Source organism: Phascolarctos cinereus, unplaced genomic scaffold (assembly GCF_003287225.1).
Source record: "Phascolarctos cinereus isolate Bilbo 61053 unplaced genomic scaffold, phaCin_HiC Scaffold_4;HRSCAF=312, whole genome shotgun sequence".
Taxonomy (NCBI): domain Eukaryota; kingdom Metazoa; phylum Chordata; class Mammalia; order Diprotodontia; family Phascolarctidae; genus Phascolarctos; species Phascolarctos cinereus.
In genome coordinates, this window is record NW_027555847.1 from 160,957,522 (window position 1) to 161,075,572 (window position 118,051).

The following is a 118,051-nucleotide window of genomic DNA, read 5'->3' on the forward strand; positions in this document are numbered from 1 at the left end:
GTGCAGGGCTCCAGGTATAGTATTACAAAGGGCACTCATTAAAGGTTTCAATGGTTCCTGGTACAGTGCACATTGTTAGGCTAAATTTTGTTGACTGTAAGTTTGGTTGCTTTTATTTAGACTGAGAGGTTCTAGGAGTGAGAGAAGGTTTTTTTGTTTTGTTTTAGGTTGAGCACAGAGTGATTAAATAATTTAGCCACAGGCACACAAAACTAGTCAGAACTTGAATTACCAGGTCTTCCTAACTACAAGGTGGTGTGTCTCTTCTATCCGTTTTACCCAATAACCTCTCAAGGGAGATAAGGAGTTAACATGGTTAATTCAGGCAGCTGGCATAGGACTGTGAGAGGGTAAAGTTCTTGTGAATGTCAGACCACTGTGAAGAAATCGTTCAAAATTATTTCACCATCTGCTGTGTGACTAGCCTTATGTTAGAAGTCATGGGAAATGCAAAGAAGTAAAATCCCTTCAAAAAGCATTTATTGACCATCCATCATGTGTGTTTTGGAGAAATAAGATATACACACATAAGTCATTAAGAGGACACTACAAGTCGGTATATGACGTGCAAAAAAAATGATCCAGAAACTAGTTGCTAAAAGATTTCAGGGTGGGGAGAAACTTCTAGTTGGACCTCCTAGAGGCAGCATAAGTGCCACAAGTAGGCTAAGTCAAGTCATTAATGAGCAGAGGAACAAACCCTGTAGGAAATCTGGTTGGAGCTACTCTAAATTCTTATTTGCCTTGAGGCAGGTTGCTTTTGGTGTGTCTGTTTCCCGTTTGTCAAACTAGGTTACCTGCCCTGCCCTGTGGTGTGGATCAATGTGAAAGGAATCTGTTGAGAGCTCAGATGCTAAAACCCGGAGGCAAAGGCCTGCCTCCCTTAGCCTGGCCCTTAACCCACGTGGCCACAGCCACTGCCCAGATTTTAAAGGTTTGCGCGGACAGCCCGCCTGCTCTGCGGCGCGCCGGGCGAGGTCGCCAGCTCCTCCCCCTCATGAATAATTAAGCGAGGCGCCGGGAGCTCCGCCCCCATCCGTGTTGCGTGGCCACTTCCGGCAGCTCAGTAGAGGCGGCGACGCCAGCGGACAGGGCAGAAAGGTGAGCAGCTGGCTGCGGCGGCGCCTCGTTTGGGAGCCCGGGTGGGATCCTCGTCCTCCCTTCCGGGCGCCGAGTCCCGGTCCTTGTCAGTGGCTCGGGCCCCTCGCCATGTGTCCCCTGGGAGACTCCCCGCGGGCCCGGAGCTGACGGGGTGGGAGGGGGTGAAAGTGGACAGGGAAAGGAGGGAGCCGGGTCACGTCCCGGGCCTGGGGACTGGGGGGCAGCAGTATGCTTGGGGGTAGGGGGGGAGTCACCCGTGCAGGGATCGGCCCAGGTGGGGGAGGGGGCAGCCGCAGAGCCGCGGGGGCGGATGCGGCGGGGACCAGGCCGGCCCGGGGAGGGAGGAAACGCGGTCCAGAAGGTGCCCGAGTCGGGGCCGGGCTGCTTGTGGGGGCGGGGCGGGCAGGTGCGGAAACGACGCCCCCCAGGACGTGGGGCTGGATCTGGGCCGGGCCGGGCCGGGTCGAGCCAATGCGGCCCGCAGCCCAGGGAGCTCTGAGCCCCGGGAACGCTGCTTTGCCCAAAGCCGCAGGGAGTGAGGGTCTCGGCCGAGCAAGAAACAAAAGGACATTTCGTGGAATGAATGTTACACAAGGAGGCCGGGGTAACCGCAGTCTAAGGGGAAAGTGAAGATTTGAGTTTTTTGTTGCTGTTTTTAAAAGGCTGTCCTGGCTTGAAGCCCATGCAGGCGGTTTGGGATTTCCTGTATTATCAGGATTAAATGCACCGCTGGAATTAGCATTTCTGAGACCAGGCTAGAAACATTGGTACTGGGAGATTCTGGCACCTCGTGTCAGATCTTGAACTGGAAGGGGCCTCTGAGGTCACCTGTTCTACTCCCTCCATTTAGAAATGAGGAAATTGAAGCAGAGGGAGGGGAAGTAATGTTCAGGGTCACTTAAGCAATAAATGTCAGAGGCAGGATTTGAACCTAGTTCCCCTGACTTAACAGTCTGTGATCTTTCCTACTATACCACGTTGCTTCCTTTTATCATCAGAAATTTGCCTTCTTAGCCATGATTGGGACCCAGTGACCAGCCTGGTCTGTCAGAGTCCTGTTCTAGCAAAGTCAGGCTCATTATAAGATTGGGTACAAAATGACAAAATTTTAGCCACAACTCTCAACAGACCATCTTACTGAGTTATATAGGGATGATTATCTGCACTGGTAGACAAAAGTCATATCCCTGAATTATGAAATGTGGTTTTGCTATTATGCTGGGTGTTTATATAGTAAATTATACAGACCTAGTCACTGAATCCCTAAGGCTTTTAGTGAACTTTTTCATCATCAGTAAGATAGACACTTTTAGTTATTTGAACTGTTTCGCCACTACCTTTTGCACACCTTCGTGATGGGGTTAGATTATAAATATAAAGCTTAACCTTTAGTGTGTGGCATATGGGAGATAACTGGTCTGTTCAAGGAATGCATTAGTGAGCTTGACCTCAATTTAACAAATTGCCCAGTATAGGCTGTTAAAGAACAGTTTGCCCTTCACACATGCCAATTTCTACAATGCCACGTAAATTATTTCTAATTAATAATAAGTTTCTTTAACAACATATAGATATTGAACTGTATTATATTAGTGTGGTGATTATACAGATTTGTTGAGGATAGATTAATGGAATTGTTAATTTGATGATGTCACTTTAACCTTTCATCCCTTTTAATCTTTGTGGAAGGAGAATGGCATTTCCTTGTAGATTGTAACATGAATTTAAACATGTATTCTATTATGTTTTAATTGAATGAAAAAAATGTCTATTTAGACATCTTGTGGAATTATTTTAAAGGGAAGGAGAAGTACAGTAAGTTATTAAGTGTATGATATGGAACTTGCTTGGGAAATAGATCATTTTTTGGTCTCTCCATAGTAGTTACTTATATACTGAACACATATTTTAGTGGTTATTCCATACCCTAGATGTTCCCCTGTGGAATTCTGATACACACTCCACACAGTTGCCAAAATGATATTACTAAAGCTTAGACCACTTTTCTTGCTCATAATGTCCTAATGGTACCTACAATTGCCTTTAGGATAAAATGCAAACTTCTCTGTTGGGTAGTTGAAGCCCTTCACAGTCTAACTTTCCAAGCTTATTACATATTACTCCTCTTGAAGAATCATACTGCCTTTCTTGCTGTTCTTTGTATGTAACATTACATCTGTACTCTATGCCTTTGCATCAGCTATTCCCCCACCCCCCAGTGCCTGGAATGTCCTTACTCCTGCACATCTACCTATTAAATCTCTAATTCCTTCATTGCTTAGTTCAAGTGCTATGTCCCACTGAAAGCCTTTTTATATAGGTGCCCTGCCCTGGAGGGAGTACTCCTTGTCCCTTGACTCTTTGCTTCATATCATCTTTGTACATGTTTTGTTGTGACTATATTTATATATATTGTTTCCTCCATAAAATGTATACTCCTTAGAAGGTAAGAACTGTTTGGTTTTTGTCCCCAGCACTTAGCACAAAGTTGTTTGTCCTTTGTTTTCAAAGAGGATCAATGACATCATGGGTGATGTCTTGACTTGTGCATGAAATTAGATTTAAGTGAGGCAGAATTGTACCAAGTCATCAGCCTCACTCTCTCTTCCTGAGTCATCCAAGTCCCAACAGCTGGACAAAAGTCAAAATGAGTGGATTACCTTGGCATCTTCTATGTCTGACGAAGCTCTAAGCACTCCACAATGCCTGCTTCACCCTCCTTTATGGTCAAGGAAACAAATTGTTCTCATCTGTTCTCATCTCATTCCACTGGGGAAAGTCTTCATGTGATTGAAGTAGACAAACCTGTCAGTGAGTTGGGGGACTATCAATTACCTTCAACCTGGTTCAGCCCATCTGCTGAGACAGTTTACCAGGGTATGGCTACTGCACACGCTACAACTTCTTGGAGCTACAGGTGAGAACTGAGTGAATCAGATGGACACCAAAGGTGGATGAGCAGCCGTGAAAAGGGCTTGGCAGGCCCTCACACCAGAGGTGCTAGTTCTCCTGACCACCTTATATACCCCTTAGAGCAAAGTAGGCAGTTAATCAGTGCTCATGGATTAATTATAATTTTTTTTGTTCTTTGGTTCCAACTTGACAGGGCAAGGTGCTGGTTATATTTTAGTCCTAAACCAAGTTATGTCCCAAGTACTTAGGAGTTTCAGAATGAGTTGGATGTAAGTTTACAAGTTCTTGGGCTAAAAACTACCCAGTGGATTTGGAAATGGGAGTAGCATTGAAAACTTGATTTCATAAAAAGCTTTTCCTTATTTTGGAAGAAGATGATAATATTTCTGCCAGGGTTAGCTTGCTTTTTTGTTTTCAAATTTTAAAAAAAGTTTTGAGTGAAAGTGAACTAATCATTTTAAGCTGCTACTTGATGACACTGAAAATCTTGACTTCTTTTAATATGTTCAGAAAGGAAAGTTATTTGGTCCAATAAATATCAGATATAAATTCCTTTTTTTTTTGTTTTTCTGGGAATGAGTTTGGACTCTGCAGAAAACCCATGATTGTGAACTGCTGTAGGAATACCTGCAGATAGGAAGCTGAATTTTTTAAAGGAAAGCTTTATCAATGTAATAACAATAACAATGATAATTATAAAGTAACATTTATATAGCCCTGTAAGGTTTACCAAGCTCTTTACATATCTTGTCTCATTTGAAAAGCGAGGTTAATTAGGAGCCTCTTGCTTTGTGTTTATGTTAGTTTTAAGTGCCCTCAGTTTCTATTAAAATGGAGTTAACAGTACTTTACTACACCTAATAATAATATGGTACCTTTCTGTTGCCAGTGGTTGACTTAAGGAATGTGTTTGACAGAAGTGGAGAAGGAAAATCAGTAAGGAAGGATGAGAAAAAGAATTGAAAAGAGGAAAGGGAGGGTTGGAAAAGAAAAGAGGCACATGTGACATCTGAACCATGGCTTGTATGTAGCATTTGGCCAGCCAGCCTTTTATGCAAATATGTTATCTTAGCCTGTCATTTGTTAGGCTTATAAATACTTTGTCTTCTATTTATATTTTAACAATTCCTTAAAAGTGGTTTTTAAGAGTAAGAGCAAAGAAAAATATCTGCATTCTCACCATCCCTCAACTTCTGAAGATTTGTCTTTTGAATTTCTCAGGCTGAGAGACCTGGATATAACAGTTTCCTTTTATGCCTTCTTTATGTGCTGAGATGATCAAGTTGATTGTATTTTCTCCCTATAAGAGTACTTAGTGTTTTGTGGCACTTTTTGTCCATTGTTAGCTGTTACTTTCCAGCTGCTATCTTGTACTGTTATTTTTCTTTTAACAGATATGTGCCTTATTTCCTTCTTTGAGGGTAGAGGTTGGGTTTTCCACCTTTCTATTATACTTCCAGTAGCTTGCACATAATAGACATTCAGTAAATCTTTAATGTCACATGAAATATTACCAGCTTAAACATAATAGTAATATATTGTAAGTACTTAAGCAGCAGCAGTACATCCAACTGCAGAGGGACTACCTTCAATTAATTGTTTCTGTGTTCTTTACAGAATGTCTTCCATTTGAGAAAGAGGCAAGGAGGGAGAAGGGAGCAATCATCAGAGGCCTGACCTGAGATGCAAAGAGGCTGGCTTCCTAAGGTCACATGGGTTAGGTAGTCTGCAGAGCTGGGATTCGAGTTCAACTCCATAGCTAGTGTTCTTTCTCTGTGATCCATATTCTCAAACGAAAAAGTGTGTATGTTGGGGAAGAGAAAGAAGAGAGGTGAAAATAATAGGATTGGTAAAGTGGATTTTAGGCAATGCATTCCTTATTTGAGCTGGTTAAGTTTTATCTCCCCATCCCCCTTTTCAAGAGGAGAATCTTCCTGAGAAGGAATATCCAATAACTTTAGTATAGGTACTTAGTTAATTTAAACAAATTGACATCTTCCCCCATTCATTTGTTTTTAACTTGCATAAAATTTTCGAGCAGTTGATGAGTATGACCAGTAATTTACGTTAATTGCTATTAATGGTATGTGGAATACAAATACTACAGATCATACTACTTAGATTTTTGAAGAACTGAACAAGAGAATTGAGAGGATTTAATGAAATGGATAGAGGTATGGGGTAATTAAATATGATTAATGGAGTACCTTATTGCATTATTTCTGTTGTCCTTCATAGCATTACACAAATGTGAGTGCTAAAAAAGACCTTTCACAGATTAAGATACCGAGGCCCTATGAAGCAAAGTAACTTGCCCATGGCCACACAACTAAAGATGAGGATTGGGACTTGAAGTTAGGGCTTCCTGATTACCTCTGTCTACAACTCCTCATAGCCTCTCAAGAAAAGATAAGAGGGACTTGCTTTAGTGTTCGTGTATTATATTCATTATGTATTTATTGAACTCTACAAGGTGTATGGCAGTATATTTACCACTAGTGAGATGTAAAAGAAATGAAACACAAAGACCTGACCTGCAAGGAATTTATAATCTTCCTGGAGAGACATGAATATATATACATGAAACAGGTAACCACATAAGGTAATAAGTATCAATCTAAGTGATATAGACCAATTTCCTAAACTAATTTGGCCATAGAAGTTTTGGGTTTGAACCCATACATTCTGGCCTGTGGAATTTCAAGATATGGAATACCCTTAGAATAAAGGGGAATGGAGCTGGAAAATTTTGCTTCATATGACAAGTCAACAAGGATTTATTAAGTGCTTATGGTGTGCCAGGCATTGTTCTAAGCACCAGGAATATAAGGAAAGTAAAAAATTAAGCATATGTATATACACATATGCACATATACTATTTTGGCATCGAGATATTTTCATATATAATATTTTAGAAGAGAAACATTACTCGTATTGACATTTTCTGGCAACCTTCTTCATGTTTTGTGGAACACTACTTCCGTGGAACATAGCTTGGAAAATACTGCTATAAATAGTAAAGTGTTATTGGAGTTCACAGATAGGAAAAAGAACTATGAGTTAGAACGGTTGAAGAAGGACTGATAGAGAAGGTAAAACTTGAGCTGGACCTTGAAAGATAAGCTAGAATTTAGAGGTAGGGAGAGGAGGAGAGGGAAGAAGGGAGGAAGCAGGAGTGAACAAAAGAAACATGAAACTGGAAGAACAGAGGAAGCCTTTGAAATCCTTTGCATGGGACAAGTCTTTCATAGGATCGTGGAATTAGAGCTGGTGCTCATTTTACAAATGAGGAAACTGAGACAGTGAATTATTGCTCAAAGCTATATAGGTGATAAGAGACAGAAACAGGATTTGAACCCAAGTTCTTTGATTCCAAACCCAGCATTTTATCCTCTGTGACATTGTGTTTCTCTGAGGTCATATATGTAGTCAGACCCACTCATTTTTGAGGTGAACTAACCGAGGCCAAAGAGACTTTCCCAAGGTCATTCAGATAGTGGGTGGCATAGCTAGCATTCAGACCCAGGTCCTTCAATTCCAACAATGTCCTCCAACCACCACTTAAGAACTCCAGTGAGGAGATCTTACTCCCTTCTGTAAAGAACCATTCCATTTTTAGATAGTTTATACAGTAAAGTTTTCCTTACTTCATGCTTAAACAAATCCAACTGTTTTTCTAATTTGGTTCTCATCCATTTTTCATTCTGGCTAGGTGGCTTGGAGTCAGTAAAACCTGAGTTCAGATGTGATCTCAGACTCTTACTAGCTATGTGACCCTGGGCAAGTCACTTAACCACTTCAGTTTGTCCCAATTTCCTCCACTATAAAATGGGAAAAGTAACAAGAGCTACCTTTAAGGGTTTTTGTAAGGATCAAATGAGATAATATTTGTAAAGCGCTTGGCATGTAGTAGATACTATGTAAATGCTTATTCCCTTTTTTTTATTCCCTTCTCTTTCTCTCATGGACAGTCCTTCAAATATGTGAATTTGTCATTTTCTCCCCCACCAAACTAAGTCTGCTCTTTTCCAGGCTAAAGATCCTAAAGTTTCAATTACTCCTTATCTGATGTGGTCTCAGGTCCTCTCATCATCTTGATTGCCCTTCTAGAAGTAATCCAGTTTGTCAGTGTTAGTTTAAAATAAGGCATACAAATACCTCAGTAGCGTGGCATAAAATAACTCTCGCTCTTTTTTAAAAAAAATCTTATTTCATTGATATCTTTGGTTTTTGCAAGGCAGCTATGTGACCTATAAAATAGAATGCTGGACTGGGAGTCAGTTCTAGTTATTATCTTGAGTTAGTATCCTGTTTCACCTATTTACACTGTTCACTTACACAAAGCAAGTCACTTTATCTCTTTCATCTCAGTTTATAGTATCTGTAAAATGGGAATGATAATAGTAGCACCAACCTCACAAGGTTTTTATTTTGAGGATCTAATTAGATAGTATAGATAAAGCACTTTAGTTTTATTATATATCTCTTTCCCCTACCCAGCAATCCTAAATTATATATCTCACTCCCCTACCCCGCAATCCTAAATAAAGATTTAAAAAAAAGTTTTAAATAAGATTTTAAATAGTTCAGTAGAACAAACCAACAATCAACTGAGTCTGATGTGTACTGTCAGTAATCTATACCTGTAGTCACCCACCTCTGCAAAGAAGGCAGGGAAATATATTTTCTTAAATCTTCTGGTGGGCCAAACTCAGACATTATAATTATAGGATATTCAGTTTCAGTTTTTTTATCTAATTTTCCTGTTTCTGCTTACTTCACTTATATCACTTCATGTAAGGCTTTCCATACTCATGTATGTAGGACGTTCCCCTAACCCCATCACTTCCATTACACATGAACCATAATTTGTTTAGCTATTCCTCAGTGGATGGACATCTATTTTGCTATCACAAAAGTGCTCCTATGAATATTTTGGTGACTGTGGGACCTTCTTTTTGTCTTTGACCTTGGAGCATATGTGTAGTAGTGGAATCTCTGGGTCAGAGGGTGTGAATATTTTTAGTGCCTTTTTTTTTAAGTTTAATTCCAAATTATTTTCTGAATGGTTATACTAAACAGCTTCACCAGGAATAGATTACCATGCCTGACTTGCCATAGCTTCTCTAACACTAATTGGGGTTTTTTTTGTTTGTTTTTGTTGTTGTAATTGTTTTTTCATCTTAAGATCTCTTTACAAGATGTGTGAGTCAAGTCAAATCAGCTAGCATTTATTAAGTGCCTCCTATGTGCCAGTCATTGTGCTTAGTGCTGGGTATACCAAGAAAGACAAAAAAATAGTTCCTTCCAGCAAGGAACTCATGGTCTAATGGGAGAGACAGCATACAAACAATTATGTACAAACAAGATATATACAGGTTGAATTGGGAGAAGTCTCAATTAAGAAGAACTGGAAAAGGCTTTTTGCAGAAGGTGGGATTTTAGCTGGAAGGAAGCCAGTGAATTGAGGAAGAGAAGATGACAGGAGTGTTCCCAGGCATAGGCAAGTGAAGATACTTGCAGTCTAGAGATGATGGAGTATCTTTTTCAAGCAACAGCTTGGAGGCCAGTGTCACTGGATTGCAGAGTATGTGGAGGCAAGTAAGGTATATAAACACTGGAAAGGTAGGAAGGGGCCAGGTTGTGAAAGGCTTTAAAAACGAAACAGGATTTTATGTGATCTTGCAGGTGATAGGGAGCTTCTGGAATGGACTAAATAGGGAGGGTGATATGGTCAGACCTGTGCTTTAGGAAATTCATGAAACTGACTAAAAGATGAAGTGGAGCAGGGAGAGGGACTTGAGGCAAAGAGGCCAACTAGCAGGCATTGGAATAGTCCAGGCATGAGGTGACCGAGAACCTGCACCACACTGGTTATAGTGTCCAAGAGAGAAGAGGGTTATACAAGAAATGTTGCAAAGGTAGAAATAGTAAGGTGTGACAATAAATTGGATATCGGGAGTGAGAAAGTAGAAAATGGTACCAACATTGTAAATCTGAGTGACTAGGAGGGTAGTGGTGCCCTCAATACTAATATAGAAGTTAAGAAAAAGAGAGGGTTAGGTGGGAAAAGAAAATGAGTTCAGTTCAGGAGATCTACAGGACATCATTTTCAAGAGATCCTAAAAGGCAGGTGAAGATGTGAGACAAAAGGTCAATAGAGAAGTTAGAGCTGGACAAGTAGATCCGAGAATCATCTGCCTAGAGATGATAATTGAAACCATGGGAGCTGATGAGTTCACCAAGAGAAATAATGTAGAAGAAGAAAAGAAGAGGAGCCTCAGGGTACTTCCATGCTTAGTGGTCATGATGTGGGTGAAGATCTAGCAAAGGAAATAGAGAAAAAGCAGTTAGACAGGTAGGTGGAGAACTAAAGAAAGGCCATTAGTAATTTTGGAGAGAGCAATTTCAGTTGAATAATGAGATCAGAAGCAAAACTGTAGAGTTAAGAAGAGTGAAGGGAAAGGAAGTGGAGGCATCTGTTGTAGATGAACTTCTCAATGAGTTTAGCCCCAAAAGGGAGATGTGGGATGATAGCTGGCAGGTATCAGGATAGGGTGGATCAAGTAAGAATTTTTTGAGAATGGAAGAAATGTGTTTGTAGGCAGTAGGAAAGGAACCAATTGAAGATTAATGAGAGCAGGGATGATAAGAGGGGGCAGTCTGCCAGAGAAGATGGAATAGAATGGGAACACTTTGCAGTTTTCCCAACAGTTTTTTTTTAATGAAATAAGGAGTTTTTTCTTAGGCAGTTTATATTTTCCACTTTTTCTTCAGCATTTTTTGGGGGGGGGTCTCCTTTAGCAAGCTGTTGACTTGTTTTTCATGATTTTCTTGCATCACTCTCATTTCTCTTCCCAGTTTTTCCTCTACTTTTCTTGTTTCTCAAATTCGTTTTTGAGCTCTTCCATGGCCTGGGACTGATTCCTATTTTTCTTGGAGGCTTTGGATGTAGGACCTTTGACTTTGTTGTCTTCTTCTGGTTGTATGTTTTGATCTTCTTTGTTACCAAAGAAAGATTCTGTGTTCTGACTTTTTTTTGCACCTTTGTTCATGATCCCAGCCAATTACTTGAGTTTTAAACTCTTTGTTAAAATAGGGGTCTGCTTCCATTGTGGAGAATGTACTCTCCCAAGTTTCGGGGGGTTTGTGCAGCTGTTTTCAGAGATACTTCTAGGGACCTGTAAATTTTTAGTTCTTCCAAGGTAGTGTGATAAGGGGCGAGGTGTTTACTCCTTTCCTGGCCTGTGCTCTGGTCTGTGAGTGACCACAAGCACTCTTTTCTGCCTTGGAACTGTGAGGAGGATTTCTTCTTCACCACCACTACGAGCTCCACCACACCAACACTCTTCCTTGCCCCAGAACTGTGACCCAGATCCAAGCATGGGCAAAGCAAGAGAATCCTGCACCAGCAGAGAGATCCCTGCAATCTCCCTGTGATCAGCCACTCAGTTTCCCTTCAGTCTGTGGGCTGGAAGCAGCTGCCGCCCAAGGCCGAGCTCAGGGACTGGGGCTGGGACTGAGCTTCTCTCTCACTGCAGTTACAGATTTTTCCCACTGACTTTCTAAGTTGTCTTTGGTGTTTGTGGGTTGAGAAGTCTGGAAACTGCCGCAGCTTCCCATGATTCAGTCCTCTGAGGCCTGCTCCGGGTTCACTGAGGCCTGTTTTGCCTGCACGCCCATGTCAAACTGTATTCCTCTCCCTACCCAGTGAAACATACCTTTCCAATCAACCATCTAGGCTGTCTTGGCCTGGAAATTTGTTTCACTCTGTCTTTTCTGCTGCTTTAGAATTTGTTCAGAGCCATTTTTTACAGGTATTTGGAGGGGTTTGGGGGAGAGTTCAAGCAAGTCACTGCTTTTACTCTGCCATCTTGGCTCTGCCTATTTTCCACTTTTTCAAACGTTGGTTTATTGAGTTCTAATGTTTCTGATTCTCCCTTGTCTAGTCTGTTCTACTCTGATCTATATCTATTTTTTAACCAATACCAAATGGTATTTTTAAAAAATAACTATTGCTTTATAATGTAGCTTGAGGTCTAGAAGTGCTGTTCCCCACTCTCCTACTTCCTTTGATCAGTTTTCCCTTATCCATTTTAATTCCTACATTTGTCAACAAAGATCTCTTTAAATGAGTTAGCAAGGTACACAACACAAGGGAAGGAAAAAGGAGAAAAACCAATGCAAAGGCTTATGTGTCCAAATGGGATTTTTAAAAAGATATTGTGTGTACCTGACTGAGATCTAAGGAGGGGTCACAAAGAGTCATACACAACTGGAAAATGACTGAACAAAAAAAAATAGGGTGATCCTCCATATCCCCAAGGCTCTGTCAGAGGTGCTACATGTGACAGTGCTTCCAAAGATTGCTTCTCAGTTTTCCCTTTTTATATGGGAAAAATCCCATCTCTGATGTAAATTTAGGATGCCCCTCTCACTTTGGGAGGACTGCAGGGAAGGTCAGGTGATTGGTGAATAAACAAAGTGTGATATATTTATTCTGCTTCCAGATCTGTGCTTTGGGATTTTTTTTTTTTAGCACTGCAGTTGATGGAGGGGACAAAGATGGGAGAAAGGAAAATGGAAAGAGAAACTGACTTTGGGAACTGTTTTCATGGAAGTAGGATTTTGCTCTTGACTACTTGGCTTTGGCTCAACTGCTGAGAAACTGTCCCTTGCCCAGATGGTCATGAGCTCATACAAAGAACAAAAGTGCGTTCCTGGCCTGAATTTTTAATTTAGCTCTCATGTGCCAGTCTCTAGATTCTGAAGAATGCAATAGATAAAAACAAACAGACTAAATTCTCAGGGCCTTTTTCAGTACCTCATACATTGTGGTATCTTGCATCAGTGAAATGGGTCAGCAGTCAGAATAAGACCTAGCACACCTAAGCAGAAATGGAAGACTGTAGATATTGAATACAGTATATACTGTCAAATACAATTGATTTGTTTTACTGAGCTTTTTTTCTCTTTCTTTATTACAGGGAAAGGTGTACTGAGTAGGGGAACAGAGGGAAATGAATGTGATCCAAACCAAATGTATCAGTAAAAATAAGATGGAAAAAAATACTCTTCCTAACTCTGGAGATTTTTAACAAACCACATACTCCCTTTGGTATCATCTACTTGACGATTACCCATTCTCTTTTGTCTGTCTTTCAGTCTTCCACTGTTTGGGTTGTTGTTTTTTTTTTTTAAAGAGGTATGGCTAAGAAATAAAGTGCTTATTTAATTAGGTCTGAACTGGCCAGCCATTAGCAGGCCCCGATTTACTATTTCATTAGCAATATTCTGTGCTCTTGGAAAGGGAACACACTTTTCCTAAAGTTACTGATTAAAGTTACCTACTGGTCAAAAAAATACTTGCTGTTCTGAACTGTGCAATAACTATGAGTTATGGTGATAGAGTCATAGTGATTTCTCACCTTCTCACTCTTCTGAATCTGCAAGGCTCTTTTTTTATATACTTAACTAATTTGTGGTTTTTGTTGTATTATACTTTCTGTCTTCTCTATCAGAATATAAATTCAAGGAACAATACCTAGTTTGCTCAATATATGATTTATTATGTGAGTGGTGGTTTGGTGGAAAGATCATGAGGCTGGGAACTAAGAAATCGAAGTTCTAAAAAGACTATGCCCACTTATGTGACACTTAACATTTGCCAAATACTTTCCTCACAATCCTGTGAGAATAGAAAGTTTTAGTCCTGGCTCCATCACTAATTGGGTGTGTAACTTTGGTCAAGTTACTAAATCTCTCTGGGCCTCAGTTTTTTCAATTGTAATCTGAAGTGAGTTGAATTAAGTAGTCTCTGAAGTTTTCTCTGGCGCCTCAATTTTATATTAAGTAGAATGAATAGAGAAATGTTAGGGATCTGTAAGGATGTAGAGGGCCACAGGCTGTTCATGAGGTCTCACTGATGGGCGGAGGCCCCTCTCGGGTGACTGATCTATGAGCAAAGGTCGTCTGGTTTGGTGCTCTGTCCTATGGATCTTTAACAATCTTTAACTTCCCTAGTTATTGTATGGTCATTAGCAGTCTATCTGGGATTGGAGTCAGATAAGTGCACAGGATGTGCATGCACTGTCCTTAGCACAGCATGAGCTCTGTGTCATCATGACTTGAGAAGTTCCTGTTATTTTACTACTTAAGTGAATGCTTTGTGAAAATTAAATGGAGTTGCTTCCATCCTGCCTCCCACCTCATCAATGCGCATTCGAGATAGAAAATCAAGCTGGTCTTGATTCATCAGGTGATTGGGAAATCCTAGGTCCTAGGTAGGCTCTGTAGCCAAGTGAACTAGTTATGCACAACAGAGAAAGTACAGTTTTTAGTTAATGGTCAGTTTTCTGTTGAGAACTAGAACTTGCTGAATATATTCTTTTTACCTATGAATTTACACTTATTTTCATCCAGACACAGCAGAGAAGGGAGAACAAATAGCTATGTAGTTTTATGTCTCTTTACTTTGCGCTCTCTGCTTTTTTTGTGCTTATTGTACTTCCTTGTAATAATAATATCTTTAATGCATTACACCTTTCTCTAAAATTAATATGTATGAAATGTAGGTTTCTTTTACTAAATTATGTTACTATAAACTTGTTATAGTTGACTCTTATCTAAAGTAATCAACTGAAAGGGAACTATGTTTTTGACAAATTCTTATTTTGAGAAAAAAAATCACTTTTTAAAAAAGCTATAGATGCTTTTCTGATTCCAGTGATCTTATTCAAAGGGCAGAGAATGCTATTTACTTGGTTATAAAAAAGCTTTCTATTGTTTCTCTAGAATACTGCAGAATGATAATATAGCAGTGTTCTGTCACTGGATTGTCCTTTCTAAGGCTTGAAAAAAAATTCCTGAGATGTGATATTTTCTGTATCTGTTTCATGCAAGCATATCAGCTCTGTGTGATAAAGATAAATCCTCTCAGATTATGTAAAACAAATTCAATTATTTAGACACAAAATTTTATGTACTTTTCCATTGACACAGTGGTAGTTTTAAGTCTGAGATAAACCTAACTGGCCTTGGAATCAGAAAGATCTGGGTTCAGATTCAGGCTGTGCCTTGCTGTGTGACAATGGAACGGTCATTTAAACTCTCAAAGTCTTGAGCTGTGGGTCCAGAAAGGCAAAAATCAAAGTAGCCAATCAGTCAGCAGGCGTTTATGAAGCAGCATTGTGCGAAGTGATGGGGATGCTAAAACAGTCCCTTCCCTCAGAGACCTCGAATAGGGAGATTACAGGCAAACAACTAAGTACAAACAGGATAAATTGGGGGGCAGTCTCAGTCAGGTACGACTGGGAAAGGCATCTTGCAGAAGGCAGAACTTCAGCTGAGATGTGAAGGAAGCCAGGAGGCCAAGATAAGACAGATCAGTCCAGGCACAGGGGACAGCCCGTAAAAAGTGATTTGGAATCCGGAGATGGAGTGCCTTGTTCAAGGAACAGCCTGGAAACCATGTCACTGGATAGCAGGGTTTATGGAGGTGAGTACATTCTTTTGGGGAAAGCAGCCTGTACAGAGATAAGTAAATACAAAATCTATACTAAGTAATTTTTTTGGGAGGGGTAGGTGAGGGGGCTTCAGGAGTGGTCTTATATAGGAGGTAGTATTTCAGCGATCCTTGCAGGAAAGCTAGAGATTCCAAAACTGTAAATTAGAGTTGTTGATCCTCATAAGTAGAGGTATTTTTCATCCACAAGTGCCCTATCATTGAAATTACTAGTCCAGGCTAAAATAAAGACATCCCCGGTGCTCAGCTTATTCTTAATAAATGCTTATTAAATTGAAGTGCCTGCTAAGGGATTCTAAGACAAAAACAAAGTAGTTCTTTCCCTCAGGGATCTTACATTGTATGGAGAGGCATACAGCATGTATACAACTAAGTAAATTCAAAGTAATTAAGAGCTAGCAAGAGGTGCATTGGATAGAAACCTGGACCTGGAGTCAAATTCTGCCTTAGATACTTACTAGCTATGCCACCCTGGGCCAGTCACATAACCCCTGCCTGTCTCAGTTTCCTCATCTGTAAAATGGGGATAATAATACCTACCTCCAAGGGTAGTTGTGAGGATAAAATGAGATGATAATTATAAATTGCAAACCTTGAGGTTCTTTAGAAATACTAGCTATTCATTTTGAGAGAAAATGAGTGCCCCAAACTGGGGGTGGGGAGGAAGGAGAGATCAGGAGAGGCCTTAGGACATGGCACTTGAGCAGTGCTTTGAAGGAAATTAGGCATCTGTTAGGTGTAGATGAGAGAGTGCATTCCTGATGGGACCATTTGGGCAAAGACTCAGGCCAGAGAAGGAATGCTGTATAGTAGGAGCAGCTAGCACGCCAGTTTTAGAAGAATAGAAAACTTCGTGTAGGGAAAGTAATATAAAATAATACACTGGAAAGGTGGGAGCCAGATAATGGAAGGCTTGAAATCTAGAAGGTCAGCTTGTAGAAGTAAGAAGTGATGGTGTAGACTCTGAGTGCAGAGAAGGTAATAAATGGAAGAACATTTTTTTAGAGTGTACTGTTTTCTGCTGGCCTTTTAAAAGGTAGGAACTTCTCTATAAATATGCCTGTTACCAAATTTCATTTAGATGAATTAAAGCAGATTTCATGTTTTCATGTAGTTACTATGGTGGTAGGTGCTATGTACTGAGGACTATTGTGACATAAGCTAACTCATGCAGAGAAATGCCCTGGAATTTCCTTTTACATTGTCTACCAAGACCTGTTGAGTCTGGCAGTTCTTGCCCTTCTGGGCATTGAATAGTGGTGTCCAATCCCTCTTTTATCAGACTAGTGCTAATCTCCAGCCCTTCAATACCATTTTAGCCAATAAAGTCAGGACTCACTGGAGAATAGATCTTATCTTTGTTTCTGAATAACCTGGGATTGAAAAAAGGTGAGTATAAATATGGCATAGCAGCAGTTTCCTAATCTAATGGGAGCACCAACCATTCATTTCTGGGAATCATATGATGAAGCTTATCATTTTCTTGCAGAGATGCTCTTGTTCAAAATACTCTGAAAATCCTTCAACTGCATGTGTATATGTCTTTATGTGTGTCTGTGTTAAAATCCCACATATCCTCAATCTCAGTGATGCAAGTAGATTAAAAAAAAAATCAACCTATTTATTCTACCACCTGGAACTTGTTAGCAACTCAGATTGGAAAATCAAGTAGGAGGAAAATCCTACCTATGGGAAATCCTTCCCGGTAAAAAGGATTAGGTTCTGCAGTTTCAGGCAGTACATATATAGCCGGAAAAGCATAGATCAGTCAATAAGCATTTATTAAGCACCTGCTACATTTCTCAGCTACTTCTCCTATCCCCTTCAACCAAAAACATATAACATTATTTCTCAGAATGAGCCTTTGTAATTGGAGTTGAAGCTACAGGTAAAAATTACTGTATGAGTCTGGATGTAGGTGAAAAGACCGATCCTTAAGCATCAGCTCTTTAAGACTATTCCACCAGCCAACATTCTATGACTGCACCTACAATTTGCAATTCCCTTTGTCTCTGGCAATGTTGTCCAAAAAGATCTGAGCTTCTTCCTGCCATCAATGAACCTCAGACACAACTCTCATGCACTTGGTAAACCTCACTTGTATTCATTCCATTTGCTCCTGTACTCCACACAGTTTCCTCATTAATTGCCTCTGTGATATTGCTCATAGGGTGCTGCTTTCATTCTTCACCATGCTCAGCACCTCCTTTTGGATTTGACCAAAAAGTCACTGAATCAAGAAGTAGTTTCCCTTTGTTGGGAATGCTTCTCTTCCTCTTCTTTTGTTCTAAATCCTGTATCTTTCAAAACCCAGCTCAAAGCCTTTTCTGGTCATCTGTCTTTTCTGTACAGCTAATTTGACAGTTACGTATTGCTGCTTCTTAAAAATGTATTAAAAGCTTATCATTGAGCATCCACACAGCCAACTAACTTTTTAAAATAATATTATAATTGCATTAATTTCAGTATAAAATGTATCATGATTTTTCAGGTGTTCCCTATAAATCCTCACGATTCTTTTTCATTCTCATTCCCTTTTTCTTTTGTCACAGTGTAAATTCTGTTCTTTCATCCTTCTTTTCTCTTGAACTGTTTAATTTTGTATTGCTTAACTTTTTCATATAATTTTATCTCTTCAACTAGATTATAAACTAGATTATAAAGCATAGATTGTGTTTTATTAGCCCAGCATATAATGCCTTAGAAGCTTAGTAAATATTTCTTGATTTGAATCCTTTTCCAAGTAGTCAAGTCCTATTTTTGTGCTCTATGTCTCTTTAGCTCTTATATTTCATCTAGATTGTACTATGTCCACTTTCCACCTGTTGGTGGACTGCTCTGAAAATGTTCTTATAGAATTTTGCTTGCATTTTGTCTCGAGAGCAAGATATACGTGTGTGTGTTTAATTCTCCATATTCCTCCCTGCAGCAGCTAATAACCCTTCATTGCTGCATATTGGCTTGTTAAACCTACAGCTGAACCATGTTTTTTGAGTCCGGGTTTTACTGCAGCTAGAAAGTATTTGGTTTTGCTCCCCTTGCATATTGTTGCTGCCTTTCAATTCACCATACAGAAGTTTTTGAGTATATTAATTGTCTTGCCTGCCCCAGGTTGCATTATGACCCCACATTATCCCCATCTTCCTTGGCATCTTATCTATCTCACTTTGTTACCAGCCTTCCCCTTTCTTACCAAATATCTGATTTCTGGAAAAAGCAAAACAGAAGAGATATCCATCTTCTCCTAGGCATGAGGCTTTATCAGACTTTTTTCCTTTTAGTGGCAGCAGATTTGGGCATGTGATTTGTGTGGGTTGATAGAATCACTTGCCTTTTTAAAATACATTTTGTCTCTTAGTGCATAAACTATGAAAACAAGGATTAGTTCATGCCTTACATATCTCCAGTGCAATATTGACATTTAATAAATGTTAAGAGTAACAAGCAATAGTGGCAAAAGGAACAGAACACACTGTGTACATCACTTCTTACCGGGAGATTGGCACCTGTTCATGAGAAGTAGCTTTACCTACCTTATTAAGTAGAATGCTATAGATGGCCTCTGAGGTTCCTTGCAATGCTTAGTTTTTTTAGTGTTTTAGTTTTAGTGTTGTTTTTTTTTAATATTATGCCAGTTTATTTCTTAACAATGATTTAAAAATAGTCTATTGAATATACCTTTGCTGTATTTTGGGGCTTTGAAAGGTAATATAAAGAACCACTTCTCTTCAGTGGATTTGTAATTTCCTTGATGTGGGTGTTTCCCCCATTGGCGCAGATTACAGCCTGTGTTCCCTCATCTCATGCAACTTTTGTCCATGTCCTCCTGTGAATCCTCACCAGGGAGGCTGGTGGCCTTCTTCTGGATCTCCTGATTTTGCATGACTAATTGTAGTTCAGGGATTGTCTCTCAGTATGGGACTGTAACCATCTCTTATGATGTCCTTTATATGGCATAAGTATCCACAAGAAATTTAAATGACCGTTGTTGTATTTAGTCTAGTTTAGCTACCATTGACTGGCAATCATATAGTGATTCTTAGCCTATGGGCCAGTTATTACAAAAGAGTCTTTTGAGTCTATAAACAACATTTCTTCTGTAGCCTGCATAAATAATCTATCTTGTAAATAGGTATTATTTTCATATGTACTTAGATGCCATTGTGATAAATGAAACACAAATTTATTTAAGAACCACTGAATTCATAGTATCTTTTTGTCATATATTTTCTCAAAAAACAAATATGTTGAAAGAAATCTGGGATATTTTTTTTTTAGGCTTAAGGGCTAATTCAAATGGGAACCACAAAGTAAAAAAAAATTTCTCTAAAGCAGAAACTCATATATTTGAGATAGCCACACTAACATTTTTTCTCAGAAGAATTGATCCTGTTGATATGTATCCACATGAATGCTCAGAATCAGCCTGCATTTTTTCTTCCTTCCTAAGAGCCTGTTGGATGAGACATAGGTACTTTATTGGGATACACCATAGTTTGGTTTGGGAAAAAGGTAAATAGATGATCATTAAAGTTCTTTCTAGCTCTTACTATTAGTTTTGTGCTTTCTTTCTTTTTTTTTTCTTTTTTGGTGAGGTAATTGGGGTTAAGTGACTTTCCCGGGGTCACACAGCTAGTAAGTGTCAAGTGTCTGAGGCTGGATTTTGTCCTCCTGACTCCAAGGCCGGGGCTGTATCCACTATGCCATCTAGCTGCCCCGAGTTTTGTGTTTTCTGAGTATAAGCCAGTTTGTGAATTTTTATAGGAGAGACTAGTTTTTCTAGAGTGGTTTACCATTTGATTGTATGTGCTTTCTGCTTTCCTGTTACAGCCTATATATAGATTACAGCCTGTATATAGATTACAGCCTGTATTCTCTCATTCTGTTCAACTTTTGTTGTCATATAAAGGATGTCATAAAAGAGATGTGTGACACAGAAAGAGGTGGTATAATTCCATACTGAGAGACAACCCTTGAATTACACTTAGTCATACAATATCAGGGGATCCAGAGGAAGGCCGCCACAATCCCTTGTGAGGACTTGTAGGAGGACATGGAGAGAAGTTGCATAGGATGAGGGAACACAGGAACATAGGATTCATAAGTTTGCCTCAATTGGTTTGTGCTGCTTGGTGTTCCAGTTGATGAGCAGATCTTGCAGTGCCCCATGATTCCTTTCCTGGAAAATTATTTTCTATTGTCTTAATAACAAAAATCAGAACAGAAGTTCACTAAACTAAAATGAGAATGAAAAATCTTCTGAATAAGATTGTCACAATTACAGAGAAGTTAAGATGCTTGTGCTTTGAAACATTTAGGAGCTGAGGGAAGACTGTTAGAAGGTAGGTGGCCAGTTCTAGATCAGAGCCTGCTGCCACTGCCTATATGGACCCTTAGTGCAGCAGTGGGGGCGGTCTTCAGATCATCAGATATTCTAACCTCTTCATTTTACATTCCAGGAAAATGAGACTCTAAAAGAGCTTCAATAATTTGCTTCAAATCACACAGGCTTGGACCCTAGTGTTCAGACTCAAATCCACACTCTTTCTACTGCTCCATGCTGCCTCAATGAGAAGGGCACTCACGCCAATTAAATCACAGGCCTATGGAAGACTTAATTCAAATGAAAGCTATACTTTTCCTTCCAACTAGGGCTTAAATGAAACCTATAACTGGTGTTACTTTTCAGAACATACATATACTTTTACCCTTTCAAAAAAAAGCTATCATTTTAAAAGTTACAGCCTAAAAATATAGTGGTTGCTTATATTCAGAATAATATAGGTAATATTTAAAATGAGTCATAGAATACAAAGATCATGTTGACAGAATTACTTAAATGTTTGGTACAGCAGTTTAAAGGTCTAAAGATAATCCAAGATAAAAGTCTGCTCCCATGCTGGAGTCATTGTAAATGAATGAAAAAAAAAAACATTTAAGTGTTTGCTCTGTGCTAAGCATTATGAAGCTGGAGAAGCCCTGTCTCATACATTGCTGATAATAAACCTGTGAGTGAGACTAGTGCTTTCTGGACCTCAGTTTCCTTATCATAAAATGGTGGTGGAAGAAGAGTATGATCTCTTGCAGCTCTGAAGTTCTGTTATGTGATTTCCTATTAGAGGTCTCTACTCACAGGTCTGGTTCAACTCTGTGAGGGCAAGTCTTGATCTTAGGTCTTGTTCAGTTATATTCTATGTGGCCTGAGATTTTTACTCTGTACTCTAGTTGAGGAGGGTGGCCTAACTGGCAAGAGGGTCATAGGTATCATCTACAAAAGATAAGTCAAGTATAAGGCTCACTGATACACTCGGGGAATGAGATAATTTTCTGCCGAGTTTTAGAAATTGTCCTCTGATACTGGTGTTCTCTAACTTCTCTGTTTTGTCATTGGGTTTCAAGTCTTTTCTCTTAAATTACTGACATTTCCTAGCCACTTTACCTTTAGAGGATAGGGACTGGACCTGTAGTTCCATTGCTAAAGGGAACTCCCAAATGAGGAAACTACTACTATATTGCAGGTCACCACTTTGCAATTTTTAGCCATAGAGATTTTGCAGTACAATAAAAGAGAGGTTAACAAGTGACTAGTTTAAGGTCACACAGCCATTATGTGTCAGGTGTAGAATATGAATCCAGGCCAAGATTCAAAATTTCAAGGCCTGCTCTCAATCAAATTAGTAAACATTTATTGAATGCCTACTATGTGCCAGGCACTATGCTAAGGGAAACAAAAAGAGGCAAATGACAGTCTCTGTCCACAAGGAACTTATAATCTAATGGGAAAGAAAACATGCAAATAAATATATAAAAAGCAAGCTATATACAGGGTAAGTAGGAAATAATTAAAAGAGAGAAAAGCACACATAGTATCTCTGACATTTCCCAGCTACTTAACATTTAGGAAGACAGTCATGTGGGATGTGCTGTGAGAAGGCACGGAAGAGGTTAATAAGGGTGGTGAGAAAGACTCATGGGCACCTATTTTATCCCACCTGAACTAAGATATATGTCCTATGTTTCTCTATTAAACAACACATACTTCTTGGTGATTTGGAAATGGAGGAGTCAGCATTTGAACAGGGCAACAAAATTTAATTATCTCTGCTCAGATCATTCCCAAATCTGTATCTCCATCCTGAATTTCTAAATGCTGTGTGTGTGTGTGTGTGTGTGTGTGTGTGTGTGTGTGTGTGTGTGTTCCCTCATTTTCTTTTTGTTTCCCAACTGCGTCCTGGACATTTGCTTAGACGTCCTTCTGGCACATCAAATTCAATATGTTGCAAAACTCAACTCATAACCTTACCTCCACAAATCCGTACTTTCTTATATTCCCATCACCATGCCATCCTTCACTCGGACTCGTCAAGAATAGTCTGCTTGCCCCCGACAGTCAGTTGCCAAATCCTGATTTTGCTTCCACAATATCTCTTAAACCTTTTCACTCCTGTTGCTATCATCCAAGACCAGGACCTCATTACCTGTTACTTACTATACCAATTAATTAAGGCCATATCATCTCCCGCCTGATAGACTTCCGTAATAGTCAGATTGTTCATCTTGTCCCTAGTGTTTCCCTGCCCCAAGCAGTTTTCCTCACCCAAGCAATCTTACAGGTATACTCTTCCAACCATGCCACTCCCCTGTCTTCTAAATGTAAGCTCCTTAGTCTGGTATTTAAAGCCTTCTGCAGTTTTTCTACATGGTACCTTTTCAGCCTTATTTCAAACTTACTCCCTATTACACACATTAGAGTTACTCCCCATTTACATATTTAGACACTTATTTCTCAACCATTGCACATGTCCACCCCCTATGTCTGGAATGGAATTTTCCCCCTCATCTTCCTTATTGAAAATGCTTCCCAAGGGCTGCTAGGTGGCTAGTGGGTAGAGCACCGGCCCTGAAGTCAGGAGGACCTGAGTTCAAATCTGGCCTCAGACCAAACACTTGACACTTACTAGCTGTGTGACCCTGGGCAGGTCACTTAACCCCAGTTGCCTTTAAAAAAGAAAGAAAGAAAGACAAAGAAAATGCTTCCCTTCATTCTGGGTCCATGAAGCTTTCCCTGAACATATAGGGTAATTGGATCAAAGTCTAGAGGTGGAAAGAACCTCAGAGGCCTTCACTTTACTGATGAAGAAATTGAAGTTAAGAGACTAAGGCTTTCCATATTTCCTTCTGTTCATATTTATCAAATGTTTTAATATTCAGTTATATTACTATATCATGATTCAGTCATTGGACATGTAGGCTATTTCCAGTCTTTTGCTGATAAAAATAATGCTATGAATTGTTTTTAAACCTGTATCCTTTTCATAATACCTTTAGGGTAAATATGTCTGAGCAATGGAATCTTTGGGTCAAAGGATAATTCTTAACATTGTGTAGGTTTTCATTTCTGTGATTAGGGAATTGGAGCCTCTTTTCATATGGCTATTGATATTTCCTCCAAAAACACTGTCTCCTAGTACCCTTTGATTATTGTTGCACTGTAGAGTATGTCTTTTTTTACGCTTTAATATTTTTATGCATCTTTTCAGAAATATGTGTCAGTTTCTTAAGAATTCTAGATCAGTCATCAGACATTTATTAAGTCTTTACTACGTACCAGGCACTGTGCTAACACTTAGGAAATAAATGCAAAAGTGAGATGGCCCCTGCCATAAAAGAGTTTCTGTTCCGACTGGGGAGATATATGCAACAGTGGCCTAAGACCTAGGTAAGAGAGCAAATCACTATTTAAGAAGGCAGCGCTTAATGCTGCAGTCTTGAAGGGAGCAAGAAGTTCCAAGAAGATGGAACATTATAGGCATGAGAAACAGACTATGTGGGAGGCACAGAGTTGGGAGACACTGAACCTTTGTTGTATTATTTTTATTTGGGACTGGACTAGTCATTTCACTGATCTGGGAAACTGTGGCCCCTTTTTTACAGTTTAGAGTATCAATGTTGCCTGGGTTGCCAAAAGGGTACCCAAGTGAACTCAGGTTTTCTTGACTGCCTAGTTAGTTGACTTTCCATCTACTGTATGCTCCATGCTTCCTCTTCTTCTGTTGTATTGTAATTAGTGCAGATATTTTCCCTTAAATCTTCTACTCTAGGGACAGTGGATCTTGTGCATAATTATCTTTCTCTTATCAGAAACATTGCTTTTGTTGCTAATAATTTCTTTTATTTAACGTATATCTGATTTTACCCAATCTTCATACATTGATTACAGCCATTTTGTATTCTTTTTCAACTAGAAATTCACTTTACATTTAGCAGTTACATTTTACTTTGTACTGTGGTAGGTACTGCGTAAGATGCAGTATAGGGGCAGTTAGGTGGCACAGTAGATAAGGCTCCGGCTTTGGAGTCAGGAGGACCTGAGTTCAAATCCAGCCTCAGACACTTGATACTTACTAGCTGTGTGACCCTGGGCAAGTCACTTAACCCCAGTTGCCTCACCAAAAAAAAAAAAGTCAATATCAAATGTCCTTGAGAAGCTTATAATGTAGTAGTATTGGGATAGGACATTCACAAATAACTACAAAATGGTAATGATCATTCATAACTTGATGGGATAACAAAAAAGTTCATGGAGGAGATAGTAACTATGCTAGGTCATAATGGATTTCACTAGGTGAAAATGTATGGGATGAGACATTTTTTAAGCATAAGGAGATAGTCAAATTAACAAGCAAAGGTTTGTTAAATGCTTATTACGTACCAGGCACTGTGCTAAGGATACCAAAACTGCTCTTAAGCTCAAACAGTCCACTCGCAAGGAACTGTAGTCACTATATACAAACAATATATATCCACATTAAATTGTTTAATCTCAGAGGGAAGGCACTAAGAAGGAAGACTGGGATAGGCTTCTTTGAGAACGTGAGACTTTAGATGAGATTTGAAGGAAGGCAGGGAATCTGGGAAGCAGAGATGAAAGTGTGCACAAAGTCCAGGAAATCAGAGAAAGGCAGTATGAAATCAAGGATTGAAAGGTGATACAGTGTGTCTGGAAGTGTAAAGTGGATAAAGGGAATAATATATTTTTAAAGTAGAGCTCTGAATTTCAAACAACAATTGCATTTCATTTCCTAAATGAAATGTTGTTTCTCATGTCTATGTCAAAATTATACGAGATTGCTTGAAAGATATGAGAACCTTTTAAAATATTATTAGCAAATAAGGAAATTGAAGCGCAAATAACACTTTGATAATTAATATCAAATTTGACTTATACCAATATTCTGACCCTGGCAGACTAATATCAAAATACTACTTCAGGATAATCCATTCCACAGAAAAGAGGCAACCTGGATCTTTGTTGTTTAAAACAAAACCCAACCCAATACAACACAACACAGCAAAAGATAGGGCATCTAACTCCAGTAGAGTAATTCTAATTCAAGCAGCTCTGTATAGGTTTGTTTAGGAAGCCAGTCTTCCTGTCAGATACATTGTTACTTCATAAGTAGCTTGTACTCTCTGCCCACTCAGAGCTTGGTTATGTTTAGAATGAGGATGAAGTTAAACAGCTGTGTACCCTGAACTACTGAATCCAAGACTTTATCAGTGCAGGAAAAAAGGAAGGAAAATGAGGAAGTTTTTGTTAGGGCAGTGCCACAAGCTTTTTATCTAAGGAGGTGGGTGGGTGGAGTTGAACTGATGATGAAAACAGGGTCACTGGACCTAAACAGGGAAAATACTTTTCAAAGACAGAGTCATCACTGTTAGGGGGAGATTGAATTCATTTCAGTTCAGTAAGCATTTATTAAGTGCCTGCTAGGTGTAAAACACAGGGATAGCTGTCAGGAATATAAAGACCAAAAAAAAAAAGACACCATTCTGGGGTAGGTAAGTGTATGTTTTGCTTACCCCTTAACTATCCCTACTATAATTTTAAGTTCCAAGGAAGCAAGAATTATTTACTCTTAGATCTCTGTATCCCTCAGGACTTGACACATTGACTAACACACGGGTGCTTTATGGATGTTTGCTGAGTTAAATTGAACCTCCCTCAAATCAACTACCACATTTATGTATTTAGCATCTGTTATATGCTTAGCACTGTACTAGGTAAGATAGGACAGAGAAAAATATAAGAAATGTTCCTTGCCCTGCACTCAGGAGGCTTATGATTTAATGGGCAAAATGAGATAATACATAATTAAATGCAGAATAGAGGGAGGGAGAAGTCTTTGGGGCCCGCAGCAGTAAAGGAAGACTTCATGGAAGACTGGGCTTTGAAGCATGGGTAAATTTGAGTGGGTGGAATGGATAGGAGAGATCACGTTAGGTGAAGTGATGAGGAAGAGCAAAGATGTCAAGGTAGGAATGAACAGATTAATAAATAAAAATTAATAGTACAGAAGTGGAGCCATCTAAGGTGGCAGGGTAGTAGAAAGCAGTGCAGCCAAGGTCTCGTCCACAGAATTCCAAACAGAACTAGAAAATGCACTAGATCAAATACTGATGGAGAAATCCCCCCAAATCACAGTGGATCCTTTGTCCAACCTAGGATGGTATAGGGGACAGATCTATGAACACTGGGGATGGATAGTTGGGACCGGAGCATGCTGTGCACTGAGCACTCCAGTGCCCAGGGAGGGACTGTGAACCAGAACAAGAGGAGGTCTCAGAACCATACCAGAAGATTGCAACAGGGACAGATGCTAACTGGCAGCTTTGTTACCCATTACTCAATTGCAGGTCATAGATCTAGGGCAGACTGGAAGAGGTCCTGTACTGGGGGCAGGGTTTTTTCCAGTTGGGAGACCCTGAATAGTATACTGACAAAGGAAGAAGTTCAGAAGCAAGCACCAGCTGTGTGGCTCAGACGCCAGGAACACACTGGGGTTCTCAGTCCCAGCATCTAGCCTAGCCTTCAGAGGAGTAAAAAGAGCAGAAATCCCAGACCAAAGGGGAGCCTTAAGTTCTGTCCCTGAACCACCACCTGGCTGGCTGATACGGGGCTGAGTTCAGCATCATTCTACTGTTGCTCACATTACAACCCAGGTCAGGAACTTGCAGAACTCAGACCTGGGGGAGAACAGTCAGACTTCATCCTGGATCCACTGAAAACTTACAGGTGTCCAACCTGTTCCTGATATCCAGGAATAACAGTACTCAGTACTTTGAAGAAAGCAGCAACAGGATCAGCGAAGACCTTCCCTTACTTTCCCTCCCCAAGTGTGGCAGAGCCTAGCCCTAACATCAAGTCCACAGTCAGGAAGTAGGCTGGAAGAATGAGCAAACACAAAAAGAATCCCACCACAAAGAGCTGTTATGGTGGCAAAGATGTTCAAGACAAACACAGAAGAAGAACATTATTCTAAAGCATCTAAAAGCCAGTCCTCAGAGGAAATCACAGGTTGGGCACAAGCTCAACTAGAGTCCTTGAAAGAGATGAAACGAGTTACAAAAAGATTTTTTAAATGTTTTTTATAAATAAGATTAGAGAGCTTGAAGAAAAAAAATGGAAATGAGAGCTTTGGAGGAATTGGAAGATGAATGAAGTGTGGTACAAGACCTTGTGTGATGATCAGCTGTGAATGATTGAGCTATTCTAAGCAATACAATGATCCAAAAGAATTCCAGAGGACTTAGGATGAAAAATGCACCCACCTTCAGAGAAGGAACTGATGGCATCTGAATGCAGATGGAAGCATACTTTTTACACTTTCTTTTTTTGGTCTGTGTTTTCTTTTGCATCAAGGCTAATATGGAAATGTTTTTCATGACTTTACATGTATAACATATATATAAAATTGCTTGCCTTATCAAGGAGAGGGAGGGAACTCAGAATTTTTTTTAAAAATGTCAAAAATTTTTATATGTAATTGAGGAAAAAGAAAAAAACAAAATAACAAAAAAAATTTTAATTATCTAATGAAAAGCACTGTGACCAAATCCAGTCTAACTCCTGTATGCAATTCTTCTCTTGTAGAAATTATTAGCAATCATATGTTGAATAGATGTAAATGTAAAGCCTATATCAGATTGTGTGCCGTCTTGGGGAGGGTGGTGGGGAGGAAGGGGGAGAAAAATTTCAACTCAAAAAAATATGGAAGTGATTGTTGATAAATCAAAATAAATTAATAAAAAAATTATTAGCAATCTTATGAAATTGTGAATCAAGCTGGGACATTTTGTACTTTCCTGAAAGTATACTTAATATGATACTACAAATTCCCAAAAAGTCAACAACCATTTTCTTATTCCCCAGCAATACTTCCCAAATACTCTACTTCCCAGTTTACTTTCTGATAAAAAAAAAAAGCTTCAGCATAGGGATCTAGTTTATAAACCCAACTTCTTACTTATCTTGAGTCACCGGTTTCCCAGCAAACAGAACCTAGCTGAAGCCCAAATGGCAAAATTAACAATTTCTATCAGATTCCTTCCAAGCAAATCAGATTTTATAACTACTTGTTGGGACCAGTAAAGTCAGTTCTAAGCCTTTGGCTCTTGGATAATCTCAGTCCAAACTCAAAAGTAGGATTTTTGCAGCAATTTGGTTGTACTCCTGTTTTCTGGGGAAGGCATGAGTCCAACTGAGTTTAAAAGGACGTGCATCCATGAGCCTCGGTAGCTCAGGAAACACCATTTTTAAACTTTGTTCTTTCTTTTTTTTATTTTTTATTTTATTTTTTTTTTCCATATGCTTTTGAGTTGAAAATTTTTTCTCCTTTTTTCTTCCCCCCCCCCCACCCTCTCCAGGACGGCACACAATCTGACATAGGCTTTACATTTACATACCCATTAAACATATTTTCACATTAGTGAAGTTGTAAGTAAAAATTAAAACCAATAGGAGGAACCATCAGAAAGATGAAACAAAATTCAACTTAAGGTAAAAATAAGTGAGAGCGATTCGACTTCCATAGTTCTTTCTTTGGATGTGGACAGCATTTTCCATCCCGAGGCCTCTGGAGATGTCTTAGATCCTCATAATGCTGAGAAGGGTTCAGTTTAACATTCTTAGTCATTGCATAACGTGGCTGCTATTGTATACAAAGTCCTCTGGGTTCTGCTCACTTCACTCAGCATCAGACCAGGTTTTTCTGAAGTCAGCCTGTTCATCATTTCTTATAGCACAGTAGTATTCCATTACATTCATATACCACAACTTGCTCAGCCATTCCCCAATTGATGGGCATCCTCTCAATTTACAATTCTTTGCCACCACAAAAAGAGCTGCTATGAATATTTTTGTACATGTGGGTCCTTTTCCCATTTGTTTGATCTCTTTGGGATATAGCCCTAGAAGTGCTATTGCTGGAGCAAAGGGTATGCACATTTTTGTAGCCCTTTGGGCATAGTTCCAAATTGTTCTCCAAAATGGTTGGATCATTTCACAACTCCACCAACAATGTATTAGCGTTCCAATTTTCCCACATCCTCTCCAACATTTATCATTTTCCTATTTTGTCATGTTGGCCAATCTGATAGGTGTGATGTGGTACCTCAGAGTTGTTTTGATTTGCATTTCTCTAATCAATAATGATTTAGAGCATTTTTTCATATGACTATAGATGGCTTTAATTTCTTCATCTGAGAACTGCCTATATTCTTTGACCATTTATCAGTTGGGGAATGGCTTGTTAAACTTTGTTCTTTCCTTAAAATCACGCCTTCAGTAGACAAAGGAACACAGGTGTTGTGATGACCGTATATTGGATATTGTCAGGTTGGGCTAATGTAGCTTGATTTAGAATCAGAAGTTATTGGAATTAGATGCTGTTTTTGTTTTTGTTTTATACAAAGATCCAGATCACCTCTTTTGGAGATTGGATTGTCTTAAAGTGAAATTAGGATGTTAGCTTGCCAAGTTCGGAATTGTATCAGAAAATGATTTTGGGGTATTTGGTCTATTTCTTCCCCTTAGAATCATGGGTAATCCAGAAGAGAGTGTGATACTGTGTGGACACTCAGGAAAATTTCACTAGCTTTCCCTGAATGTTTCTCTGCAGGACCAGAGGGGTGAAAGAGCTTGAAGACCTGAACTAAGCCAAAATGTCATCTGAATTGGAGACACCATCAGATGGAGTGGATGAATCTGAAAAAAAAAGCTCTGGAGGACCTGAATTGGAAAACCATGCAAAGTGAGTGATTTAAATACACCAGGATAATAACTTTCTACTTTCCCTCACCAGATTCAGGTTTTTTCATTTTTTAGGGTTTTATTTTGATATGGACAAACCTTGTATTACACTGTCAACTTCACTTTACAGTAACAGTATAGGATCCACAGCATAAAAGAATTGCAGTGCAATTAAAACTCTTATGTTTATTCAGAACTTTTCCATTTTCTAAAATGTTTTCACATTGCTTATTTGATTCTCCCCTTAGAAGTAGGTAACAGCAGTAGTTGTGAAACATTTCACAACAGCTTTTCATAACTTTTTCATTTTTTAATCCAGTGATTTTATGTAAGAAAGATGCCACTTGATATCTGTAGGCATCACAAGTCCTCTTGTTCTCCTCCGAGATTGATACATAGTTTTTGTACAGGGCCAAGCGCTTTTGTCTGAAGGACCTTAAGTTTGAAGATGGTGCTGAGACCCTGAGAGGATTAGGAGCCAAGGCAGTGCCCTGGCCTATCTGCAGAGTTCTCATTTTATGGAACACTTACCATTTGGAGTGGTGAAGAGCTAGCTATTCCTATGCACTAGCTAGGGGACAGGTATATGAGGTGGCCTAGGATTACTCCTGGAGATTTCTTGGGCTCCATTTGTCCCCTTGTTAGCAGGTGCATACCTATTTTTTCTCTCAACCATATTTTTTCTCCCTTTTTAGCTTTTGTGTACTGACTGGATTGCCAGGGGATTGCCTAATCTTGTTCCACATTGCAAATCTGCCTCTTCTTGTTTTCTCTCTTGTAGGATTTTTTAAAGTGGCCTAATCCCAGGGACACTGTCACCAGCCACCTCCTTTACATGTATTTTTCCTGAGGCTCTAGTAAGCACAGCTGGAGACTTGCCCTTGTCTGTTTGTATAATAGGCAAGAAGTGCTAGTGTGTTTGCAACATGAGGCCTCCATCACTGAAGGTTGTCCCTGTGGCAGAATTCAGGGGAGACTTATTATCTAGAGCTTTGCTCCCTTGAGGATGTAGTGGCTGTGAGACAGATTCATGCCAGAGAATACATTTTGTCTGATGCTTAGGTAAATATAGCAGAAGAATATCTTTCACCTGTGTGGTTTACACACTTAAGGGGAGGGGCTGGCATGAGCGGGTCACTTGTCATCACCTCTGTACCACTGTGGCCAGATCTTCGTCTCGTTCTGTTCTACAGCATCGCCTGAAAATCCCTCTGTCTCGTAATAGGTTCTCTAAGGAACTGGGTTTCAGAAAGCTGCTTGTATAGTCTAGGGATTTGCTGAGAGCTCTCATTTTCACTGAATTGTCCTTGGCTTTTCATCAGACCTAGAAGAAGGGCATGATTTTCATCCAGAAATATATAACTCTAATTTGGAGTTGCTTTATCTTTCCCCAGACTCAAGCTAGTAATTCTTTTGCCTGCTTAACCTTACTAGGCAGCTGCCCTGTGGTGAGAACTTCCAGCTTTTGTGCCCAGTCAGATACTCAGCCTAGGTCTGGTGAGCCAGTCCCAGCTTTTTGTCTTTCTCAGTGAACTGACTTGCTGGGATTTGGACTCTTGTTATGTATATTAGGCTTAGGTTACCAGCATACACACAGTGCAGAATCTTTGCTGAATGCCTGAGTTTGGTAATAAGTCCCCTTAAAGCACCTTGCAAAAAGCTCTGAACAGAGGACCTTGAGCTCAGATAAGGCTTAACCTCCCAGTGGGGTCAACAAATCTTACTTCTGGCTCTTTCTTCACAGACAAATGGACCTTTCTGAGCTTCTGAAGGAAGGGACTAAGGAGTCTCATGACCGTGCAGAGAATACCCAGTTTGTGAAAGATTTCTTGAAAGGCCATATCAAGAAGGATCTCTTTAAGGTTTGTACCCTCCATGAAACTGTGGTGGTTCCTGATGATCTAAGAGCTTTAAGAATATTACAGGATGGTTTGGCTGGGTAGGGTGGAAAAGCTTTGTACCTACCCACTACTGTATGCTTCCTACCAATGTGGGGATGGAAGACTGAATCTCTCTAGGAGGCTTCTCCATAGGCTTCCAAAGAAGGTTGAGGCAACTGTGGTTGTATATAATCAAAAGTCAAAAATAAGCTTCCTAAGCATATTTCAAATGATGTCATTTATAAAAATTTGATTTGTACAATATGATGGTCTGGGAACACTTGTGTAAAGTGACTTACACACATGCTTGTTTACCTCTTCTTTTTCTGTTTTTAAAGCACAGTGGCCCATTGGAGACCTCCTGGTCACCAGAGGAGCTGTTAAACACACAGGGAGAGGGGACGGGGTCAATTTCAGGGTCTTCCAACTATGCCTTAACTCTTGACTTCCCCAGAGGTTGACATGGCCCTAGCAGGCAGGTCATTTTAAAGGCCAACCATCCAACAGTGGTTCTGTAGAAATAGTCAACAATAATTTTGTCAGTTTCCCTGAGTGTCCGTTGTCTAACCAAAAAAGATATGGGAATGGAGGTGGTCACAGGTCTAAGCCAGAGGGCCCAGATATGACAGCTTGTTTTATGTATGAAGACCTCTTTAGGGTTGTTTCCTTTTGGTGTTAAATAGTTATCAGCAATCATCCTTGATAAAAATTGCTAGTAAGCTCATGATAGCCTGGAGCTCCTGACTCTTTAATGCTCACATTCACACCTTTCTTTCACTTCTCCCTTACCCTGTCCTTGACAGCTAGCTACCACTGCACTTTATTTCACATACTCAGCCCTAGAAGAGGAGATGGACCGAAACAAGGACCACCCGGCCTTTACTCCCTTGTATTTCCCCATGGAGCTACACCGCAAGAAGGCGCTGACCAAGGACATGGAGTATTTCTTTGGTGAGGAGTGGAGGGAGAAAGTGAAGTGCTCAGAGGCCACCCAGTACTATGTAGACCGGATCCATTACGTGGGGCAGCACGAGCCGGAGCTCCTTGTGGCCCATGCTTACACACGGTACATGGGGGACCTTTCTGGGGGCCAGGTACTGAAGAAGGTGGCTCAGCGGGTACTGAAGCTGCCAAGCACTGGAGAAGGGACCCAGTTTTACGTGTTTGAGAATGTAGACAATGCCCAGCAGTTCAAGCAGTTTTATCGGGCCAGGATGAATGCCCTGGAGCTGGATCTGAAGACCAAGGAGAAAATTGTGGAGGAGGCTAACAGGGCCTTCGAGTACAACATGCAGGTACCAGTGGAGACATAATGGGGATAGGTGGGATTGGCTAGATTTCCAAGTAGGGAAGGGAACTGTTGGGCAGGAGAGGGGTTGAGCCTTAACTATCTTTAGGGCAAATGTGTGGGTGGATAGTACAGGGGGATAGAGGAGTCCCGTTAGAATAGGGTGAATGGGGAATCAGTGGTCTGACCAAAGGTAACAAATGGAGTTAGCCACCACCTTTTAACTTGAAGACCTAAACCTGGCAGATGTTTTACCAAAGACTTTGCTGGTCATAGCCTTTTGTTTACAGTTTAAAAATATTTCAGAAAATACTATGGTTTTCACTTAGGTGCGGGATAAGAAGTTACTTTTTGTAGGCTTCAGATGTGAAAGAGGCCAACTTGAAGCAAGCTATGTCTTGTTGCTATTTTACCTTTCAGAGAAGGGTATTAGGAGCGTCCTACTTAGATTTAGGGACAGAATGAGTTAGGAAAATAATGTTGCCCCCTCAAGCAGCCTCCAAAGCATCAATAGGACCAGTGATACTGAACTCTGGAATGATATGCTCCAAGTGGGAATATATTAGTCCAGTAAAGGCCACTCAGGGGTGGTCTGGGAAGGTTCCACTTTAAACTCTTGAGTTACCAGGTTTCTTTATCCTGGGGACTTTGCATTCACTCTTGGATGGGCCTGAGGAAACACAATCCATTTAGGCGTGGGGTCTTGGACACAGTAGGTAATGAATAAATCTTTGGGCCTATTCCAGGGGGCTTTCAGATGCTCAGCATGGTCTTCCAGAAACACCTGGAAAAAGCAGCATGAGGGTACTCAGGAAATGCCCAGTAATCCATTTAAATTTTTTGTTTGGTCCTAATTTGTGCTTTTATTGGTATAGAGGACTCTTTTGGTGAGAAAACTCCTATTACTGTAGATCTGCAACTGTTCTGCAAGTTACAGTCTGAGTGCCCTGGGGCACTGAGATATGTTATGTGTTGTCCAAGGTCACACAGCCAGTATGTCAGAGGTGGGACTTGAACCCAGGTCCCCCTGACTCCAAAGCTGGCTCTCTAAACTCTGTGCCATGCTTTTAAACTACTCAGTTCTTAATCTGTCCTTCTAGATTTCCCCGAGTTGGGTTGTAGAAGTGAATTAATCAGGCTGTGTATGGTAGAACCCAGTGATTGGGCCCCCTGGGGTATTGCCATCAGTGAGAGAATCAGAGGACTATGAGAAACCAAGAAAAGCTGCCACAGCGCTTTGAGGTCAGTCTCCACCCCAGGAGGGCATTAAAGGCTATCATCTAGCAGCAGCAGGTCATAGGGAGTTACCATGAAACATCCAAAAGGGAAGTTGCTTCTCATTTTTGTCATGGCACCTATCATCCCAGCCCCTGAATTCAACAGAAATCTGCCAGGTGAGGGCTCAGTTGATATTCTGCTTCTCCAGATTTTCAATGAACTGGACAAGGCTGGCTCTTTGCTGGCCACAGAACCCCAGGATGGAGAGCTTCTAGTACATGATGGGAAAGGAGATGTGCGCAAGTGCCCCTACTATGCTGCTCAACAAGGTAAAGGTGGGTCTTACCCTTCTCTGACACCTCCAGATAGGGTTGGTCACCTTGGCTCTCTAACCCCATGGTGTCTCCTGTTGGCATTGTCCCTGCAGGTGCCCATGAGGGTAGTGCTTGCCCCTTCAAAAACATCACGACTTTACTGAGGCAGCCCAACCTTCGACTTGTCCTTGCTGCTGTTGTGGCCCTGGCTTCTGGACTGATGGCCTGGTACTTCATGTGAAGGAGGAGCCTGTGACCCTGGGACTCACCAGGGATGATCCCAGTCAACCCCCCACCCCTCCCCTAACCCCACTGACTAAACTACCACCTCAGGTGACTTTTTTTTTTCTCAAAGCTGGGTTTGAGAAAACAAGCAACCAATAAAACCAGACACTAAAGTCAATGCCCAACAGACTGCTCTCTGCAATATGATTTCGTAACCCAGATACTAAGGGTAGGGTCATGGATCTCCCCAGCAAGATAAGCCCAGAGGACAACTCAAACCCAGAACTTAGTGATACAGGAAGCACAGCTTAGATCCAAAAACCTCTATGCAGTGGAGCAAATTTCCCTCAGCCTTGTGGAGTCAACTCTTCCCCTCAGGGCTCCACCATGAACTTAGGGCTCTCTTCTTCCTTCCTCTCGTCTCTCATCACTCAGGTTTGTGTTGATCACTCAGTCGATGAGATGTTTAACTCAGAACAATGGTAACTTGTTGGGGTGGAAGGAGGGAAGAGAGAAAAAGAATAAAGCTGCTATACTGTGTCCACCACACCAAAGGCAGGGGGACAAATAACCCTGGGAGGAAAGTAGCCTGTGTTTTGGGGCCTGAGAACCAGGTTTCTATCCTAGACTGTGAGGAAGAGTTTCATTTTGGCTACTTCCTTCAGCAGATCAACCCTTCTGTCTCTCCTGGACAGAACAACAGAAGCAGAGTTTGGCTTCTCACGTAACCCATGTAAATGCTAAAGCATCCTTAATAAAGTTTATACTTGAAACTTTCTGCCTCTTCTTTCATGATGTAAAAAACAAACAAACAAAACACTTAAGTACTGATGCCTCCAAATAGCCATTTGGGCAGGAGAATTTAGGGGTGAGGGGTGAAGTGGTCTAGCACTACCCCTAGATAGGTATATTGGGCAAATGGGATTCTTGACCTGAGCCTTGGAGTTAGGTAGTGGACCCCTCTTCTGTTTTAGATTTCACATTTGTACAGCAGTCTAGGTCACAGAATATTGGAACTAAAAGATTTTGAAACTGTCTGGCCCAACCTCCTAATTTTATATCTCAAAGAAATGAAGTTACTGGACTGAGGTCATGTTGTAGCGAGTGACAAGATCTAAACTTGGGTGGTCTTATTTCAAGTCAAGCTTTCCTCCTACATCACACACCACCCCAGAGGCCACGTTCCAAAGTGTAGCAGAACCAGATTAAAATGTAAATGGGGAAGTATTTAACAAAATACAATAAAATGAGTTATCTTGTGGTCTTCTAAGTAAAAGAGCAGCCTGCAGGGATCCTTATGTAGAGTTTAGTGGCCCCCATTACTTTCTGAGTCGAACATCACTATATTACATCACGCTAGCTTATGCCAACTCAGGTTGGCCCCAAAAGTACTGATTAGCACGGGATAAGGAGAAAAAATAGCTGACAGTGTAGAGGTTGTCCTTCTGTTACCACTTCCCTTCCTCAGTTTCTCTATCCCAAGAAGACTATAGATGTAATACTTGATTCCATTCATTACCTATCCTCTTCCATAGGCATATGAAATTTAATTAGCAGCCAGAATCAAACTGCTTTCAACTTGGGATGGGCTCAACCTGTGATTTCATCAGGAGTTCCTCATGCAGAACTTTCTCTACCAACCCAAATAGGTCCCTTTTGTGCAGCTTCCTCCATGGTGTCATCTTTAGAACCTCTGAGTTCTAGCAAAACAAACTTAAGTGCCTGCCTTTTCTAATACTGCCACTAACATCCCTACCAACTTCTGAAGTTATTCATTTATTAGGGGAGGAAAAAAGTCCACAGGAAAAGGGCTTTGTCAGAGCTTTGTCTCTGGGCTAAAATTGTGAGGAAAGGTACAGCACTAAGAAATTAAGGAATTTACCCTGTCACATAACCATCATGAGTCAAAGGTAGAAACTGGAACTACCTGTTTCTGACACCAACTATCTATCCCTTGGGCCAAGCTACTTCTTTAAGGCTGTCATCTAGAACTCCAAATCTCCTGCTGTGGCTGATGGCTGAAGACTTCAGTAGGACCAAACAGTTTTTGGATATTTCAGATCCCAATGTTCCTCCCATGCAAAATAAAAATACATAGGGCAAAAGAAGCCCAAGGGACAAGGAAAGGTGGGCAGATGGGCCGATTTAATGTAAGTGATTAACTAAGACTTGAGAACAAACAGGTTCACATTAAATAGGATGACATGCATTTGAATTGCAGAAACCAGGTAAGGGGTACAGTAGCAGCAGTGATGCTTATGACACAGGTCCCAAGTCTTATTCCATAACAGGGCTTAATTGGATGTCAGTTCAGCCTCATTATCCATTATCACTTCTCTTCATTCTCTACCCAAACCTCATTAAATAACATGATTTCTCCAACTGAAGCTCTAAACACAATGGACATTAAAAAGTTTAGTGCAAAAACAGTGTTCCCCAGCATGGTTTAAAAGAAAGAAAATCTCTGCAAATTAACAATTCACACAAAGCCTGTTCTGCATGTGCCATCTAGTGGCCAGTCAATAAACTTCCATGTCTGGGAAGTGAGGGGTAAAGTAGGGTTTAGAATAGTATCTGGCCTCTCCCCAATCCCCCTTCCACCACAGGTGTGCAACTGAGACACAGAAAAAGGTCAAAATGCCAAATTTCAGGAACAATAAGGAAAAAGTCCAAAAAGAGCAAGCCGAGTCTTCCATTGCCACTTCACCCTCATCTTCCCAGAGGTGGGGCTCAGCAGGGCTCCACAGGTACAATGTTGGACTTTTGGAAAGGGAGGTAAGGAGATGAGCCAGTGGCATGTTAAGTTGGGAGATGCAATCAATTTTGCTTGTTACCTTTTCTAAGTTGGCACCCAGCCTTGTTCCTAAATAGTATCATACTTGAGCAGGGCTCTCTGAGGTCTGACCCTCATTGTCCACCAACTCTTTCCTAATCAGTACTTAGTCCTACAGAGCTTCTACGTGTCCTAAGCTGTGATACCTGAGAGTTTCTAGTGCCAGTAGTTTCAATTCTGTTTTTCTATTACATAGAAGTCCTGTCCATTATGATGGATTTAGTTCCTACCAGAATTTGCATGATCCCAGCCGCTTTAGTCTGTCTTTTAGGAACTTAGAGCTCTCTTTGTTTAATTAGAAACACAGGATGATGGCCTTTCGAACCCACCTTTTCCCGTTGTGTGTTCTCAGTGTCTACTAATGATCACTTTGACCCCTGGTTTCTCTGTTCCTTAAGCAAGGGTTCCCTTCCACCCCTCAACACCACCAAGATCAACATCACATGTCTGGCTAGTTGTAGTCATGAACTACCTTGGGCTATTCTGTAGCACGGAAAGTATCAGAACAGACATGCAATAGTGTCAGGGCAAACTGACTGGTAATAGAAGGTAATTGTCACTGTAGAAGGCATTCAGATAGGGTAGTAGGAAGAGGAACTTCTATCCCAGAGGCCCCATGGAAACAAATTACTGTTCCAGGATGCAGGTTTTTCTCTGATTCCCAAGGAGGCAAATGTGAAAGAACCAATACCTAATATTACAATGGTGGGATCTGGAAACTTTCAATGGGGAGAGTACCCCGGCTAGTGGACTGTTCACTCTTGAAATCCTGATTATATATACTAAGCAAAATATCAACAGCCAAAATAACATGCTTGGTACTTCCCCCCACCCCACTGACACTAAACTTCCAATCTGCCAAACCCTAAGCCAGAAGAGATACAAATATCCCTGGGCTGGACAGACCAGAGAAGACAGGAGTTCCCTGCTTCCAACCTAAAGAGGAAAACGGGAAAAGCTACTGCCAAGAAGGAAAACAAAGCACAGGGTATAGGACTGACAAGCAAAAAGGAGAGATGGTAATCCCGGGTCCCAGCTCCCGGGTGGTCTCCGTTAGCACAGGCGCTTGTACGTGTAGATGTAGGCTTTGCAGTTAGGACAGCTGTGTGTCACATCTTTGAAGTCATCAATCAGGCAGGGGATCAAACAGCAGCCCAGGTCACACCTGAAGCAGAAAGAAAAGTTATTCATGAGAACAAAAGCTGTGACCAGGGAAAGGTGTTGAGGATGGAGATGATGAGCAACAGCCTAAAGCCCTGTAAAACTGGTGTCCAGTACCAACAGGCACTGGAAGAGGTTGTGGATAATCTAGAAAGTAGATAGTAAAGCCACTCTGCAGGTCAACCAGAATAAAAGATAGGAGAAGCTACAGGTGGGCAGGATTCTTCTCTTACCGAGGCCAGGCTTTTTTCACATACCCCATGAAGCAGCAGAAGAAGCCTAGTACAAAGTTCATCAGGCCAATCTCATAGGAGATCTTGGTGGTGATCGACTGTTGGCAGTGAGGACACACAGTCTGCACAGGTGCCCCCTCGAAGATTTCTCCCTGCAGCACAGTCACTGTGGTTGCAGCCCCTGAAGGGACAAGGACAGTGGCCGTGTGGCCCCCAGGGCCTGGATAAGGACCTGTGGGGTAGTAGCCCATGGGAGGGTGAGGGCCAGGAGGTGGATAGAAGCCTAGGGAAAAGAGACAAGCAGTCAATTCAGTGGCCCCCACTTTCTCACTTTTCGCCCCTCTGCAATGTGCCTTCGAACCTCAGCACTCCACTGAAACTGCTCTTTTCAAAGTTACTAATAATCTATCTAATTGTCAAATCTGATGGTATTTTACTAATTCTCATCCTTCTTGACTTATATGCAGCATTTGAGTTAACCACCCCCTCTCCTCCTCCTTGCTACTTTCTTTTCTCTAGGTTTTCATAACACTGCTTACTTTTGGTTGTCTCTTCTGACTGATCCTCAGTTTCCTTTACCTGTGCATTATTCATAAGAGAGTTTCTAAATGTCACTTTTCATTTTATGACGTCATCATCCTCCAAGTGTTTACTGTCATCTCTGTGCAGAGCTTTAAAGATCAGACAGCCTAGTTTCTCCTCTGGCTGTGAAAAGCTTTGAATGCCAAAGTATTTGTTTGACCTTAGAGTTTGAGCAGGGGAGGAACATATTCAAATTGGATGTCCTTCAGGTAGCTCAAACTCAACATGTCCAGAGCAGAATTCATTTTCCTCCAACCCTGCCAAACTCACTCTTCTTCTGAACTTGCCCCCATTTCTATCCAAGGCACCACTATCCTTCAAGTCATCCCGTCCAGGTTCACACACCTTGGTATCAGCTCTGATTTCTTATTCTCACTCAATTTACATATCTGTTTGCAAAATCTTTTTAAATTCATAATTCCAAAATCTCTCTTGCATCCATCCCTTTCTCTACCACCTTAGTTCAAGCCTTCTTTGCCTGAACTTATACTGCATTAACTTCCTAGTTGGCCTTTCTCCTCTCTCCACTCTACCTTCTAGTCTGTTACCAAAATGATTCTCCTAAAATGCGAGTCTGAAAATGCTATTCCCCTACTCAAACTCCCCAGGCTTCGTATTGTCTCTAGGATTAAATATAAACAATCCTAGCATTTAAAATCCTTCACTACTTGGACTCAACCTATCTCTTTCAGCTTTATTGCACATTTCCTCTTCCCCACTGTGCTCTATGGTCCAGCCAAACTGGTTAAATAAAACAGCCTTCTTGCTGTCCCTCCCACACAACTCTCCATCTACTATTTGGTGCCTGTGCCTTTGCCTTTGCGGTTTACCTCAGGTCTGGAATATATTTCCACCTCCCCTCCTCTGCAGAGAATCCTTCCCTTTAAGCCAAAGCTAAAGCACTACCTTCTACGTGCTTTTCCAGAGAAGTCCCCTCCAAAGAGCTGCTACTGATTTTGTCAAACTTCCTCACCTTTTTTTGTATTTTTGTGTATGTACATGTCTCCCCTGCCTTAAAGACAGGGACTGTTTTAGCTTTGTCTAGTATCCCCAGCAACTAGTACAACACTGGGCACACTGAAGGCAACCGTCATTTCTGATTGGCTGCTAACAAGGAAAAGCTGGAAAGGTATGATCTGAGGTAGAGGCAGTTCACTGAGACTAGGAGTGGACTGTCTGAAGTCTCCATACAGCTCAGTTTTGATAAGCACCTTCTTTACCTCCTACTCTTTCTGGAACAGCATATCTCTGTATGTCTCCGCTCGGGTAAGAGAAAATCAGAATTTTACATGGACTGATACACTTTTGGTTGAATAGAAATGGTATAACGGAGATAATCCCATTACACAGTCTCCCGACAAAGGGCCAAACTAAGGTGAGGCAGCTAGTGGGGGGCCTGGAGCATCAGGAAGGCCTCAGTTTGAATCCTGCCTCAGACACTTTCTAGCTAGGTGACCCTGAGCAAATTGCTTAACTTCTGTTTCAGTTTCCTCATCCGTGAAATGGGGATAATAACAACCCCCACCTCCCAGGGTTGTAGTTCTTGTAACCTCCTTAAGGGCAGGGATTGTTTTCTAGTATTGTTTTGTATCCCCAGTGCATAGCATAGGGGTTTGCACACAGTAGGCATTTAATAAATGTCTGATAAAATGAGAAAATATTTGTAATCACTTAGCACAGGGTTTGGCACACAAGCATTTAACATATTGTATTCACTGTTTTGAGTTCTTTGAGTAAATCCCAGCAAATTGTTCATTTTTTCAACAGTTTATTTTTCTTTCTACCTAAAAACAAATCTTGTTCAGCAAAATGGGGAAAACAGTCCCTAGTAAAACTGGAGTCAGTTTAAAGGAAATGCAAGTTTTTTAGTAAAGAAACTTCCCCCAAAACTATCTGATTGGAACTGGAGCCCAATTTTGTCAAGTTTTTTCTTCCTTGATCTGGTCTAACCAGGAAGGGAAAAAAAGAAACCAAAAAGAGACAGAAAAATACAAAAACAAAGAGACTGTCTTTAAGCTTCTGAGATTTACTGAATTGACAAAAGACTAATTCATGAGTCCAAAAAAATATCAAGCATCACTCTTTGACGATGAATTTTCAAATTATGAGGGGAACTAGATTAAACTTTGCTATCAATGTCATATATACTAAATTCCATAGTGTCATTTCTCTAGATGCACTTCAGAGACTGTTAAAAAGGGGAATTAGAGAAGTTAAAACATTTGAAATTGGTCTTTTTTTTCTTAAAAGTGATCTTTTCCCTCTCATTTTCCATCATCTCCCTCACCACTCACACTCCATGAATGCCCACTATCAAAAAGGATGGAGGACTGTGGAGGTTCCCTTGAACTATGTACTGACATTACTTAACTTCAGTGTGATAGAAATCATTCATTTCTTGAGTGTGTCTCTCCTCCCTGTGGAAAAATTTTTATTGCTTTGTCTTATCTCAAAGCAAAACTGTGGTTGAGTGAGCTGTATTTATGATAAGCTGTTTAAGTTAAGCCCTTCACTCTAGCAGCTATCCAACTGAGATACTTTTCATTTTACTAACAATTACACCGATAAACTGCCTTGCTTATCGATAAAATTTCTTCTGTTCTTGGTTCTTAAAAGCTTATTTTGTGCAAATATTATTATATTAGCAATTATGTCTTTAAGCCTGAATTAGCCTCCTGTATACTATTACCTGACAGTTGGCGAGACTTTGAATTATTTTATGCTTACTCTCACAAATGCTGTAATCATAAATCTTCCTATTAGAGGAGATGTCTTTAATCTGTGATCCACAGTACACGATGCCCACTTCCCACCTCCCAGATATCCAGGGATAGAATTAAGGGGATCCATGAATTTGATTTTTATATTTTAATATAGGTTTCCTTTGTGATCTCATGTATTTTATGTTTTATTATTTAAAAATATTATTCTTAGAAGGGGTACATTGACTTCATCAGAAGAGGTCCCTGACACAACAAAAAGTTAATCAAATAGTAGAAGCACTTCCTGGGGGACATGGCATTCCTCCTTCTGGAAAGCAATTATCTAAACATTTAAAGGTATATACCCTGATATGTGAAGAATTAATTTGTTTTGGATAAATAGTACAAGACACTTTGGGAAGCTGGAAATTCTGTTAACTCATGATGCTTAATCTATAGTTTCTGTGATAGCAGAAATGCCTTTATGAGTTTTCAAACTTGTAAATATAAACTGAAATAAGAAATTCTCCAATGGGTAAATGGAAATTCAGTGGTCCTCTAAACATGGTAATCAGAAAACTGGTTTTTAAAGTTTTAGGTTGTTACTAAAGGGCAATGGGGATTTTGCAAAATTTACAACTGGATAGAGCTTACTTATTTGAACAGTTTGCCTTTATACAGAGAAACTAAAGATACTTGTTTCCCTCTCCACAAGATGGGATGATTCCATAGCAGTTTATTAAAACCTGGCTTTGGTCCTAAATTCATACTACTCTTCTAACAGTTTTTTCTTTTGCAGTAAAAAAGTAAGCATCATCATACTTTTTTTTAAACTTTTTTTTTGGTGAGGCAGTTGGGGTTAAGTGACTTGCCCAGGGTCACACAGCTAGTAAGTATCAAGTGTCTGAGGCCAGATTTGAACTCAGGTCCTTCTGATTCCAGGACTAGTGCTCTATCCACTGCATCACCAGCTGCCCTGCACCATCATACTTTTATGAACATTTACAAGAATCCATTTACAAGACCTGGGAATATTTATAATGTAATCAAAATGTGAACTAGGTTATTTGTACAATATTTAAATTGTTAATTTGGTGATGTTACCTAGAAATCTGAATCTTGCTGCCATACCCTATTAAAATGATCCCCAATCTCCACTATTTTTCTGTGTAAAATCTCACAAGTTTTATCATTGTGACTGTTAGTTTTTACCAGTGGTTTGACTTGGAATGTGTTACGAAAGGGATGTAGCAAGTCATATATAAATGAGAGAAAGGAGCTGGAAACTTTTGGAAAGATTTCATATGAGTTTACTTGGGTACAAAAGATGGATGATTTTCAAAGATTACCCTATAGCTGTAAGCCAATCCTAATACGTGAGAGTACTGAAAACTTTAAACTAACTGCCACAGGCTTTAATTTTATATTTTGAACTTACCAGGTTTGTAATTTTGGACTATTTATTGCCTGGGAGCTCACTATGATCCTGGTCATGCTAATAAATCATGACCCCTAGGCTCTCCTCAGATTTTTCAGGACATTTGTTTTCTCTGGGTTCTCCTCCTACCTGAATGCTCCTCTCAGCCTCCTTTGTTGGATCTTAACTAACTTTGAGTATATCCCCCAAGGCTCTATTCTGGGTCCCCTCCTCTTCTCTCTCTATACTGTCTCACATGATGATTTTGTCAGCTCTCATGTATTATCATTTCTATACAGATGATTCCCAGATCTAAATACCTATCCCTAGTCTCTCTCCTGAGTTCCAGTCCCACATCGCTAACTGCCTTTTGGACATCTAGAACTGAATGTCTTGTAAGCATCTCAAAATTCACCATGTCCAAAACAGAACTCATTATCTTTCTCCTTGAACCCACCCTCTTCTTCCCAACTTTCCTATTATTGTTAAGGGTACCACCATTCTCCCAGTCATCCAGGCTCACAACCTGGACTTCATCCTCATCACTCACATTCAGTTCACCAACATCCAATTTGTTGTCAAATCTTATTGTTTCAACCGTCACAACATCTCTTGTGAAAGTCCCCTCTCTCCACTCACACAGCCACCTCTCTAGTATAGGCCTCTACTACCTCTTGTCTGTGATAGCTTTCTAATTGGCCTTCTTCCCTCAAGTTTTTACCCAATCCAATCCATCCTCCACTCCTATGCCCTCCTATTACCCCCAGAATAAAATATAAAATTATCTGACATTTAAAGGTCTGTATAACCTGGTTTCTCTCTTTCTAGTCTTCCTATACCATATTCCCTTTCATACGTGTTACAATCTAGCCACAGTGGCATACTCTATGTTCCTTCAACAAGACACTTGATCGCCATCTCAGTGCCTTTGCTCTGTGGCTGTCCCCCATGCCTGAAATACTCTGTCCCCTCACCTACAATTTTTAGCTTCCCTTATGAAATTTCCTTAAGACTCAGCCTAAATCCCACTTTTTCCAGAAAGGGCAGAAAAGGGAATAAGCATTTATGAAGTGCCTATATGCATTAGGCAGTGTGCTAACTGCTTTGTAAATAATTACCTCATTTTCTGATCCCCTACCCTGCTATTAGTGCTATTAGCACAGTGTCTGGCACACAGTGTCTGCTTAATGAGTGCTTAATGACTGAGAATCACAAATACAGAGCTATACTGAGACTGTGACAGCCATCCCATTTCACAGATAAGAAAACTAAGGGCTGGGGAGGTTAAATGACATGCCCAAGGTCACACAGGTAGTACCAAAGGCAGAATTTGAACTCAAGTACTCAGACTCCAAAGCCAGTGCTCTTTCTACTGTCACCATGATGCTTCTTTAACCACCTAGTCATCCCTCTCCATCCACAAGTACAAAGAGATCTGATATATACTGAAATTTTGAGGTAGGGTGGTACAAAAAAGGCAGGACCAGGAGCCAGAGGAATATCTGGAACAGGCTTCAAATTTCAATCCAACTAGTTAGTATGTGTACTTTGGTAGAGATGGGAGGAAGAAGTTGTTGAGCAAGAACTAAAACTGTTTGTTTTGGGAACTGAGATAGTTAAAATTGTACATCAGAGGGTCTTTGAAATTACATGTTATATTCTTTAACAGACTATACCTTTTAAACCAAAAATAACCTCCTATAGTAATTTGATAATATATGTATTTGATTTTATCTGGGAAATCAGTCAGGGTTCCTAGGACTGCATGGTATCACTATGCTGGTCTAAGCTCATTTCCTGAAGCTACTTATAATAATGTTATATTTGTAAAACAGTATATGTTTAGCATAAATGAAGCTTAACAGACTGCAGCCAAAACAATAAATGAAAACTGTTTTTACTATACCTTCAGTCAAGTCAGTGTTTCAAGGAGAGAGGACTATTAAGGCCACAATTTGATGACACCTCTGCTTTTATTACAGGGCTTCCTCTTCCCTCTCAGACACTGGCTCTCAGTTGCCTGCCGGGTAATCTATGCCCCATTTGTGCTAAGGACTCCAACCTTGAGGTTTTCTCTACTCATTCATCCCCTGTCCAGGACTTTGTGCTACAGTATGGTTTCACAAGAAAGCCCAAAAGAGTGGAGGATCTTCAGCCACTTATTAACCAGTGGAAGCCTTAAGCAACCCTGCTCAGATGAATAACTAGAACCACATGAAAGCTTGCCATACATAGCTGAAAGACACCTATATGTTTGTTTCCAAAGCTCTTAGGCTCAGGGGTTAACTTTTTCTTGTGTCATGGACCCCCTCAGGTAATGCATAAAGGACACAGGATTACAAAGGAAACTATACTGAAACACAGTTATCAAAATATTAAAAAAGCAAATTCACTGGACCCCAGATTAAGAATCCCTGTTCTAGAGACATGGAAAATGAATGCCTTTTGTTGAACCACAAAATAAGCTCAAAATGGATACATGATTTAGATATAAAGGGTCATGTTGTAAGCAAATTAGTGAATCATGGAAGAAATAACCAATGGGTAATGGAAAATATTTTGTTCAAACGAGGTATAAAGGTTCACAGGAGGTAAAATGGGTAATTTTAGTTATATAAAATTAAAAGTTTTTTGCACAAACAAAACCAGTGCAGCTAAGATTAGAAGAAAAGCAGGAAACTGGGGAAAAAAATCTTTGCAGCAAGTTTCACTGATAAAGGTCTTATTTCAAAGATATTGAGGTAACTAAGTCAAATTTATGAGAATAAGAACCACTTCCCATAAGCAGTTGTCAGAGGAAGAAATCAAAGATATCAACAGTCATATGAAAAAAATGCTCTAAATCATGAAAAATTAGAAAAAAGGCAAATTAAAACAACTCTTGAGATACCACTTCACACCTATCACATTGACTAAGATGACAAAAAGGAAAAATAATACATTCTGGAGGGCATGTGAGAAAATAGGCGCACTAATCTACTTCTGATGGAGCTATCAACTAGTCCAACCATTCTGGACAGCAATTTAGAACTATGCCCCCAAACCTATGAAACTGTGAATACCCTTTGACCCAGTGATATTACTACTAGGTCTATGCCCCAAAGAGATCAAAGAAAGAGGAAAAGGACCCATATGCACAAAAATAATTATAGCAGCTCTTTTTGTGGTGGTAAAGAACTAACTGGAAACTGAGGAGATGCTCATCAATTGGGGAATGACTGAACAAGTATAGTAAATGAATGTGATGGAATATTGTGCTACAAGAAATGATGAAAGGGATGATTTCAAAAAAACCTGGGAAGACTTGTATAATAAGATGCAAAGTGAAGTGAACAGAACCAGGAGAATAATTTATACATTAACCACAATATTGTAAAGATAGTCAACTTTAAAAAGACTATCAACATAATGACCAATCATAATTCCAAAGGATTCATGATGAAACATACTATCCAGCTCCAGATAAAGAACTAATATTTTCTTTTTCTTGCGCCCCTTCCCTTTTCTAGATATGGTTAATGCAGAAATCTGGTTTGTGATTACACATGTATAACTTATGTTAAATTGTTTGCCGTCTCAGGGAGGAAGGGAGGGAGAGAATTTAGAACTCAATTTTTTAAAAAATGAATGTTAAAATTTGTTTTCACATGTAATTGGAAAAAAAGTATTATTAAAAAAAATTTTTTTAAGGAAATTTAGTTTGCATGACTATACAGACTTGTAATGGGTTTTGTATTTCTTGCCTTCTCACTGGGTAAGGGAGGGGGAAAGGAGAGGGAGAAAATTTGGAGCTGAAAATAAAACTGAATTAAAAAAATAAAATGAATGCATACATACATCTCTGAAGAGGACAGAATGCCTTTAGCACTTACTGTCTAAATTTACCATTCACTTGCCACTTATCTTAAACTACACTATATGGTTATCTTCTCCAGTGTCTGCCTTCCTCCCTCAAAAAAAAAAAACCCTCTACTATACTTGAGGAAAAGAACTGTTGACTGTTTAATCTTTCTTACAGTAGCTGGAGAGCAGGTACTCTCAAACACAGAATGTAGAATGAATCAAAGCTAGGACAGTTCCAATTACCCACAATCAGGCAGGAAGCTATACTGAGGAGGTAAGGGGGGAAATGAATTAAGCTAATAAGGGGTTCAGGAGATTCTCTCCAAAAACTAGTCTGCTAGTATAGGCCCTCTCAACTTACCTGGGGGCACGTAAGTACCATCTGCATTCAAGTGGGGAGGGATGAAGCCCGGCTGAGGAATCGGATGAAGTGGTGGCTCATAGGGAGGAGGCCCAATGTCTGGTGGGGGTAGGGGTATGCCAGGGGGTTGTACCATAGCTGGTGAGGCTCTGCCTGGAGAAAGAGAGAAGAGGTCCTGTCAGCTTCTCTCTTGGGTGTGCATTTGCTCAGAGTTAAAACTTGCCTCTGAGTAAAGGAGAAAGCTGACAATTCCTAGGTGAGGGAACTTCTGGGATTTTAGTCTTGGATTAGTAATTGGGCAGGTCCATGTTGCTCGACATATTTCTTTCTTTTTTTTTTTTTGGGTGAGGACAATTGGGGTTAAGTGACTTGCCCTGGGTCACGCAGCTAGTGAGTGTTATGTGTCTGAGGCCGTATTTGAACTCGGGTCCTCCTGACTCCAGGACTGGTGCTCTATCCACTGCACCACCTAGCTGCCCCTTCGACATATTTCTTCAGGCTCTTTCCTTCAATGCCTCAGAAAGAAGCTGTCTCAAAAGTCTGTACTTTGAACCCTAAGGAGCCCCCTAGTAAGCTAGTGGCTTTTCCATCATGAAAAGACCTACCTGCACCAGGTGGGCCTCCAGTCTTCTCCTCCAACAGGGGAGCTGAGGGGTCCCCAGGATAGGGGGGAGGGTCATTGGACATCTTTGCTGACCTATGGAGAAAATATAGTTTAACCAAATAACTGCAAAGAAAGTTTTCCGGATAGTCAAAAGCTCATTGGGCCCAGTCTTGACAGTTTTCAGGACAATCTTTGATTAAACATTTTCCTAGCAAGGCAGTAGGCCACAAACTCAAGCATTCTCTGAACATAATCCACAGCTTGCTGAGCTACCTTCCACTAACTGGCCCAAGCAGCATTTTTCCTTTGAACAAAAAAAATGACAAATCCAAGCTGGTCCAGTTAATGCACTGGAAAACAAAACTCTCCGTGAAAACTAGAATCTTCAGTGTTGTCAGAAGCCTGTCCCTTAAAAGCTTGCCTTATGTTCCATGCCTTTTAATAGAGAAACCACAAATTCTAGGATGTGCCTACAGTTACTTCACTCATATCTTCATCAATTCATTTAGAGCTGATTTCATTGTAAACATGAACCCCCCTAAACAATCTAGAACTTCTATTCAATACCCACACAGAATCAAGAGATTTTGGAATCTTCCAGCCCAACTCCCAGATTTAACAAGTGAGGAAGATACACTATTGGAAGATATACCCTTGTCTACCAATTCCTGAGACCTGAAAGGTCAGTGTTTGGATTAATATTTAAGGGAGGAAGGGAGTAAAATTAATAAAGAAAAAAAAACAACCAAGTCCTGTCAACTTTGCAAGGAGTCCATACAAAGGAGGTAGAACATAGACAAATAGTCTGAGGAAGAACAGCCAGATAGGTAAGAGAACCAGGAGAAGGCACTATCATGAAAATCTAGGATATGTGTATAGGAAGTAGTCAACGGTGTCAAAGGTTACACAGAAGTCAAGAAGGATGAAGGCTAAGAAGAAGTTATTGTATTTGGCAATTAAGAGATCTGATGAGCTGTTTCAGTTGAGAAATGAGTTTGGGAATGAGACTGCAAAGTGATGAGAAGTCAGTGGGAGGTAAGAAAGTGGAGACAAACAAGCACAGACAGCTTTTCTAGGAGTTTGGTTATGCAAAGGAGCTACGACAGAGGATGTTCCCTTTAGGTAGGGGTCAAGTAAAGGTTAAGGTTAGGAGAGATCCAATATATCCCAAGAAAGAGCAATAATATTTTATATTTGAAATCACAAAGTAGCTTTTGGCCTATGATCTTTTTCTGGTACAATAGAAAAAGCCCTGGCTTTGGAGTCAGAAGACCTGGATTCAAATTCTTTCGATGTCTACTACTTGTGAGACCTTGGAAGAAAAATCACTCACTAATCCCCTTGGGTCTCAGTTTCCTTTTATTTATAAAATAAGGAGACTGAACTGGATGGTCTCTGAGGTACTTTCCTGCTCTCGATCATAGGACAGATCATCTCTCCTCTTCAGAAATAGAAGGCTATGGGAGCACATGAAGTAGGAGGTATAATTACATACAACAGTGCTGGACTGGGAACGGGTAGACCAGGACTCTATTGCTGCTCATCGGTGCTGGCTCCTTTTACTGTTATTCACTAGTTTGTAAAATGGAAAGAAACAACAAACTTGAGTAATTGAGAGGCTGTCACACTAAGGTCTGTGAAAAATACCTGAATATACAACATTTTATATTTGACCCAAGACACTCTAAAAGGCATTGCCTTTTCCATAAGTAGAATACTGTAAGGTTTGTGCAATGGAAGGAGTGCTACATCTGAAAACTTGGGTTCAAATCCTGCCTCTGCTGTACTTACTTACTATTACCTGCATGACCCTGAACAAGTCATTTAACCTTTGAGCCTTGGCTCAAAGAAGGCTGGACTTCTCTGGGTCCTTTCCAGTTCTGAATTTATATTTCTATGGAAATACCTACTTTTAAAAATAGTAGTTTGGGATAGAGTTGTCCCTTCCTCAGTGAATTTCTTAAAAGAGATTTTACCTTATTCAAAGGAAGACAGTGCCTTTTGTTTCTGAGGGAACCTCAGGACAGGATTAAGCTTCCTCAAACCAGCACTTGTGGAACCAAAGGCTTCGGGAACTGTGGGAGAGAAAGGAAGAACACAGCTGTCAGTGCAGAGGAAAAACTCATCCACCACCAAAGGCCCACCTGATGTTCTGTGTTGCTGAAGGTACCCAACACCAGTTTAGAGACACATCCTTCTTTATTTTATCTTCATTCAAGTCCTACCTATAAACACATAATAGCTGTGAGAACATGAACAAGTCATTTAGCCCCTCTCAGCCTCAACTTGCTCACCTGTAAAATGGGGATAATACTTGCAGTACATCACAGAGTTATAGTGAAGCTCAAATAGGAATGTACGTAAAGCACTTTGCAAATTTTAAAATAAATTTCAACCCATCCCAGAACTGGGGCACTCTGGTGTTATTCAGAAGTACCTAAGTAGCATAGCCCTAAAAGCAGGAAATACCCCTCTTTAGTCACCACCTACCTAAGTACACTCACCCCCAAAATACATACACCCAGATGCCCCCTACCATTTGTCTCCCTCTAGCAGAAACTTCTACAGCTCCTGCTTCGCCTACCCTTCATACTCCCTTCATGGAGCTATGGGACTGGAGATTCAGCAAATGAAGAGAACTGCATACAAGGATTTATGAACCATCTGCAGAAAGAGAAGTCCAACTTGTGAAAGCTGATAAGCATTTGTAGAAGAGAACAGCACCCAGAACAAGAGCCCTAGAATATACCCATCCACACTGGGGAGATTTATGGATGATGACACAGAAAAAGAGACCAAGATGGATCAATCAGGCAGGTAAGGGAAAAACACACCAGAGAAGTGTTACAAAAGCCTAGAGGAGAAAGTATCCAAAAGAAGGGGGTAGTAATCAATGTCCAACATTGCAGAGATCAAATAGTATTTTGCAATCACTGTCATTCTTTCTTTTGGCTTGGCTTTATTCACTGCATCACTTCATATAAATCTTTCCATGGCAAACAGTTTATTTTTGTTATTATTTTGTTAGACAATACATTTTTTAAAAAAATAAGTGGAGTTTATTTCATCTTGCTTACTTGAATGTTTTTGCTGATAATTAAGTTTAGAATAAAAATTTCTTTTTCAAAGTGTCATTTATTATTATTACTATTTTAGCTCAAAAGAAGCTGAGGCTTGTGGTAATTTGTAAAAAAAAAAAAAAAAAACCAAACAAACCTAAAAAGAGCTCCTTTGGCCTATACTGGGGAAATGAAAGAAGGGGTGGGACTGCTGTTGCTCAAGTGGGCTGGATAATAACAGAAGGAGAGAAGACAGTTATTAAACTCTTATACTTCTTTACCAAGGAGATATTGATCTTTATACCAGAAAAGACAATAAAAATAGCACCTTAAAAAGATCAGTAAGAGAACACTTCATTATCCTCAATGAATTTAAGTCACCAGGTCAGGGCAAATTACACCCCTGGTACTAAAAAGACTGACCTATGTGATTGTGAAACCACCATTATTACTCAGCCTTGAAAATTCATAGATAATAAGAGAAAAGAAAAAGAAGTGCCACAGGACTAAAGAACAGAAATGTGCTCATTTTCAATGAAGAGGAGAGGGTGTAATCTTCAAAACATAGAACAATAAGTTTGACTTAAAATACTAGTAAAATTCTAGAATGGGTCATAAAAGGGATAGTTTGTGAGCATTTCAAGATGGAAACACTGAACACCGAAATCCAGGAAAACCTTTTGTTTTGTTTTGTTTTTTAAATTATTAGGAGATCAGGAAAATGTCACAGACATTGTATTATATCTCAATTTCAGGAAAGCATTTGACAAAGTCTCTCAAGCTTGTGGATAATATGATAATGCCACCTGGTGGATTCAGAACCAGTTGAAAAATTGAATATAAAAAATGGGCATTAATACATGGATGTCAACTTGGGAAAAAGTCAATAATGGAAAGCCCTAGAAATCTGTTCTTGGCCTTGTGTTGTACAAATTTTCTTAAAAATCAAACTTGAATCAACACACAAATGGCATGCTTAATGGCATTTCAGATGACACAAAAAGGGGAAGTTAGTGTCAGGATCCAAAGTCTCAAAAGGCTAGAATAATGGGTCTAAGCTAATAAGAAGAGATTTAATAGAAACAACTGCATACACACAAAAAACAACTATACAAATATAAGATAGGGGAAGGCCTACCTAGCCAGTAGCTTACATGGAAAAAAAAAAGATTTAGGAGCTTTACAGGACTGCTAGCTTAAAGTTCACTCCACAGTGTGACAAGGCAGAAAAAAAAAAACAGGAATGGAACCTTAAGTTAGATTAAGAGAAGCATAGAATCCAGAACAAGGGACATCATTTGTACTCGTCTCTTGTCAGATCATGTTTAGATTTCTTGATTATGTTCAGCTCAGGGCATCACACTTTAGGAAGGGCACTGAAAAGATGAGACACATCCAGAGAGCAACCACAATAGGAAAGAGACAGGAGATCATGGCATAACAAGACGGGTTAAAGAAGCTAAGGAAGTTTAACTTGGAGAAAGAGAAGATGAAGGGAGCATAATAGCTGTCTTCAAGTACTTAAAAGGCTCTAAGGCTGAAAAAAGATCAGATTTCTCCTGCTTCAGCCTAGTAGGCAGAACTAGAAACAATGAACGCAAGCTGCAGAAAAACGGGGTTCAGCTTGCTGTAAAAGAAAAATTTCCTAAATAAATTAAGAGCTGTCCCAAAGTAGAAAGGTCTACCTCTGCACGTCTTCAAGCAAATGTAAGATTACTACTTAACATCAGGAGTATTTTAGAGGGAATTCCTATTCAGGTACATATAGATTAGATTATCTCAAAGGTGCCTTTCAACTCTTAAGATTAATGTACAGTCCTTGTATATGAAGATGATACTCTCAATCTCCCCAATGTCTATAAATCCACAGGGTATACGTTTAAGAGTTGTTTTGCCAAGAGAGGAAATAGTTTTTTGTAGCTTTGGTTCAGGTTAGTGATGTATTTTGTGACCAGTGAACACAGCAAAGCTAAATGCTACACCTAACTCAAAACCATATGACCATGATGAATACAGTGCTTTAAATATGTGAGCTACACCATTAGAAATATAAATCTGCTTCAACAAGTCATATTTCAAAACTAAATACCCAGATTGACTGCTATTTGGAGTTATTAGCAACTTTGCTTCCCTTCATTTGTGTAGATAACTGACATTGTTTCAAGTTCTAAAATTTTATCAATCTAAGCACTAGTTATTACTTATTTGCTTATATTTATATATGTATTTGCTTATATGGTTATATAGTTAGTTATAAGTATGGTGTTACTCAATTGGATGTGGAAATCTATCTTACCCTACAGGAAAATAGGAGGGAAGGGAATAAGAGGGGGGGATAACAGAGGGGAAGGCAGATCAGGGGAGGGGGTAATCAGAAGCAAACACCTCTGAGGAGGGACAGGGTCAAAAGGGAGAACAGAATAAATGGGGAGGGCGAGATAGGATGAAGGGAAATATAATTAGTTTTTCACAACATGACTACTATGGAAGTGTTTAGCATGACTACACACGTATAACCTGTATCAAATTGCTTGCCATCTCAATGAGGGTGGGTGGGTAGAGAGGAAAGGAGAGAATCTGGAACCCAAAGCTTTAAAAATAAATGTTAAAAATTGTTTTTACATGCAACTGGGAAATAAGATATATAGGCAATGGGGTATAGAAATCTATCCTGCCCTTCAGGAAAATAGAAGAGGAAGGGGATAAGAGAAGGGGGGGTGACAGAAGGGAGGGCAGATTAGGGGAAGGGATATTCAGAATGCACTCCATCTTGGGGTGGGGGGTGATATGGGGAGAAAATTTAGAACGCAAAATCTTGTGGAAATTAATGTTGAAAACTAAAAATAAATAAATTAATTAATTTTAAAAAAGAAATCACCTCAAAAATAGTGCCCCTTTGGATATAAAAGTAGAGAGACCAAATTAGCCTTGGTGCTTCTACTTTTTCAACAATGTGATAGCATATATCAGCATGTGACTATACAGGCCCAAGAAATATGTTTGTGGGGGAAAAGACTAAGCATTTGTTAGGGGAGCAAAAGCAGTCATGTATCACCCTTACACCATGGGAGGTAATATGTGTAGAGCAAATAAAATGATGAACCTGAAAAAAAAAAGTATGGTGTTGTATTAATTCCATTAATACAAGAGAGACTGAGAAGATCATGTTATGTACACTGACTGCACTGCTGCAGCCACATGCAGCAGCCTCTGGCTTTGTACTAATACCTATTCATTTTTGCTAGCTCTCCAAGTGCAAAATAAATCAAACTTGATGCAACCTAAGATAACATACACTTATTAAATGGCAGGATGACCTCCAGCAGGGCAGTCCTGGAAAAAAGCCAGGCTCCCAGTCTTGAAACCACATTCACCACAGCGCAACTCCAATGTGCTGGCTCTGTGTGAAGAATCAAGAACAGCAGGCTATCCAAGAAGCTATTGGGTGGGAAGACGAAGGAGGCAAAAACAAGGCTGAACACATCACCAAGGATGCCATGACTGAGCTAGCTGTAGATAGTTATCTAAAGTAGGTTAGTGGTCTCTTACTAACCACAAGCTTAAAATCCAAAAGAGGTTTTACAAATTGTAGCTACAGCCACAGAACTAATGGAAAGGGTTACTGATAGTATCACTAGTATCAGTAACAAAGATATCAACTGCCTTTCAATATGTATCAACATACTACAAAAACCCTCGGTGACTGGGGAGTCAGTAGAGGTAAATCACCATTTCTGTTCCTCACCTTTCTATCTGTAACATAAGATGACAAACACCAGGACCACCCTACCACTAGAGTAGGTAATTCTCTTTTTGTTGTTGTTGTTGTTGTTGTTTTTAGGCAATTGGGGTTAAGTGACTTGCCCAGGGTCACACAGCTAGTGAGTGTTACGTATCTGAGGCCGGATTTGAACTCAGGTCCTCCTGACTTCAGGGCCGGTGCTCTATCCATTGCGCCACCTAGCTGCCCCTAGGGTAGGTAATTCTCTAAATCAAATGGTGTTCCAGGAAGGGTCCCTATTGCCGATGCCACCCCCAAAATTCACACACACTACCTAAAATCCTACCACAGAGAATCCTTCTTTTGGGTTAAAAAGCTGTTTCCCCCTCAGGTTTTTCTGACAGCATCCTGCTCTATTTTTTTCCCCACTTAATAGCATTTTATTTTTTCCAATTGCATGTAAAGATAGTTTTCAACATTCACTTTTATAAGATTTTGAGTTCCAAATTTTTTCTCCCTCCTCTCTCCCTAAGACAGCAAGCAATCTGATATAGGCTATACATGTACAATCATATTAAACATATTTCCACATTGCTCATGTTGTGAAAGAATCAAAATAAAAGGGAAAAACGAAGGAAAAAAACAGAGAGAATAGTATGTTTCGATCTGCATTCAGACTCCATAGTTCTCTCTCTGGATAGCATTTTCCATCACAGGTCTTTTAGAATTGTCTTCGACGTTGTATTGCTAAGAAGAGGTAAGTCTATCAAAGTTGATCACCACACAATGTTGCTGTTATTTGTGTACTATGTTCTCCTGGTTCTGCTCGCTTCACTCAGCATCAGTTCATGTAAGTCTTTTCCAGGTTTTTCCGAAATCTGCCTGCTCATCATTCCTTATAGCACAATAGTATTCCATTACATTCATATACTACAAGTGGTTCAACCATTCCCCAACTGATGAGTATCCCCTCAATTTCCAATTCTTTACCACCACAAAATGAGCTGCTATAAATATTTTTGTACATGTGAATCATTCTCCTTTTTTATGATCTCTTTGGGATACAGACCTAGCAGTGCTATTGCTGGGTCAAAGGGTATGCACAGTTTTATAGCCCTTTGGGCAGAGTTCCAAATTGCTCTCCAGAATGGCTGGATCAGTTCACAATTCCATCAACTAACTGGCATTAGTGCTCCAATTTTCCCACCTCTTCTCAAATATTTATTATTTTCCTTTTCTGTCATATTAACCAATTGGATAGGTGTGAGTTGTTTTAATTTGCCTTTCTCTAATTAATAGTGATTTAGAGCATTTTTTCATATGAATTCTTCATCTAAAAACTTCATGTTCATATCCTTTGACCATTTATCAACTGGGGAATGACTTGTATTCTTATAAATTTGACTCAGTTCTCTATATATTTTAGAAATAGGGGGCAGCTAGGTGGCGCTGTGGATAGAGCACCAGCCCTGAAGTCAGGAGGACCTGAGTTCAAATGTGGCCTCACATCAAACACTTGACACTTACTAGCTGTGTGACCCTGGGCAAGTCACTTAACCCCAATTGCCTAAAAACAAACAAAAAAACCAAAAACAAACAAACAAAAAAAGAAATGAGGCCTTTATCAGAAACACTGGCAGTAAAAATTGTTTCCCAGCTTTCTGCTTTCTTTCTAATCTTGATTGCATTGGCTTTGTTTGTGCAAAACCTTTTTAATTTAAATTTAATGTAATCAAAATCATCCATTTTGCATTTATTATTTTTTCTCTCTTGTTTCGTCATAAATTCTTCCCTTCTCCAAAGATCTGACAGGTAAACTATTCCTTGCTTTCCTAATTTGCTTATGGTATCACCCTTTACGTCTAAATCATGTACCCATTTTGACCTTATCTTGGTAGAGGGTGTGAGATGTTATACCTATGTTTCTGCCTAGTTTCTATCAATTTTTCCAGCAATTTTGTCAAATAGTGAGTTCTTATCCCAGAAGCTGGAGTCTTTGGGCTCATCAAACAGTAAATTACTATAGTTATTGTACCTAACCCATTCCACTGATACAACACTCTATTTCTTAGCCAGTACCAAACAGTTTTGATGACTACTGCTTTATAATATAATTTAGAACTGGTACAGCACCACAAGTTTCATTTGCATTTTTTAATCAATTCTCTTGATAGTCTTAACCTTTTGTTATTCCAGATGACTTTTGTTATTATTTTTTTCTAGCTCTATAGCTTTTTTAAGTAGTTTGATTGGTATAGCACTGAATAAGTAAATTAATTTAGGTAGAATTATCATTTTTATTATATTAGCTCGGCCTACCCACGAGCAACTGATATTTTTCCAATTATTTGGATCTGACTTTATTTGTGTGAAAAGTGTTTATAATTGTGTTCATATAGTTCCTGGGTTTGTCTTGGCAGGTAGACTCACAAATATTTTATATTGTCTACAGTTATTTTAAATGGAATTTCTCTATCTCTTGCTGTGGGTTTTATTAGTAATATATAGATATGCCGATGATTTATGTGGGTTTATTTTATATCCTGCAACTTTGCTAAAGTTGTTAATTATTTCAAGTAATTTTTCAGTTGATTCTTGAGGATTCTCTAAGTACACCATCATATCATCTGCAAAGAATGATAGCTTTGTTTCCTCACTGCCTACTCTAATTCCTTCAATTTATTTTTCTTCTCTTATTGCTAAAACTAACATTTCTGGTACAATAGTGAATAACATGGTGATAAAGGACATCCTTGTTTCACCCTTGATCTTACTGGGGAAATTTCTATTTCTTATTCCCATTACCTATAATGCTTGCTGATGGTTTTAGATAGATGTTATATATCATTTTAAGGAAAACTCAATTTATTCCTATGCTCTCCAGTGTTTTTAATAAGAATGAGTACTGTAGGGGGTAGCTAGGTGGCGCAGTGGATAGAGCACCAGCCCTGAAGTCAGGAGTACCTGAGTTCAAATCTGGCCTCAGACCAAACGCTTGACACTTACTAGCTGTGTGACCCTGGGCAAGTCACTTAACCCCAACTGCCTAAAAGAAAAAAAAAAGAATGGGTACTATATTTAGTCAAAAGCCTTTTCTGTATCTATTGAGATAATCATATGATTTCTGTACACTTATTATTGATGTGGTCAATAACGCTGAGTTTTCCTAATATTGAATCAGCCCTGCATTCCAGTTATAAATCCTACCTGGTCACAGTGTATTATCCTCATAAAAAGTGCTGTAATCTTTTTGCTAATATTTTATTAAAAATTTCTGCATCAATATTCACTAGTGAAATTGGTCTACAATTTTCTTTCTCTGTTTTGGCTCTTCCTGGTTTAGGTATCAGCACCATATTTGTATCATAAAAAGAACTTGGTAGGACTCCACTATTTTTCCAAATAGTTTAGATAGCATTGGAATTAATTGTTCTTTGTTAGAATTCACTTGTAAATCCATCTGGCCCTGGAGATTTTTTCTTAGGGAGTTGTTTGATGGCTTGTTCAATTTCTTTTTCTGAAATGAGGTTAAGCATTTTATTTCCTATTCTGTTAATCTGAGCAATTTATATTTTTGTAAATATTCATCCATTTTGCTTAGATTGTCAGATTTACTGGCATACAACTGGGCAAAATAACTCCTAATTATTATTTTAATTTCCTCTTAATTGGTGGTGAATTCACCCTTTTCATTTTTGAGACTGGTAATTTGCTTTTCTTCTTTCTTTTTAATCAAATTAACCAAAGGTTTACCTATTTTATTGTGTTTTTTCTTTCATAAAACCAGCTCTTACTTTTATTTATTAGTTCAATAGTTTTCTCAATTTCAATTTTATCAATATCTCCTTCAATTTTCAGAATTTCTAATTTGGTATTTAATCAGGGATCTTAAATTTGTTCTTCTAGCTTTTTAAAGTTGCATGCCCAATTCATTAATCTTCTCTTTCTCTATTTTATTCATGTAAGCATTTAGAGATATAAAATTTCCCCTAAGAACTGCTTTGGCTGCATCCCATAAGTTCTGGTATGCTGTCTCATTAGTCATTCTGTTTGATGAAATTATTCATTGTTTCTATGATTTGTTGTTTAACCCACTCATTCTAAGATTAAATTATTTAGGTTCTAATTAATTTTTAGTCTATCTTTCCATTACCCCTTATTTCATGTAATCTTTATTACACTGTGATCTGAAAAGGATGCATTTAATATTTCTGCCTTTCTGCATTAGATTATGAGGTTTTTATGCCCTACTAAATGGTCAATTTGTGTGTAGGTGTCATGCACTGCCAAGAAAAAGGTATAGTCCTTTCTATCCCCATTCAGTTTTCTCCAGAGGTCTATATCATATCTAACTTTTCTAAAATTCTATTTACCTCCTTAACTTCTTTCTTACTTATTTTATGGTTAGATTTATTTAGTTTTGAGAGAGGGAGGTTGAGGTCCCACTAGTATAGTTTTGCTGTCTATTTCTTCCTGTAATACATTTAACTTCTCTAAGAATCGGGATGTTATACCACTTGCTCATTGTCTACAACACCTTTTAGCAAGATGTAGTTTCCTTCCTTGTCTCTTTTAATTAGATCTATTTTTGCTTTTGCTTTGTCTGACATTAGGATTGCTACCTTTGCTTTTTTTTTTAAATTCAGTTGAAACATCATATTCTGCTCCAACCTTTTACCTTTACTCTGTGTGTATCTTTCTGCTTCAAATATGTTTCTTGTAAATAATATATTGTAGGATTCTGGTTGTTAATCCACTCTGCTATCCACTTTCATTTTATGGAAGAGTTCCTCCCATTCACATTCACAGTTATGAATTACTGTGTCTTTCTCTCCATCCTATTCCCCTCGCCCATTTATACTTTTCTCTCTCTCATCCTTTCCCTCCTCATCAGTGTTTTGCTTCTGAATACCACCTCCCCCCAATTTATCAGTCCCCTTCTCTTTTTTCCCCCTTTCTCTACTACTTCTGCCCTCCCTTCTATCCATCCTCCTCCCTTTTCTTTCCCCTTTTTCCTCCTACTTCCCTATGGGGTAAGATAGATTTCTATACCCAGCTGAAGGTGTATGTCATTCCCTCTTTGTGCCAAATCTGGTAAGAGTAAAGTTCAAACAATGCTTGCCCCCCTCCCTTCTTTCCCTCTACTGTAATAGGTCTTTTGCACCTCTCTGTGTAATGTAATTTACCCCTATTCTGCCTCCCTCTTTCCTCTTCTCCCAGTACAATCCTTTTTTTCAACTCTTAAATTTTTTTATATCATGACATCAAAGTCAACTTATACTCACATCCTCTGTCTATGTATACCCCTTCTAACCGCCCTAATAAAGATACAGTTCTCAAGAGTTACAATTATCATCTTCCTATGTAGGGATGCAAACAGTTTAACCTTACTGAATAACATTTTTTTTTCTTTCTTGTTTACCTTTTTATGCCTCTTTGGAGTCTTATATTTGAAGTTTGAATCTTCTGCTCAGCTCTAGCCTATTAGAATGACTTCAAGGCTCCTGTTTCATTGAATATACCTCTTTTTGATGAACAGGCTGACTTCAGAAAAACCTGTAAACACTTATATGGTCTGATGCTGAGCGAAGTGAGCAAAACCAAGAGAACACTGTACACAATAAAAGCCATGTTGTGCGATGACTAATATTGCTAAACTTAATCCTTCTCAGCAATACAACGATCTAAGACGTCTCCAGAGGCCTCATGATGGAAAATGCTATCCATATCCAAAGAAAGAACTATGGAAATTGAATTGCTATCTTTTTTTTTTCCTTTTTCTCTTCTGTTGAGTTTTGTTTCCTCTTTCTGATAGATTCCTCCTATTGGTTTTAATTTTTACTTACAACTTCACTAATGTGAAATTATGTTTAATAGGAATGTAAGTAGCCTATGTGAGATTGAGTGCCATCTTGGGGAGGAAGGGGGAGAAAAATTTTAAACTCAAAAGCATACGGAAGTGATTGTTGATAAATCAAAATAAATTAATAAAATAAATTTTAAAAGAATTTTTAAAAAAGGATATACCTCTTTCCCCCTGAAAGATTATGCTCACTTTTGCTGGGTGGTTGATTCGTGATGGTAATCCAAGCTCCCTGCCTTCCGGAATATCATATTCCAAGCCCTCCAATCCTTCAAGGTCAAAGTTGCTAAATCCTCTGTAATCCTGACTGTGGTGCCACAATATGTAAATTGTTTCTTTCTGGTTGCTTGCAGTGTTTTCTCCTTGACCTGATAATTCTGGAATTTGGCTACAATATTCCTTGGAGTTTTCATTTTGGGCTCTCTTTCAGGAGGTGATTGGTGGATTCTTTCAATTTCTATTTTACCCTCTGGTTCTAGGATATTAGAATATTTTTTGTCTAGGCTCTTTTTTTTATCAGGGCTTTCAAGTAGTCCAATAATTCTTAAATTATCTCTCTCCTGGATCCATTTTCCAGGTCAGCTGTTTTTCCAATGAGATCTTTTACATTTTATTTTCTTCATTCTTTTGATTTTCTTGGATTGATTCTTGAAGTCTCATGGAGTCATTAGCTTCCACTTGCCCAATTCTAATTTTTAAAGAATTATTTTCTTCAGTTAGCTTTTGTACCTTTTCCATTTGGCCAATTCTACTTTTTAAGGAGTTTTCTTCGCTGGATTTTTTTTTCCATTTGGCTGACTGCATTTTTGAAGGAACTGTTTTCTTCAGTCAATTATTGTCCTTCCTTTTCTAAGCTGTTGACTCTCTTCTTCATACTTCTCATTTCTTTTCCCAATTTTTCTTCTAACTCTCTTGACTTTTAAAATCCTTTTTGAGCTCTTCTAAGAAGGCTTTTCGGGTTTGAGACCAATTCATATTTCCCTTTGAGGTTTCAGATGTAGGCAAATTGAGTGTTGTCTTCTTCTAAGTTTGTGTTTTGATCTTCCCTGTCACCATAGTAACTTTCTGTGGTCAGTATTCGTTTTTGCTTCTTGCTCATTTTTTGGCCTACTTCATGGCTTTTAAAGTCGAGCTCCCCTGTTAGGGGCACAGGGGACACTGTCCTAAGCTTCTTGTACTGGGGGCCAGGGCCCTGGTCACTGGCTTTGTGTGCTAAGGCTTCAGCTGCTGGTGGCTTGCTCAGGGCATTGATGTGGCCCAGGCCAGTTATGCTTGTTCTTACTTGGTTTCTGGAGCTGGCAACTTGCCTCACAGCTGGCCTGCTGTGCCAGTGGGCTGCCCAGCCAGGACAAAGGGGCCTCAGGTGCTGATCTGTGCTGTGGCTAAGAGCCTCCCACTGGCATGCCTGGACACTGTCTGCACTGAGCTACACTCCCCTTTTACCCAAGTGAGACAGATCTTTCCTGAAGTCCTTCTAAGTTATCTTAAGCTGGAAAATTGTTTCATTTCATCTATTTGTAGTTTCTGTTGCTCCAGAATCTGTTTAGAGGCTTGGTTTAACATTTTTTCTGAGGAAAACTGGGGATAGCTCAGGCAACTTCCTGGCTTTTCTCCATCTTAACAAGCTCTTTTAAAACACAAGCAACACTGGAAAGGGGTAAGAAGGGAAATTTATGGTTCATACTTTAGTGTGAACTTATGTATCAGATGCTAACAACTAAAATTAAGACACTAAAGAAATGGGAGTTTTGAAGGGATAATTTGGGAAATGGGCACTACCCCAAGGAGGGTATACTTGGGTAAAGACATTCCTGTAAAGAATTCTTAAACAGAAGGCATAGTCAGTGGGTGCCTGGTGAAACGCAGAGAGGAGAAATGGGACTGGAAACTCTTAATTTTTCTCTACTAGAGGGCTGAGTTGTATGGACCCCATTTGGAGTATAAAGAGTGGATGATGATGAGAAAATAAACATCTACCAAATATCTGCTTCATTGTCCCTCTTGGTCTCCCTCTCTGGAGAAAAAAATAAAAGTTTATTACATTAAGTGGTCTACTTTAAATGTACTAGAGACAGGTAGTTATCATTGTTCCTCTACAATTCATTTCATCTAAAGTCATTCCAGGATATAAGGATTGCTGTCAATACAAGATGCAGCTGAAAGTATCAGCTCCAAATTTCTCAGGAAATGAGCTGGACTCACATGCTTACTCAGTCGGTGTTTACACTGGTAGAGAGAGCTCTCTTTCTACTTACTAGCTATGGCATCACAATCCCATTTGTTGGCCTCAGGGTCCATTTATTCCCCAGGAAGCAAGTTCTCAAGCATTTGCCAGGGGAAAGCACTCTCTTTTTTGTTGAATGAACTGAAATGAGGCTTTCTTCCTTTCCCATCACTTAGAGGCTTTCTAAGCAAAAAGCCTCCATAGACCCCACTACTCCAAGAGGCCTTCAGCCAGACTCTGCTCCTTGAATCACGTTTCTGGAGGGTGGGAACCCAGCATCAAGGGAAAAACTGCTAGAGTACTAAGGAATCTAAATGTGCAAGAACATAAAGGGGCAAAACAAAAGCTGACAAGGCAAGTAGCTCCTTAAAGGGACCAAAAAAACCCAGAAAGTTGGAGATGAATGATAACCTAAGAAATCTGTCAAGGAAGGACAGGTTTTAGAAAGTGACCGATGAGCTACCAGTGCAAAAGCCTAATGTAGAAAGAGCACTGAGGAACAATGAAATGAGGGAGGTCGGCTGGCTTTTTAGGGAAGAGAACTGATATAAGGAAGAACAAGTGTATATAAAGACTCCCTGTCATACCACTGAACTGTCCTGTTATTCAAAATACTCAATTTGTAAATCCATAGACCAATTTATGTGTTATTTTACATTACTCATGTATGCAATAGAGGCAACATGTTATAAAGGAGAGCTGCCTACAAAGTCAGAAGACCAGGGTTTACATTCTGCTTCTGACACACACTGGCTACACAACACTGGGCAGGTTGCATTCTCAGCTCCCCAAGACTGCAAATGTCGGGGAAGGTGCGGACTTACATTGGCAGAGGAAGTTTACTCACCTTGGAGTTCCTTATGCCAAGAGAATTACAAGTCAAGTCCCTATCCTCTCATTCATTTAACATCAAAATATACAAATGTCTTTGTATCCTTTCAATCCAAGTGCTTACTGTGACATTTTTTATTTCTTCGTCTTGGAATATATCCTGTTTAGTTCAAAGTACTTATGCCCAACTTAATCCACCCTACAGTAAAAATCTCATTTACTCAGACATCATTGATTATTATTAATCATTAACATAACTGACAATTCCATAGTGCTTTAAGGTTTGTAAAGTGCTTGATATATATTACCCAATTTGTTATTCACCATGTCACTGTTAAATAAATCATCATTACTATCATCATCATCTCCATTTTATGGATGAGGAAACAGGGGCTCAGTTAAAGGTCAAGTGCCTTGCCCATAATCACACAGTCAGTAAATGTCAGAGATGCGATTCAAACTCCTCTAACTTCTCCTACTCTAAGTCCAATGTTCTTTTCATTCCACCACGTCACCTTTCAGCATAATTCAGAATTAATAATTTAGCCACAAGGTAAGTGAACTCAGGCAGAGGTAAAGTCTGATCTGTAGATCAAGGTACTTTTTCCCTTTTCGTTATGACTAATTTATATGATTTTTTGTAAATTATTTTTTATTTTAAATCTAAATACAAAATGAGAAAAGAAAAAAAAATTGCTATGTATACAGCATACCATGAGAGAATTCAATATAAAACAAGGAACTTCCATTTCAAGAAAACCTATATAATAAATACTACACATTGTTTTCAAAGCTGCCCAGCTTTTCTTTGCTTCCTTATTGGTCTTCTTTTGTTCTCTGCTGTGTACTTTTTACTTTATTTTTTTCCCTCCTTACCCCCCACTAAAGATGGTTACAATTAAGCATGGATATATAGATAGATATAGATATATGTGTGTATGTGTGTATATACACACATATACATAGATGTCTATAAACACATATACACATACACATATATACTCATACACATATATGTAAGACCATACTGTGCTTATTTCCACCTGTCATCTGTTTCTCTGAAAGTGGATAGCATCTTCCTTCATATTTCCTTCTATGTTTTTCTAAATCAACCAGTTCATCATTTCCTATACCACAGCAATATTCTAACCTAATCACATCTTATCTGAGAGGCTGTCTATGAAAAGTTTCCCCAAATTTTCTGCATTCCTTCTATTCTTGGCTACATTGGTTTTATTTATGCAAGAAAATTTTAATTTAAAATAACTGAAATTATATAGTTTAAGGTTTGATACTGCTGAATCTACTTCCTTTATACCTTTTTTTCCTGGTTTCTTTGGAGTTCCTGACCTTTTGCTCTTCCAAATGAGCTATGTTATTATTTTTTCTAACTCAGTAAAATAATTTTTTTTAGTAATTTATTTCAGATGACATTGAATAAATAGATTAGCGAGGAACAATCTTAAAATTTTTAAATGGTGCAATGAGGTGCATCTCATTTAAAAAATTATATTGGCTTTGCCCATCCATGAACAATAATATTATTTCAATTATTTAAATCTAAGTTTATTTGAATAAAAAGTGTTTTATGTTTATGTTCATATAGTTCCTGTGTCTGTTTTAGCAGGTATATGTCACAGGTATTTTATACTGTCTAGGTATTTCAAATGGTCTGAAACAATATTGAATAATAGTTGCTGACACAGTACAGTCTATTTTTCACTTCTGATTAAATCTATTTTAACTTAGTCTGACATCATGATTACTATCCTGCTTTTTTTACATAAATTCTACTCCTGCCCTTTATTTTATCTTTGTGTGTATCTCTCTCATTTTTATGTTTCCTGAAAGCAACATATTATTGAATTCAAATTTTTAATCTGTTATACGTTTCCATTTTATTGGTAAATGCGTCCTATTTACATTCTAAGTTATAGTCAGGTGTGTATTTTCCTCCTTTCTATTTTTCCTCATTATCTTTCTCACTCTATTTATATTATCTCTCCTTACTCCTTTGCTTTACTTCTACCTACTACCTTGCCTTCCTATTCTTTAGCTTACCTACCCGTCTGAAAGTCTCTCCCTTATCCTCCCCCTCTACCGTATTCCCTTGCCCTCTTATTTCTTTCTGAATTTAGACATGTATGTGTGTGTGTGTGTGTGTGTGTGTGTGTGTGTGTGTGTGTGTGTGTGTATGGAAAGACAGAACAGTTCTCTCTTTAATCCACTCCTGAGGATTATAAGTTCCAGCATTACTTGCCCTTCCCCCTACTAGCTTCTTCTGTATCAAATTTTCCTTTTATGTCTCATTTGTATGAGATAACTACTTCTTTTTATCTCTCTCTATACAGTTTTATTTTTTAGAATCATCCCATCATAGTCAGCGCAGCCCAAGCCTTTCTTTCAAATTACCAAATAATGACAATCATAAGAGTACTGCTAATATTTTCACATATACAAAGTAAACAATTTGACCTCATTGAGTCCCTTATAATAGGTCTGTTTACCTAATATAATAAAATAACATTTACCTAATATTTCTCCTGGATGTTATATGTCAAATTTTCCCTTAAGTTTTGGGGGTTTTGTCACAAAAACCTTAAAGTCTTTAAGTTGGTTAAATGTCCATTTTTTTCATTCAGAATTAACTTTGCTGGGTATGTTACCCTTGGTCATAATCCCAGCTCTTTTGCTCTACAAAATACAGTATGCCAAGACCTATGGTCCTTCAAGTAGCAGCTGCTAAGTCTTATGTAATCCTTTTGTAGCTCCATGATGTTTAAATTGGTTTTTTTTTTCTGTGTTGTTTCCAATATTTTCTCTTTAACCTGGGAACTTTGAAATTTGGCTATGATATTCCTGTAAGTTTTCTTCCTGGGATCTCTTTTAGCTGGTGATTGGTAGATTTTTTTTTCTATTTCTGCTCTACCTTCTTGTTCTAGAACTTCAGGGCAATTTTCCTTGATAATTTCTTGTAATATTGTATCAAGATTCTTTTTTTATCGTAATTTTCAGGTAGTATGACTATTCTTATTTTTTTCTCCTTGATCTGTTTTCCAGATCAGTTGTTTTTCTGATGAGATGTTTCATTTTCTCTTCTATTTTTTCATTCTTTTAATTCTGTCTTATGATTTCTTGATATCTTAGAACATCATTAGCTTCCCTTGCCTGATTCTAGTTTTCAAGGAATTATTTTCTTCCTTAAGTTTTCAATTCTCTATTTCAAGTTGGTTGACTTTCTTGTCATAATTTTCTTGATTTTCTTGGGTTGCTCTTATTTTTTTCTCTATTTTTTCTTCAATCTCACTTATTTGATTTTTAAAGTCCTTTTAAAATTCTTTCAAGAATTCTTTTTGTGCTTGGGATCATTTGACATTTCTCACTGAAAAAGGAGTGGCTTTTTTATTATCTTCCTCTGAATATGAACCCAGATCTTTTCTATCCCTATAGTAACTATCTATTGTTGGGTTTCTTCTCCTTTGTGTACTCATTTTTATTTATTTTCGTATTATTTTGTTTTTAGCAGCCATTAGTATAATCACATTGTAGTCCCAAGATATGAGGAATGATGCCCCAAGCCTCAGGTCCTTCTTACTATTATTTTCTGAGGTCTGTCTTGGGACCCAACCTTGGGCTCTCCTCTCCACTCCTAAGCCATGGATAGGGCCCTCAGCCACACTATCCCACAAATAATCTTACTCTCTGCAGTCTCTCTGGTGGCTGCAAACTACAGCTGTCCTGTCTGCCCTGAAACTGAAACCAGGAACTCTGCTCTCCTGCAAGTGCCCCACAGGCAACAGGGTCCCACCCTTTGCGACTGTACTCACCAGGTATGTTAGCTCCTTCTCCTTGATGCCACAGCCCAGGACACATCTGGTCAGCACAGCTGCATTTGGTGTCCCTTGACAGTGGAAGGTCCTTCAATCTTTTCCTACTCAGTTGTCAGACCCACCCAACACTGTATGCAAAATGAAAGTTTTGCCTCCCTCTAGGGCTTACTGTTTGTTGACTCTGCAGAGTCAGCCTAGAAGTGTCTGCACTTCCAGATAAACCACTACCCCAGGAGGTCTGGTCTTTCCCGGAGTCTTCTCAAATTGTCTTAGGAGGACAACTGCTTTACCCCCTGCTTATTTCAGCTGTTGTGAGGCAATGATGTTTTTCTTGTGGAGGAAATTTGGAGAACCGAAAGTCTTCTGACCTATTCCACAATACTCCCAGAATCCTCTCAAAGTACCTTTTCCAAAGGAAAGATTAGTGCACACAGGGACACAAAAGAAGGGAGGCAGACTGTTTTATCTTGTTACTGTTTTGTTGCTTAGTTCATATCTGACTCTTCGGGACTCCATTTGGGGTTTTCTTGGCAAAGATACTGGAGTGGTTTGCCATTTCCTTCTCCAGCTCATTTGACAGATGAGGAAACTGAGGCAAACAGTCCTACAGCTATTAAGGCTCTGAGGCAAGTTTTGAACAAGAGGATAAGTCTTCCTGACTCCGGGCCTGGCACTTTATCCACTTTACCACTTAGCTGCCTAGGGTGGCAATAGATTGATGCCCTTTCCATTATGCATATGTTCCCATCCGCCTCTGTTTCCTCCACTTTTTCTCCCTCTTTATTCTCTCTTGGCCTCCCAGTGCTGCCCTGACCATAGCCACTTCACTTAGCCCTCACTACTAAAAAAAAATTCTGGCCTGTATATTAATGAACCACTTAGGGAAAATACAATATAGTACAAACAAGATTATGAACAGTGATAATTAGAGGTAAAGCACATAAAGTGATTGTTCTTTCTTTCCATACTTTTTTTTTTGGTGAGGCAATTGGGGTTAAGTGACTTGCCTAGGTCTTTCCATCACTCAAAAAAAAAAAACAACTCTCTTCCCTATACCCCAGGATGAGAGATGATTGTAAAAACTAAGCTACCACAAATAAAAAAAAATACACAGGCAAAGGAGAAAGAATTCAACCACAGAGAGTTACTATGAGAATAGTGAAGACCAGGGTTCATCTTCACAGGAAGATATTGAAGCAAAGAAACCGTCTTTTACCCCAAAGAGTAACATCAAATGGTCACCTGCTCAAAAAGAATTCACAGAACTTTAAAAAGACTTTAAAAATCAAATGGGAAAGATTGAGGGAAAACTTTTTCAAATAAATAAAAAGAACAATCCAAAAAAACAAGAAGATTATGAAAAGGAGATCCAGAATCTTAAGAAAACAACTCCTTGAAAACCAGAATTGGGCAAGGGGAAGCCAGTGAAGTCATAAGAAATCAAGAAATAATAAAACAAAATATAAAGAGGAAAAAATATAAGAGAATGTGAAACATCTTATAAGAAAAAAAACTGGAGAACAGATTAAGAAGAGAAAACATAAAAATAATGAGACTACCCAAAAGCTACGATCGAAAAAAAAGAATCTTGAAAAACCTGGACTTATATGAACTGATGCTGAATGAAGTGAACAGAACCAGGAGAAAGTTCTACACAGTGAAGGCCACACTGTGTGATGACTGACTTTGACAGACTTAGCTCTTTTCAGCAATGCAAGGATCTAAGACAATTCCAAAAGACTCACAATGGAAAATGCTATCCACATCGAGAGAAAGAACTATGGAGTCTGAATGCAGATCAAAGCACGCTATTTGCTCTCCTTTTCCTTTGCTGTTTTGTTTTATTGCTTCATTCTCTTGGTTCCTCCCATTAGTTCTAATTATTCTTTACATCATGACTAATTGGAAAATATGCTTAATATGAATGTATAAGAAAACAAAAACAAAAACACCTCTCTAGCAGTTAGCAAATGTTTACAAACAAAAGTTTATTTGCATTTACTAAATTTCTTTTTATCTATTTGTCAGTAAGGTATCATATCAACATGAAAAGAATACTGGTTTGGAGCCAAAGGTTCAAATCAGTACAGCAACTCAACTTCGTACATTTCAAACGAATACATGTTCTACCTACCTACTACACAATCAGGAGGAAACTACTTTGTAAACCTCTACAACACACCAAGTAAATGTGACATGCCTAGCACAGGAGGAGGTGAAGTGATCTGCCACTTCCTTCTCCAACTCATTTTACAGATAAGGAAACTGAGCCAAACAGAGTCTCACAGCTGTTAAGGCTCTGAGGCTAGTTTTGAACTCAAGAGGAGAGTGGGTTTGTACCACAGTTCATTTAGCCTCTCAGCACTTAGCTGACAACTTTCAGACTGGGAATTAACGAGGAGCTGCAAGACTGCATTGGCTGAAGGAGTTTTTACATTGGGCATTCCCAACACCAATGAATTCAAAGGTCTGGACTCTTTCTTCCACCCCCAGTTCACCACCTCCCACAAATACATCACCTAGAAAAGAAAGTGTCACTCAAACTTGTAAGTCTCAAACTACAATCTATATTTTTCACTCATTCTGACAGGTCTTCTTTATTACTAAGCACTTTTTTGTATTGTAACAGACCTGCTGTTAAAATGGTATATTTATTTAATTGTGTGGCTTGGATCACTTAATCCTCTCATTAGTAAAATGAAAGGCTTTGACTGAATGATTCCTAAGTTGCGTTTCAGTTCTAACATTATATGAGTCCTTGATTCTACCTTAATACGATAGTGTCACATAGCCAGACAAAAATCATTTATTTATCAAACCATCTCATGGATCTGGAACATAACTAATGGAAGGGAGAAAAGGAAATAAGTATTTATTAAGCAATTATTATCTCATTTGATTCTCACAAGAACTCTGTGAGATATGTGTTCTTATTATCCCCATTTTACTGCTGAAGAAACTGAGGCAAACAGTTTGGGTGACATGCACAGCGTCATACAACTAGCAAGTATCTAAGGCCACATTTGAACTCAGTTCCTTCTCGACTCTAGACCTAGCACTTCACCTACTGTGACACCAGACTGAGAACAAGGAAGTTAACAAAAAAGCAAAAAAAAGACATAAAATAGGATAAGGATAGGTACTAGATCTGTGATTTCATTGGTATAGGGTACTCCTGGATCAAGAAACAACTTCTACCAACAAAGGTCAGTACCTTTTCAGCAACTGAGACTCTAGAAAGTTGCCTAGAACCCTGAAAAGGTGAATTGACTTGCCCAGGGTCACGCAGTATGTGTCAAAGCCAGAACTTGAACCCAGTTCTTCTTGGCTTCAATAAATCTAACAAGCTTGGTTATCTGGTTTCAACATCAACAAGCGTTTATTGAGCACCTACTAATGTGTCAGGCACAATCCTCAATGCTGGAAATACAAAGGCAAAAAAAGAAACAATCCTGGTTCTTAAAAAAGGTTATGTGTTTACTAGTCCGTAGCTATTAGAAGCAACAAATTAGAAGAAGCTACTACTACAGGCAAGAATACAATCATGAGAAATGACAACTAACTGTGAAATAAAAAGAAAAATTTATTTTTTTAAAAGTAAACAAAAGTAATGGGGCAGCTAGGTGGCCCAGTGGATAGAGCACTGGCCCTGGATTCAGGAGGACCTGAGTTCAAATTTGACCTCAGCCACATAATACTTACTAGCTGTGTGACCCTGGGCAAGTCACTTAAACCCACTGCCCAGCCAAAACAAAAACAAAGAAACAAAAAAAGGTAAACAAAAGTAATTAAAAAAAAAGTATGCCAGTCTGGGGTCATTTAACAAATGCTCTACTGTATAACCATAACCTACTATTATTAATGTATACAACATTTAGAACAAGAGCATGAGTCACCAAGAAAAGGTTAAATTAATCTTCAGTTGCTTCACTAAAATCTTTATGTGATGCTTTACTGTGCTTTGGTATTAACCCCTGAAATCTTGAAAGCTATGCTAGTGGGCTGCAAGTTCTAAAAGATTTTACCAAACTGGGGGGGGGGGGCAGGGAAACCTTTGGACATGAACCCAGGAAAAGATTGTGTCTATTATCTGAGGTCTACCAGCTTTGCTAAATTTGGAGAGGCTCATCAACAGAAGATTGATCATCACCGAATAATTTTTTAGAGGGATTTTAATCTGTATCAAGTACGCATGCAGATGAAATCAGATTTTTTTTTTAAAAAGGTCTTTTTTTGTATTCTATTTAAAGGTGACAGAAATGTTCTTCGCTGTTACAAAAAGTGCTCCTTGGGGCAGCTAAGTGGCGCAGTGGATAGATAGAGCACTGGCCTTGGAGTCAGGAGGACCTGAGTTCAAATGTGACCCCAGACACATTATATTCACTAGCTGTGTGACCCTGGGCAAGTCACTTAACCCCATCACCTTGCCAAAAAAAAAAAGTGCTGCTACAGGAGAATATTGTGCACAGTAACAGCAATAATATATGATGATCAACTGTAAATGACTTAGCTGCTTTCAGCAATATGACAATCCAAGACAATTCCAAAGGATTCATGATGATCGAAGCACGCTATTTTTGCTTTATTTTTTTTGGTGGTGTTTTGGGGTTTGTTTTTTTTTGGTCTGTGTTTTCTTTCACAACATGACTAATACGTAAATGTTTTGCATGATTGCACACATATAACCTATATCAAATTGCTTGCCATCTCAGGGAGGGGGGAGTGGAAAGAGATAGGGAACTCAAATTTTTAAAAATGAAGTTAAAAATTGTTTTCACATGTAATCGAGAAAAAATATTCAAGAAAATGCTATTATAAATATTTTGGTATATATCAAATCTTTCTGTTTTTGATCACCTTAGGGTAGGTATATGCCTAGCAGTAAGATCTCTGAGTCAAAGGATATAGACATTTCAAGCTCGTTCACACAACCCTAAACTGCTTTCCAGAATTGGGCATGACCAATACTTGTAAAAAGTGCTTAGCATAGTCTTTGGCACATAGTAGGTGCTATATAAATGCTTATTCCCTTTCCCCTCTCCTTTCCAGTACGTACCTCAAATTGGATTATTTGTGGATGCCTGGATGTACATTTATATTTATTAAAGGCACTTTGTACACTATAGTACTATATAAATGTAACCTACTATCATTACTATACATAATATGACATCAATTTGTACAGCCTCGGAATAAATTCAGTCATCTGTGCTCCATGAATACTTTCTATAGCTGGGAAAAAGGTCACCCCCCCCAGTCTGGTCCTGGAAGACTTAGAACCAGCCACAACCCTTCGGGTGAACAAAGGCAACACCAACAACTCAGAAGCCAACTTCCCTGGGGGAGAAGGGGGAGGCAGAGCCTATTCAAAATCCCAAACAGCACATTTCTGAGTGAAGAGGAAATAATTTCAAAACCTCAGCTACTCATCTCATATAATGCCATTAATTTTAGTACCTTGTACATGAAGTGCTAAAAAAATGAACTGTTAAACAAATGCTTCCGTTTGAGGGATTACTTTGAAAATGTACTTTGGAAATCATTATCCTAGTGATTCCATCTCAAACACTTCTCATTGTGTACAACATAGCAGGGGACAGTGAAAAAAAGTGCTGGCTTCCGTTCAGCCATTTACTCTGCCATTTACTACTCTATGATCTTGGGCAAATTGCTTCACCTCTCTGGGACTCGGTTCCTCACTGGACTTGATTTCTAAAGTTCCTTTCAGCTCTGAATCTATATCATATTTCAAAGACCTAAATCCATACGAGACATTACAACTTGTATACATCAAGTAACTTAATATAACCAACATCAAATTCAATAGCTTTTCAGCAACTGAGTATAACTAACAGATACCCCAAATTTAAGTCTCAAAAAGGGTTTTCTTTTTCATATCCAGCGACAGCAATTTTTAGTACAAACTGCGTGGCTATCCAGAGCAGCCAAAATCAAATCCCCAAACAGGCAGCCAAAATCAAATCCCCAAACAGGCATCATGACACACCCACAAATGTTTCCTTGTATTGTTGTATATAAGAAAATGTTCTTCTAGAGTAGGGGATTCTTAATGTTTTTTGTATCATGGGCCCCTCTGGCAGGCTGGCAAAATTTAGACTTCTCAGAATGCTTTCAAATGCATAAAATAAAATGCATAGGATTATAATGGAAGCCAAATATACTGAAATGTAGTTATCAAAATATTAAGAAAAACTCCAACAAATTTATGGATGCCAGGTTAAAACCCCTTGCCTAGAGTATAAGAGTTTATCTATTCTATCAGTCACAGATTTGAGAGCTAGAGGGCCTTAGAAATCATCTAAATCAATGCATTTAACAAATGAGGAAATTTAGACTCATAGAGATATTATCTGACTTGCCCAGTATCATACAACTAGCTGTAACAGAACTGGAACTAAACTTTAGGTCTCTAGACAAGTCTAGTGTTCTTTCTACTATACAAAAGGCCTCCGATGAAATCTAAGTTTTAAGAAAGACCTGCAAATGGTTATATGCCCTAAACTGTTTTGTGAAGGCTATGCATAAAGAGTTTTGTGATTGTTAAACTACCATATGACTAGAACAAGTATCTAAATAAACAATTATTCAGATTGATATGACAGGGAAGTGAAAAAGGTGAGAAATTAATGATGCAGATAACCTAAAAGCATATCCAAAAATAATGTATTTAGAACTTTAGAACTTATTTCTGTACTTATATTTGAATAGAGAAAGTTATGTCCAATGTCTTGGGGATTCTCAACAAGATGAGTCAGCTGCAAGCTCGATATGAGTCAGCAGTGTGACATGGAAGCCAAATTTAATGAAGCTTTAGGCTACATTAACAGAAATACAGTATCCAAAGCAAAGGAGTAATAGTACTCTGTACTCTGCCCCATCAGATCATATCTGTATCATATGTTCAATTCTGGGTACCACATTTTAGAAGGGACACTGACAAGGAACGCATCCAGAAGAGGGCAACTAATATAATAATAAATCAAGCCATGTGAGATCAGTTGAAAGAACTGGGGATATTTAGCCTAGAGAAAAGAAAATTCATGGATAATATTTTAACTGTTGTCAAAATAAACCTGTCATATATAAGATGATTAGACTTGGCTCATCTGACTGTGGAGAGTAGAACTATGATTTAAGGATGGAAGCTACTGGATAGATTTTAATATAAAGAAAAAATGAGGCACATTGGATATACTGTGCCTCAGATCCAGCAAAACTTGAGCTCAGGTCCTACCTGTGAACACACACTGGTTCTATGACTCTAAACAAATCACTTAATCTCTCTATGTCAGAGGCAACTCTCCAAGATCATGGTAGTGCAGAAGAGTTGCTCAACTTCACTGGTAAAGAATGTTTTCTACACCAAAGAAAACATGGGTACAGAGCAGAACGAAAAATGTGCTAACAACTGTTGTGGTTCAGTTGTGTCCAACTCTTCGTGACCCCATTTGGGGTTTTCTTTGGCGAAGATACTGGGGTGGTGCCATTTCCCTCTCCAGCTTACTTTACAGATGAGGAACTGAGGCAAACAGAGTTAAGTAATTTTCCCAGGGTCACACTGCTAGTAAGTGTCTCAGGTCAAATTTGAACTCAGCTCTTCCTGACTCCATGCCCAACACTCTATCCACTGTGCCACCCAGCTGCCCCTAACAATTAGAGCTGTACAAAAATGGAGGTCTTCAGTAGTCTAGATGACCACTTTTCATTGATGTTGTAGACAGGATTCATGTTTTGGGCATAAGCTGAACTAGATGAGCTATGGGAGTCATTAAAAAAAGGGCGGGGGGCAGCTAGGTGGCACAGTAGAGAGAGCACTGGCACTGAAGTCAACAGGACCTAAGTTGAAATCCGACCTCAGACACATAACACTTACCAGCTGTGTGACTCTGGGCAAGTCACTTAACCCCAATTGCCTTGCCCTCCCCCCCGCACCCAAAAAGACTTTTATTGCTGTCTTTTGTTTTCATATCGCTTAGATTTCCCGTTATCTCCTCCTCTCCCAGTGAGCTATCCCTTTTGTACCAGAATTTTTTTATTCAAAAAGAGGAAGACAACAAAAAGAATTCAGCAAAATCCATCAATACAACTGAAAACAACTGATGTTATTTATATGCTGTGTACTCTCCCTCTCTCCCTTATTCCCCCCCCATCAGCTCTACAAAAGAGCAAAGTGACATAACTTTCCATCTCTTCTTTGAGGCCAAGCTTGTTTAGAAGTTTGCAGTATTCATTTTTGACTGTTCTGTGGTGATTCTTTCTATTTATATTATTGTGGTCACTGTAATTTATTGTTTTCCTGGCTCTGCTTCCTTCACTTTGTATCAGATCATGTCAGTCTTTCTATGCTTCTCTGTATTCATCATATTCATTGTTTTCTGCAGCACAGTGATATTCTATTATATTTATTTACAATCTGTTTAGTCATCCCTGGGTCAGTTCTAAGTTTATGAATCTATGACTGTATAATACCGTACTATTTTTATGCTCATGGAACTCTGGCTTTCACTAGAAGATACTGTCCCTAGATGATTCTTCATATCTTCCGAACACACTGAGCCAGGAGGACTTAACGATGTAAAAACAAAAGGCAGCAATAAACTTGCAACTTGCAGATTCTCCCTCCGCCACCATTATTCAATAGTTCCATCTCTGAGGGTCCCTTCCTCTATTCTTCTCTATCTCCTGGTCCAGGACATTGCCGCTATTTACTCACTCTCCCTCCTTTCTCAAGTGCTTCAGTAAATAGCTCATAGTCCTCCCCTCCACCAACTCCCACCCTCCTACTCAAGGACTTCAATATATAAACTGATGTCCCTTCAAACACTCTGGTCTCTCAGTTTATCAACCTCAAATCCCACTATGTCTGACATTTTTAAAGGAAACTGATCATGGTTAGGGCAGGAAGTGGCAACAGATCACATATTTAGAAAACTGTATAACTTTTAATTTTTTTTGTTATTCTCAACTTAGCAAACATCAATAAGCATAAGCATTTCCACATATAAAGAGAATTGTACATAAAACCATAAATTTTTATTATGTACAGTTTTCATTTAAAAAATATCTACAGTTTCAAAGCTCTCCTACTTGTCTGTCTTCTAACACCCTTTTGTTCTCTTCTGTACTTAAAAAAGTTACAATTACTCTCTTTCCTTTCTTTTCTTCTTTTTCTTTGGGGGGAGCATCATTATTGTTAGTTCCCCTCTACCTCCCAAGTTCCCTCCCCCAATTAAAAAAGACAATCTTTTAACAAGAATAGTTAAGCAAAATAAATCCATACAATAGCCACATCAAAAAATGTGTATCTCAATCTGTACCATGAGTCCCACTGTCAGGTGATGGGTGGCATTCTTTATCATCAGTCCTTGGGAGTCATGAGTGGTCATTGCTTTGATAAGTTCTTAAAATCAGGACTAATATCTTCACTGTCAGCCACCCAAAAAGATGGTCATATATTGGATCTCACTATCACACATATCTGCTATCTTTATGATACTGAGCTCTGAAATTTCTTAGCAATTCAGAAAAGAGTACAATTTCCTGTTTTAATTTTTGTCCATAAAAGTACTTTCATGTAACCTTTCAACAATATGCAGCAGTACCCATAGAACAAGCATAATCCCCTTTCCAGGAGGCATTTTAGAAGAACACTATCACGTTATCCCCTAAATCTTCTCTTCTCCAGGCTAATCTCCAGTCTTTTCATATGGCATGATACTGAATCTCATCATCCTAAATGTCCTAACTTTCCAGTTGGTCACTGTTCCCTCTGAATATGTGGTGCCTGGACTGAGTACAATACTCAAGATTTGGTCTAGCCAACATCAATACTATCATCTGCCTTGTCCTAGATACTAGACTTCTATGAATGTAGCCTAAGACTTCAAAGTAGCCATGCCACACTGCTGACTTATATCTGAAAGTCAACTAAAACCCCTAAATATTTTTTACATGAACTGCTGCTAAGCTAGGTCTCCCCCATTCTATTATTTTGTGTTTTTTTGATGGATGCCTTTTGTTTTTACATTATGTTCATTTACATTACAGTATATTCACTTTTTCTTTTTTTTTAAGGCCAGGACAACGGTTTGTATCTGCCATTTCTGCCGGTGTGGGTGGGAGTCCCTGGGTCCTGAGCTCTGCAGGGGCCTTTGCTGGAACTCCTAGAGGCAATGTTAAAAGTTCACAGTTTGGGTATATGATCGAAACTGTCTCTTTTTATACTTTTTAAACTGATGCAACATCCCCAGTCCCTAGCAAATCAACTGGGGTGCAACTAGCACATTTATCCATATCTCCAATTCCAAAAAGGTCTCTGTGTTCCTGGAGACAACTAAGCAGTTTTCTTTCAAGTGCATCTCAAAGTCTCTGTGGCACAGCATCCAAAGATCTCTCAAACATCACACAAGTCCTAAGCAGTCCTTTTAGCACAGGTTTTTCAGATAATCCCAAAATTAGAGTGGGGGGACAGACAGTTTATTGCATATGCTGTCAGACCTAGTCCTTGTGGCAGTTGGTTTTGCCTGGTTTTTTTTTCTTGTTATACGGGACCATTCTACTAGGATGTGATTCTATTGCAAAAAACAAAAAATATAAATAAAACATTAAATTTGTTTTGCTCATCCAAGATGCTTTTAGACCCTGTGTCTTTCATCCAATATGTCAGCTACCCATTCCACCTTTGTGTTATATCAGGTTTGTCAGGCATGGTTTCTGTATTATAATCCAAGTCACTGGTTTTTATTTTTAATTGAACATGATAGAATTGAAGAGAGCCATATGACATGCCACTAGGCACCAGGCTGACAAACATCCATTTATTTTTGGATTCAGTCGACAACCTAACTACATAACTGAACCATGGTCCAGCTGCCATTTCTCCATTTTGTCCACAAGAATACCATAACAGACTTTGTCAACTGTTGTGATGAACTCAAGAAAAAATCGGTCTACAGCATTTCTTTAAAAGCTTAGCACTTCTCCCTTGTTATTCCCTTCATGAATAGTAAAATGTTTTCATGAATTGTTATCCCACCCACCCCCAAATTCATCACCTGGTGGCTAACTTTTTGGTGACAAACTTCTACAACTTTAATTAGGATAGATCCCCAACAGCCCACACAGTCCTGTGGGGATTAAAACTGTCCAACCTACAATAAAAGAGACTGAGGCAAAGCTCTGAGCCAATGGCACTTTATTAAAGGGTCCATGGTGCCCTCTAATGAAGTGGACCTCAGATCTTCCTCATGATCTGAGATGTCCCCTCCTTCTAGGACCTTGTATTTATAGAGTTTGATACCCAAATATTCAAAAGGGGCATGATAAATTATAGAAACTCACTGGTTGACACACCTTGCTCTTGAGAGCCAAAAATGACAGACTGGGTGAAGCATGAAGCGTCTCCACCAAGTGGTCATAAGATAGTCACCTGCTCATGTTGGACAAAAGAAAATGGTCCAGAGGTACAAAAATAAATTGAAGGACTTTTCACGTAACTCAGTCACCTCCGCCACACTGGGCTTGGTCACCATAATAAGGAAAAACAAGGGTGGGGGCTTCTAGATAGTTTCCTATGATTAGGCAAGTGGTCTTATGATCTGCAGCTCATAGCTCTGGGACCTAATATACAGAACGTATAATAACTACCCCTATAGAATCATATCAAATTGATTGATACCGATTGGAATAGAGTAGAGGTCAAATGAATTATTTCTCATATTCCATTATTAGGATTGTACCAGTTTAGTATCCATATCGTAAAAGGAAATTAACAATCTCCTTCTTGAATTCCTACAGGTCTTGTTGTCAATAACACTTATTTGGCACTTAATCACATGCTTCCTGGTATTTTCTTTTAAAACTGTTCCATGTATGTCCTGTCTTCCAAGCTACAGAGGAAAATATGCAAACTGCCTTAGGGTTTATATGGTTGGAGATGCTGGTTTAAGTAAGGATTTGCCACTAACCAGCTATGACTTAAAGCAAATTATTTTCATTTCCTTAGGTCTCAGTTTCTTACAACAAAATGAAGGAGTTAGATTAGATAGATGATCTCTAAAGTCCCTATCCTGGCTCTATGTCTAAGTTAGGTTCCTTAAGAGTAAGAGCTACCTAGGTCTTAGATTTTTTTGGTATTCCCCATGATGATGTAAACATATTTGGCTCTCAAATATTTGCTGAATGAATACAGGAGTTTTAAATCTGCAAGAGGTAAAGTCAGAATGTGAAAAATATGGACTAAAAGAATGAGGATGAGTTAACTTCACTAAATAGAGCTATTTTTAGTTTTTTAGGAGGCCACCTAACTTCCAACTACAAAGAGGCTTTTTCAAAGAGAAAATGCTCAACTCTTCAAAGACAACAACTTATCCTTCTATTTCTCCCATCTTCTCACTCATATTAGATCTATTCTTTGCAAATTAGAAACAAAGATGCTAACTGACTGGGGAATAGCTCAACAAATTATTGTACATGAATGTAATGGAATATTACTGTGCTGTAAGAAATGATGAATATGACAAATACAGAGAAGCACACAGAAAAACATTAGCTAGTAAATAGTGAAATAAACAGAACAAGAAAATAATATACACAATGACTACAACAACATAAATAGAAATAATAACCACAAAACAACTGAAACTTAATATCATAATATTACAAAGAATAAGTGTGGTCTCAAATAAGGAAGGGATATGAGAAGATCTCTCCCTCTGTTTCTTTCTAGAGGCGGGACTCCCAATACAGGTGTGGAACACTTGCATATATTTTCAGATTTTTTTCAATATACAGTTTTTCTGATTTTTTTTCTCTTCTTCCTCTTTTTCTTTTGAAAAATATACTTTGTCTCTAGAAGAGGAGAGGGGGAGAGATACAGGGGGAAATGCAGACAATATAAAAACAAAAGATAACAATGAAAATTTATTTTTTAAAAGAAGTCCACAATCAAAAAAACACACTTTAAAAATCTACTCTTTGAGGCAAGAAAAAGCTTTTACAGTGGAGGGGAAGTGGGGGGAGGTGAGAGGGAATGAGTGAACTTTACTCTTTTATTGGATTTGGCTTAAGGAGGGAATAACATACACACTCAATTGGGTATGGAAATCTATCTTACCCTACAGAAAAATAGGGGGGAAGGGGGTAAAAGAGGAGGGGGATGATAGAAAGGAGGGCAGATTGGGGGAGGGAATAATCAGAAGCAAACACTTTTGAGGAAGGACAGGGTTAAAGGAGAGTATAGAATAAATGGGGGGTGGAATAGAATGGAGGGAAATATCATTAGTCTTTCACAACATGACTATTAAGGAAGTGTTTTACATGACTACACATGTATATCGAATTGCTTGCCTTCTCAATGGGGGTGGGTGGGGAGGGAGGAAAGGAGAAAATTTGGAACTCAAAGTTTTAAAAACAAATGTTAAAAATTGTTTTTACATGCAACTGGGAAATAAGATATACAGGCAAAGGTGTATAGAACTCTATCCTGCCCTACAGGAAAATAGAAAAGGAAGGGGATAAGAGAAAGGAGTGCGGTGACAGAAGAGAAGGCAGATTGGTGGAAGGGGTGTTCAGAATGCATGCCATCTTGGGGTGGGGGGAGGGGAGAGATGGGGAGAAAAACTGGAGCTCAAAATCTTGTGGAAGTGAATGTTGAAAACGAAAAAATAATTATTTTTTTAAAAAGTTTTTTAAAAAATACATTCTTTGCCTTTATTATAATCTCTAGTCCCTTGACCATCCCTATTCTCCAAGGCCATCTTCCTCATTTTGTCTTTACTTGTCTCCACACTCACCCCTGATCTCATGGACTGCCTCAATCAACATGCATTTGTCATGCCAGGCATTGTTAGGGATGCAAATACAAAAAATGAAACAACTCCTATTCCTAATGTAGGAGACAACAAGTATATATAGAATAATTATGAAGAGAATAAGTACAAATAAATACAAGATACTTGGGAAGAAGGGCACTAAGCAATTAAGGGAAAAAGATTCACATAAAAAGCAGTGTCTAAACTGTGTCCTGAAGGAGAAGAGGGATTCTATGAAGTAGAGGTGAGACGGAGCATATTACAAGCATGAGAGAAAGCCAATGCAGAGGCAGAGATAAGATATGTGTGAGAAAGGGAAAGATACCCACTTTAGCTGAATTAGAATACGTGAAGGGGACTAATATACAACAAAGATAGAAGGATAGGTTGGGGCCAAGTTATAAAAGGCTTCAAAAGGGAAACAGGATAGTTTATATTTTATCCAGAGGCAAGAGGAACTGAGGCCACTGGAATTTTCTGAGTAAGGAAGTAACATGGTCAGATCTGCACTTAAGGAAAATCACTTTAGCGGTTGTGTGTAAGATGGACTTAGAGTAGGTAGAGACCTCAGGGAGGGATACCAAACTAGGAGGGTAGGCAAAAGGTGCTAAGGCTTGAATTAAGGAGTGATTATGTGATCATGCTTATGAAGGATGTGGGAAAGATAGAAACAGCAAGATTTGCGACTAGCTAAATATTTCCACCTAAAACCTTCTTCCTTTCCTCTTGCTGTAGAGGATAATATCATCCTCCCAGTCCCTTGGGCTTACAACCTAGGAGTCATCCTAGACTCCTCATTACCTCTCATCCTCCACATCCAAGCTGTTGCCAAGCCTGTGGATTTCACTTTTACAATATTTCTACAATACCCTCCCTTCTCTCCTTTGCCACTTCCACCACTCAAGTGAAGGCCCTCATCACTTCACGCCTGGATTATTGCAACAGGCTGCTGGTGTGACTGCCTGCCTCAAGTCTCTCTCCACTCCAATACACCCTCTATCCAGCCACTAGTGATGTTCCTAAAGCACAAGTGTGATCCAATGTCATCCCCTTACTCAATCAACTCCAGCAGCTCCCTATTGCCTTAAGGAGCAAATGATCTTATAGCATTCAAAGCCCTTCATAACCTAGCCCCCTACCTACCTTTCCAGTCTTCTTACACCTTACTCCCAGACACATACTCTTTGATCCAGTGACACTGACCTCCTGGATGTCCCTACTTCATCTTTTGGCTCCAGGAAAGTCCCTGCTTGAGAGTAAGGACTGTCTTTTGCCTCTTTTTATATCCGCAGCACTGATCACAGTACCTGGCACATAGTAAGTACAAAATGAATGTTTATTTGATTGATATGTGGGGTAAGGAAGAGTGAGGAATTGAGGATTAACATCAAAGTTATATACCTGAATGATGTACCTTCAACAGAAATTGGAAACTTGGGAATAGAGGTAGTTTTAGGGCAAAGGATAATAAATCTGCTCTGAACATATTGGTTTTGAGATTTCCGTGGGTTATCAGTTTGAAATGTCCAGCAGGTAGATAGATGGTGATAGAGGACACCAGCTCAGCAGAGAGACTAAAGCTGGATATAATGATCTGGGAATCATTTGCATCGAAATAATTGAACCCGTGGAATCTGATGAGATCACTGAGAGAGAAAAGGCCCCAGGACAGAGCCTTAGGGAACACTCTAGGTAGTGGCCATGATGTAGCAAAGAACAATGAGAAGGAGCAATCAAACAGGGGAAAAACCAGGAGAAAGTAGACTCACAAAAACCCAGAGAGGAAAGACTATCCAGGAGGAGAGAGCAGTGAACAGGGTCAATGGCAGCAGACAAAGTCAAGGATGAGGACTAAGACAAGACTATCATATTTGCAATTGATGGATCACTGGTAACTTTGGAAAGAACCATTCAGTTTAATAATCAGAGTAAAAGTCAGATGGTAAAGGTTTAAGGAGTAAGTGAGAAGAAGTTTAAACAGAAAATGTAGACAGCTTTTTCTTTCTACAGCCTGAAAAAAGAAGAGATGGTAAGGTCTAGTTTAAGTTTTTTAAGGACAGGGAAAACTTGGGCACATCTGGAGGGAAGTAAACAGTAGATAGGAAAAGGATGAAGATTTGGAGGTGAAGATTCAAAGGTGGGGGATGATTTAGGTTGTGATCTGCTAGAGAACAGGAAGATGGGATGGGATCATGTGCACACATAAACGGGTTGACAAAAGGGGCTACTTCCTTATCAGAGACTGGGGTAAAGGAGGCAAGAGCCAAGGATGACATCAAGGGGTTGTGAGATGAAGAAAATCAGAAAAGAGGAGCTCATGGCAAATGACTTCAATTTTCTCAGTAAAATGAAAGACAAGGTCCCTCAGCTAAGAAAAGAGTGGGGGAAAGTGTAGAATGCTTGGTTAATGAAGAGAAAAGTCTGGAATAGTTTATGAAGTCAGTTAACAAGCATTATTATTAAGTGCTTATTCTAAGACATTAACCGGGGGCAGCTAGGTGGCGCAGTGGATAGAGTACCCGCCCCGAAGTCAGGAGGACCTGAGTTCAAATCCGGCCTCAGACCAAACACTTGACACTTACTAGCTGTGTGACTCTGGGCAAGTCACTTAACCCCAATTGCCTAAAAAAATAACAACAAAAAAACCCAAGACATTAACTGTACTAGGCACTGCAGACACAAAGAAAGGCAAAAACACTACACTGCCATTAAGGAACTCACATTCTAATACACATATAAATATAAATAACTATGTACATATAAGCTGCATACAGAGTAGACAGAAATTAATCTCTTAGGGAAGGCACTGGGAGTGGGGAGAAAATGAGATAAGGGAATCAATTAAGGAATAAAAGAATTGCCTTGATGTATTGAGGGCTCCCCTTTGAAGAAGGACAACATCAATATATAATGTATCCTGTCTCTAATGTTTCACAAGTTAGAACCCTACAATCTCTTCTCACCTTCTTGCCCGAGCCAAAGCCCACCACCACCACTATCACCACCACATTCAACCTAAGAATCTTCCTTCTTTGGTAATCCCTACCAACTGGTTGCTCTATTCCTGCACCAGGACTCCTGCACATCACTGAGGGGAAAAAAACAAAAAACCCACCAAATTTATGGTTTTACCCATTAAAAATGTATTATGTATAAGCTCCACTGGGCCCTAGATGCTGTGAATTCAGCAGCAGCAGCAGCAGTAGTATTAGAAGAGTTCAGCAGTAGTAGTAGAATTCATAGTAGTATGAAGCCTCAGAGATCTAAGTCCAACATGGGCCCACAGAAGTCTAGATATCTAAAGTCACACAGAAGGCAGGGCTGAGATTTTAATCCAGTACCCCATTTGAAATCCTATATTCTTCATACTATACCACACATCCCCTCTCCCTTCATTATCTTCCTAGCCTTCTACTCTTTTACTGACTCCCTATCTTATTCCCATTTGTGTCTCTACCAAATCATTTTTTTCCCTCTTACTTTTTCATCTATAATCCTATCCAACACAACGTAGATGATCTAGGATTGAAAACATTTTATAGGATTTCCTCAGTTCTCTTCCCTTTCTCAAAATGTCTCAGCAGAACAACAACAACAAATTCTTAGCAGCATCACCTACTTTCTTCTCCCTTTAGTCACAGAAAAGGAATAAATGAATAGAATCTATTAAGCGCTTACAATGTGACAATCACTGCACTAAGCATATGGCTTACACTCTGGCCCTCCTCCTCATACCCCTTGCCATTAGAACCTGGCTCCTCTGAGATGCTGAGTTATAATAGATGCGTCTTCCTCTCAGGCCTCCATGTAATTCCTCGATGTTTCCAAACCATGCCTCCAAAATGCACTCCCCACCCCCTTTTTGCATGGTCTTCTCCCATTAATAGAACATAAGCTCTTTTCGGTCACAGACTGTCTTGCTTGCTCATATTTGCAATCCCAGAACTTAGCACAGTGCCTGGACGCATAATAAATGTTCATTCATGCATTCATTCAAAGCAAGACAGTTCTTGTTCTCATGGAGCTCACATTCTGATGGAGACAATACATACAGGCAAGTGTTGACCAAGGAAGAGAGTTATAATCTAGATCATTATCTTTAAAAAAAATCACCCCAAAATTATATAACTAGAAGGAATTTCTGGGGATTATCTAGTCCAAAACCCTCATTTAGGTAAGGATGCTGAGGCACAGAAAAATAAAATGGCCTGTCCACAAAGTTAGTGGTAGAGCAAGCACTTGAACCCAAGTGTCCAGACACTGAGTAACTACAATAATTTTGCAGTTTATACTGGAAAAGCATAGGAATGTTTTAAGTAAAATTTTATCAGGTGATTATATCTAGAAAATAGTCATTAACTACTTTGTCAAAAAGCAAGAGCACTTTCTGTCATGAGGACCATATTTTTAAGAAGCAGCATCAAAAAAGGGGGAAAGAGAATACACAGTCCACAGAAGGGAAAGGGGAAATATCCCTAAAAGGACTGAAGTCAGAATAGGCTAAACCAATTTCTCTAGAATTTAGAGGATTCCTCAATAACTGACCTACTTGAGGTCATAGCCCATCATTTAATGAGATCATTTTATAAATGGACTGATAACATAAGATGTGTGGCTTCTACAACCTATTTGTAACCAGTTATTTAAAAAGTTATTAAATATGCCTAAAAAGCACATATATTAATTGTAAAATACTTTATTGCTAAAAAAAATGCTGTCATCTATGCCTCTAGTGAGTAGTAATCTTTTTGCTGGTGGACGATCTTGCCTCAATGATAGTTGCTGACTGATCAGGGTGGTGGTTACTGAAGGTTGGGATGATTGTAGCATGACAACAATGAAGTTTGCCAAATTAATTGACTCTTCTTTTCACTTGAACACTTAGAGGGCCACTTGTAGGATTATTGAAATTGGTTTAATTTCAATATGTCAAGTCTCAGGGAACAGAGAGGCCAGAAGGAGGGAGAGAGGCAGGGAATGTTGGTAAGTGGAACAGTCAGAACGAACACAACATTTATTGATTAAGTTCACTATTTTATGTGGGTATGGTTTGTGGTATCCCAAAACAATTACAATAATAAGATCAAAGATCACTGATCACAGATCACCATATCAGATATAATAATAATGAAAAAATTCAAAATATTGCAAGAATCACCAAAATGTGACACAGAGATATGATGTGAACACATGTGACAGACTTGCTTGATGCAGAGTTGCCACAAACCTTCAATGTATTAAAAACAACACATCTGCAAAGCACAATAAATCAAGATATACCTGTAGTTACAAATTATGAGATTTGACCTTTTAGGTTAATCAATCAAATTTCTCCAGAATGTGGGTGGCAGGTGAAGTTACAAGGGTAAGGAATAGTGATGGGGAATATTAAATTTGGCTTAAGTCTTAACAAAATAGAATTAAAAATCAATCTTCAATTTCACATCCCAGTTGACTTTAGACTAATCTCATCACCTGAGAATTGATTTTACCTCTCAATGGGAAGGAGCTGAGATGACACTTATCCCACCTTCTCACTGAAACATCTAGCCAATCAGAAGACACACTTATATAGCTTAATATTTTGATCAATCATCTTGTTAATCACTACAAAGGATCCTATCATCCCTAACTCAAGGTCTTTGGTCATTGAGAGAAGCTACTGACCCCATTTATTGGCAACTGCTAGCCTGGCTAATAAATGGATTGTGCTTAGAACTTTGTTTCTCCAAATGTCTATCCTGGAACAAATCTTCAGTCTTTCCCCATCTATTGGCTTCTTCCACACTGGCTACAAGCATGCACATGAGGTCTTCCCATGCTGAAAAAAGTCTTATTTGATCTTACTATCCTTGCTAGCTATTACTCTATATATTTGTTCCTCATCTCTGCTAAACTCCTCAAGAAGAGTGTGTCTATACCCACTGCCTCCATTTCCCCTCCTCTATCTTCTAAACCTTCTATAATCTGGCTTCCCATCACATCATTCAACTGAAACTGCTCTTGCCAGTTACTAATGATCCCTTAATTGCCTAATCTAATGGCCTTTTCTCAATCTTCAATCCTATTCATCTCTATACCATCTCCTTTGTGATTTTTTTTCCCATTGGGATTTTTCTCTTTTCTCTTAGTTTTCTCCACACTGTTCTCTTGGTTTTCTCTGTATTTGTCTGGCCACTCCTCAAGCTCCTTTGCTGAATCATCACCAGATCATGCCCACTAACCATGAGTATTCCCTAAATGCTCTGTCCTTGGCCCTCTTCTCTTTTCTCTTTATACTATCTCCTGGTGACCTCATCAGCTCTCATGGTTCAATTAAATCTATGCAGATGATTTATAAATCTGTATGTCAAGCCCAAGTCTCTCTTCTGAGACACTTAATATTTCCAATTGCCCATTGGACATTTCTAACTGGATATCCCCATGATACCTCAAAATTAACATGACCCAAACAGAACTCATTATCTTTTTCCCCAAACTCTCCCCTCTTTCCAACTTTCCTATTACTGCCAGTGACAACACCATCCTCCCAATCATCCAGATTCACAAACTCAGTGTCATTCTAGACTCTTTGGTGTCATTCACCTCACACATCTAAACACTTGCCTTCTTCTTCTGCTTCTACCTCCACAACATCTCTCATATACATCCCCTTATCCATAACTCATGAACTATTCTACAGTCAGTGATCAAAGTGATCTTCCTATAAATGTCTACTTGGCATTTAAGGTTCTTCACAACCTGGCTTCTTCCTACCTTTCTAGTCTTCCAACACTTTACTCCTCCTCCTTACATTATATGATTCAACAAGACGCATCTACTTGCTGTTCTTCAAACACAACTCCCAATTCCCATTTCTGTGCCTTTCTGCTAGCTGGCTATTCCCCATGCCTGGAATGCTCACCCTTCTCACCTCAGGCTCCTAGCATTCCTGTTTTCCTTCAAGACTCAGTTCAAACACCTCTGCAGGAGGCCTTTTCTTGGTCCCTTTGCCTTTCACTCTCCCCTCACCGCACTTTTTGCTAATGCCTTTTCTCTGGAATTACCTTCCTCCTGCTCTGTACATATCTTGTCTGTAAGTATTAATTTACAAGCTGTCTTCCCCATTCTAATGTGAACTCTTTGAGAGCAGAGACTGTGGGTTAGGTTGTTTTTTTTCTTTTTTGTTTCTGTTTTTTTGGGGGGATTGAGGGGTTTCTCTGTATCTACAGTGCTTAGCACAGTGCCAGACCCACAGTTATCACTTAATAAATCACTTGTGGATTGATTAATAAATGGATGCTAAATAAATGCAGAGCTTAACTAAGATTAAGTCCTTAAAAAAACACCAAACCTCTACCTTTATTCTTAAAATTAGAAAGCACAGTCAGAATTTACATGCAACTAAATTGAAAAAAGTAACCATTGTATGAAACAAAATGGACCAACAGAAAAATAAAATAAATAGGGATTATGTTTCTGTGCAAGAAACTTTTAATGAACAACTAATATGTTCAAAGCACTTAATTCTCAGTGCTTATGTAGTACAAAGATAAGTTAAAACATAAGACTGTGCCCTCAAGCAGATTACCATCTAACAGAAGAGATAATAGAAGATACAGACAAATAATTATGATGAGGCAGAATGTGATAAGTTCAAGTGAGTAATTCAAAACAAAATGCAATGATAAATTTGAAAAAAAGAGATCCCACTTCAAGAGATGGCTTCATGGAGTAGGCGGCATATGTACTGAGCTTTGAATGAACATGCAAGAAGTTTCACCGAGATGGGGATGGAGGCAGGGAGTACAACAGAAAAGACCTCTTCTGGAATGGAGGGTAGCATTATTCAAGAAACGAGAAGGCAGGATGAGAACAGAGAATGAATGATCAAGACGTAGAAAGGGCAAAGGATTCAAGTGTGGAAGAGAGTACGTTGCTGAAGTAGTGAACTATAGATTCAGGACTATGGAAGAGAAAAGAGCAAAGGTGACAGATTATGAATAGGGAGAGTTAAGTAATAAAAATCAAAGAAAAGAAAGGGAGAAAAACAGGTATAGAAGGGAATGCAACAGCAATTAGAGGTAGAAATATGCAGGAAACTAGTCAGAAAGGGAATGTCAGTGTTCACAAGTTTGAAAGTAACAGTTGTGAGTGACAGTCTAAGATATGACCAAGAGGAAGGTCATGGGAAGTGAGACGACTGAGGAAGAAGCCAGAGTATTTGTTGCATCAATAATGCGAATACTAAAGTGGCTGAGGTTGATAGCAAAGGACAGGTTAGAAATGGAAAAGTGTAAAGTCAGATGCCAAAGTCACTGAAAAAAATGAGTACTTAAAGGTTAGTGGATATGACTGACAAAGGAATTCAAAAATTAAAATCAGCTGGCAAAACTTGAAAGAAGAAAAGGTTTTCTGAGTATGTGAAAAAATGCTGAATGCTAAAATTATAACACAAATACAAGTAAAACTATTTGAAGCAACACATTCTTTTTTCTTTTTTCAGCTTGTAAAGATATTTATTGTTCTCAACCTTAACTAGAACTAAAGCACTTTCTTTTAACTTTCTTCAAATAATAACAGGGAAGTTTTCTGCAAACCTCAGTTAAAATGAACCCTAATTTCCCCCACTTTATATACTTACTTATAAGCCTTCCCATACTACCTCTGCCCCTGAAGGAAGGATTCAAATTGGACAACAAAAGTAAGTCTGGATAAATCAGAATCATCACCAAAGAGTTGCATTATAGCACTTTAAGAAGCATTCATTCACTCAGGCTCTTCCATGTCTGTGATACATTCACTTCATTATTTTTTTATATCTTTCTAAGGCCAGGTCAAGTGCTACTTCCCCCATCTCTGCCTACACTCTCTCCCCAGCTCTCCTTCAAACTTTTCCAGAACACTTTGGATTTCTAATTTACTCCCATTACATTCTACCTCATATAAGACCAGTTTATTCATTTGTATGTCATATCTCCTCCCAAGAGAATGTAAGCTTCTTGAAGGGGGCACTTTGTCATTTTTCATCTTCGTATTCCCAGCACCTGGCAGAGTGCCTTCCACTTAATAAACGTTTTTTGTTGACTAGAATCATCGGATTTTGGAGCTAGACGGTACTCAGAAATCATCTAATTCAAACCCTTTATTTAAAGATGCACAAGCCCCAGGTCCCACTTGGGGGGCAAGCCAGTGATGTCACTACAAGCAAACGTGCCCAGAGAGGGGAAGACACTTGTTCAAGGTCACACTGCTATTGACCGGCAGCCAGAACTAGAACCCAGGTCTCCTAACTCCCAGTTTGGTGGGGGGACTTCTACACCACCACGACGAAATCATTCCAACCTCCCCCCCCTTATATCCACCACCCTGCCTCCGACAAACAGCGACACCTCTCCTGTCTCCTCTTGAGCTGAAAAATGGGAATAGCAGCAGCCACTGACGCTCGGGATAAAGCCTTAACACAAACACTAACGAGTCCTCAATCCCCAGAGCCACCCAGACGGCGGGGCCATGGGGGCAGAGCGAAGGGTCCACGGGCATGGATCGCTTTACCGGGAGTCTCAAATTCCAGGCTCCGCAATCCTGCCCAGAACCCTGCCGCGGGAGGAACGAAGCGACGCGAGCTGCAAAGCGCCACGAGAACGCGGCGCGTCCCCCTCCCCCACTACTTGTTACGCCCCCAGACGCGGACAGCGGGACCCGTCGGCCCAGACGGGCGAACGTCCCCCCGGGGCGGGGGGAGGGGGAGGCTCCCCGAGCGCTAGCCAAAGCAACCCACCGCCGGCCGGGGCGCTACCTACCGGGGCTGGCCGAGTCCCTGCGACACCCCCCCTTCCTGAGAAAAGCGAAGTGGCGAGGAGGACAAAACCAAACCGCAGTGTCCACGGTCAGCAACGACTGTCACCTCCTTGGGTCAGTAGCTGTTTAGCTGGAGAAGAGGAAAGAGGCGAGGCTTTGTACGTCACTGCAAGGGGCGGGGCCATGAGGTCAGCTCTGGAGCTCGAGGACAGAGGGGGAGGGGGAGGAGGCGTGCCCGAGTTCGCAGCACGTGACGTGCTTGGTCGTGCGGCCAGCCCTCCCCGCGGAGGCCTTCGGCCTTGTGACTCTGGAGGCTGGGCTGGAAAGGTTGGTGTTTAGGCCTCCGCTGCGGCTAGGTGTTTGATAAACCCTCCCTCGCCCTCCCCGAGTGACCGGGGGTGGCGCGTAAGTCGGAAAAGTTACGGGTTTGGTTGCAGTCTAGTGTAGGTGCATCATAGAGCCTAGTGAGTGATGCTACAGCCTAGCCTAACCCGCAGCGACAAGCAAGAGGTAGTCCTGGAAGGAGGAGGGCAAGCAGCGGCCAAAACAACCCCAGCAACTGACTCCAGCCCCGCCCCGCTGGAATGTCCTAGTGTGCGGGCGACCACGTAGGCGGGCCCCGTGGGTACCGCTTCAGCCTTAGGATAAGAATAGCACACGTACCTTCCAGCCCCCAAATTCCAGGAGGATAGGGAGAAGCCCGGGGTCTTAGTCCCAGCTGTTACTCTCTGGATCTTTCGAAATCACTTGGGTTGTCTGTGCCCCAGTCTCCTAATCTGCAAAATGGGAATGATAGGGCCCTTCGTATATCTTAACAGAGTTGTGAAAATGAATTGAGATAATGGAATTATATTAGGATTATTATGTAATCCTACTCTCTAAGACAGTGCTTGGCATATGGTACTTAATAAATGCTTGTTGATTAAAGGTCTTTTCATTTTACATATATATACATATATATGCATATACATAGTGATTTTTACTGATTTTTGAGGAAAGCACCCAGACTAGCCATGTCTTCTTTACCCTCCAGGGTTCAGGACTGACTCTGGACTTTCTCTGCTAAGCTCCCTCACCTATACTCCCTCACGTTCGTCTTTTCAGCTCTCCTTTGAGTGTTGCCTTGCCTTTTTAGTATGTAAGCTCCTTAAGGGCAGGGACTGGTTTTCTACTTGTATTTCTACCTTTAGCACAGTGCCTGGCAAACAGTGCTTGATAAACGTTTGTTGACTTACTACACGCCAACTATGTGGCAAGTAGTAGTTTCCCCTAAACACTGGGTAGAAAAAGAAAGGCAAAAAACTGTCCTTGCTCTCAAAGAACTCATATTCTAATAGGGGCAAGGATATGGTAATACTTTGAGGAAAAAAACTTAAAGGGATGTACAAAAATAAGGCATTTTTCTACCTTGTGCATAATTTTCAGAATATATATATATGGGTATTTCAGATCCTGAGCACAAGTATTCAGGGAGTGTATATGTAACATTTCATCTTGCAGGGTAACTGCTTGCCTTCATTAATTGGAGGGATTTAGCTTTGTTCTACCCCTGTTGTCTACTATAACACACTAACTACATAGGATTATGGTATCATATTGAGATTGGAAGGAACCTTAGAAGTCATTTAGTCCAACCCTCTCATTTTATAGACGAGGAAACTCAAACCTAAAGAAGTTAAATATATACCTTCTATGGCATCAAAATGACTTCCCCTAAGGCATTTCTTAGCCTCTTTGCAATATGTCTTCCTACCCATACTATGCTGAAACTCTTGCAAAATTTACCAACCATTGCCTACTACTACATCTGATCTCCTTTTCTCTGTTCTCATCCTCCTTGATTTCTCTACAACTTTTGACACAGTTGACTCTGTGCCGTGTTTATAACAGCATAACAGATTACCACTGTGAGGTGGGCACTAGTCTTCTCCCTCTCTAACTAGGGGCCCCTTTCAGCTCTGGACCCACAAGAACACAGACTATGTACTCAATCTTAGGAAGTCTGGTCATCAAAGAAAGTGTTCTTATTCTCACCCTTTCTGGTTTTTTATGCCCCAACCAGTTCCAAGAAAAAAAATATATTTTATGCTTAGGTATTGACACATCTAGGGCTTCCCAAAAAAGAGAAGCTGAAAGATACTCAATGTACAATATAAATTAGGAATAGAGCAACTATTTTTTCTTCCACACAAAAGAATGCTTAACGTAAAAGACCCACAGGCTCAAATTGACAACTTATTACTCATTATATTCTCCTGAGAGGTTGCTACTTTAAAATATAAGATGATGAGAGATTTTGAGATTACTAAGTCTGCATTTCATCTTCTCCTTGGCACTGCATGGTCCAGACAATTCCCTTTGGGTCCTTGTCCTCTGGTAAGCCATCCCAGGACTTGGACTCATCTTTCTGCTGACCACATCTTCTCCAAGAAGGATGTAGTTGCAAGATACTCCTCCTGCTGCCCATAAGTTCCAATTGAAGGACCCAGCATTTCCCACCTGTCTCAAGCCCTCTTAGCTGTCTCCAACGCTGGACTTATTCATCGGAATGATTGCCATTCAGACACCTATACTCACAAAAGTAACACTAAGCAGAACAGATAGCCACAAGCCCAAAGTCTAGGCTTAAGCTAGCCTAGCAGGCCATGTGGGTGCCACCATATATTTACCAAATACCATGCTGCCAGGGTGGGGAAGGATCCTCATCCCTCTCCCACCCCTCATGGAACTTCTATATATTCTAGAGGGGTAAAAGAGAGAGAGAGAGCTTTTAAAATGCAGTGACCAACACTACCATCACTTTAACAGGATGGGAAATGTGGTGGAGGGAGGACTAAGAAATAACCCAGAATTTGCTGTATCATCCCAAAACACCCCCCATTCCTCCTACAGTTGAGCCTCAATGTCCCTAGAAAGTCTCCATGGTCAAATGATACAAACAGGCAGTTTTCAGTTGAAGAAATCAAAACTATCTATGATCATGAAAAAATGTTCTCAATCACTGTTGATTAGAGAAATGCAAATTAAAACAACTCTGAGGTACCACCACACACCTGTCAGATTGGCTAATATAACAGAAAAGGAAAATGATAAATGTTGGAGGGAATGTGGGAAAATTGGGGCACTAATCTGTTTTGGTGGAGTTATGAGCTGATTCTACCATTCTGGGGAACAGTTTGGAACTGTGCCCAAAGGGCAGTCAGGCTGTGTATACCCTTTGATCTGGCAATACCATTACTAGGTCTATATCCCAAAGAGATTAAAAAAGGGGTGGAGGGAAGGACCTACTTGTATAAAAATATTTACAGAAACTCATTTTGTGGTGGCAAAGAATTGGAAATTGAGGGGATGCCCATCATTTGGGGAATGGTTGAACATGTGGTATATGATTGTGATGGAATTCCACTGTGCAATAAGAAATGATGAGCAGTATGCTTTCAAAAAAACCTGGGAAGACTTACATGTCAGCAAAATGAAGTGAGCATAACCAGGAGAACATTGTGCACAGGAACAACAACATTGTACGATGAAGAACTGTGAATGACTTACCTATTCTCAGCACTACAATGATCCCAGGCAATTTCAAAGAACTCATGATGAAAAATTCTGTCCACATTCAGAGAAAGAACTAATGAAGTCTAAATGCAGATTGAAGTATATTATTTTCACTTTTTTTGTGTTTTTTTTCTTTTTGTCTGTTTCTTCTTTCTCAACATGGGCAATATAGAAATGTTTTACGTGACTGCACATATGTAATGTATCAAATTGCTTACCATCTTAGGGAGGGGACAGGGAAGGGAAAGAAAGAGGAAATTAGGAACTCAAAATTTTTTTAAAATGTTAAAATTTATCTTTACACATAATTGGAAAAAATAAAATACTACTAAAAAAAAAAGGAAGAAAATTGCCACCACTACTCCTCCGTAGCCTCTTTTGCTGGATCAATCCTCTGTCCTAATTTGTGAGTTTTCCCCCAAGGCTCTGTGCTGGGCCTTCTTATTTTCTGTCTCTATAGAGTACTCTGTCCCTCATAAGCTATCTCATCCACTCCCAGGAATTCAATTACCATTTATATTCAGATGACTTAAAAATCTATGTATTCAGCCCAAATTTCAGTCCTGCCAGCTAGACCTGACTGTCCTGTGAACACCTCAAACCTGACAGGTCAAAAACGTTATTTACGGTAAACCTACCCTTCTTCCAGACTTTCCTGTTTCTGATGAAGGCAGCAGCAGCATTCAGGTTAGTGACCTCAGGGCCATCCTTGAGTCTATAATAGGGGTCCACTCACATTTTGCCCTGGGATAGGAAATTTAGAGGTGTAAAAATTTAACACTTGTATTTCCCCTGCAAAGTAGGAGATAAAGGAACACAAGCTTACATATTAGTGGAGGAGCATTTTGGGATCTGTAAGAACAATGGACTTTAAAGTATTTTCCACTTCCCTTTCTCTTTCCTTCCAATAAAGGAATCTGCAATTTATTTTAACTTATCCCCTCCCTAGGACTTCCACTACCCTTTTTTCTACTCAGACTAACCTCTAAGAGTGACCTTGGACACAAAGCAACATTGATGGAGAAGACTGCAAGATATCGCACAGAAACCCCTAAATGAATGGAGATTGTTGTTTCTGGGGAGGCCACCGCTGAAGAAGTGTCAGAATGTGCCCTGCCTGATAAAATGGGTGCTCGCATGGGGTGCTGCCCATAGGGGGAGATGGGAGAAAATTAGCTATCTAGTTGCTTTCTATTTTAATTATTCTTGCTAGGGACACATTAAGCTCAATTGTTTCTACTTGCTGAAGGAGTACCATTGCTTTCAGTACCCTCTAAATCTCATCACCTTAGGGGAAAATGTTGATCACCCTAACCTAGTTATAGTTCTGTCTCTGCTTTCTCTTAGAATAAATATAAATTCAGCCTCACTTTTAAGATCCTCCACAATCTGGCTTACCTTTCCATCCTTATTTCACATATCCTCTCCTCCACATACTTCACACTTTAGCCAAACTGGACTCCGGTTTATTTCCTATGGTTAACATTACATCGTCTCCTGTGCAAGCTATCCCAAACAGATGGAATGCCCTTCTTTCTCTGCCCTTCAAAATTTTAATTTTCGTTCAAGGTTGAACCTAGACACCACCTTCTACAGATGTGTTCCCCGATCCACCCTCTCCCCACCCATTCAAGTTATTAATGCTCTCCCCTTCAAATTACCTTGGATGTATCTGACTACAAGTTCTGTCTCCACGAATACCCCCAGCCCACTATATAAATTCCCTAAGGGAAGAATGGTTTCGTTTTTTGTCGTTAGACCTTCCAACGCCTAACACAGTTCCTTGCACAGAGTAGACTTAATAGATGGCAGTTGAATTGCATGTGTGGGTAAATATGATTTTCCTTAAATCTGAATTCTAATATCCTCTGTTCTGGCAATCCCTAATATAGCAAACAAAAAGAACACAAGCCCTTCTTGATGCCCTTACCAGTTATGTGCCTTTCTCACTTCTAGCTAGATTATCAACCCAGGGGGGCCCACCTGTTAGCTTTTGAAATATTGAGCCCATAATTTTCTAAAAATTTGTCGTTGTGTTAATTGCATCCCAGATAATAATAGAACAATCCCAATGTGTAAAAAGCAGCAGCTATTCCTCGGGCTTTACCGCCAATGCCATCTGCTGGTAAAACTATGGCAAATAGGACAGTTAATTTCCTTGCCTTTATTTCCCAACTTTCTAGCCTACTTATACTTCACTCTCTTCCATGAATCCAATGGTCCAAGGACACTGGCCTACTTGCAGTTCCTCTAACTCATCTCTGTGTCTTTTGTCCTGGAATGTTCTGCCTCCTCACCTCAGCCTCCCTGTTCTCCTCAGGACTGGGCTCAGACCTGACCTTCTGCTCAGGGATTCTCCTGATTCTCCCCAAGTGTTAATGCCTTCCTTTTTAAAATTACCTTGTATGTAGCTTGTATGTATCTAAATATTTATATGTCATCTACTCTATTATAATGTACAATCCTTGGGGAAAAAACTGGGGTTTGGATTTTTCGGGGTTTTGCTTGTTTTTTTGTTTTGTTTCATTTTTTGCCTTTATATTCCTAATACTTAGCACAATGCTTGATGTATATGTAGTAAGCACTTAATAAATGCTTTTTAACTGACTGACAGTCTCCTTAGCATTAAAAACAAATGTTAAAGTTTCAAAGATGGGTTCTGGATCTCAAACTCTTATCTTATAAGCCCTTCTAGACTACAGTTTAAATTGGACTACATCTCTTACTTGATATCTTTTTTAAATACTGAAGTTCTGTCTAAGTAAATGCGGAAGAGGATATAGAAGGGGAGGTAAAAGGAATTAAATTTTGGAGGTGATGGGGAGGAAAAGTTCAGCAGTGTTGATTGGTATAGAAGTCAGCTCGACTGATCAGGTATGTTGTATTCTGAGTTGAGAGGCCTTTTTAGCTGCATGAAAAAGGACATCTTTTATCCTCAGAGTTTTTCCCTAGTGTTTTGATTCAGCAAAAACTACTACCCTCCTTTTCTCTTGTAAAATCCCTCCTCCTTAATTTCTCTCTTTTGGAAAAGAAATTGATACCTATTCTCCTGAATAGGAGCAGTGATAATTAGGGATATATTGCCAAAGGTGGAAACTAAGCATAGAGTAACAGAAGATAATGTCTTTTCTAAATCCTCTGCCTCTCTCACCAAGTACATGTTCTACCAGAATGAGCACTATAATTCGGCTAACATTAAAAAAAAGGAGTTTAAACAGAAGTGTTTAGCTTTCTTCTCTGCTATCTAAAATGGGAGTTAACAAATGGAAGGAATAACAAGGAATTTTGCACATACAATGCTTTGATTGGCAAAGGTGCATAAATCTGAGAGGTTTGTTGGGTATCTTCAGCATGGAGGAGGGATCAGGAAGGAATAGAGCAGGAGAGCCATATGGAGAAATAACTCTCTTCTCCTGACTCACAATGTTCCTGTAGTATTTCATCTGAAGCATTCACATTTCTAGAATATCAGATGCAACAACATTCACATTTAAATTTTAAAATTTCCCAAACTGAAATGGAAATGTTTTCACAGATTATGATATTGAAGGAAATTCAAAGAGCATCTAGCCTAATCTGTGCGTACCAATCATCCCTTCTATAATATTTCCATCAAGTGATTGTCCATATTTTGTTTTAATACTTCCTGTGTTGAAGTGGAGAATAGGGTGAGGGGAGTCATATCTCTTTTTTCTGCTCTATTTTTTTTAATTTTATTTTTCAAGTAATAAATATTTTTTAAAAATCTGTCCTACTGCTATCTCCCTCCCCGAATGAGAGGGAAAAAACCCCCAAAACTTCAATACATATCTACATAGTCTGGCAAAAGAAATTCCCCCATTAGCCACATCCAAAAATGTGTGTCTCTGTGTCATGTCTTTAGTCTTCTGAATTTGTGATTTATCGTTGCATTTATCAAAGTTACAAAGTCTTTCAAAGTTGTTTTTCTCTATAATGTTAGCATTGTAAAAATTGTTCTAATTCTATTCACTTTATTCTGCATCAATTGATAAAGGTCTTCCCAGTTCCTGTGAAACTGTCCATTTCATTATTTCTTATGGAATGATGATATCCCATTACATTCTTTTACCACAATTTAGCCATTCCTCAATAGGGGGATACTTCTCGTAGTTTCCAATTTTTGGCCACTATGAAAAGAGCTGTTTCAAATGTTTTTATACACATAGATTGTTTCCTCTTTCTTTGATTTCTTTGGGGTATAGGCCTAGTAGTGGCATAGCTAGGTCAGAGAGTATGCACAGTTTGGTTGTTTTCTGGATATAGTTCCAAACTGCTTTCCAGAATGGCTGGACCAATTCACAGCTCAACCAACAGTGCATTAATGTGCCAGTTTTCATGCAGCTCCTCCAACATTCCTCATTTGCTATCTTTGCCAGTCTGATGGGTGTGAGGTAGAACTTCAGAGTTGTGTTCATTTGCATTTCTCTATTAGTGATTTAGAGCATTTTTTATATGATTGTTGATAGCTTAAATTTCTCTGAAAACTCTCTGTTAACATCCTTTGACCATTTATTTAAGGAGAATAGGAACCACTAATATATTAAGGCAGCCCATTCTACTTTTGAATAATCCTAATTGTTATGTAGGGCAGCTGGGCAATACAGTAGATAGAATGCTGTGCCTGGAGTCAGGAAGACCTGAGTTCAAATTGGGCCTCAGACACTTACTAGCTGTATGACCTTGGGCAAAACATTTAACTCTGTTTACCTCAGTTTCCTCATCTGTAAAATGAGCTGGAGAAGGAAATGGCAAACCACTCCATTATATTTGCCAAGAAAACCCTGAAAGGGGTCACAAAGAGTCGGACATGACTGAAATCTACCTTCTCTGACTTCTAAACATTGCTTGTAGTCCTGTGCCTTTGTCTGAACAGGATGAGTATAATCCCTGCACGAAGACAGCACTTTCCAAGGACCTAGGTTTTTGATTCTTAGTTTTGCGATTTGCTATTATTTAATAACCTTGGACAAATCACTTAAATGCTCTTAGCCTCTAAAATAAAATAACTCCTTTATTTTGGAGGCAAGGAAATGGATGATTGAACTAGATGATTTCTTTCTTTTTTAAATATTTTATTTTTTTCAATACATGTAAAAACAATGTTTAACATTTGTTTTTCAAAATTTTGAGTTCTAAATTCTATCCTTCCCTCCCTTCCTTCCCTCTTTGAGAAGGAAAACAATTTAATATAGTGCATGTGCAGTCATACAAAGCATACTTTCATATTAGTCATGTTGTGAAAGAAAACACAGGCAAAAAAAAAATCTTCATTCAGACTCCATCAGTTCTTTCTCTGGATGTGGATAGTATTTTTCATCATAAGTCCTTCAAAACACCTTGGATTATTGTATTACTGAGAATAGCTAAGTCATTCACAATTGATCATCATACAATATTGTTATCATTGGGTACAATGTTCTCCTGGTTCTGCTCACTTCATTTTCCATCAATTCATGGAAGTCTTTCCAGGTTTTTCTGAAAGCATCCTGCTCATCATTTCTTATTATACAGTAGTATTCCATCATAATCATATACCACAAATATACAACTACACTGGACTGGCCACGTTGTTCAAATGCCAAATGTACACTTGCCTAAAAGACTATTTTATGGAGAAGTCACACGGGGTAAGCGCTCACATGGTGGTCAGAAGAAGCAGTACGAGAACTCTCGCAAGGTCTCTCTTAAGAACTTTGGAATTGTGACATGGGAGACAGTGGCACAGGACTGCCCAGCATGACATGCCCTTATCAGAGAAGGTGCTGTACTCTATAAGCAAAGTAGAATTGAAGTAGTTCAAAAGAAATGCCAGATGTGCAGATTTGGAGAATCCACCCCAAATGTTCACGAGGAATATTTGTGCCTGACCTGTGGTAGAGTATTCCAAGCTCGAGCTGGTCTGATCAGCCACAATCAGACACATTGTAACTTGACTCTAATGTAATGATGTCATTTTGGTCTTCTTTGAGAACAAAGGACAACAACCAATACCACAACTTATTCAGCCATTCCCCGCTTGATGGGCATCCCCTCAATTTCCAATTCTTTGCCACCACAAAAAGACCTGCTATAAATATTTTTGTACATATAAGTCATTTTCCTTTTTTTTTATTTTTTATTTTTTATCTCTTTGGGATATAGATCCAATAGTGGTATTGCTGACTCAAAGGGTATGCAGTTTTATAGCCCTTTGGGCATAGCTCTAGATTGTTTTTTCAGAATGGTCAGATGAGTTCATACCTCCATCAACAATGCATTAATGTCCCAGTTTTCCCACGTCCCCTCCAACATTTCTCATTTTCCTTTTCTGTCATATTAGCCAGTCTGATAGATATGAGTTGGTACCTCAGAGTTGGTTTAGTTTACATTTTTCTAATTAGTAATGATTTAGAGCATCTTTTCATATGATTATAGCTTAAATTTTTTTCATCTGAAAATTGCCTGTTCATATCCTTTGACCATTTATCAACTGGGGAATGAATTGTACTCTTATAAATTTGACTCAGTTCTCTATATATTGAGAAATGAGGCCTTTATCAGAGAAATTTGCCATTAAAATTCCCCCCACTTTTCTGCCTTCCTTCTAATTTTGGCTGCATTGGTTTTATTTGTGCAAAACCTTTTAAATTGAATGTAATCAAAATTATCCATTTTACATCCTGTAATGCTCTCTATCTCTTGGTTTGTCATAAATTTTTCCCTTATCCATAGATGTGACAGGTAAACTATTCCATCTTCCCCTAATTTGCTTTTGGTATCCCCTTTTATGTCTAAATGATGTACCCATTTTGACTTTAACTTCGTATATGGAATGAGATGTTGATCTATTCCTGCTGATTATTTTTTTTTACCTATTTTTCTCCTTTTTTCTCTCTCCTTTCACCCTGTCCTTTTTTTTTGTTGTTTTTGTTTTTAGGCAATTGGGGTTAAGTGACTTGCCCAGGGTCACACAGCTAATAAGTGTCAAGTGTTTGTTCTGAGACCAGATTTGAACTCAGGTCCTCCTGACTTCAGGGCCAGTGCTTTATCCACTGCACCACCCAGCTGCCCCTCTTGTCCCTTTTCAAAAGTGTTTTGTTTCTGATGACTGTACCCAATTTACCCTCCCTTCTATCAACATCTTATCATTTCTCATCCTCTTCCTCTCTTACTTCCTTGTAGGGCAAGATAGATTACTATACCCAATTCTGATGAGAGTAAGGTTTAAGCATTGCCTGCCACCCCTATTTCCCATATTCCATTCCACTGTAAAAGCTCTTTCGCATCTCTTTTATGTGAGATAATTTATCCCATTCTACTCCCTTCTCCCTTCTCCTAGTGCATTCTTCTTTCTCACCCCTTAATTTTTGTACCTCTTTTTCCATTTGGTCAATTCTGCTTTTAAATGAGCTCTTCTCTCTAGTGAATTTTTGTATATTTTTTCCATTTAGCCAATTTTGCTTTTTAAGGAGTTCTATTCATTGGATTTCTGTGCCTCTTTTTACCTCTTGGCTTATTGTGTTTTTTAAGATATTATTTTCTTCAGTATTTTTTGTGCCTCCTTTACCAAGGTGTTGACTCTTTTTTTCCTGATTTTCTTGCATCACTGTCATTTCTTTTCCTAATTTTTCCTTTACCTCTTTTAGTTGATTTTGAAAATCCTTTTTGAAGGCAGCTAGATGGCTCAGTGGATAGAGCACCGACCCTGGATTCAGGAAGACCTGAGTTCAAATCCAGCCTCAGGCACATAACATTTACTAGCTGTGTGACCCTGGGCAAGTCACTTAACCCCATTGCCTAACCCCCCAAAAAATTGGTTAAAAAAAAAGCTTACAGAAGTGATTGTTGATAAATCAAAATAAATAACTTCAAAAAAAAAAGAGAAAGAAAATCCTTTTTGAGTTCTTCCAGGAATTCTTATTGGGCCTGAGACCAATTCATACTTTTTCTTTGAGGCTGTGAATGTAGCTGTTTTGACATTGTTGTCTTTTTCTGTTGTGTTTTGATCTCTCCTGTCACCATAGTAACTTTCTATGCTCAAGTTCTTTTTTTGTTGTTTGCTCATGTTTCCAGCCTGTTTCTTAACTTAAAAAATTTTTTATTCATTTTGAACTTAAATACATAAGTACAAAAAAGAAGAGAGTGAGAGAACAGCTAGGTGGATAAAGCTCCAGCCTTGGAGTCAGGAAGACCTGAGTTCAAATGTGACCTCAGACACTTGACACTTACTAGCTGTGTGACCCTAGGCAAGTCACTTAACCCCAATTGCCTCACCAAAAAAAAAAGTAGTTGGATTAGTTCATAGTTCCACTAATACTGAATTAGTGTCCTTATTTCTTTACTTTTAACTTGTTGTTAGGCTCTGCTCCCAGGATGGAGGGGGCACTCTTCCTGTCTTCAGGTTTTTCATGCTGCTGTTTTCAGAGCTAGTTCTAGGGGTCTGTAAGTTTTCAATTCTTCCAGTTTGGTATGATCTAAGGAGAGGTATAGTCACCGCTCTCTTAGCCTGTGCTTACCTGGAACTGTGTGACCAGACCCCTACTCCTGCTAGTGCCCATCCTTACCCTAGGATTGCAGTGAGGAACAACATATGGCCAATGCAACAGAATCCTGCTTCCAGTGCCAGTAATGGGACTCCTATCATCTCCTTCCAACCAATTGTTTAACCTCCTTACCAGCCATAGGCTGAGAGCTCCAGAAGTTATTACTATCCCCATTCAGTTGCCCCACAAGACCTGCTGCTGGATTGCCTGGGCATGGCCTGTGCTGTATTGGGGCTCTACTCTTACCCCAGTGAGATAAACTTTTCCTACTGGCCTTCTAACTTGTCTTGGGCTGGAAATTTGTTTCACTCCATTCTTTTGTTGATTCTGCTACTCCAGAATTTGTTCTGAGGTGTTATTTTTAAGTTGTTTGGAAGAGAATTTGGGAGAGCTCAGGTGAGTCCCTTCTTGTACTCTGCCATCCTCACTCTGTCCCTGGATGAGATGATTTCCAAGGTTCCTCCTACTTCTAAATCTATGGTTCTATGAAATACTTGGAGATAGTGATTATATTTTTTATTAGTTTTATCTTTGCCCTGGTAAACATTCTCAAATTCCTTCACTCAGTCTTTATATGGTTTGGTTTCTAGTGCATAACCTATGCAGGTTGCCTTTTCCTGGGCACATTCCTATTTTATTTGTATCTTTTCACAAAGTCTTTCTCTGATGCTTCAGTGTGCCATAAAGGCAGCCCAGGGTTCTCAAAATCTGTGCCAGCAGAGTATAAATACTGATCTGCTAACAGAGTTTCCAGTATGGTCCCAATAATAAACTTCTGCCCAAGTGCCAACTTAGCTAAGAAAAGCTAAGCTTATCATCTGTAGACTAGCTATTGTGTAATAAATTATAGCTAACAACTGTCAAGGGAGAGAAAGCCTCCATATTGTATTTAAGGTCAAATCTATTAGAATGAAAAGTTTATTATATTATTATATAAGTAGATTATGTGGTTGCAAGAAGAGTGATCTCCCATATCAACATGATGACATCTTACATTCAGAGAGAGCTCAGAGTAATAGATATAATCTGGAATCTTTTATACATTTTCAGGAGCCTTCTACATGGTTTTCTTTGGCTTAGCAACTACAGTGAAAGTTACAAATTAAACCAGAATATTTATCTAAAAGAAGCAGAAGAACAACTCAGTCAGCATACCTAGATGGTGCAGCGGATAGAGCACCAGGCCCCAAGTCAGGAAGACTCATCTTCCTGAGATCAAATCTAGCCTCAGACGTTTACTACCAGTGTGACCCTGAGCAATTCAAACCTTTATTTGTCTCATTTTCTTCTTCTGTAAAATGGGGATAATAATAGTGCCTACTTCCAAGGGTTGTTGTAAAGCTTAAATGAAATAATATATGTATAGTGTTTTGCAAGCCTTAAAGCACTATAATATAGTGACTATATAAATGCCAGATATTATTAATGTATAGTTTGTGGCCTAGTTTCCTATCTGTGGTATTGGTACTTTAATTTCCATCATTACCAAAGTTTAAATATTTAATTTTATGTTTCTTCACAACTCATAAATCAAAGAAAAATTAAAAATTATCATTATTCTTATGTGGCCCACTTTTGCTTTCCAAATGACAGTAGTAGAATGGAAGATAACAAGGTAGAGGATACTAAGAACTGCACAATTTTTAGATCATCTATAAACATCATTGTAGCTGTGGGCACTCAGAATGTGAAATCTGTGTCCAGTGATCAACGTGTTGATATGCCATGGGAAGAAAGGAACCTGATCAATATGTATATTCTCAAGATAAAACAAGAAGATAAAAGAAATTTCAATTTAACAGAAAGATGGCACAGAGCTCCTCCTTAGAGATGCAAACAAAGACATCCATTTATTTCATTGTGCGGATGTGCTTAAAGCCTAAACAAATACCATTTCATGGGATACTTCATCATCTCACTGTGTGGTTCTCATGATGAGCATGAGTAAGAAGGCCACCATGAAGATAACTGCAGGTTATGTGCTAACATCTATGTCAGAAGATGAAGAGGGAAAGAAATTGTATGAAGAACTTGACAAAATCAATGTATACTTTGATAATCAGTGACCAGTGCAAAAATGATCATGGGTGCAGATGGCAGAAAATATGGTGCAAAACATGACTCAGGCTTTAGAACTAGAAGAGGCCAAAAACCTGTAGATTACTTAAAAGAATTATACTTTCTTCCAAAAGAGAGTCAGAAGGTGCTGGAAATGGCAAGCATCAGACATCACAAAAAATGAAATTGATGTGAGTAACCATGAAATAATGGCAAGCTGCAGCTGCAGAGTGGAGTGGGAAAAGTACTGGCCGTGGAGTCAAGAAAAGATGGGTTCAGGCTGACTTCAGAAAAACCTGGAAAGACTTGTATGATCTGATGCTGAGTGAAGTGAGCAGAACCAGGAGAATGTTGTACACAATAATGTTGTATGATGACTAATATTGATAAACTTAACCCTTCCCAGCAATACAAGGATCTAAGACATCTCCAGAGGCCTCGTGATGGAAAATGCTATCCACATCCAAAGAAAGAACTATGGAGTTTGAATGCCAGATCGAAGCATACTATTTGCTATTTTTTTCTTCTGTTGAGTTTTATGCCCTCTTTCTGGTGGTTCCTCCTATTGGTTCTAATTTTTACTTACAACATCACTAATGTGAAAATATGCTTAATAGGAATGTATATGTATAGTCTATATCAGATTGTGCACCGTCTTGGGGAGGGTGGTGGGGAGGAAGGGGGAGAAAAATTTTAAACTCAAAAGCATATGGAGGGGCAGCTAGGTGGCTCAGTGGATTCAGCACCAGCCCTGAAGTCAGGAGTTCCTGAGATCAAATCTGCCCTTGGACCAAACACTTGACACATACTAGCTGCGTGGCCTTGGGCAAGTCACTTAACCCCAGTAGCCTAAAAAACAAAACAAAACAAAAAAAGCATATGGAAGTGATTGTTGATAAATCAAAATAAATTTTAAAAAAAGAAAAGATGGGTTCAGATCCCACCCCAATACTTAATACTTGTGTGACCTTGGGCAAGTCCTTTGACTCCATGGGACTCAGTTTCCTCATCTGTAAATTGAAGGGGGTGAACCATATGACTTCTCAAGTTCCTTCCATCTCCAGAACTATGATCCTGTGAATCATTATTTTAGAATATGATTACTGATGTAGGGATTATGTCAAAATCTTCCATCTATGTGTAATGAGACCCTTGACAAGTCATAGCAAAGGTCAAAATCACCATCAAATTAGAAGAAAGACTAAAAAAAGAGAAGACACTGCAAACAAGCATACCTTGAGCTATCCAAATGATCCTTCAGTTTTAATAAAAGGGAAAGAGAAATAGTCAAAGATTGATCTTTATGATCACTATTCCCTGCAAAAGTTTAACTTAGAAACCAGGAACCACCTTAGTCAGCGAACACTTAATCTCCTTGCCAAGGAAAAAGGTGGTAATGAAGGACAACACTAGCTTAAAATAGAAACATATTTGCAAAGCACTGTGGAGGAGGATGGTGAAGGTTACAAAGAGTATCACTTTATAAAACAATGGAAAGTAGTAAAAGTGAAGACAAGTCTAAAGAAAAAAAATCTCTAAGAATTTGAACTATCCAAAAGTGGAATGGGTTACCTTGGGAGATTGTGGTTTCCTACTCAGTAGAATCTTCAAGCAAAGGCTAGATGTCTATTTGATGGGTATTTTATAGAGTTGATTTTTTTCCAATTGTGGGTTGTACCAGATGGCCTCTGAGGTCACTTCCAATTCTGAGATGCTGTGACTCTGTGAAAACTTGGCATGAAATTAAAATGAGCTGCATCATACCAAAATATCCACAGATTCGAAGTTCAACTCAAGAGCCCCCTTTTTCTGATCCCACTAACTGCTAGGGCCTCTGCTGAAAAATACTCTGTATTTATTTGTATATATTTATATATGTACTGTTTCCCTAGAGTGTAAACTTCTTGTTATTATTAACAGTAATAATAACATGCATTTATATAGTACTTTAAGCACTTTATTATCTCACTGAAGCAATGAACTGTTTTCATTCAAAAAGGCCTCAATGCTGCTGTAGTCAACTAGAACTAGGAAGGGTGACTCTGAACATGTTCCATGGGATGGCCCTCATTACACTAATAAAAGTATTTTGCTTTAAGCCTCATGAATCTCCAATAATTATAAATGAAACTACAGATTAAGTGCTAGGAAGCTTCAGAGAACTGAAATTCACGCCTAGTTAGAGCTGATTAGATGTACAACTTCATACAGATTGTAATCTTCCTGTGTCTTTTTTTTTTTTAGGCAATTGGGGGTAAGTGACTTGCCCAGGGTCACACAGCTAGTAAGTGTCAAGTGTTTGGTCTGAGGCTGGATTTGAACTCAGGTACTCCTGATTTCAGGGCCAGTGCTCTATCCACTGCACCACCTAGAAGCCCCTTCCTGTGTCTTTTCATCCCTTTAAATTCTAGTTGATATCTTTTTATAAGGGGATCTGTTTAATGAGCTAGAGGTCTCCTGATTCTTTCAGATATTTCATGTCTAATCTTAAGGAGCCACTGCTGGACCCATAGGGATTGAAGCATTGGGTCTACTCCCTGTTCTGTACCCAGACATCTGGTTTAGACCAGGTTCAACCCTAGGGAGCCTAGCCTCTAATGAGATTGCCCTAAGCTCCCTGTTCTTACACTGTTTGGCTCATTACACCCTTACATTCAGGCTTGCATCTAGGGTTCCCCCCCAAAAAAGAAGGGGGTAAGAAAATACTCCATGTACAGTATGAATCAAATTTGAGACAGGTAATTTATTCCTACATACAGAAAGAATTTTAAATACAGGACATTCATAAGCACCCATTTGACAAAAGCAAACTTAAAACAAGACTCATTAATTTTACTTGTAAGTACTATTACAACTACTACAATCTTCTGGGAGGCTACTACTTAAACTCTATCAGAACATAAAGCAATTTGCAGAACACTCAGTTAGACATTTTATGTTTTACCTGAGCTCTGTACTGCCCCGATACCACCTAGTAAGTCTGCCAGACTTGGCTCAGTCCTCTTGTTCGTGGCTATCCTCTCCAAAAGTACTCTAGGTCCCAGGGGACTCATTCCCCATTGCCATTCAGCTCTAACCCCATGGAAATCCTAAATCTCCTGAACTCACAAGATTTTCTCTAGGCTTGAAGAAAGAATCAGACTTTTGAGAATCACAGAATTTAAGAGTTAGAATGGAACTCAGCAGAAACCTAGCCCAACTCCATACAAGGTTGAATTGGTCTACATTCATCATCCCATGAAGCATTCTCAGAGTTGCCATTCTTGGTTTCTGGCAACCATGTCAAAGCTTTGGGAGTGGCTTCCTTTAATGTGTGACTCAGGGCTAAAACCATTTGCACTTCGAAATAATGAAGGATCCTCTTATTATCTGTGAATATGGCAGAGCTGATGACTTAGTGAAAATACAAAACTGATCAACCAAACCCTCGGCCTCTCTCTTCTGCCCTGGCTAAAGAGCATGTTAGAGCTGTTTTCTAAAAGTCAGTTGTGGGGAGAAGTGCCTTGCTCTAACTCCTCCCTACCTAGTATTTTAGCAGCCACATACACATGGCATCTAAAGTACACCTGAACCTCCAGCCTGAACCTAAGTTCCCCCTAGTTAACTGTTTTCCTTTTTGTTTTTACCACAGTGGGATTTTTGTGTGCTTCCAAAAACTTTTCAATTATATGTAATCAAAATTATCTATTTTCTCTCATCATCCTCCCTAACCCTTGGTTGCTAAAGAACTCTTCCACTTTGCATAGTTTGGAAGATGTCCCTTTAAATTATTTGGTGCTCCTTTAAATTGAAAGGTACTTCTTTAATTGTTCATGTTGTGACCTTTTTATCTAGGTCATGTATCCATTTGGATCTTATTATAGTCTATGGTAGGAGACATAAGTCTAAACTTAATTCTACCAGACTACTTTCCTGTTTTCCTAGCAGTTTTTATCCAGTAGTTGAGTCCTTACCCTAGTAATTAGGGACCTCTGAGTTTGCTAATACAATACTACTCTGCTCATTTACTTTTGGATCTTATGAACATAATCTATTCCGCTGCTTAACTTTTCTATTTTTTCACCAATACCAAATAGTCTTGATAACTACTAGTTTGTAGGATAATTTGAGATCTAATATCACTGGACTCCATTCATTCCTACTTTTTTCATTATTTCCCTTGAGATTCTTGAACTTTTGTTCCTCCAGATAAATATTGTTGCTATTTTGTCTAGTTCTATAAGGTAATGCTTTGGTAGTTTGGTTGTTATATCACTGAATAAATAAGTTAACTTAGGTGATACTGTCATTTTTATTATGTTAGGACAAGCAAATAATATCTCTAATGATTTAAGTCTGCATTTCTATAAAGAGTATTTTATAGTTATATTCATGTAATTCCTATTTGTGTCTTCAAAGTAGATTCCCAAATGTTTTCTACATTTTGTAGTTATTATGAATGGAATTTTTCTTTCTATATCTTCCTTGTAAGTTTTGTTGATAATATACAGGAAGGCTGATACTTTGTGTGATATCCTGCTACTTTGTTGAAGTTACTAATTTTCTAGGGTTTTCTAAGCAAACGATCATATCATCTTTAAAAAGTGATAATTTTGTTTCCTTTTCGCCTATGCTTATTTCTTCAGTTTCTCCTTCTTAGTTGATAGTTGTAGCTAGCATTTCTAGAACGATGTCTGAGTCAACTTTGCACAACTGTGCCTCACTTAATCAGTTCACTCAAAAGTCAAGACATCACCCTCGTGATGTCATTGGTCCTCTTCAAAAATGAAGGATGAACAATAGCAACAACTACATAAAATTACAGTGACGATAATGGACATCTTTACTCTATCCTTGATGTTATTCACCAGGTCTAGTATTTGACCATTACAACCAATGCTGGCTCTTGATTTTGGATTGATACTATTTACCAGTTAAGGAAAGAACCATTTATTCCTATTTTTTAAAAAAATTTAAACATAAATGGTGTTTTTGTTGTTGTTCAGGCATTCAGTTGTGTCCAACTCTTCGTGAACCCATGGACTATAGCATGTCAGGCCCTTTTGTCCCCCACTATCTATTGAACTCTGTCCAAGCTCATGTTCATCACTTCCATGATACTATCTATCCATCTCATCCTCTGCCACCCCCTTTTTTTCTTTTGCCTTCAATCTTTCCCAGCCTCAGGGTCTTTTCCAATGAGTTCTGTCTCCTCATTATGTGGCCAAAGCTTCTGCTTCAGTATTTGATCTTCCAGTGAATTGTCTGAATTAATTTCTTTAAGTATTGACTGATTTGATCTTCTTGCTGTCCAAGGAATGCTCAAAAGTCCTCTCCAGCACCACAGTTTGAAAGCATTGATCCTGTAGCACTGAGTTTTCCTTATAGTTCTACTCTCACAGCCATACGTTGCTACTGAAAAGATAACTTTGGCTGTACAGACCTTTATAGTTCATGAAAAGCCTTTTCTGCATCTACTGATATAATCATGTGATTTTAATTGTTTTTATTTTTCATAAGTTCTATTATATTTTTATAGTATTGACCCAATCCTACATCCCTGGTATAAATCCAACCTGGTCATAGAATATGACCTTTTTAACATGTTGCTGTATGTTCTTTGATAATATTTTATGCAATGCTTTTATGTCAATATTCCTGATAGATACTGGTCTATATTTTTCTTTATCTTCTTTGCCTGTCCCTAGAGTAGACCACATTTATTTCACAGAATAACTTTGATAGGATCTCTTTTCTTGTTTTTTTCCCCCCAAACAGTTTTATAATATTAAAATTGGGTTGAGTTTTTTTTTTCTTCTTTGAGCATTTGATAAGATTCATTTGTAAATCCATCTAGTTTTGAGTTTTTCTTCCTTTGGGGGTTCATTTATGGATTATTCAGTTTCTTTTGCTGATATTAGGCTGTGTAAACCCCCTATTTCTTGTTCGGTTAATCTGGGTATTTATATTTTTGTAAGAATTCATTTAACTTTAAGATATTTGCTTTTTGTCATATAATTGAGTAAAATAGTTTCTAATAACTTCTTTTGTTTCTTCTTAATTTTTTGGTAATTCTCCTTTTTCATTTTCACTGCTTGGCCTGTCTCTCTCTCTCTCTCTCTCTCTCTCTCCTCTCTCTCTCTCTCTCTCTCTTTCTGTCTCTCATCAGACTTCCTCAGGACCATGTGTGGGTCCACAGCCCATAATAAATTCAACAGACATTTTAATTGTTAGATTTTTGTATGAAACATCAATATCCTTTGATTATTTATATTACCAAGTTGATTACATATATAATATTACAAAAAAAATTAAAGGTCGAGGATATTATACATTTCACCACCTCTTTTTTGCCTGAAAATAAATTAAAAAATAAATTAAGTCCAAGTCCTCAAACAGGGCTCTGAGCCCATGAAGCCAAGAAATACACTAAATATGCCAGTACCCCTTGGAGGAGACTCAAATACTGATGAGCCCCATTGAATGGTAACTTAGTATATACTAAGTGCTTCAGATTTTTTGAGCTGTAATGTATTTCAGCTTTCAATCCAACCTCCAATTTCCCCCCTAGACTGTGATATTTAGGCCAAACTAGCAAATTAGCTCTCTTGTTATTACCCACAGAAAAATATGTTCCCAGATAAGTATTCTCATAGGAGATATTCAGAGAGCACAGTAAACACTATTTTCATTCTTTACTCTTCTTCTACTATTAAAAATTACTTGCCTATACAAAGAGGGCAAGTGTCTCTTTATAGTTCTGATTTAGTTTTTAGATTCATCTGGGAAGAAAATCATTTGTTGATTTCCAATCATGTTAATTAGTTCCTGGCAACTGACTAGCCCTTCAATGTGTAAGGGATAACTTTTTCCAGCTAGAAAAAGATACTGTGGAATACTAAATCTCCTTATCAGGACTGACCCAGGGCCAAATCATTCCTATTTAAGTATACAGGAAGGAGAATCTTTCCCCCTCACATCATTAGTCCTTGAAAGTATGGCAGTGTCCTTTAGGATCACAAAAGTCATTCCAACATGGTCTCTCACTCACAATAAGCTTCCAGACAGTCTGTCTGTTGAATAGTACAAATTTTTTAATCTGTCCAGCAGGGGACCATATGAGACAAGTAAGAGATTACATTCTCCCTAGTGCTGAGGACTGTGAATGAAGACCTTCAAAAAATATGAGACCTGTCTTTGATTCTATTCCATTTTTTTGCGTAGCATCTGGAGCTCACTTCCTACATGGGTTCCCTGAAATTTACCTCATCTTTGAAGCACTTTGTAGGTGAGCATCTATGCAAGACTCATGAATCTCCATCAATGGGTTTCTTTTTACCAACTAACAAGAGGACACATTCTCTAGGTGGTCCAGTGGATAGAGGACAGAGCCTCGAGTCAGGAAAATCTGAATTAAAATCCAGCCTCATACAATTACTAGCTGTGTGACCCCGAGCAAATCACTTAACCCTGTTTGTCTCAGTTTGCTCACCTATAAAATGATCTGGAGAAGGAAATGGCAAATCATTCTAGTGTCTTTGCCAAGAAAACCCCAGATGGCATCATGAAGAGTTAGACACAACTGAATGACTAAGCAACAGTAACAAATGCTTGTTGTTGATATCACTTAGAGGACAGAGAAGGGGGAGCTAGAGTCCTTTTCAGATGCACTGATGTGGGGCAGCTAGGTGGCACAGTGGATGAGCTCTGGCCTTGGAGTCAGGAGGATGTGAGTTCAAATCCAGGCTCAGACACATGACACTTCCTAGCTGCGTGATCCTGGGCAAATCACTTAACCCTGATTGCCTCACCAAAAAAAGCAAAAAACAAAAACAAAAACAACCAAATGTACTGATCTAAGTTAAACAGAAACCTTATGAATACCGCTATGCTGAGTAAGCTAGAAAATATAAGGGTCGGCAGAATCCCTTTCATATGGGGCTACACTTCTGGATTCATCAGTCGGCATGGAGACCAGTGTCATTTGACCATGTGGAGGCAAGTAAAGTATCAGAAGACTGGAAGCAGTACAAGTCCTCATTACTCATATCCAGTTTGGCATTCTAGACAAAACTAGTTTCAGAAAACTGCAATGTGTGCTGTTTTGCTTCTGAGACACCAGATTAGACAGCTAAGACTCAGGTGGACAATTGAAACTGATTAGCACTGGTGTAATATGGTTGCTGTGGCCTCACTCTTCAGGGCCAGCATATTACATCTTACAATCCCACCAGGTCCTCCACTATGCTGACAGGCTTGGGTAATCTTTTTTTTTTTTCTCTGCCGCTTGCTTGAGCCCCCACTGGCTTTGCTCCTCCTATTCTTAGGGGTCTAGTGAGTAGCACCTCAGTTCCATTTAACTACTGAGGGAAGGGAAAGTGTAGAAACAAGCATTTATTAGGTACCTGCTATATGCTGGGCACTGTGCTAAGCAATTTACAATTATTATTTCATTTGATCCCCATAACAACCCTTTGAGGTAAGTACTATTATTATCCCTGTTAACAGTTGAGGAAGGTGAGGTAGATAGAGGTTAAGTGACTTGCCCAGGCTAACACAGCTAGTAAGTATGTGAGGCAGGATTTGATCTCAGGTCTTCCTGACTTCTAACATTTAACATCAGATTAGCCTTCACAAAGAGATATTTACTTCAAAACAAGAACAAACATATAAACATTTACCCCAACATCTCAGTCTCTGGAGAAAGGAAAGGGATTAGGCTAATAGCTAGCCCAGTCCCTATATAGCATTATTTCCACCAAGTTCAAATCCAAAGTCCAACTGAGCTGGAGTCTCTGGATCTGTGCTCTTTAGGAAGTCATTGCTGGGCTGGCTGCATCGTCCCACGTGTAGTTTTGAACTGCCAGGCAGAAACTCCGTTCCAAAACTAGAAAAGAATGAAGGAAATGGCCAAAATCTCAGACCCATCTCTTGGGGCCATATGGCCTAAAGGAGGAGTGGATAGAGGGAAGGAATGTGACCCTCAGACCCTTGTTGTGTAATCTGCTTTGAGTGAAGGAGTCCTTTCTCCCACAAATGCAAGAAAAGCCTACACTGTTGCTGAGTCAGCTTATTTTAAGACATCACCGGTTCTGGCCAATGGAAAAAAGGCTGCTCCCTACCATCTGGTAGGTCAACATAATATGCCCACAGATGTGCCAGTCATCTAGTCTTTTAAAATTAGGTCCCTCAGTGTCTTCCCCATGGGTGATGCCATAGTGGAGGTTTAGGCATGTGCCAAACCTCCATTATACTTGTATATCTTTTTATTCTTCTAAGTGCCTGTGATTGTCATTTTATCAATAAATTCTGCAATTATATTTAAGTAGTATGGGGCTGTATCTCTGTTCCTTGAGATCCAGAATCATTAACTGGGCTCAATCCTGATGCCACTAAGGCTTCATAAGTTTTTCATGTCTGCAAGAGATACACATCTCTGTATTTCAGATGTAGTGACATAGTTCCAGACTTCTTGCTGAGGTTATTTCCTTTTTGCATTACTCATACTGACCTCTGACCTTACAAAACCTTGCCCAGGGAGAAAGACTCTGTTAGTTCAACTTCAAGAGATTTTCTGTGACCAAATTCAGGTTCAGATATAGTCAATGTAAGTATTTTTTTAATTTTTGTATGAATTTAACAATTAACAAACATTTCAGTATGCAAAGAACAAAAGATTGTCTATGAAACTGTGACTTTCTAAGTCCATCTTATTTTTTAACATAGTAAATTTGACAAAGTATTATAAAATTACCCCACTTTGATGTTTCCTTCTGAAGTTTTTCTTTTGCATATTTAAAAATGTTTTGGTGTTCTTCCTTCGTCTCTTTCTTTTTCTTTCCTTTCTTCTTTTTTCCTTCTTCCTTTGTTCCTTTCCTTCTTCCTTCTCTTTCTTCCTTCCTTCCTTCATTTCATTTTTGCTACTTTTCTAACACCTTCTACCCACTCACTCCCAGTAGAAGCTCTTGTAACAAACAAATCTTAGACACTAGGTTAAGGCAGCTCTCATCTGAAGGAGAAATTTCTGGTTTTTCTCTACCTTACTTTGATATTTTGGAATCGTTTTGTTCAGACTTGCCCCTCCCTGTCCACCCTTAAGGGTTATTGCTTTATAAACATGAATGCACATAAGAAATAAATATGGGTTAGGCAGTTTGGGCATTTTGTAAATATATATAGAAAGGTAGCATGACCTGGTTGATAAAGAGCTGTGCTTAGAATCAGGAAGACCTTGGTTCTTGTGCTGTCAACCTATGTGTCACATATTACCTATGTGACACTAGGCAAGTGATTTAACCTTCAGTGTTCCCAAGCAATCCACTAAGAGTATAAACTGCAGATCAGGACTAGTTTGTACCAGTAGAAGGAGTTTCCACTGTGGACATTCTTTATGCCTGTGGTCTTCAAAATGTGGTTTGGGCCTGACCCCAAGGTAAATGGGATAATATATCACAGACCGTCATTCCCACAATAACCAATTGTAAGTCTTGTCTCCAACACAGTACTCTTATTCCTCAATTATTCCTCCATCCCTCTGTTATGTCCCCACTTCTGACCCTGGCATCGACCCCTTAGGGTAATTATAACCTAATAAGTAACCACTCACCCAAAGCAGCAGCAGCTCTGGTGTCATTTGAAAAATGTGTCCCTACCTCCTGGCTCGAAGGTCACCTGGAGCTGTGGCAAGGATCTCTTGGAGGGCAGGCTCTGTGCGCCATGGAATGACCTAGAAGTAAAAGCCCTCTCTTCCCTTTTCATTTTGGGTGAGACAGAAGGAGCCACACACAGGATGAACAGGCATCGAAGAGTTATGAGCTCTATCACAGATCTCATTACATTATCTCACCCCTCCGCATGAGCCCTTCTTCTAAACTTCCCGTGGTGGACACTTCCAGTGACCCAGGTTCCCCTCTTCGGTGTCAGCCTCCACATCTCTTTACTCTCCCTCACCTCACAGATCCAATCAGTTGTCAAGTCTATCTTCACAACACCTCTTCTATCTGTCTCCTTTCTGGCTCACGTAAGTCACCACCCTAGTTCAGGTCCTTATCACCTTTAAACTGGACTATTCCTAATTGGTCTCTACCTCAAGGCTTTCTCCACTCCAATTTAACCTTCACCCAGCTGCCACAGATTTTCCTAAAGCCCAAGTCTCAGCCAGAGGTAGTTATGCTGGAGCTAATTGTTAAATTTTCATTGTACGTGTCAGAAATTGGCAATGCTATAAATCAGGGCTTGATTTGTTGTTTTGTTGATTATCTGGACTTAAGAAAATCATGGAGAAATAATGCAGATTAAATTTAAAAGGGCATATTAAGAGAGGTGGTTGTTAAACATTTGCCAGCATACCAAGTTACTCTTTTACTTGATAAATGGCAGTGGCTTCCTATTAACTCTAGGATTAAATATTATTTGAATATTATCTTATCCTTTTAAAATTTCTTCTTTTAATGTTTCTTTTATAATGTACATTATTGTGTGTACAT

The 118,051-nt window shown here is 39.2% G+C and overlaps 2 protein-coding genes across 5 annotated transcripts; one reads left to right on the plus strand and one right to left on the minus strand.

The window, feature by feature from the left end:
* The first annotated feature begins 1,001 nt into the window (after positions 1 to 1,001).
* Positions 1,002 to 36,327, plus strand: HMOX2 (heme oxygenase 2). Of its 3 annotated transcripts, none has more exons than XM_020978629.2 (6): positions 1,002 to 1,101; positions 30,499 to 30,630; positions 32,374 to 32,491; positions 33,313 to 33,804; positions 35,224 to 35,350; positions 35,443 to 36,327. In XM_020978629.2, the coding sequence occupies exons 2-6, from the start codon at positions 30,542 to 30,544 to the stop codon at positions 35,568 to 35,570; spliced, it is 954 nt and encodes a 317-aa protein (XP_020834288.1). In that variant the 5' UTR covers positions 1,002 to 1,101; positions 30,499 to 30,541; the 3' UTR covers positions 35,571 to 36,327. The 3 variants fall into 3 exon arrangements, with proteins under 3 accessions (XP_020834288.1, XP_020834290.1, XP_020834289.1); XM_020978631.2 differs by having other exon boundaries at positions 35,224 to 35,344; XM_020978630.2 differs by lacking the exon at positions 1,002 to 1,101 and adding an exon at positions 1,135 to 1,186.
* Positions 36,328 to 37,682: 1,355 nt separating this feature from the next.
* Positions 37,683 to 92,823, minus strand: CDIP1 (cell death inducing p53 target 1). Of its 2 annotated transcripts, none has more exons than XM_020978632.2 (6): positions 92,433 to 92,823; positions 51,267 to 51,365; positions 49,292 to 49,383; positions 48,687 to 48,839; positions 39,806 to 40,064; positions 37,683 to 39,552 (listed from the first exon to the last, which is right to left on the minus strand). In XM_020978632.2, the coding sequence occupies exons 3-6, from the start codon at positions 49,371 to 49,373 to the stop codon at positions 39,441 to 39,443; spliced, it is 606 nt and encodes a 201-aa protein (XP_020834291.1). In that variant the 5' UTR covers positions 49,374 to 49,383; positions 51,267 to 51,365; positions 92,433 to 92,823; the 3' UTR covers positions 37,683 to 39,440. The 2 variants fall into 2 exon arrangements, with proteins under 2 accessions (XP_020834291.1, XP_020834293.1); XM_020978634.2 differs by lacking the exon at positions 92,433 to 92,823 and adding an exon at positions 68,816 to 69,015.
* Between the last annotated feature and the right edge of the window lie 25,228 nt (positions 92,824 to 118,051).

What these genes read in the sequence shown, in the direction of transcription:
- HMOX2 (XM_020978629.2), top strand. Translation starts at nt 30,542, where the DNA reads ATGTCATCTGAATTGGAGACACCATCAGATGGAGTGGATGAATCTGAA. An exon ending in TCAAGAAGGATCTCTTTAAG is followed by an intron (nt 32,492 to 33,312) that starts GTTTGTACCCTC and finishes TGTCCTTGACAG; the next exon opens with CTAGCTACCACTGCACTTTA. An exon ending in TGCTGCTCAACAAGGTAAAG is followed by an intron (nt 35,351 to 35,442) that starts GTGGGTCTTACC and finishes TTGTCCCTGCAG; the next exon opens with GTGCCCATGAGGGTAGTGCT.
- CDIP1 (XM_020978632.2), bottom strand. Translation starts at nt 49,373, where the DNA reads ATGTCCAATGACCCTCCCCCCTATCCTGGGGACCCCTCAGCTCCCCTG. An exon ending in TGGTACTTACGTGCCCCCAG is followed by an intron (nt 40,065 to 48,686) that starts GTAAGTTGAGAG and finishes TCTTTTCCCTAG; the next exon opens with GCTTCTATCCACCTCCTGGC. An exon ending in TTCTTCTGCTGCTTCATGGG is followed by an intron (nt 39,553 to 39,805) that starts GTATGTGAAAAA and finishes TTTCTGCTTCAG; the next exon opens with GTGTGACCTGGGCTGCTGTT.